This window comes from Melanaphis sacchari, unplaced genomic scaffold, assembly GCF_002803265.2.
Source record: "Melanaphis sacchari strain LSU unplaced genomic scaffold, SCAv2.0 Contig167_pilon_pilon, whole genome shotgun sequence".
Lineage (NCBI taxonomy): Eukaryota > Metazoa > Arthropoda > Insecta > Hemiptera > Aphididae > Melanaphis > Melanaphis sacchari.
In genome coordinates, this window is record NW_020270769.1 from 3,701 (window position 1) to 147,879 (window position 144,179).

Consider the following 144,179-nt stretch of genomic DNA (forward strand, 5'->3'; position numbering starts at 1 on the left):
TATCTATGCACAATCTACAAATACGCACTATTAGGTTAGGTTACTAACAAGTTAACTAACAGATTAGCTTACAAACATACAAAATAGCAAATTTTCGTTCAGCAGAATTCATTTTATGTTGTTAGCTTTAACATTAGAGTAAACTTATTTGTTATAAAACTTAAAGGTAAGAATTTTATCTAGGCAATTACATAGGCTTTTATTGATATTTTAATTTTAAACTGAGTTATAGCTATATAAAATGCCCATAACTCACTTTAAAATTATAATATTAATAAAAGCCTTTATCATTGGCTAGATAAAATTCATAAATTTAAGTTTGATAATAGATAAATTTACTTTAATGTTAAAACTAACAACATGAAATAAATTTAGCTGAACGAAAATTTGCTATTTTGTATGAATGTAAGACAGAGACAACACATGCGAATGCGGCGTCCTCTTAACAAAGACAATATATTATGCACTTTATAACTATTTTCTATATATGTATATAAGTTGAAGCAAAACAATGATCATCATTCATCACTCATTGCTAATGAGTCCTTAGTCATAAATACATAATACATTAAAACTTATGGTATTGACAATAATATTATATTGTATACATCGTTAAAATGTCAAGGAAAAAGTGAACATACACCTTTTTCAGAAAATATCAACCAGGAAACTCACATAGCATAATCACAAAGAAAACTATTCAAGTTGCTTTAATTTTCTTAATAAAATAATATATTCAACTATTATTATTTTACGTTTTTATGTTCAATTACGTTTTCAATGAAGAAGTTTTTACTACAATATTGTTAATAATAATTTGATCTCTGCAGTTGACTTATTTTTTCATTTTGTTATTTGACCTTTAACCTTTGTTTGGTGATTGAGATAAATAAATCTCGGTCCACGACACTATATGCATTGTTTAAGATTAAAACCATTGTTCAATGTATCTAATTATCATCATCCATCGTTTAAATATTTAATAATCATATATCTTGTTCGTATAACTGTATAACTATTAACAATAGTTCGAAAAATAATTAATATCCTTTGAAGATAGGTACGTTTAAAATACATTTTGTAATCATAATTTATTAACAATGTGAAGAATTATTTAAAATAATATCTTATAAATTATAATTATAATAGTAAGTTACTTGATTATATGTATTAATTTATAATGGTAATTACAGTCTTACCTATTTGTATGAACAGGAATTTTTTACTAAAGTATAAACTTAGTTTTGTGAATAAGGCTGATAAACTTTTCTCTTGTCAGATTACCAAAGACGTTTGATAATATTTTTCACCAGTCTGAATTTAACATCACGCGTTCTAGAAATTTTCAATTATAAAATACAATTTTAATAAATCTCAAACAAATTTCGGAGTAACAAAACACAATGGCAATAATATAATAATAATATGTATCTGCATAGTGCATAACATCAAAACTATTTATTATAGTTTTGATTTTAAACTTTGTGAAAAGTTAAAATATTTATTGCCTAAAAATGCACTTTTTAAGTACTTAATTTAAAAATATCTAAAATGGCCTGTATACATAATTAATTATTATTTATTCATGCAATACATTACTCGGTTTGTTCAGAATTAAACATTTATATTACTTATATGGGAAACTAAATTCTATCTTTTTTATATTTGAATGAAATATAAATCGAACAATTCTGAACAGGAAATATAAATCGAACAATGCTGAACAGGAAATCTAAATGTAGTTTACTGACTGTATTTATGTATAATACATACTTACTCATTGTTATCTACTGGAGACACTGTTCTTGTATAATAATAGCAAGTACCTATACTAAATTTCTACAATAGTCGTTAATAATACGTGTCATAGAATATTTAACTTAAAAAAATCGAATAACCGCAAAGTAAATACAGTGACATGAATTACAGCTTTATTAAATTATATATTAAATAAATAACAAATACTTTAGTTTTCCGTAGGTAATTATTTTCAAAAATAAAAAACAGGTGGTTCAAGGATACTAGGTTACTAACAATGTTATAATAATAAAAACGGTATAAACTTGAATATGTTTTGCCCTGTGTATCAGAATGTATTATAATATTCTAATTTTCCATGCATGGACTTAATTTTGTTTAACATAATTGGAATAAAAGACACTATGTTATATATACATAATTATTGATTATCATGGGATTTTTATTCTTGTCAGTTGCCACGCCAAATATTCTAAAAATTCACCAATATTGAATAAATTGTACCTATATATTGGTGGAAAGGATAGTTTATCAAATCACTTACCGAAACAAAAAATAATTATAATACGTAATATTTCACGAAAATATTCACTCGTTAGTCGTCACTATCGTGAGAAATTTTTCATCGAAACGTTTTTAGTGATTTTTATAGTTTTTAGTGTTAACCTCAAAACACATAATTTGTACTCGTTACCGGTCAATTACAATTCGCTATGACTTCTCCGTCAATAACGACTTTTCATCACAAAACATAATATATACCTAATGGCTAATACTATAAAATTATGGTAGGCACGGTAAACAAACGGTACCCTGTCCCCCTTAATAGCATGTTAGTATAACCCCAATCACGAATAACACAAGTATCCAAACTCGGCTGTGTGACCGCCATCCGGACTCAAATTATTGCATGCAACTACCACGGATATCAAAGTAATTATTAAACTATTATGAGCTCAACTGAAAATCGTCACGTGAACAACACGCTGTACAAGGAAAACGTCCTAGGCAGTAGATCCTTATTAGCGCGCGATACAAACATTTCTAAACAATATAATATGATAACATGATATCATAGGTGAATATTACTAAAATAGTCATGGACAGGTATATAATATTTTGTAAATTATTATTATAGCTTTTCGTCGAATATAAATCAGCGATGACCGCGAGACAACTGATGCTGTTTTATAAGATTTTTTTTCAGATGATCCACTGACATGTTTATCCAACTGCACGCTTAACGTGCTATAAAGAAAAGACAAAAAAATAACAACAACAACAATAATAATAATACTAATACTATCACTAATAATAATAATAGCTATAGACATAGGTACGAAAAATAAAAGAATAAAAGTGGTTTCACACATTTCCGGAGTTTCGAACCGAATCATCGTCTCTGAACGATTCGATATACATTTTTTTTTTTTTTTTGCTTTATACATGATAAATTTATAACACTTTTATTCCGCTGCAGCTGATCATCAGTATAGAAAAATTAATTTCAAATAATATAGTTTTATTATTCACAGTATAATATTATATTATACAGGTAACTATTAACACATATAAGAGCATAAAATATGTCCTTTTTTTCCGATACAAAATATCAATTGATATTTGAGATGTATTTCAAATAAACACAATATTGATTTCTTAATATTTTGTCCATATAGTTTACATTATTCTTATTTTTTTTTTTATCATAAAAAAGAATTATAAATGGTACCTAAATCATTTTAGGATGTCTGCTGTAAGTATATCATTTTACATACAACTACGTAATATCGATTAACTACTATCTGCATTATGCAGACTGCATAATAATTAATAGATAAATAAATCATGAATATATTATATTATATCAGTATATCATATTATTGTTATAAGTATATATAATCATAAATTATGGTTATAACTTATAATATAATATTATGTCAGTGAAACTCGTTTACGCATTTCTAGAAAGAAACAACATATGGATTGTGTCCAAATATTTTAAATGATATTTGCAGTTATTTTATCAAAATTAGGTAGTCAAATTTGTTTAGCCCGACCAGTTTTTAAAAAAATTGTTTTAATTTTGTAGATTTATTTTATATTTTGTCGACTGAAAATGTACAACCCAAGTGTTTTAGATAAACTTATATCATAAATGACGTATGTAATGCGTACTATATTAAAATAATATTTTAAAAATACGACATGCTTTTTGAAATGTGTAGTTTAGGGTTAAGCACGTTTTTAATGATATCAGTTAATATTTTTTTCCACAAATAAACAACACAGCTACGACTAGCTAAAAATTTGATAATATGATAAGATCATAGAGAGTAAAGTTATCACCTGTTGGAGTTAATGATGAATGCATAGAACTTAGGAATTTAATTTTAATATCTTATAATTTTTATATATTATTTGAGAACGAATTATAGTCTATTATGGTATTATATTATATACCAAAGGCCAAAGCTACCTGTCAATTTTCATAATATTATTGACAGATTTTCTAAATAAAAAAAAAAAAAAATTTGTAAATAACAGTGCAAAATTTAAAATATTAAATTATTTTAGTTTTAAATATAGATAATTATTTTATTATTTATAACATACTCCATACAGGAGACGTGTTGTATGTTTGATTTTGAAAGAAACAGAAACACTGCACTGCAGCTCAGTACTGTAAATATCGAAAGCATTTATGTTTCATTACAAGAGTTGCATAGTCTATTTCCAGCGATTTCGTTGAAATTATTTTTGATCCAGATTCGTATAATAATATGTGCTTACGATATAAAAACGCACGATTTAGGAAACAACAAAACTATTCACGTGCTGATCGACGTGCCTGCATGCAATTGCTCCACAGACCGATGAATATCCATAAAACGAAAACAATGTGATGACCGGGTAACGAAGACACGGGGAAACGAAAAAATCTAGATCAAACGACCGTGACAGAAAGGTCAGTATTTCAGTAGGTATTCATGAATATATACTGCACACGCACCGTGCGCGGACAGACAGACAGACATACATAAACGCACGTTAAGTATAATCATTATAATGCATGATGGTTGGGGCCGTCGACTATTAAGCATTATTATTATACACATATTATATCGTATCGGTCGAGATAGTATTTTATAAAAATTAATACACTGCACACACGGAAAACGATAGAATTTTCAGACCGTGTAACAGAAGAACTACAAAAAGTTAAACATCAAACGTATTATTATATCCGATCCAGAGTACCTAGTATAATACTACGATAATCGTATGTTATTTTTGGACAAACGTAAAGATATTTCGTTACTTACCATTTTTTTCTCCTATTTCTTGTATTATCACTATTATAATATATATGATACGCTAATGGTAATTATAATATTGTAACATATTGTATTAATTTTGACTGCTTTCCGTTCCGATTAAACACACGCCCCACAATGTTGACGTTCATCGTGTGTATCTATATGCTATGTCTGCCCTTGTATATACGAGTGCGTTACATATTTATAATAATATGCTTATACACCAAATGTCATTTCTAATTTTTGTTACCTTTGGACAGCTGCGCGAGTGTTCCACATAGTACATATTTATCCATATATATATATCGTGTTAAAACTTAATGCGATGAAAACGGAAACCGACCGACATGTCACAGCCGCGCTCGTTCGAGTGTAAAATCAAGACATTTAAATTTTAAACCAAGACGATTATTATTGTACAAGTCACTTCTGGTGGTATACGTACCACGAAAATATGCATTAGCGTCAAATCGGTTGTGCAGTCGGTTTAAAGTCAAAATCGAAATCTTACTGATAAATATCCTGATGTAACACGAAAATCGTGTACAATGTAATATCTATTGTTAACGCGCTCTGTTCCCGCAGTACGCGATTCGTGTGTCTACTTAATACTTATTCATATTTTATTGTCCATTACAAAAAATACGGTACAGTATAAGTCATGCGTTTTTAGCTTTTAGTGTTTTTCTGTGTACGTTATACATTATTTATTGCTCACACTTTAAGAGAACGAAGAACGTGTGTTTTGTAAAATACAAATCTATTAGGTACCTATATAGTATAAAAAAGAAAAAAAACAATGTGATGTTAGTAATTATTTAAATTTTCACACAGTATGTATATGGTGTTTTGCAATGGGAAATATCAATCTTGTAATAGTATAGTGTACACAACTACGTATGTATTTCACTATATATTACCGTGTTAGGTATAATATCCTTAATCCCAACAGATTTTTAGGCAAACTGGTTAGTGTTTAATGCTTATACAATATCAAATTATAATAATTATTAATCATATTGCAGAATACGTTTGTTGGCTGCACGCGCGTGAATTGCTTACCAGAAATACAGGAAAATTTCATAACAATGCGTACGTATAATATATTATGTACGGTGTAATGTGACTTGCGCGGACGTTGTTTAATTTAGTTTTAAAAAATGTATCGTATAAGTTGTTCGCTGCTATGTAGTAGGTGTCTGACGTTTTATTATATTAGTTTTCTCAGTGAGGCCCGAAATTCATAAATCATTTGTATCTATATGAAAAAAAAATAAAAAAAATAAATAAATCTAATCGCTGAGTAAGTCACAGTATGAACTATGAATGTTTTTATTTGAATTAAAATGTTCAATATTATAATAAATCGTTGATTACGAAACGACTGAAATGATTATCAGCGGAGACAATTTGTCAGTCTTAATTTCTAATTTCTATTTCAAAATTTAGTAATTTATTTAAATAACTGTTAGTTATTTATATTCTTCTCAGTAATACAGTATGTTAAAATAATAATTCAAAACATCGCATATTTATTTAAGAATAGATATTACGAGTATTTTATATTATCGCTATTAAGTTATAAGTCGATATCAACATAGGTACCATGTATAATGATGTATTAACATGAATATCATGTTCATACATCATAGGATTAATAATTTAAAATTAGTCAAAATATTTTGAAAATTTAATTTCTTATAGAAGATTAGAAATTAAGAAATAGCAGTGGATTTTTTCTGTTTTACGCTTAGGATTTTTAAAATTGCAAAAAAAAAAATCGTTATTTTTTTTGTTGAAAACTCAATATCATTAAAATTTAAACATAAAATATTTTTGTGAAAAATAAAATGTTTGCATATTGTGTATTTAGGACTTTTTTAATTGTAAAAAAAACTCAGGACAAGATGTTATGTATTCAATTTTCTAACTGTAAATATTATACTAAAATTAAAGCTTTCATATGTTTTTAACTATATAATAATTTGCACATTTTTTCGTGATTTAAAAAGATTGTGTACAAAAATACAAAAAAAAAAAAAAAAAATTGTTGCAATATACAAGATACCAGTAACAGCGAGAAAAATGTGGAGGCCTTTGAAATTCGTCATAACCGATTTATTATATTGTATTTTCAATATTTTATAACTGATTTAAGAACTATACTATTAACGAGGAACTTTTTATTAAAATTTCAAGATTTTTTACTACTAAGAAACAAAAAATGTCGTCAACATAAATCATAGACAACCTAAAATCATTAGAATATTTCAAATATTTATAAATATCCTAATAGAGAGGAGTCAAACCAATTTAAATTGTTTAGGCCGAGAAAAATTTAAATCAGAACAATAATTATCACGGCGTCTAATATCCATCACAGATATTATTAATTTACATAAATTATTTCCCGAAAAGAGTATATATTTTATATTATAATATTGTGTACAGTGTACACTAACCAATAATAATTATAACGGAGTTAGAAATAAATTATAATTATTATAATACACACAACTATAAAATGTGTACCTACTACCTATATACTGCAGTATACGTCGCCTGAAAACCTAACGTCATATATCGTAGGCGTCATAAACACGGTGAATGAAGTAATGGACCAGGAAGGACGAACAGGTAGGGCGCTCCTCCGTTCACGAGACCGCGGACCGGTTTGTGCCGAACGGCCGCAGTAACGAGCTTCGCGCTAATATAGCCGGTCGACCTGTTCAACACAGTCTCTCCGGTCGCGTGTACCGATAATAATAATTACCTAACGTTGTTGCTATTATTATTTATTTATTTTTAATTTTTTAATTCAATTTTTATGTTCTCGTACAAAAACCATCATTACACGAAATATATCGACGACGACGCGAGTTCGAAAATGATGATACTACATCACAAGCGCGGTGTTCGATTCGCGTCCGCGGTGCCGCTCGTATCATAGTTTATCTGCAATCATTGAAAAATTGTAGTTTTGATAAAATAAAAACGAAATGACGTAAGTTTGAAACGAAATTATATATCCATAACAATAATAACGCATTGTAGTACACCGGTCGTTTTGATCGTACAAGTATAACAAAAAAATATAGTACATAGACGAGACAATTATTTACGAATCGTAAAAAAAAAAAAAATTAGCTACATACTTATTTGAATATACGTTTTGAAAAGAAGGCCGAATTAAGGTTAAATATCGTACATAATATTATTATTATTATTATTATTATCTATACAAATACCTATGGCATATTTTACAGACAGTTGCATACCGATTATGGTAGTCCAAGGACACCTCGCGTGTGTATATTTTGTGATATAGAACGGCCGAGAGAATTAAAACCGCCAGGTTTTCGAACCAACAGCTATATTATAGCCTGCTGGTGTACGCCGCGCTGCAATAAATAAACAGAATATCTGTATCACACATAATAATATATTAGTACGCGTATATATATTATATGTATAGGAACATCGTTAACGCGCGCGTACTATTTCAGTCGCTTTGATTCGCGTATTACATAGTCGTGTTATTTATTTTTTTTAATTCGTTTTCAATGGTGAAATTTTCGCCGTACGCGCCGGTCACTACGAAAATAATATAATAATACGTCTACGCGCCGGTAGTATTATTTTAGCATAATGCCGCGTAGATTTGTTACTATTATTATTTTTAATACCGCCGTGCATATAATGCGTCTTCCACGCTGCGCTCGCGAATAACGTAAGTCATTTCTCGATCGACCGTTTACATAATAACGATTTATTTTTCTCCAACATTCTATATTATAGTGTATTCACGTACACAGCCCGAGGGGCCGCATGCTTTCACGTGACTTAACTTCTACATTATACACCTTCCGAAAGACTGGTCATCGTTATAAATGTCGCAACATCGTGAATATATATATATATATATATACATGTGTTTAATGTGTGTGTATAATACATATGTATAATATATATATATATATATATAGTGTACATGCACCCAGCTGTGCAGCTTGCACCGCGGGAATGACAACGATTCGCTACGATGCGTCCTCCGAAACGTGTAACGAAATATGTTGTATATATTATGTATACGACATGTTGCAAATAGTCAATAGATACATTAGCATAGGTTTACCTGCGATCCGTTCGACATGTTATTTTTTCTCATTGCGATTATTAACGACTGTTAAAAATTGTAGTCTGACGCGTTTATTGGTATAACAATATTATGTGTGAGAAATAAGGTTTTCTAAAAAAAAAATTGTTATTCGTTTTGTTTTATTTATAAAATGATAAATTTCGCTAGATTATGTACATTGTCAAAAAAAGAGTGGTTTTTAGTATTATTACTTTAGATTGTACAGCATACTTACCTAACGACATGTTTTAGTAATTCATACATAGGATACGAATTATATAATTATGTATATTTACTACATGTGGTATGCTATATGTAAATTTGTTGTTATTGTTATTTCATCTATAAAAATTATGTTGCACATCAAACAGATTATTTTGTAACAAAATATTTCATTTCTCTTATAGACTATAGTACTTTAGAGTTAAATTGCGGTTTCTTAATTACACAATTTTTATAGAATCAAAATACCGCATGACAGATTTTAGAATATTTTCAATTTTATCGTATGTAATTTAAATTTATAATATAACAAAAAGAAACTTAAACGCGTATTAACGTAATTGGATGAAAGTATGTAACGATTTTATAAAATTTTAATATATATGAAAATAGTTTAAATCTTCCATAGAGATAATTAAAAATGTACTTAAATTTATAAACATAACAAAAAACCTATTAAATCTCCACATATATATGCACGTACCTATATAATAAAATAATAATATTCATACCTTCGAAACCCTGGTTTCTATGATATTTCTCACCGAACCATGATTTTTTTCTTTGTCTTCATAGTCTAATAATTCATCTACACATCATCTCGTTTCCTTTGTATACAAAACATACACTACATTATATTTTATGCCTGTGTATAATTACTATAGATGAAATAATGTGTATTGACCGTTCTCCGGAACTTGGAAATTCTTCGCTTCAATCATCTGTAGTGGTATGGCACCTCCCACGACGAGCGGAAAAATGTCACTCCTTGTTTCTATAATAACATACTTTGTAAGTAATAAATATCTAAAGAGATACCGCTGCCACCAATGTCCTTTACAGACGCCACCGTAAACATAATGGCATTACATCTATAAAGACTACAAAATATGTATTATATATATAAACATATACCGTTGCTGCAGCCAACGAGACGAGAAAAATGTCCCATCGTGGTACAAAAATGCAGCGATGTATAGTTTTGTATATATAGTTCGTCTGATCGCACACGGACGTGACCGTTTTGGCCGATCACAAAAGTCATGTACCTACAAAAGAAGAAGCTATAATACCAATACCACCCAATAGTTGCGCATAGCCACACGCGAAGAGCGATTCGACTCGGTGTGGAAAAACTTCGTCGTATTCATAATGGTTCATATATATTATATATAGGTGTGTATATAATATATTTGTATTATATATATATACAATGAGAGAGAAAGAAAGAGAGAGAACAGAGATAGGTAGTACCTATACCTACGTGATGACACTCTCACGATCGACAAACTCGAAACGGTCATGAGAAAAATATTATATTGCTTTGGCCACTGCAACAGGTAATTTACCGCGTCTCCGACTAAAAATAATCGACGGATGGCAACTTAATGGATCCGAAAATCGTTTTATTCCTTTATTTTTCGCCTAGTCACAAGCCTCGGAGGACGCAGGACACACACGCAGCCGCGGCCAATGATTCGATCCCGCGCGACGAAACGTGTAATAATGGTAATAATAAAAATAATGATAATATAATATTTTTACATTAGATATCCGCGCCGGATAACATAATGTGCACTCTAAACCCTAATGCGTAGCCGTAGTCACGAATTTCATTTATAAACGTTTACGACGATAAATTTTCGTTAATCGCACGATATAGGTATTAGGTGTGTACGCGTACACCAAATACTTACATGTAATATATATTATACACGCTATATACTACACGCACGGTATATACCGATATAATAAGAGTACCTACCCCATATATTATAAATACCTGCACACATTCCAATTATTCAATCTATCACGAATTCATGAACGAAATTTAATAAGCCCCGTTTACTGGTTCGTACACAATACGTTTGGTTGTAAATATATCTTTTTATAACCGAAATTCCGCAACTGTACTGGAAGTCACATTCTAAGTACATAACCGATTGCCGGAATGTGTTCGGATAAAATTAAATCACAGCATGTATTTGGAAAATATATCGTTATACGCGTATAACTCATGACATGTATACCTATTGTATACTCGCGCGTATAAAATATTCTCTGTTTATAATTTAAATATAACCTTAATCTATAATATCATATTTTTAAATTTTAAAAATACATCACAATGTGAATAGAAATGTGCGATTAGTAATTACCAATTACCTACTTAAACTAAATATGTATTATAATAATTATGAGATATATACATTAATAATGTTTTGTCATCTGCAGAAATTTAATGCAACTCAATTATCAAATTAAGGTGTAATTTATACTGCTGTAGATTTGCTCGGTCATCAAAATCAGGTACCTTGCTCAGCTCTTCAGTTGGTAATTGGTTTATTGGTGTATAGTGTACGTCTAACAGTATATCATAATGTAATTTTGTGAATAATGACCGTTTGAATAGTCCAGTGACCAGTGAATAGTTCCACCTAATCATAATAATATAAAATAAATATAAATTAATGACTATATATTATATTATATCACTACCGAGCATTGGGTTTTATTATGACAATATATAAGTAAATTTAATATATTTATAGGTAGCATAATATATACAACCAGTAGTTTTTTGTTTCGGTGAATACCCTCACCCCGCATTAACAAATTAACGTTAAAAAATGTTTTCATATCATTAAAATTTAACCTAATAGAAAATTTAAATATACCGTATGAATAACATAAAAATATAAATTTACAATTTTAAAATAAAAATATCAATAAAAGTCACGTCAGGCCCTCAATAATATTTTTACTAATAAATTTGATGGTAGGTTAATTGGCTCTAATATTAATGACAAAATAAGATAAATTGTTTTAAACATAAAATTGACTGTTATATGTAAATAAGACGAAGATAACACATGATTGTAATACTACCAATACTCATCTAGGTCCCAACATCAGACATCGGTGTTGTAATAGATAATTTATATTCAACAATTATTAGTTGAGTAAATAAGTACTTCATAATCTAATACTGCATGGGTTCTAACTTCTAAATATCAGCATTTATGATATTAATATTTTAATTTTCTAATACATAAAACATGCTCATAATTTATGAATCATCTGTTAGTTATGAAGTAAACTATAAATGTAAATAGAGACCAAAATAAATAAAAAATGTTATTAGGTATTGAGTATTGGACCCCCTTCTCGATAAATTCCTTGGTAGGTACGCCAAAGCGATAATGCATACATAAACGATGGAAACAATAGTAATTGCGTACACACCTGCACGTGCATGGAAGGCTATTAAACTTATTAATTATTAATTATAAGGAATGAATTACTATGCATCATTTTTATTATCATCGTATAAATATTAACCAAAATGGGAAACATTTTGTAATAGCAATTAGAAAATCTCTTATAGGTAATATTGGTATATTGTACGATTTGTACCAGCTACAAGTAGTTAAAACTTAAATGTACAACTTAGTAGTTAGTACCTACTTCAGACTACTAATAGCATATTAAATGTCGAAGGGACGATGAGTGAATAACCCTTTCCCTTAAATTTTGTTTTATTTATTTTTCTTAGGCAGTTGGGCTTATTGATAAATGTTTTGTTATCGGTGTTTTAAAAAGTACCATCTCTAGTAACTAATTTAACTTTTTATTAATTGATACACAGAGATATATTGCAGTGGAAATGTACGCAATTATAAATTGATTTTCAAATTGAAAAAAGAATATCTACTTCTATTATTTTACTTTAAAAAAAAACGTAATTTCTTGTCTTTTTTACTTTTTGATTGAAAAAAATGACTGTTGACTTTTTATGAGTGGTCGTGGAAATGTATTAGAGCTCCTTGCAATATCTATTGAGGTGATTTGAATTTTTTAAATCTCCCTTCCTATGCATTGATTAAACTTCAGCTGACACGTCTTTGCTACCTACACGCCACTTTCGTGTCTGAATAATTATAAACTGTCACACATGAGTACTATCACCGTTCAGCTGAGATCACTTCGTCAAGGTTGTGGTTATATATTCGTTTTCCAATTCAGCGTTTGAATGTAATAAATAATTATATTTATAAAACATTTACAACGGTTTAGACGACTAAACCATTTTAAGCCATTATTTATTCCATTGCACATTCAATTATGCAATTCACATTCACGTATACAAATTATACAATATAATGATATTGAGTTATATGATTAAAAAAAAAAAATCATGTGGACCGCAACTGTGTTCAATAATTAACGTATAGAAATATATTGGTTGTTGTTTGGCTTGTTATTTAGTTGTTTCTAAAAAATAAGTTTAATTTGATTTCAAAAACAAATATTCATGCACTGAAATATTTTAATTGAAACCACCATAAACGTATCGTAATATCCCCGGTAAAAATATTTAACTCGATTAAATTGATCAAAAAAAATACTTATTGAAATGTCCTAGAAACTCAACAGTATTTTTATATTGGTACCTACAAGAATCCAATAATGATTAATAATGATTATACACTATAAAATTGTATGATTGTGTTACACAATAATATCAATTTTTAAACTTACAACATATTATTCATAAATGCTCAAAATCAAATACCTATTTATTATATCGATAATAATATCATAGGTTAATGATTTTTAAACAAGAAAACTTGAGGTTTGAAAATCCTAGTCAGATCGGAAGACTTCTTCCGTGAAAAATCGTTAGTACACATAGCTATCTGCTACTTATGTAATATATAGTACACAAAAGAATCGTCGCAGTGTTTATTACAGGTTTTATTTTGTCATACGACAAACCACACGCGATCAATGACAAAGACAAAGTTAAACCACCACGCGATTTGCATCAATTGTCAAGAGAAATAAATCCTAACCAGAGCACTATTGAAAAATAATATATATTTCGTAATTTATGACTTTTCACCAGCTCTAGACACAGTTGCTCCGCCCATATCGCGAAAAACATTATGAAGCACGCGTGAACGATCTCGTTTGTATAAACGACGTACTATAATAATAATAATAATAATTAGCAGCAGCAGCAACCGACGAAAACCTATCAAGCAGAAACGTGTGTTGATCATTATCGACGCGTATAGGTACGTTGTAACGTGACGGCGATGGCTTAGTTTTTTACCTTACGATGACGCAAAACAAAAGAACTCAAAGTAGGATAACGAAAATAAACTTACACTGGATTGAAAAAAAAAACATCAAATTAATCGTTTTGGCACTGCGCGTTTGAGAATAACGTTTAAAGTGAACGTTTCTAATCTTATTGTGTACACATACTCGAAATAACCTTCGGTCTATTGTAAACTTTAGCTAACCTAACCTAAACCACAGTATATAAATAGGAGATATTTTCGATTTGTGAAACTCATATGTGAATATACTGCACACTCACGAAGTTCGTCACACTAACGTAAACTACAATAATTATGCGCCTACTTGATCGAAGGAACCCAATAAATATTAAATAAAAGCCAAATAAATGCGATTACTTTGCGGTGTTTTCTTTCACGGTTATTCGTTTATACATATTTTAGATTTCGAGCAAAGCGAGTGAGTGATTTAGTTGATACTTAGGAAAGTTAAAACAAAAATTCTCATTACCTTTCAAAATAATCGGGAAAAAATAAAATTTTATTTTTTATTTCGTGCGAGCGCCTTTCATTTTTATATATAATATGATATTGATTGACCGACTGACTGTAACGGGAATTCTATAATATCGTGACGTCTTTATAGTCAGCTGTGCATTAAAGATAATTTGCAGATAATCTAAAACGTATTAATACTCTTTTACCAAACCTCTCGTATATAACTTGTTTTAAGTATTAAAATTGATTGTCACCCATCAAATGGATGCACTAAAAGCTCGAACCATACCGAACCGCCACCGTCAGTGGCTTCGATATTCCAAGAACATACAAACAGGTTGCTTAATTGTCGTTTTTGATGAACGATGACGCACAAAGAGTTAGTGAAAAAACAGCGAATACTGACGTTATATTATTATTACCATTGCTGACGACGTGAATGCGGTATCTTAATGTAATGCGACACACCCGCGCAAATACACACGCGAAAGAGTGGAAAATTATATTAATGGCGTGGTCGCCGCCGCCGCCGCCGTAATGTCCGTCCGTTTGTCGACCGTTCGCGGGGAAACATCAAAGGACTTTGGCGGACCGAGGGCGCTAAACTCGTTTTTCCCAGCGCTCACAGATCGCCGCTGTCACCACCGAGTTATGTAGTACTATGTATTATTACTATTATAATCATCGTATAGCAACGCTTACCCGGACCCGCGATGACTACATTCTATATAATAAACATTATTAATGTATATAAGACGGAGACACACTCCGTCGAGACAAAAATATAATGATATATTGAAGTCATCGCAGCGTTTTCTCTCGCCGAGCCGTATGTCATACAGACTGCAGTGTATGACGATCATAAATTACAACCTACAGTGAATTTAACCCGGTTAAACATGAATATCAGTAAATAATGAATAATGACGTTTGTACGACGACGACGATCGTCTCTTTATTTTAAGAGGACGTTGTTGATTTGAATCCGTAGGTATGTGTTGTCTCGGACTTATTAACGCGTAACATACACCTAACGTGGATACAACAATAATTATATTCCTATTTTGTGAGGTAGGCTTTAATATATTAAAACCAATCGATCAACTATCGAAATTAAAGGTAAGATCGTCATCTCTGTTCTCTCTCTACTTATTTTTTTTTATATATTTTTATTATTAAAAGAGTTATGAATTTTTTAAACATTTTACTTACTTATTCGCTGACTTAACAATTCAATTATCGTAAAAATCCAAAAGAAGAACACAGCTGGACATTGTTCTTAACTTCAATTTTGATTATTTTAGTAATGTTCACTTTGATATTTAAGCTCGCAAAATCCCAACTGTTTAAATGTAAATGTTGGTACGTTATACGTTACCTAGTATAAGACGCGAGACAACGCGTTCATTTGATAATACTGCTGCTCGACCGGAGCAATGCACATCCGACATCCCGACATCATTGTCATTGTAGAATATTCTATGAGATATTGAGATGAATCTTTGTGATAACTTGGTCGATTGAAATGATTAACTTCTTTAAAATTAAGTGCAAGGCGATTACACCCTTAAACTATTACTGTAATTGTATTTTAACGTAAATTGTACATAAAACATAAAAATTATATTATTACATTTATTTTTTAAATATTTTACTTCTTTAATAAAAATGTTGTTAGAAATATTGTAGATATCATTAGTTTATTTAAAATCTGTAATTCTTATACGTAATATCTGTATTCAAATCCAAATATTTTCAAAATTCCGGGGGTTTTAGCCTTAACTATATTAACAATATTGTATTATACAACTAGAAGAACTCTTTTCTATTATGCACAGTATTATCACGAATTACGATGTACGATGAGTTATAATAAAAATGTTGTAATACGTTTATACCAACAACATATTAAATGTTATACATAGGCTAAGCTACAAAAACTAACGAGATGAATATTGTTAATTGTTTTTTTTTTTGATAAAAACGCATTTCGATGCCTACATTATATTTTACAACACCTATAAACGCTTTCTGAAGTGCTTAAATTATTGTTTTTTAACATATTTTTTAATTCAACCCGATATTCCGTAATAGGTGGTGATAATAGATTATTGAATGCTATGGACTCGGTTTTCTCTGATAACGGTTTTTGGTCATCACTTAAAAAACGCATTTCGCATTTCACGCGACTTCCTTTTCTCGCAGTCTTTTTAACCCGTAGTTTTTAGTGCGATCCCTTGCCGTGATGGATGCACGAATAATAACACGTTGCAAACCGTGCACGCAAACACGTCTACAGTCGTGGGCCGTAATGATATATATTATATTATTATTATGTCTTATCGACACGCGTATTACGTGTTTCGCGGCCTACGCGCTCGAATTCGAACGGAGATATAACATATTATAGGAACCCCGGTGTCGTTAAGTGAACATGATATTGTATCCCATATCAATGTATAATTCATTCACACGCGTATTTATGCATCGCATACGCGCACCACGGCCTATAGGTAAGAGTATAGTACCTACGCGCGTTACACAGCGAACGTTTAAAATTCTCGGCGCCTCGATCGATTTGCGGTTGTTGAACTACATAATATTATAACATGGCGTATTCCGTCGTCGTACCAATGCGTAAATATACGTACAAAATATAATACTATTATTATTATGCGTACAGTATCATTTTTTTTTTTCATCTTGATCCTTAATTGGACTCTGCGTACACCGTCTACAGCAGTCAGTGCATCCAGCCGTCGTGTTGTATTTTATACTTAATATCATATTATCCTCTGTGCGCACCGCTAAATCGCATTATATTCGCTGTAGCGCGTAGCAAGCACACGCATACACGTGCGCACTCCCTACAAACGTTTTGCGCGTAGAACGAGAATAATAATTACGATTATACGTACGATTTAGACGTATCGCACTGCAGGTATACAGATTACCCGTGCGCGATTGCAGGCGGCTAGTAGTAACGGCCACGGGATATTGTCTTATTAATTTTTTCTCGCTAATGAATACATGTTCTCGTTTTAAACCAGCCGTCGGTACTATCTCTAGTTAAATGGGTGTGTGTGTGTGTTTATTTGGCGTGTTATTACCATTGTATAAATAGGAGTTCACTGACCGTTTTGGAGTCCTAGACAATAACGTCCTCAAATGCTAAACACTCTGTCACCGCAGATGCATAATGTATATACATACAGAGATTGCAGCAGCATAGGCCCGTGGTAAATGTATAGTGTATATATATAGACGTACAGGACAAATCGGTGTTTAATAATAACAATATTATAATGACGGCGTTTCTATTGTAAACGCTGTCGTGATTTATGGCTGTTTAAAATTGCTGAGCATGCCACAAAAAAAAAAAAAAAAAATAATAACCACCGCTACACGTGTATTACCTCTACGATCTTCTTCTGTTTGCTCACGCAATATACGCGATTCCAAATGAGTTGACGTTCATCGCTTCAGACACGACCGACTATAGTATTATCGCGGTAACCGCCTACAAACGCGACGAATATAATGATAATAGTGCATATTATTATTTCTAATATAGTAATATGCGCGTACACGTAGTGTAATGTGTGTTGTTTACAGAACCCGGAACTCGATTCGTTACCGTTAAGTCGCTGCCGCCGATGTCGGTTCGTTGGGCGGGTGTTGGTTTCCTGGCGTGTGTGTCGTGAATAATGTGACACACTACATTGCCGCGCGTTCGACTTAAACGAATGCACTTGCGGAAGGCAACAAATCACTTTATCAACTCTCTATGATTATTATTATTATTATTATTATTATTGTATTATTACCCGTGTGGTGTAAATGTAATAAACGCTGTATTGTAGGTATGTATAGCTTTCGTGTGCGCCAAGATAATATTGACTCATAAATAATAAAAACATATTATTATACTCTACGCGAAACGACATTCCAGCTTTCATCATTAATGTTCATTACGCTTCCGTAATCACTGTCGTGTATAAATGACATTTATAGATCGCGTATACCTAAGTAATAATTGTACATGGTTGTGTCGCAGTCGAAATTCCCACAACGAGATAAACACGTTTTCTTTAATTCTTTTTCGTATACCTGTACCTGTACCGTGAAAATTCGCTTTCGCCGCACCGGAATTCGACTATACAGTCAATCACATAATACAATTATTAATATATATTATACCTGTACAACTAATACACGACAATACATGTATATACATACACACGGAGTCGTCGACTTTAATCCATCTATGTGCGGCGCGTACACGTGTGTACCTGGGCTTCAGTCGACAATCGTTATTACGCGTTGATCGAGTGCTGTCGTGTGCACTTTATACGTAAACAGAAACACAATCACTGCGCCGACTACAACGAGCCTATAGTGTCGTATACGACTTGTCGTGTGATGAGCACCAACTGCAGTGCACGATACATTATCGTGCAGTCTGACGGTAATATTTAATTGTAATAGCGTTGCGCCCAAGTCGAAAAAACCAACCCAGGTCCCTCAAAGATCTAATTTAAAATTTTTTAACAGAACGTCTGTACCTATTTGTACGCTTACGTGAACGCAATCGTTGCAGGTCAGGAAAATTTGGTTTTCAAATTAATTATCGTTCAGTATTTTTTACGGTATCTGCCGCCCCGGCGGGCACAGCGAGTCGGTCGAATGATGTCGCATAGAGCCAATTGAGCGTATGATTTTGATTTTCGCGTTTTCGATCTCACGACTTTGCACCGGCTGTCGCATAGAGCACTCGAGGAAAACTTTCGCGTGAATTGTAACGTTCGCACATTATATTCCTAGGTGAAGTTGAAAAAACCATTTAATATGTTTTTAAATTTTTTAATATTTATTTATTTATTGTAATATTTTCGATAATCGTACTATACTTACTAACGTATATCGTATTTGTGTACACGGCGCGGCGGCGACGAAGGACCTTCGGGTCCGGATGCGACGACGATGACGACCTTGCCGTTTCCTTTGTATGTGTGAGTGTGCGCGACTTGTACACTGCACATTACTTACACACACACACATTACACCCGCGTACATGTCAAACCGGCATGTGCAATGACATCATCCGCGTGGTCTACCCACAGCTGTACGACCGGTTGTAGGCGGTTATATGGCCCACGGAGCACACCTACTTTCACTCGTTATTGTCGTCAGTCGACAGCTAGCGCACACAATAATATTATAATTTATAATATACACACGTATTATTTGTATATTTTATATATTATTATTATTATTATCGTGAACGCGGTCCGCGATAAAAAGATTTTGCAATTTCCCGTTACGTGCATTCATCCCGCGCGTACGATACGTCTCATCGCGGTTCTTACCTATATATAATAATATAATAATATAATTCACACTGACACTGTAATACGTACATGGGTATTAATGCGTGTATACGTTGTACTGACACACACACACTGTGCAATGTGCATATTATAGTCGTGCCTACTCGTGTGTGCGCCGCACACGTATTTCTGCCGCGTACGAGCGCTTTTTGGGAAAAGTCTCCGGCAAATGACATAATAATATCATATTATTATTATTATTATTATTGTGATTATTGTGTATGTGTGTGTATTACACAAATACGCCGACGTCTCGCGCGTTGTAACCCGTGCAGGTTTTACTCTCGTCTGGAATTGTCAGATCGAGCTCCCGTTAAAGACGTGAGCGTGCTACTTGTTTTTTTCATCTCGTCGATTTTTTCGTTTCCTTAATTTTTTCCAATATAATATCGTTACACGCGACTGCAGTCTTCGATCGTTTTTGGGTGCGGTTCGTCTGCTGCTCTAGATCTCTAATAGGTTTTTGCACGTCGTCGTCGTCGAAATCGCATATTGCACCCGCCGCTCAAAATATTCGCCGCGCGTCCTATCGTGCACAGCTGTTGTTCGCGAAGAGTCCTGGGACCACCACGAAACGCCTCGCATGTAACACGCGCACGCAATAGAAGTATATTCGTCTTCTGCCGATGTGAGTTTTTGTTTTTTTTTTTATTTTCTGTTCGTAAAAAACGTGCAGCGATCGTGTGCGACGAACGGTACGACTGGCGGCGACATTAATAATAATTGGCCGTGTCGCGTGTCGTGGAAACAATGTTCTGTTGGCTGCTGTAGCTACTATATACCTATAGATACTGATAACGAACGGCAACCGATCGAGAAAAGTATAATATTATTTATGATTATGCGACGCATCTATTGTTGCCGTTGCGAGATGAACTACGCGCCGTAACAATAATTATAATTACTGCAGCAACCGACTAAAATGTAAAACAAAAGTGCAACCACAATTTCCTTCCGGAAGCATACACAACTGCCTATAATTTATGAAAACCATTGCTTACGAATAATATAATAACAGTAATTTTTTGTTCTCGCTCCTCCTCCTCCTCCGTTTCAACCCGCAGCCACTACATCCGTCATCGCTGTACGCAAGTAACGCTTTCTTGTTCGAATCTATTGTCTACCCCGTGGACTAGCTGTATAAGTACTCTTTATAGTCGGTGACGACGGTAGTGAAAGTGTAATGTGGTAGTTTAAACAGTATAATAAATAATAATTACAATAAACAACACAAATGTATGATTTGTTATCCTTGATAACGCGCATCGTTTTATTCTTATTATTATTTTACGATGTTCGGTACACTCGGTACAGTAGTTTTCTCCAGACGAATAATCATTTTTAGAAGTTCGTTTGAAAACCCACTGCTACAGTCTATCCGTCTGCTTCTCTCTCTATCTCCCTCTGTCTCTATGGTTAGCCATCCGTGTTTGTGCGTTTAAACACGACCGTCAAGCACCGCTGATGGGTTTTTAACCCTATAAACTAATCTTAGGCCGGTCGTATAGTCAAGGATTATTCAGATCATTTATTGATGTAATGATCATCATCTTCGTCTTACTAAAATATAGGTACTACACCTACCTAACATTTTCATTAACACTTTCAACTATAACTAACGTGACCATATTTTTTTCTCAGGAACGCCTGTAAATTTTAACAGGAAAAAACAAATATTTTATAGTTTTTCGTGTAAAATTACAATACATATAATAATTTTAGTAAAACATCGAATAGAATAAAACAAATTATTTTTAACAAGTTAAACAATGTTTATTAATAATTAAAAATGGTAAAATGTATACGATCATATATTTATACCTGCAGTGTTGTTTTCTGTTACGTGATAGTCAAATACACGTTCTTTTTCGATGCAATGCAATGGAAATCACAATTTTTTTTTAAAGCAGGGCATTTTTTCGTTCTTTGGGAATAATAGCACTCGATCTTAGCTCGAAAGCGAGACTGTCCTGCACTTCCGCTTAATATATGGTCTCGTCGACTGTGGCTTGACATGTTAGCTATTTATTGCTCACTGCTCAGTTGACAGTTTGTCTGTAGTGTACCTATACATAGGATAATAACGGATTTCTTTATTTTTCATCGACCACCGTAAATATTCGGCAATAACGGATATCGAAAAAAGCGTCGATAGGTAGGTTCTATAGAAATCTGTGTACCTGTAGAAATAACCACTTCGATTATGATGGCGATGGTCTAACTAAGGTCCGGTTATGTTAGTCGAACAGATGAGTTTATACGATGATTGTTATTAACTATAGTATTCAGATGTAATGGGAGGCGTTGACGTGTACGTGTTTGGGTTTCTAGTATAATATTGTTGTTTGGCACGTGTTTGTTTCCAATGTAACATATTTTACCGGTTCTTATAACCTAACCACACTGATACTTAGTTGGGATACAACAATTTATGAACCAATATAGTGCGAGCAGGTATTTCAATAAATTAAATAACTCAGTTTCCGCGGTCATAGGTCACGCTCACACACACACAAACGTATTATACAAACGCGTGTTCAATCGTCTCAACTTAAGACTTCAGAAATTTTTTATAACTATATAGGATATCCATAGTCTATAGGTACCCCTACATCAAAATCCACGAATATTCATCTTTTTAATTATTAGGAAATACCATTAATCTAAACTTAAAAGTCAGGTGATAATGAAATTATAATTATAAAAGAAAGGTTAATGATAAATATTTTTAATAAAATTTGATTTTCATGATAGGAATTATAATATTTAATTATTGTCTCTTTAATATTACATTTTAAATGTTTAGTATGTACCTTATTACTCTTATAAATTTAATCTTATATTTAGATATTTTGTTCGTGGGTATCGTATTGTAGGATTTTTTTTAGTAATTTTAAAATAATACATTATGCCTTTTTGTAAATTTATTTAATTTTATTCTGTGGCCTTATTAATATTATATGTATATTTATATTCTAAATTACATAGTTTAGAGTTGTATTAGTTAAAATTACATTGACGAACAGTCGTCTTCATAAAATATAAATAAAATGAAATAAGCAGTTCATTTTTTTTTTAATTATCATTTTAATAATGATAATATTTAAAATCTAATAAATAAAAAAACTTATTTATCGTAATACTATATGGGACGTCTTAATATTCTATTTAAAAATTAATCCATAAATTCAATAAGTTGATAATTGTAGAGCGTTGACACATGCTCCTTTCCCCACCACCACCGGTTAGTGAGCTTGAGATACGCTTATGTAAACACCTAACTGTCAATATAATATGCAGATAACATACCTAATCATTTTTTTTTTGTATAACGTATTTTAATTTTTATGTTTTTTTATTGTATTCTAAGTTTTTATAAATTATAATTTTTTATTCTTATTCAAAAATGTATGACATGTCGATATATATAGTTTAAAACTTATAAATTTAGTGAATATTATGTTGAAATATATGTGTAAATAAGGTCATACAAGCCCAACTTCAGAGCTTCATTATTATTATTCTATTCGTACATATCAATCGATATTAGAAGTGAAAGCTATAATTATTATAAAATTGGCAGTGTATTATGATATGTTTTTAGTATTTATACTCTCCCTGGCCTTACTGAAAACAATGCATTTTTAAGTACTTTGATTGTGTAATAACTAATAACGTTTTGTTTTATCAACATCAATATTACGAGAAAAGTTATTATTAGTTTAAAATAGGTTATTTTTATGTTCATCAAATTAGAATAAACTTTTTTAACTAACGTTGTATAAAAAAAATAAAAATAATATTGCATAGTAAAAGAGCTCTTATATCTTTTGTTGTGAAAATTTGGTTTTTTACTATTACTACCTAACCGCTTTTTGAATTTTTCAGCTCGAAACTGGTTTTCTATAAATAGTAATTACTAATCGACTATCAATGATATACTGATGGAGGACCATTTAAAATTACTTGAACTAGTATCAAATATAATATATTATAAAATTTAGATTTTATTTCAAATTTTCCATGTTAAACCCTTCAAAAATCGAATGTGTGGCGTTCTTTTTACATAGAATTTTGAAATTAATCGTTAATCTTATTACTGTACATAGATGATAGATACCTTCTTAATAATTCGAGAAAAGTTCTTATAGTATGAGTACTTGTTCTCATGTATTAACTTAATAATAATAACACGTAACATTAATAAAATGTACTATTTGTAAGTAGTAAAACTTGATGGAAAATATATAAGTAATGATACCTTCCGTGACTAGCAAAGATTTTAGCGTAATATTATGCAACAAATTGATTCGATCTTTTGATCAAACAATTTTTGATACTGTTGCTTACATTTTCAAGCGTTGTGGATACATTGATAATATCATGACCAGTGATCACAATGTTCTTGGTGCAACAGTGTACCAACAATTATAATAATAAAGTCGTTCCTGTATTATGATATTATTAAACTATTTTGATTCCTGCTTCGCTGATCATTCTTCCCTGATGCAGCGTAGACACCAATTTATGCATTGTTCGTAAACTACTTATAATTTACTACGTACCAATATACTAACTGCGTGACATTTACATAACGGAATCGCTACGTCAACAGGTGTGAATAACCGGTCCGTAGAGAATACAAGAAATTTGAGTTGTCGTTATGGTGTAAAATATTATTTATAATTTTATACAAGGTGATTTACCAATCACGCTCACTCCAATTTTTCATTTAATAATAAATTTATTCCAATAATTCTGATTTTGAAATACTTTTGAAATATTTTGCACTATTGTATACACTTCTGTTTTTTAAACGAGAATCCCATTTTTACTATAAATAATTAAGTAGACAATTTTTTGAAAATTTGTTATTTTTCAGATATTTAAATAATTGTGTTGTATAAATTATTATAATTTAAAAAAATAGTTATCATGTTTTCCAAAATCCAAACATTGATCTATTATCCTTACAAGTTACAGCATAAAGTTAAATAATTTAAAAATTACTTGTTTGAATTTTTATTTTTATAAGTAAAGATTTCACTTAATATGAAAATCTCAAAAATTTGAAAATATAATTTTCAAGTATATATTTTACAGAGTACTAAAAATTAGGTTTGGAATAACTGCATTAATGAAGGAGAAAATGGAGTGAACATACTTGGTGAATAAATCTGTGAAATGTGTATATATATGCATATATTTCTTTCTATATAGTCATACAGGTAGTATTATGTATATTGTATACCCATTACCCATACCTATCGGTTGTCATTAGCGCGCCTCTCGATGCACCTACTACAGAACGATTCACTATAAATAGTAACAATAATATTATTAATATTTACGACAACCTGCAAAATCCGGGACGAGAAGTTATTAAATAATGTTATTTAAGAAATAAAAATATGTACATATGGTTTTATTTTCAGAGGGGGGAATATATTTTATACACGTACCAACGATGAATAGGTCCATAAAGTATTATAATGCGTATTATTCTGCAGAACGACTGTAATAGTCTGTGCGCGGGGTTTAAGGTTTTAATAGTGATAATAATAACAGAAATAAAAAAAAAAATAATAGTACTTACTGCTATGCATTTATATCGACAAAATTAAAAAAAATTAACTAAATTTATGTTATTTAATTTTTTTCTTACTTGGTATAGCTATACGACTTTTATGAGTGAGGTCTGATGGGATACAGCGAAATCCGTTATTTTCATATCTTTGGTTATAACACCAAAACTATATTCTTGGCTTTAAATTGTAGCCACCCAAAATACTGAGATATCATTTTTAGACTAAATTTTACCATACGATTTATACAATAACACTATTGCGCATCCTAAGTTCTGACGATGACATATATTTACATGGTTATTTAATTGCTTTTGATCTTGTGTGATTTAATAATTTTGAACGACTACGTTTCAACTGTAACAGAAAATAATTTTTGTTAATTAAATTACGTGGTAATTAATTGTATATTTTTCATTTAGGATGTGTAGTATTTTTGTGTTTTTGAATAAAACTAAATACTCCTCAGCTAATTCTTCCTGATGATATTTACCGTTTTTAATTATTACGAATTACGATCATATAATTATTCAGTTCACGTCACTCATATAATATACGTGACACTCGCTATATGTCTATAACTATACAATTAGCTATTGTTTTAAAGTTATATAAATTCTTTCATGACGCGAAGAATGTTTGGGAATTTTTTTAATTATGAGTTATAACTGTTATTTTACAACTTGTTTTAGTATTGAAAATCATTTATTCACTTGTGTTGAAGTAGATTTTTTATCTGTCGCTCTTACAATTATATAGTTAAATTTTTTTTCTATAGTACTGTTTACTATTTTTTTATTTTTTTTTTTGTTTTGCGATGTTTTGTGTTTATAAAATATATAGGTCACGCGAACAAACGGATCGTAAGGGTTTTGACATAAAACATTTTGATCAAAAATAATGTATATCCAATGGCGCATTTTACAAAATCCCTAAACGCATAGATTACATTGTAATAATATATTTACTTTTTACGCCACTATAATAACAATGTTTATAATATCCCGCGTACACTGTACACACACAACTTTGGTTGATATAGAGTGAAGAGGCTTGATTCTTCAAAAGTCTTTCAATCTGTACTCTTAAAATTGACATGGCCGTTTTCGACCAAAGACGTACTTTTCTTTTTTCAACCGATTCACTTTTCGACCAAAACAAAATTGTATGTAATATATGTAAAATAATAAAATAATTGGTATATAATTTTCGTAAAATTAGGACAATTTTATAATTATATAACTTTGAAATTGATTAAAAGTATAAAATGCATAAAATGTTGTTAAATAAATGTAGAAAATTATTTAAAATATAAAAATATCTATATATTAACATTATTTTTATATTAATATGTCGCAGTATGTAATAAGTATAATATTATATAAAATAATAAAACTTAAATCATATGAGTAGGTTTGTAACATATTATCATAAACATATTGTTAATATATATAAATATTCTTATATTTTAAATAATTTTCCACATTTTATACTTTTAATTATTTTCAAAGTTATATAATTATATAATTGCCCAAATTTTTCGATCATCAGCCGAAAAAGGAACGGTACGTTTCTGCTTAAAAACGGTATCGCCCCTTAAAATAAACCAAAAAATAGTTGATGTATTTTACCTACTTAAGAGGACGTCATACCAGCATGTGTTGTCTTCATTTTACACACGTACGACATAGACAAAATGCTTTTCGCAGTCTGAGTAGAACTAGCTCAATTTTGGTTCTGGAGTAAATATTTCTAATAAAATTGAATTGTGATAATATTTCTGAGGGCAAAATGTTGTGTTTTTAAAAAAAAATTAAAATTTTGAAAATTTAAAGGTCATTTTTAAATGTTGACATTTTTGCTATTTCTGAACAATATATAATGAACGTTAATTAGGAATAATAGAAAAAAACGCAGCGTCTTACAGACATCCTCTTAAAGAATATTATAGTCCAAAATGTCTTATTGAAAAATACTTATTATTATAGAATAGTTTCTTAGTAAAAGTGGCTATAATATTATTTTTAATTTTGACTAACATTTAATGGAACTTCTTACGTAAAAACTAACCACCTACCATAATTTCGAAAAAAAAATAGGAAAGTACTTTTTGGTCATAATTATGTATTTTATGTTGTTAACACTACCCCTACCCATCATAATTTTACCAGATTTCTAACCATACACGATGATACACAACATCATTGGACTTTATACATTTACTTTTATTTTTTAATATTAATGATTCTTTTTGTTTTTTCAAAGGTCTAACGCGTCATTTTGAACAGCCCATTATTTTTAACTTAACAAAATGGTGAAACGTATCAGTAAACACCACTACGTGGCTACACCCGGTAGCAGCAAATACCACCACAGATCGTCGGAGACGCTACCGTACGTGCACAGAGGATATTCCACCGATGGTAAGTAGAAATATTATCAGGGGAGGACTGACCAAAGAGGCAACGTGGCAATCATCTTTTGGGCCCTTGATAGTGTCAATAAAAATTAATAAAAATTATACATATTTAAGTATAAAATGTAATATTAAAATATAATAGTACAACACCATTTATTTGAAAATGAATGAAAATGAATTAAACACTATTAACTAAAAATATTTATTAATTAAAATATGATAATAATAGGTTCATTTGATTAATTTTCTGGACCTCTCAATACTCAGTTCACCCCTGACTATTATTATAAAATGTTAATAATCATCTTAAAAATATACCTATACAAAGTATTATTAAGATTATTTTATTAAACTACGCTGAACATTTATTTTTATTATGTTAAAATAAACAAGACCGGAAGTATTATTGAATCCCAACACTAGTTAAAACTTTCTCAAACATCAGTCCTATGTGCTCAGAATATATTATTATTTGTGCACTAAAATACGGGCTTACGAATGTGAAAATAGAAAATAGTAATTTTTTTTTTAGATTATAATATTTTATCTCATCAACCATAATAATTATTATGTAGTTTAACGGGAGTGATAAATTAAGAGTTAACACAGTTTATAAGAATACATTTTATTTACTCATTTTAGGAGTTATAAAATATTTCGTAAATTGTAAGAAAAAAATATTAATTTGAACTAATTTTCAATTATTTTTATTAAATTTGAGCAAACTAATTATCCTTATATCAAGAGCAAAATTTTTTGAGTAGGCATACGTAATTTGAAATTCACTTACAAGTATTCATTAATTATCTATGGGTGATTAAAATAAATATTTTTTGAACAATAGTCGTTTATTCGTATTTAAAATAACTCCAATCAATTAAACGTATTTTAATTTATACTCGATTTTTAAATTTTACTCCATAACTGTTAGGAAGTATTAAAAGAACAACAACAACAACAACAATAATAATAATAATAATAATAATAATAAATTGTACAACTTGATTATCGGATTTGAATTTAAATCTCATCTAAAAAAAAAAAAAATTTACGAATAAAAGATAAAAATATTTTTTCTCCTATTACTCCCAATGAAAACAGTTGCAAGCATCGATATTTTCTCGTGATATCAAAAAAATTTAAAAAAGGGTAGAAAAGTTACTCTTTGTGTCTCTATATCACTATGCCATTGAGGCACCCTCCAATTCCTGTATTACTACATTCTTAAATACGCTTTTAAATAAACCCAACGATTTTAATGAGAACATACTTGCGAACAGGTGAAGACAGCCAAAGAACTCTGTCCGAGTACACGATCGCCACGGACAGGCCGTCGTCCCGTGGTCACCGGACGCCACCCAGGTCGAAACGGTCCAGGAGTCTGGAGAGGCCGTCCAGCAGCTCCCGAGCCAGGTCGGCGGCTAGCCACCACGATTCGGACGTTTACGTGACCAGCGCCGCGTACAGACCGCCGTCCGAAATGAGGTGAGTAGAAACAGATCGTAAATCAGTTATCACTACAGTTTTTGAGCGGACTTGGGTCTCGGTATATCTGGTTTTTAGACATCATTATAAATTCGTAACTAATGTATTCGCCTCATGTGTATATAGGTATAGGTCGTGGTGAATAGTACACAAGCATACCAGTCACTAGTGTACCAACAATAACACCCAACACTGTAACGCCTTATACCCCTAAGTCCTATATGTGCATATAACCTTTCTATTGATTGCAACTTGCAAGGGGTGTATATTATTTATTTTGTCGTGTGTGGATGCGCTAATAAATAATTCCGCTTTGAATACTGTAATAATTGCATATACAGGTACCTACTGTTTTTTTTTTTTTTTATCAATGTTATTAGAGGATTTTCACATAGATATTTATCCGCAACATGACGACTCGACGACTGTACCACTTTACCCACAAAAATCTGAAGTAGGTAGGTATAAACAAATAGGGATGAAAAACCATGCGCGAGTCGCCATGCCGTAATTAAAATAATGTATTATGTATAGGTACCACTCTTCTGTCGAATATATAGGTATATATTGTGTGCTTCTAATCTATAGTGTAAGAGAGTGTGTAAGTGACTTTGGACGGGATTTTACATTTATTTAATAAAATTAAATTCATTTTTTTGATTTTCTTTTGTTGCTTTTAAAATATGTAATTATTATACTATTTATTGTATACTTAAACTAAATCATACTATTTTTAATAATTTATTATAAACTCCAATCAAAGGTACGACTTGAAGTTAGGTTGATTTATTGTTTCTTACTTTGTAAATGGTAGTTTTCTTTTGCTTTTGGAGAAACTTCGAATCATTTTTTCAACATCAACATCAATGACTCTGAATGATGTGTTTGATAATGCAGTCAAACGTGTTCCACACGTTTTTGATCTTTTTTGCTTACCATTTTTAAAAACATTCGTTTCCTTACTACACAATGAATGCTTCCTACATTCCGTAGAAAAATCATATAGGTATATTATATATTATTGTAACAATAGAAGTAAATGTCAATGTACTTAAGTAGTACGTGCGATCACGACGATAACGTGGATAGTCTACGCCGTCGTTAGCTCGGGCTATTAGAAATTACAAAACTATAAATAGAATTGACTGAAACCAATATAATTTTTACAAAATATACTCAATATAGAAATAATTTAATGTTTTTTATCACGCAAGTATAAATATCATCCTATTGAAAATAAAGTTAAAGATAGTATTATTACTATATACACATAGACATATATAGTACCTACATACTTATAATAATTTTCACCAGCCCCTTTTTTTTGAGATTGAGTGGGGACATTTCTCTTATACCCCTCTCGTATCCACATCGAATTAAATGTAGGTATTAGGGTAGACAGTTATATTTTGATCGCAATTATATATTGTTATAAAAATGGCGCATTCTTTTTTTTTTCTAGTCGAGGATCTCATTACACCAGCAGGAGCAACCGGAGCAGAGGGCCGGCTCCCAGCCACTACTCGTATCGGAGCAACGGTCTCGCTCCCTCGGAAGTATCGACGGTCAAGTCCAAGATCACACGCAAACCGGGCGTCACCATTGAGACCATGTCGGCGCCAAATCCGTTTTGCCCAAACACTAAGGGCATGTGCTGTCTGATGCTGCTGCTTAACCTGGGACTCATATTGGTTACGTTGGGTTTCGTCATCGTCATACAATTTTTTGAGCCCCTGTTCGTGTGGTGAGTAATATATATATATATGTGTGTTACATCCTGCCCATCTGTTTACCATTCGCCTCAACTTCGTATACTCGTAGACATAAAACAGTCGACACAATGGTTGGAAGTCATTACATAGTAATAATAATTATTATTATTATGACATTATGACAATAGATATACTATTCTGTGTAAAATATCAATATACGTACTTATTAAACTTGATATCAATTAGAATGAATGGACGCCAAATCTCCTGCAAGCAAAACGCTTGTGGCGGGGATAAAAAGTTTGAGCTACTCATCAGTCAGAGTTTTCATGGAATAAATCTAAATTAATTTGGAAATAATTGTACTAATACTCGTATACTTTTAACCAAAAATAGTTTACCAAAAATCTACTAGACTTTTTTTCGTCAGAAAAATTCCAAGTACAACTGTTAAACTGCCAGGTCTGAGGTCACAACAATCAACGCTTTTTGAAACACGTCGAGCAGTGTGTATTATATGCAACAGTATTATTTAAATATTTTATTGCGTCACTTACAAATAATTTTTGAAGTTAGATTTGAATGAAACTTACTTATTTTACTCCAACTATATGATAATAGAAATGTGTATTTCATGTTTGAGAACGTAAACATTTTGTTTTCTCAAAATTATTGCTCTTAAAATACATTTCTTTCGCGTTTCTCATGTGGTATATTATGTTCACGTATTGCCACAACTTTATCGCATTATCTAGTTTACAAAATTAATAAAATATTAATATTATTTTTCATACAAGTTATTTAGTACCTAGGTATTTTTTTTTAATTAGTTCTTACGTAATTGATATTGTTTAACCTCATATGGGTGGAAGTACCTATGATGTCTTTCTAAGCCGTAAAATGAGTTTTAAGACTTGTGTAAAAACAAATAATTAAAAGTTACGGTTTCGACTTTGGCGAAAAAATATTTTTGGCACCCTCCTCCCCTTAGTTTTATTTTTCTTACCGAGTATATGTATTATATTTGTGTGTTTTAATGTTTGTACGACGTCTGATTTTGTTTTTTTTCCATAGGGTATTAGGCATAATATTCCTAATTTTCGGTTTCTTGACACTCATGGGCAGTCTGATCTACTGCGTAACGGTGTGCAGGGACGCCAAGACGCCCAAGGAAGTGGCTATGCAAAATCACTACTGGACGCATCATTGGCAAAAGAGTTTCGGTGCCACACCCGAAATACATTATAAGACGGAGAAGTATCCGCCACAAGCCGTGAACCATTCGGACCACGATGAGTACAGCGATCGATTTTCAATCGGCAAACAATCTGACAGGCACATGCACGGACACAGATACTAATTGCTTAGTTAAACATAAATGTACATACATTTTGTAATGTTTTTTTTTTTTTAACTGTAAATATTTTAAAACGGTTATTTTTGGTCGACCAATTTAACATAATAGTGGTCATGCTAATATGACACCCATGTCTTTAATATCAAAATAATGTATAATATACAAATAGGTAATATTTGAATAGTTATTACTAATCATACAAATATAACAGTAATTTATTTCAACTATTGAAATAAAGAAGCCGTTTATTACCTTGATTTAATTAAAACACTACTACTTCTGTCCACAAGTTGTACAATTAATAAATGTCTAAAAAAAATTATGCTTGAAATTATTTATAAATGTCATTTCTTATCAAACTAAAATTCAGTAATATTAATAAAAAAAATAACACCAAACATTCCTAACATGTAATATGCATTGTAATTTGATTTGTTATAAATTATAGAAAAACTGATATTTAGAAAATTCAGAATTTCTAACACATAATAACAAATTATTAAATATTTATATACCATTCATACAAATATGTATATACTTCATTTAAGTATAAATAAACGTATAAAAAAATTTATTGTTCATTATTATTCTATAATAATACAATGTTATGTTAATCATAAATATACATCAATCACACCTAAAAAAGAATTTAATACTACAGAGTACAAGTAATGTCTGTTGAAGATATAAAAATGAATTAAAATAAAATAAAGCTCATTTAAATCGGTATTTTCTACACTATTCATGAGTGAGAGGATAAGATTTTACAGAAATACACATAAAAATTAAAATAAAAAAAAATACAATAAAAAAAAAAATTGTACATTTTTTTGAAAATTTTCAAGTGCTCCTAAAATTCCTTAACAATAGTTAAAACTAAACATAAATTAGGTACTTAAATTTATTTTCTATCAAGAAACATAAATTTAGTGAGTTCTTCAAGTAAACAACAGAAAAAGAATAAAATTATGTTATAACGAGAATTCATAATTAAACATGCATATTCTAAGTATATTAATGGTCTTATTCTGAATTTGAATCAAAAGGGGATTTTGCTTTAACCTTCTTTGCGGGAGGTTTTCTACTCGAAGATTTCTTTTTAGTTCCTATTAAAAATAAATGTTTATTAATTAGACAAATTACATTAAAATAAATTTATAATCACAGTAAATAAAAATGCTTGGTAACAGTAATATTTAATAAACAAAAACATTTTACACTTTGGACAAAACGTATTTATTGTTATATTTTTTAAAAATGACTGATCAAGGGAATTATTTATCTCACAAACGTGAAGATTTTAAAAAATATTTAAATGAATTTGGCGTTATTGATGCTTTAACCAATGTATTAGCAGATCTTTATGGATTGGAAATAAGACCAACAAATCCGTTGGATTATATTCGCACTCATATGACAAAAATTGTTAAGGAAAGAGAAGAACTGAAAATACTTAAGGCCAACTATGAAAGTTTAGTTAGTCAAATTCGAGAAATAGAAGAAGAGAATATGAAACTAGCAAAGACAATTAAAGAGTTAGAAAACTATGAGAATGAGTTGAGCAAATCTAAGATAGAAGAAACTGATGAAAATAACATTGGAACAGAATAATGAAATAACTATCGTGAATATTTTTTTGGATTAACTGTAATAATAAAAAATGTAATTGTTGAGCTATCATAGTTAATACTAGTAGCTAAATAAATAAATAAAAACTTATAAAATGCAAAATAAAATATAAAACTAGAAAAATTCTACAATATTTATAAAACAAATAACTAATTTAATTTTTTACCACGGATGACTGTCTAATAATGCAATTATTTTAAAATTACAATTTTCCATTTAGTAATATATATATAAGAAAAATACAAATTACTAGGTTATATAAAATCTAATGTTTCATTTATTAAAAAAAAAAAAAATAGTAGTAGTAGCATACTATTATATTATATTCAAGTTAAAGGACATAGTTGGTGGCTAATTAATGAATAGAGGTATGGCTAAAACTACTAATATAAATGGTTGACTTGATAAATATAATGATTGTAGCCTGATTCTCAAACATCTTTCTTTTTGAATAGAGTATAGATATATTTCCTCAGCAAGAAAAATTAAGGAATCATAGATATGTTTTCGAACACAAACCTAACCAATATAAGTCATTTTAAATCAGTATTTAGATTACTACTAAAAATAATGGATATTCAGTCAATATAGTAAAATATTTCACTCAATAAAGGTACATGAAATAAGTTATGACCAGAAAAAAAAAGATGTATCCATTCCAGAAACATATTATGTTAAAAGAAAAAATATAATTTTAATCATTAAAATGAATACCTGATAATGGAATAAAATCTTCATCTGATGATTCAGAAATTTTATAACTATCATCGTCATCTGACAGGGCATGCTTCTTTGTACTTTCTTTAAATAAGTCATCAAAAGATTTTTGAGGTTTACCTAAAATAAATAGAATGAATATTAGACATTTCAATAGCTTGAAAAAAATAGTGTATAAACAACAACTTACTACTAGTAGATGGAGATTTGAATACGTCATCTGAATCTGAAGAGCTGTTATATTTACGTTTCGGTTTAGAAGCTGCAGCTCTTGGTTTTCTAACAGGTTTTGCTACAGGTGAATCACCAGCGTCATCACTAATACTAATCACAGGATTTTTTTTAACTGGTGCTTTTTTAGCTGGTGCTCTTTTTGCAGGAGGTTTTTTGGCTAAAGATCCATCATCTGTTGTCCCTTTGGTGCTAGCTGTGCCATTATTTTTTTTAGCAGGCGCTTTTTTGGCAGCTTTTTTAGGAGATTCTTTCTTTTTTTTCGGTACAAACTCATCATCTGATGAAGCCCTAAAAATAAAATAACATAATAAAAATTATTGATTGAAATAAAAGTATTATTCTTTTAATATTATGCTAAATTAACCTTTAACTAAGTGTGCTACTTTTCTTTTCAATAATTACACACCTTAGGTATTTTTTTACTATGTTTTAGTTGATATAAGTATTACACGTATTTCGTTCAGCAACACAAAAATAATTTAAAATGGAACTTGTTCATTCTGTTATAAACACCATATGATAACTAAAATAGATTTCTAACACGATAAGTGTGATAAGGTAAAGTTAAACTAAGAGAATAATTTAAAATAATTATAAACCTATATAGAAGAAAATTGAGAATTTAGAATATAAAGTATACTAGAATGTATAGTTGAGAATTAAAAATAAGATTAAAATTAGGAAACCCATCTACTGACAGTAATTATAGAATGTATCTTATCATTAAGTAAATTACTGTAATGTATATGTTAAATAATCATAGCACATGAAAATTAATTCTGAATGAAGATGGTCTGTGAACCTATATTATTAAGTATATGACTATGTATATTTCTATTAAATTTAATATACTATTTGTTTAGGTATGTTGATAACATTTAAAAATTATATTTATTAACATTTAATTTTTTTAATAATATACATTTATTTTTATATAATTTATTATTGTTAACCTTATTAAATAGGATCATGTTGTAAACAAGCAATAGTTTAAAATTATTATCTTAAACATTTTTCAGTTTTAGAATAATAACTACTTGTAAGTGACCTTATATTAAATTTATTATCAACACTTATAGAAAAAAAAACATATAAAAAATTTTTTTAAATCTATTAAAGGTAAGTAAGTTTGCCACAAAAAAATAAATTAAAATAATACTATATTATTTGTTATAGATTAATAAATAAAAGGAGTAATAATTGGTAGGCATAATTATACACCGGCCGTCTAATGGATGAAAATAAACATTTTTAAATATAAAATGGGATACAAAATTATAATCATAGAGACAATTTATTAGTCCACATAAAAATCTGATTTGAAATTTACCATTTAAAGCTAATATAGTTATTTAAAATGATAACTTACCCATCAGAAAATGCATCACGTATTGGTGAAGTTTTAAAACTTTGGTCAGATTTATTTCCTGGGTCATCTTCATCATCATCACCACTATCAAGTTTAAATGATATGTTGGCAGCTAGATAAATGAAAAAAAAACCATAACATTTAATTAAATAATAAATTATAAATATAAATAAGATATATATTTAAATACCAGATTGTCGTTTTAAAACAGTTCTAGGTGGTGGAGGAGAATCAGACAAGTTACCAACATCATCATCATCATCATCAATTTTACTACTAAATTTCAATTTGGTTTGTTTCAAACCATCCGCTTTCTTTTTAGGAACTTTCTTTTCTTTTACTTCATCTTCACCTCCTTCTTCACCTTCACCTTTTTTCTAATTACATAAATAAAATTTTTAATTTATTATCTTAAAAAAAAAAAAATAAGTATAATAATTAATAATATCTTTTTTTCAGCACGTTTTCCTTTATTTTCTTTAGCAGCTATTAATTTTTCTTCTTTTTTTAACATTTCAGCATCAATTTTAGGAATAACACGTCTTGCAGCAGGCGATGGTAATGAATCAGCAGCCATAAGTGTCTTTTTTTTACCAAGTACTAATTTACCACTTTTAGCAACTTTCGATTTTCCAGATTCATCACTTAATTCATCAAGTCTTTCTTTTTCTTCAACTTCATCCAACTAAATTATAAAAATATAGTTTATTATTATTTATAATAAATATAATAAAGCTTCGGAAATTTCGAACTTAATGAATTTATATATTTTTATTTAATAAAAAAATACTTAACAAGATAAATTATGTTTTAAGTTGAACAAATTATATATTAATTATATTAATGCTGATGAATTTAATTAAAATTGATAATTATCAAATAAAGATAAGATACTTGATAAAGCTCTTTTAAGTTTTATTTTTTAATGGTATGTTATTAGTAGACAAGTTATTACCATTTAGCCAATCTCATATTTTGAAGGATTTGATTAACATATTCTTTTTTATTAATTAATGTTAAATGTTTAATTTAAACGTTGAAAAATTAAAATAATTCCAATTTGGTAACATTCATAATAGAATAACAATCTCTAAATAACAAAGCATTTATTTTTAATTATATTCAATTAAAATATCATAAAAAACTACATAAAAAAATATATTTGATTAAATTGTTTTAAACCTATTTATTCTATTGAAAAATGTAATTATTTATAAAGAAACAATTTAGTGAGTGTACCAACTATGTCTGAATAGTTATTAAGGTTAGGTTACAACAGTTAATAACTTTGTGCACATAATTTTTACATACTTTTGCCAATAATGCATCTAAATCTTCAGTCCATAAATCAGAAGGCGACTTTTTCTTTAAGATATCTAATTCAGTACATTTCTCCTCTTTCTTTCTTAACAGTTCATTCTTTTTTTCCAATGTTAAATGCCAGAAGGACATGCCAAGCAAATAATCATAGTCTAAATTTTCATCATCTTTAGATGCGGCACTAGTTGATGGAGGTGTTTCATCTTCTTCTGTTTCTTCAGCAATTCTTTGAGCTTCATCTAACTGTAAACAAGTAAAAATAAATATAAATATACATGAAATATGATTTTTTTTTTTTTTTTTTACAAATAAAATTAAATAATTACCAAGACTGATTCTCGATCTTGAATTAACTTCCAAGACTTGACAGGGTCACTGTTATAGCCTCGTCTTACCAACTCTTTGACCATTTCTGATTTCTTACGATTTTCAATTCGTAAATCTCCATCACATTTTTCAACAATAAATCTTGAAAGCAAAAATTATAAAATGTAAAATGCATATAAGCACATAAATTAAATAAAAATTATACAATTAAGAAAAGATATTGAAAAGCTTAGAGTAATAATCTCATTTAAGGTAAAATAGTTGCATTATTCTAATTTAAAGCCAAAAATAAAATCAAAACCATGATGAACTGAATTTATAATGAAATTATTAAACCCATTAAAATATAATTTCAAACTTAAAATTTTAATGATTTTTTAGAATAATAAATAGAAAAATCTAGGAAACTTTTTCTGCTGTATAGTAAGTGTTGCATTATTATTGAGAAGATTACTATAATCAATATGTTAAAAATTTGATAACTTATAAAAAAAAAATTCTGAATAGAAACAGTATGAATTTTAACAGTTTTACATTGAATAATTAATTTTTTTTAAATAAATATGCATATCAAGCTAAATTTGCAAAAACATAATATACATATTGTATTTGTGAATTTATGAAAACTTAATATTAAAAAAATTAACCTTTCTGATTTATAAATAAATTTTATAATACATAAATCAAAAATTTCAAATTACTATAAAAAGAAACATTTTTTTTTTTTAAATTATATCATACCAAGAAAATATTTATACAAATTATACCGTGAAAATGTTAAGTCATTCATATTAGAATTATAACAAAATTAAATGATGAGATAAGTAATAATAAAAACTAAATATTTCTGATTTACCATATTTTTATCCAGAATATTTTGAAAAATAATGGGAATTTATTGCTTGTTTTTGACACCCCAAGTATTAATTAGATCAAATTTGCTGCCAAAAATTATTCCCCAAAATAAAACATTTTTATAACTGTTAAGGAGATATTACACAAAAATAAAAAACTAACCCATATAATTGTAAAACCCATTCATTGTACCACTAAAATCCCTATACATTAGTTTTTTTTTGCAATAACTATAAATTACTAAAACTGGTTTAAAACAACTTCTATTAAGAATTTATTATGTCATCGCTCTTATTATATTAAAACACAAGAAAATGTTTTAAGGTCAAAGTTGTAAAGTTAAGATTTGGTAAAGCTAACATATTTGTCATAACAATTAGGTACATTTTTAATAAATATTTTGTGCTGTTTACTTACCTAGCTTGATTCGTTAATTTAGCAGCTTCAGCGCCTAACATACCTACTAAATAGTCTTTACGTTTACCATAGTAATCTAATCGAACAGCATAAAATTCACGCAATATTTGCTGAGTAGCATCATATCTTTTCAAAACACAATCTTTATCAAATGCACACTGAAATTAAAATATTGAATATTAACAAAAAAATATCATAAGTGTTTTAAAATTTTACCATAGAAGTTAAACCAATAGATGCATGTAACTTGAAAAATTTGTGGATACCCTCATTTTCTGCTTTTTGAAGTTTTTCTGGGTTCATGGTAACAACGAATTTGATTGTAGTATCAGTATTGTATTCTTTGTAATCACTTTTTGAAAAAAATAAGAAATCAATTATGAAATCAAAAAAAATTTAGATCAAACAATATTTCCACTCACGTTATAACAGCTGGAGATTTTTCAGTATCAGTTAGCATAGGTTCCAACACACTTTCTTTATAATTTTGAGTCCAAACTCCAACAGGAAGTTCTGTAATTTCTACTTTATTGTGTCCAATTATACCCACTTCACCACTACTGATAAATTTTTGCTCAGAAAGTTTTTCAATATGTCCAGTAAAGTTTTTATACCAAGGTTTCTGTAGTAAATAAAAATTTAAATTAATGTGTTTAAAATAAAATAATATATTTAGTTTTAAATTACCATTGGTAATGGATCTTCACCTCTTAACATTCGTTTAAGGTTATCAATAACTTCTCTTGGATTATGATTGGGTATTTTTGTCATCCATCCTGTTCCAATACCTTCTGCACCATTCACCAAAACCATAGGAATAATAGGTATGTACCACACAGGTTCAATTTTTTGGTTATCATCTCGAAGATAATGTAACAATGGATCATCATGAGGATGAAAGATCAGTCGAGTCAGGGGACTAAAGTTTTATATTTATTTTTATTACCTTATTTTTTTTACATTAATTAGAATTTAAAAAATTACCTGAGCATTGTGAAAATATAACGAGGACTAGCTGCATCTTTGCCACCTTGAAGTCTAGTACCGAACTGACCTATGGGTTGTAATAGATTTATGTTGTTACTTCCAACATAGTTTTGTGCTAAATTAACAATTGTTGACATCAAAGACACTTCGCCATGATGATATGCAGAATGCTCAGCTACAGAACCAGCTAATTGAGCAACTTTTATTTCACGTTTATCATTTCTTTTAATACAAGTAAATAAGACCTATAAAAATTCAAAAATAAAATCTAATACTATCAAGGAATTTTACATTATTAATTTAAAAACTATTACTTTTCTAGATCCAGGTTTTAATCCATCAACAACTGATGCTATAGATCGTTCATTATCCATGTTGCTGAATAAAACTAATTCTTTGTTTATAAAATCTTTGTAAGTAACAGCCCGGGTGTTCTTTTCGTATAAATATTCTTCGGCTAACCCTGCTTCTTTACGTCTTTTACTTTCAACCATCCAATTGGTTAACCATTCTTTGCGTGAATCAACCAATTTTTTACTAAAAGCCTAAAAATAATTTTATACGGTAAAACAAATATGGACAATATTTAAATTTATTATTAATTACCATTTCAATATGTTCACCATCAGTAGGATCCTCATATTTAAACAATATTCTATGCCGCTTCATATTTTGAAAATATTCTTTAGCCTCTTTTGATGTTGAGGTACCCAAACCTTTGTAGTACTTTATTTTGTATTTATTCCAGTTTCTTGTAGCATCTTTCCATTCTTCAAATTCAGGTAATGAATAAAATGATATTTCTTCTTTGCCTTTAGTAGCTTTTACAATAGGTGTAATAAACTCTTCTAAAAATGGTAATTTTAATAATGATGGCCAATTGTGATGAATAAAATTAATTATCAATCCTTTAATATGGGACCCATCCTAAAAAATCAAAATTGTTATTAAATTAAGACATTCAAATTTAATACTAATAAAATTATTGATTAAAACAATTAGTTGTATTTCTATTAATGTATTATTAAAAATTAAATAATTTTTACCTGATCTTGATCAGTCATTATCATTAACCTTCCATATCTCAACGATTTTAAGTCTTCCATTGTTTCATATTTTTTTTTGTATTGTAATCCAACGATTTTAACTATATTGTTTATTTCTGCATTGTCCATAATCTAAATATTTTTAAATATTTACTAAACGGCCATGAAACATTAATTTAAAGGTTATTACTTACTTGTTTATGAGACGCTTCTCGAACATTTAACAATTTACCTCTAAGTGGGAAAACTCCATATTTATCACGACCAACTACACCTAACCCAGAAACTGCTAATGATTTAGCTGAATCTCCTTCAGTTAATATTAATGTACAGTCTATTGAGTTTTTAGTGCCAGCATCATTAGCATCTTCAAGTTTAGGTACTCCTTTAAGTTTACTTTGTTTTTTACCACTTTGTTTCTGTAATTGAGTTTGAGCTTTAAATTTAGCCCAACTCAGTACTGCTTCAACAATACCACATTTGGATACCTGAAATGTAAAATAAGTAATTTTAATTCTGATACCAGGCCTTAAAAAATAAGTATTCTTCATTTTAAATATAATAAATAAAAATACATATAATTTAGTATTATACAAAAAAACTTACACCAGTAATAAACTTTTCACTTAATGTGCATTTCGACCCAAAATTCTTCACTTGCAATGTCATATGCTCTTTGGTTTGAGAATCAAATGTAGGATTAACAATAAGAGAATTGACAAATACCCATAGATGATTTTTAACTTGATGATTCTTCAAATCCATACCACCTTTATTACGCTTTTTAACTATGTCCACTAGTTGTTTAACAATCATATCAGTGACATAATCTACATGTCTACCACCCTATAAAATAATCATGTAATAAATAATATGAATTATATTTTAACATTTTAGAATTTACTTTGGTTGTAGCAATACTATTGACAAATGACACTTGTTTAAAACCAGTATCTGACAAAGTAACAGCAACTTCCCAACGTTGTCCAGCATTTTCATACACTAGTTTTAAAGGATTTCCTAATTCATCTTCTTTTCCTTTGATATATAAATTTACATAATCTTGAAAGCTTTTAACCTGAAAACAATTGAGGAATTTAGAAATAGACAATAAATTTAATATTAAAAAATAAAATGAAAAATACTCACAGGAAGAAGTTTACCATTTAAGTATACTTTTACACCGCGAGTTGATGCAGCAACATCATAAGCACGTCGTGACATTAGGTCAACAATATCTTTATCAAGAGATGTCATACGGAATTTTGCTAAATCTGGACTAAAAGACACTTTTGTATAATCATTGGTTTTCACTTCTTTTATGGATGGATCTGAAGATTTAGCCATATTATCTGCCCAAGTCTTAATATTGTAAAATACAATTAATAAAAACTTACTTAAAATGTAAAAATAAAAATATTACTTGTTTAAATGCTTTTCGATATTCACGGCTAGCAGTTTCAACAGTAAATTTGTTACTGAATATATTACAAAGCTTAGCACCAAATCCATTTCTACCTCCAGTAACTTTTGCTTCCTCGTCATTATAATTAGAACTAGTTAAAAGATGTCCAAAAATCATTGTAGGAACATACATTTTTTCATCCTTGTGTTCAACAACAGGAATACCTTTACCATTGTTCCAAACTGATATTATATTTTCATCTCTGAAAACATTTAATTTGATGTTAACATTAAATTTAATTAATTTAATAAAAATAATTTATATTTATACTAATTACTAAAAAACACTAATCAATACTTTCAAATATCTTTTAAATAATAAAAAATATATTCATTGATATAATACTGACTTATTGTTGCCATTCAAAATATAATATAATAAATATACTTTAAAAATGAAATGTAAGCAATCTTCACATTAAAAATAAAAATTTTAGATAAATTATCATAAAATGTTGATGATATTTTAATGTTGTGTTTACCATCATAAAAAAAATGTCTATTTTATTAACATAAAAAATGAGCTTGAGGTGGTATGTTAAGTACGGGCTGTAGAACTAAATATAATCTAATTATTTATTTATAAGTACTCTTTATAATATAATATACACAAAAAATGTATTTAAATATGTATAACATTTCAACATAGTTAAAAGTAAGACTTCACTTACTTGTTAATATCGACTTTAATCGTATCCATAGAAGGATCTCTCTGTTTATTATCAGCAGCATTCACCAATATTTCGTCAAAAATTTTATAAAGTCCAGGTACATATGTAATTTCCCTTTGAACCATAGAATCTTCTTCAGTATCATAGACCCACATAGACTCAGTGACAGGTTCGACAGAACCTTAAAAACAAAAAGACATTTGATTTATATAAAATTAAGTAACACAGTATAAACAAAAATTAAAATTTCTTACCAATATATGTATCAGGTCTAAGTAATATGTGTTCAAGTTGTGATTTCTTTTGATAGATTTCTTCAACAGCAGTTTTCTTTGATTTGGAAACCATAGGAGGCGTTCCATTTTCTACAGACGCCATACTGGCGACAGTGAAGTTGTTGAAAAACAAATTTGAATGTTCTGAAGAAATAAGATATATTAAATAAGGTATATTTTTTTAACAAATCATAAACCATTAAGTAAATGGGTATAAGGGCTTAGATTTTTTCTATATTTTCAGAGAATGTAAGCCTGTTAAGATGGAAAAATCATCAGTGAATGACTGTCAGTAATACCTTATATTATTAAACACCTACAAAAAGTCTCGATTGTAAAAATATGAGAAAAACATAAGTGAAGAATAATGAATGAGAAAAATTGGAAAAATCTTTGGAAATGCGCATATATGCCCGACACAAATGCACAGATTATTGAAAACGCGAACAGTAATCAATCAAAAAACGGATATGATAATGATGAAAATGTGTGTTGCAAATCCAGATCGGCGGAGCGCAAAACTAAGACGTTATAACGGCTGTCGAGATGCCACCGATGCGAAATTAGCTGGTAACAAACACGCAAGTGTAATGTTTATCGTAATTATTATTATTATTATTATTGTTGATGTAATTAAAATTGTTTACACACATTTACCTATCGGCGTATTGTTCCAGTGGTCGCAGTAATGAGTCTGATTATACTAAACCACCGGCTACGGCTGATTAAGTCTGTAGAGTGTAGACGAGATACTCATTAACAGCATAAAAAGATAGAGAACGGATCAGATTAAAAAAAAAAATTGAGACTTATATGCATAAAAAGCGATCCGCGAATCGCGATAATCAGCAGAGAAGTGAGTACGCGTTACCCGGCAGATGAGATGTTGGTTTTATTCTTTTAAGTTTTTACCTCTCCTCCCTCCAAAACGGTTGACCGATGCAAATTGACAGACCGCAAATACTTTTCTAAGCTGAGACCGACGACCACTACAGATAATAGACCGTGCCACAACCACTGCGATCGCAGCAAGTATCGTCGACGAGCGGAAGGATCAACGGAAAAGAAGCGGGTAAATGCACAGTAACGGCGGACCGCGCTTCGTTACAAAACTGGCATTGTAATGGAATAAAAAATTAAAAAAACAAACCGAAAAAAAGGGGAAAAAACGGTTATCGAAAGATGGCCGACGAAAACCGATCGCCGGGATTTCGCGTAGCCTATTACACGACTTGCCGGACACGCATGCGCACCACTGACAGCATCTACACAGATGCGCGTGCGTGCGTTTTCAGCGTTCACTTGTTGTGCCCAACGCTTTTGGCGGGAATCTCGTACACCGGACCAGTCAGAAAGTCAGACCACTGGATTTTTATTTTTATTAAAAAATAAAATATACTAATAAAATATCAGTATAACATTAAGTATATTGACAAATTAATCCTACGTCATCGAAATCCTATTAATCTTTCTGATAAGAATTTATACCAGATCTGAAACGTTTAGATTTACCGACGTTCATGGGTCCCAATCAATCTGAGACATATTGTCATTATGCTGTGGCATTTATAAATTCATGAAATTTTTAACTCAACTAAACATCTTAGGAAAAAAATAAATATATTACATGCTGTAAGGAGATAAAAATAAAGTTAATTTTTTCTAACGTTTTATTTATACCTAGCGTAATTTTTTATATGTTCGATGTTGTCGTATAAACCATCTATGAATACACGATTCACTTTTTTGTAATATCTTACGACTTAAAAAAATAGTCATAGATAAAAAAAAATAACTAAAAAATAATAATAAATACTTTAATATGAACAATATAATTAGGTATTACTCATATTAATCATAATTCATATTATATAACTGTAGATATTTCCTACATTATTAATTTATCATTAGACGAAAAAATAATTTACATAGGTATTTACGTAATTTCGATGAATTTTGTTAAAGTTAGAATTTATATACATGATTACGTTAATAAAAACAAGGTGACTAAACATTTTTAATATTTTTTAATTTGTTATAATAACATATTGTAGTCTTTTTACTATGGGATTTTAATATTATATCGTATTAAATTTTATCAAAAATTTTAAATTAATCAAAATATTGCCTACCTACTTATATTTTATAATTTAGATTTTTTTATCTATTTATTTGTCTGCTTCTCTAATCATTCAATATTATTCAAATACTTATTTCTGTACGTTTTTTCAAATAGTGGAAAAGGGAATTCAATAATTTATGATTTGCAAAAAAGGAAAAGGTATATTTTTGATCAAAATAGGCAAATTTCAAAAAAGAGACTTATATATAGTTTCATTATTGGGAGAGAGCGAAAAAGAGTTCATTTTGCTCTAATCCACGAATTTCGAGGTCTCATAATACATTTTTAATATATACCTACATAAATGATAAAAATATAAGTACTATAATATATAATATAAATATATTAAGTACTTATCTACTGTTGTCGTGATTTTGTATTAAGAAATTAATTTTTCCATTACATAGATATAAATTCAAGTAGTTATATTTTTTATGTGTAATCATTAAGTTAGACACAGGTAAACATTTTAAGTTCATCAAAATATAAAAATTAAAATAAATCAGGAAAAACTTTATTTTAGTTCAAATGACCTCATAAACAGTGGATATTATAAAATAGGAACTAAATAGATTGATTTAAATATCTAATACTTTATACTACTGTAGTACTGTCTACCACCTACAATCAGGTGCTAGTGATTTGCAAAAAGTGTAGGTACTTACACAAAGCTTTGCACTTTTAAATCGGTTTTGGAGCCTCGTGACTTTATGGAGTGCCTATCAAAATTTAAAAATACTATAAAACGTTGATAAAATATCTATATTTTTTGTAATTATTTATATAATCGTCTGTAATGAATATTACGTTTGTGAAATTGTAGTCTATAATTAATGATAAAATAATAGTTGCATACGATTCTAGTAGGTATTTTACATTATTATAAAATAATAGTAATACAATCACGGTCAATGTGAAATTGGTTCCCGGGTCAAATAAAGAGTACGAAGTGGTTCCCAAATAAAATTACTTATACCTAATTTATTAATATATATAACTGATATAGGTAATAATATTATGTACAAATTAATAACCTTATAATATTTTATTAGGTTTTACGATGTCTGGGAAAGCTTATAAATATAATGTTTTATCTAGTAAATTGATAAGTAATTTTTATTTATCATCAGCGTCAGTCTTGTAACAACTAACCTAGTCACACGTCAAAACTGTTAAATTTCGAACTTACAATTCGTTAAAATGTATGATGTAAATTCATGCCACATTAATTTTTTAATTTAATTTAATTATTATTATTATTGATGTAAGAAAAAAATATATCTATAATAATTCTATACAGTCCTAAGTCTGTATAAAATGGGAAGGAAATTTTTGCTGATTGAAAGTATAATAATTAAAAAAATAATTTAACAAGATTGCATTATCATGAAATCTTGCAGGAACTAATTTGTAAGTTACCTGTAGACTGAAAGAATAAATAAGAGTTCTTTTTTATTTCGTCCAATGGATTTAAGTGATGAAGATTTCTTATTACAGCTATAAATGTTTTTTCTTGTAGGAAAAATATAATAGTAGGTATAACATATAACACTGAATGGTATGTATTATGTAGGTATCACATATAACTTTAGACAATCATATATTACGGTAGGATTGGATTATAAGAAAATATTTTTTATTATTTTTTCCATGAAAAACTTAGACTTTTAATCATTATAATTTAAAATTAAGGCCTGAATGGTATTTTATAGTGACTGATTTTCAAAAATATTTGAACCATAATCTTTAAAACCAGTAAATATGTCATTCTGTTAGTTACTTACATGATGTTTATTTTTTGCAATGATATTTCATCTATAATTAGGAGGTATCTATAATACAGATCATTTAATTAACATAAAATATTCATTATGTATAAAAAGTTATTGAACATTAATTTTAACGCAATGAAATAGGTAAACCTGCTACTATTAAAGGTTCCAGATAAATAATACCACTAACGACACTAACTTTTCATTTATTACAACTATTTAAATTTTAAATATTCAAAATACTTTAATTTGTTTAAATATATACCATATTATATTACATGATAAATTTAGACCCTGCAATTATCTTTTTTGTCATTAAATAACAGGTACAACAAGAAATGATCTCATATAATATACCTATAGCAGTGTAAAATAAGTTAATAGTCAATATGTGAGTGCTAATTATAATATAGACCTAGTGTATAAATAAAGATTGTACATTTTTCCAACAATAAAAACATACCTATTGTGATTCTATAATATTTTGTAGCTATTGTATATTATAATTCCTGAAAAGAGGATTGCAGGCTGCAGTACTTAATTAATAGCTTACTACCATTTAGAAATATGATGCACTAAGATGCGGATTACACTGAGCTGATTTAACGTTTAATATCAAAATTATTGCTTGATACGAACCTTGAGTTTATAATATCATAGTTTAGTTCAATACGATTAATAATAAAAATACAGTATTCGATAATATACTTAATATTATGATATGAATTAAAAAAATTTAAAATCTAAGATGAAACACAACGTTTAAACCGGTAGAGTGCGTACTCAGTGTTTGTTGCATAGAATCGGTGTAACGGTTTATACAGAACAACTATCGATAGCGTTCTCACATGTGATGTTCCTCGATAAACAACACGTATATATAATCGTGATGTACGTAGTGACGTCGGGGACTGGGAACGGCGCCGAACGTCAACTCGGCCGTATGGCTCCCTCGGTGCTTGTGCGGTCACTAACGGATGACCACCACGGTGTGAGGTGTGTAGGAATGGTGGGGGGTGGACTTGATGTCATCTTCTGGAAGTGTACACAAGAGGTGTGTGTGAAATTCCCTTGTGAAACACTCTCCACGACAACACTTCCTTCTCCTACTACCACACATCCAAAACCTCTACCATGGAAATACCGCCGATTAGTACCACATCCGCAAGCACCGAGCAACTCGTGCACACACACACACACACACAACCCAAAAATTATAAAAAAAGGGCAACATGACATGATTATAATAAATAATGGCATGTTGCGTGGCAAAAATTGGTCCCATTAACTTGCAGCCCCTTAAACTACAATCTCACGTGATTACATGATGTGCTTGTGGTGGCAGGTCTGCAGGGGGATTCAGTTTCGAACGTTCGCCGCCGTATAAACTCAATGCCGTCTCCACCAAAAATTTTGGTTTTTTTTTTTCGAATTTTAAGTGAATTTAAACTATTAAAAAAGATAAATTTCACATTTCACTGATAATTAAAAAAAAAAATAAAAAAATAAAACTCAAGTTTTATATTTATTAAATACTCGTATTATAATTATTAATTTATAATTTACCTGTTTTTGTGTCCGTCTATTATAATTTATTGGTAGTTACTAGTACGTAGTTAAACTATATGATAGTTAGGTAAAATTTTGTCGAATAGAAATATATTAAATTACAACAATTTTTATAAATTATAATATTTCAATAAATAAATAATGTTATAATGGTTTTATTCAAATTAAATCCATACTATAATAGTCGCTAAAAAAAAAAAAAAAGAATAAAAATAATAGCTATAATTGAAAATATCAAAATATGAGTAATTTATTAATTTATGAATATATTTATTAAATATTTATACTAGCTTAAAAAGCAGGTAACAAAATGTAATGAGTTAAAAATAAGTTTATGAAACGGGTTAAGACGAATGGTCATTTACTTTAAGAATAAAACGTTGATATAGTTATAAAATAAAGTTAATGTTATGTTTCGTGTAATTGTCTTTAGCTCATTACTTGAATATAACTACTTAATACCATATTGTAATGCGAGGATGAGTACGAGAGCTTTTTCGTTTATATGTGTATATTTATAAGGAAAATTATTAAGGTATGTGTTGAATAAATGTGTTACTTTACATTTTGTGGAACTTATATACCGGATTTGTCTTCTAAGATAATTAGGTTTAAATAAAATATCAGTAAATAATAAATTGAAATAATATTTTTGACGATCAAAGAATGATAAAAATACCTAGAAGTTAATATAGATTTTAGAGAATGAACGATTATTAATGAATGGATACTGTGTGGGTGACTGAGCGCGTTTTAGTGTGTCATTTAGATTTTTATAGTTGATGTTCTGAGATGCCGCCTTTGCTCGTAATTAAAGTATAGATTGTGGTATCTCTCGTACGTCTGAGTGTCAAAAGAGAATAATCAGAGTATTTAAATGTCTTAATAACTTTGAGGTATTCTTAAATCTAAATGCACTTTAATTAAATGTAATAAAGTTATATTATTATGTATATTATATAATCTAATTTCTTAAATATAATGTAAATATAGTATAATGTATGTAATTTATTTGGTAAATTAAAAATTTATCTAATAAATATATATTATAAAATTTAAGCTGTAATGATGTATCATAATATATATCATTACAAAAATATAAAGGTTACAAAATTATTTTAAAATCGCATAGTTTATACTTGATAGTTTAAAATGTTTAAGTATTAAGAACGCTCGCAGAGTGAGACTTCCTAATTTGTTTTTAATTCTTTTCTACCATTATAAAAAAAAAAAAAATGTATTATTGGTTCAAAAATATAAATATCTATTGTTGCCATGTTCCAACGAGCACATCGAAAGGTTTACTCAATTTCCGTAAAGTATATTTATCGTAAAAATCTACATAAATAAACCATGCAGAATATTGTAACTGATGTCAAGATCACGGCGGCTTTAATAGACAACATTTCAAATGAATCACACAACGGCCAATCAATAAAAATTTTGGGAAAGCGAGAACTCCCAAGCTTAATAAATAAAACATTTTGTAAATCTATGCCAAATATACACATCACCACAACTCGCTATAATGATGATTCAGTTAAGCTTGACATGGCGAAAAGTGTTAAGTTCCAAACACTTCATCCTTCGTTGACGTTGAAATCGGTTTCGAATGAAACAAACAAAGGTCTGTCTGTGGATGTAGTGAATTCCGATGTCTTCGGTTCACCAGCAAGAAAATGTATTTCACTGCCGAACATTTCGATAAGCACGATGCCTGTAGTTATCGAAATAGAGGATAATTTGGTAGAAATTTCGGCAGACGTTTCTAATAGCACAGAATGTGTGGGGATCATACCCGAGGTTTCCAATGTTCAAAATAGTCGTCGTTCTTTTTGGAGGCGAACAAAAAGCTTTTTCCGCCGTAAACATGATATTATATTATGTTGCGCAAATACTTTGTTAAATATTATTTATTTCGTTACATATTGTTTAATTGTATTATAATAGTTGTTAAAAATTGTTTGACGTAAATTTTTTTGTTATGTTATTTAATCGACTATTTTATTTTGATGTATTATCACTATTAATAAACGCAAAAGCACAATTGTAAAATTAATCTTTGTGACTTGTAAAAATTGTGACTATATTGTAAAGATACTTTTGGTGTTATTGTTTTTTTTTTTTTAAATAACTCATTAGAAACCTTGAGTGCAATATTCAAAATTTTCGACAAAGAAACAAGAATATGTAATGGAAAAAAAAAGAAGAAATATACTGCGATATCTTACAAAATGTGATGTATATGATAAAGCTTACTGCCTATTTGTATTCATACATTGTAATCGTTCAGTTTTAAAATGCAAAATTTTTTAAAGTTTAAAATATAATAAAATTATAGCTTTAATGAGAGCTTCCAATTTGTATGTAACAGCCTAGTTTTTGACTTTTTTTTTTTGATAACGAGTTTAAAACTTTTCAATTTGCCCAAGTCTTAAACAAATAACTGCAATGTAAAACTTAATTTTAATATTTTTTTAATAACTGTTATTCTTTGTTGTTAATTTTATATCTTTTTTTATTCTCTTTGTCAGAATGGGTGTTAATTAATTAAATAAATAAGTAATTAAAAACCTGTTGTTGCTATTGTCAACCATAGTGTTGAGATATTAAATATTCGTGTAATAACTGTCCAACTGTTTGTTTTTAGCTTTGTTTCAAAGAGCACATTGAACAGTTCATTCTATTCTCATAACGTATAACTATCGTGAATATATCATAAATAAATCATGCAGAATATTACAACCGATGTCAAGAACACTGTTGCTTCGATTGAAACCATTTTGAAAGAACCATTCAACGGACAATCTACAAAAGTTTTGGGAAGTCGAAAACTCTCAAGTTTAGTGGATAGAACATATTTTAGTTCTAAACATTAAGTTTATGACGACTGGCTGTGATGGTGATAGAGTTGAGCCTGTTGCAGTCTCGGTGTAACAGATTACAAAAACACTTCCCGTAAAATGCCCCAGTGATGGCCACAGCCGCAGAAGTTATAAGATCCAGCCTCCTCATACTCGTCATCGTTGGAACAGGTTTCGGATGAAACTAGCAAAAGCCCGTCGGAACCGAATTTGACGAAGTCTGATGTTTCCGATTCACCTGAAAGAAGATGTATTTCAATGTCTAACATTTCGATAAGCGTGACGCCCGAAACTATCGAAATAGAAGGCACTTTGATAGAAATTTCAGTAGCCATTTATAATAGTACAGCAAGTACAGGGATCATGCCTATGGTTTCCAATATTAAAAATGGTCACCGTTCCTTTTGGAAACGAACAAAATGCTTTTTCCACCGTTTATTATGCTGAGCATAATGTACCTAGCTCATTACTTTATTTACTCCGTTACAATATATTGTTTACTTAAATTATGAAAGCTACTTAAAATTGTGTTTGACGTAAATAAACGTTTTTGTTATATTATTTAATTGGTTAATATTTAATGCATTATCACTATTAATGAACACCAAAATCTAGTTGTAATTTATGCGGTTTGTCCCTTGTGAAAATTGTGACTGTATTGTGCAAATACTCTCGGTGTTTTGGTAACAAACAATGGCATGGGATAATAAAAAATAAAACTACTGCGACATTTGGCGAAGTACCATGTGTATCAAACACATAATTAATTTTTTATATGTAACTAATAAAATAATTAGATTAACTAATTTATAAACTTAATAACATAAGATATGTGCAGTTTTAAATTACACACTGTGTTTCAAGTATAAATAATTAAAATTAAATATATTGTCCTGAAATACTTGAAAAAAATAATCAAGCATGTTTCTGTTTTATTATTTTGTTCTACGACTATTTTTCATATACTTTTTTAGTCTTGATCGAGTAGCTTTAATGAGCTTCTACAATTTATAATCTAAATCGTATGCTAAGGTAATTTATTGATTTTAACTTTATTTTTCATACGAATTTAAATTTTGCTGTTTAGGTTTTGACTAAATAATTGAAATGTAAATGTTGATTTTATAAGTATTTTATAACAATTATTATATTATTTTCATTTTGTATCATTTTATAAACTATTTTGGCCCAAATAGACAATAAATAATAAATTAAAAACCTATTGGTTGCTATTGTCAACCATATAATGTTGAGATATTAAATATTCGTTAGATAGCTGTCCATTGGTTTAAATTTAGTGTTGTTTCAAAGAGCACATCTTACAATTCATTATATTTTCATATCGTTAACCTATCGTAATAATATTTATAAATAAACCATGCAGAATATAACAAATTATGTCAAGATGACTGCAGTGGCTTCAATAATAGACAATATTTCGAATGAATCACACAACGGTCAATCAATAAAAATTTTGGGAAAGCGAGAACTCCCAAGCTTAATAAATAGAACATTTTGTAAATCTATGCTAAATATACACATCACCATGACTGGCTATAATGATGATTCAGTTAAGCTTGACATGGCGAAAAGTGTTAAGTTCCAAACACTTCATCCTTCGTTGACGTTGCAATCGGTTTCGAATGAAACAAACAAAGGTCTGTCTGTGGATGTAGTGAATTCCGATGTCTTCGGTCCACCAGCAAGAAAATGTATTTCATTGCCGAACATTTCGATAAGCACGATGCCTGTAGTTATCAATATAGAGGTACTTCGGAAGAAATTTCGGCAGACGTTTCTAATAGCACAGAATGTATGGGGATCGTACCCGAGGTTTCCAATGTTCAAAATAGTCGTCGTTCCTTTTGGAGGCGAACAAAAAGCTTTTTCCGCCGTAAACATGATGTTATATTATGTTGCGTAAATACTTTGTTAAGTATTATTTGTTTCGTTACATATTGTTTAATTGTATTATAATAGTTGCTAAAAATTGTTTGACGTAAATAAATGTTTTTGTTATGTTATTTAATCGACTATTTTATTTGATGTATTATCACTATTAATAAACGCAAAAGCACAATTATAAAATTAATCTTTATGGCTTGTAAAAATTGTGGCTATATTGTAAAGATACTTTTGGTGCTAGGTTTAGGTTTGGTGCTTTGTCTATAAAATTTACTTAATTCTCTACACATTTATCTTGAGTTATTAGGTCAAATACCTTTAAACGTCTCTTGTGTTAATACGCAATTTTATCACAAATATTCTATACAACTACGATTTATTAAGCATCAAAATTGTTATATCCCCTTCATTGTAATAAATAGAGTGTTAACTATAGACATTTCAAAAGAACATTTTAATTTGAAATTAACAATGTACGTTGTCAATGTTATCATTTTAAAAATGAAATAACTTGATAATATCTCGATTAATATTCAATATTGTAAAAATTTGTTTTTTAAGACTTTTTATTGTCAGTAGAAAATTTTTTTTTAAGAATTTTGTATTAAATTTTCAAATCATAGGTATAAAAATCATAAATAGTTTTATTAATTCTCTACTATGAAATAGTTTTTTTTTTTTTTTTTTAATAAAGGTTGAACAATTATAAAGTACCTTGTATTAAATTTCCAAACTTTTTGTCTAAGTGGAGAATTTTTTATTGACATTTATAGACAAAAAACTAAAAAAAAAAAAGTAACGAAAATTTCAATTGTTCAAAAGGTGTCAAAATATAGAGAATAATAGCGACATATCATTTTGGCGGACATTTCAAGGTATTACGTCAGCAGAGTTATCATAAAATCAAGAAGTACATTTTGTTGAAAACTGATTTAGCATTAAGATTCCCATAAAACAACACATATTGTTGTAAAACTAATGCATTGATTGCTTCGTTAAAAATCTAAAACATATCAGTACATCACGAATTGTTTTTAACGGTTATGTAGACAAACAGATCATATTTGAATATTTCTATTGACTTTTGAACTTTACACGGTAACATGCACGATTTTAATTTCACTATACATGCTATGTACATTAATAAGTATATCTATCGTTACTGCAGGGGCGTAGCGGCTCAACAATTCTTACCGGGTAAACAGATATTTTCAGGCCACATAAATGTATTTCAGATAATTTTTTTCAATTTGAATTTCTTACCATTTCTTGTTTAATTGGTAGATGTGTACTATCCATTTTTTTGATTGGGAGAATTAATATAAAACAATTTATTTGGCCCACATGTCGGTAGAAGCTATATTTTATCAATTTATTATCATATACATTTTACATTCTTTCTATCTTCTTTTATAAAATTGAAAACAGCGTGTCAACCATAAAAATAATGTTTGACCATTATATCAAGCAGTAGGTATATGAACCATAAGACTCCATTTAATTATTCTAATTAATCTCATAATTGTACTCAGGTATTATTTTATATATACGAGTAAACTAATATTTTTATATCACGATAAAAATTTATATATATTGAAAAACACTTTAGCTTCTTGTTTTAGAAAGTTTACTTAATAATGTTTTGCAATAATAATTTTTTTGGATCAACAAAATATTGATTAAGTACTTTCATCACACCAGGACCAGGCCGTTTCTTACAAAGCAAGCCAGGCCACCGGGCGTTGTTCCGGTTGCCCCGTGGGCCACTCCGCCTCACGATAGTATCGCGCATTATATGTATTATTATGCCTACGTAATTGTTACCGTGATTTAGGTACCTGCTATGTACCTATATCATAATATCAAGTTTGACGGAAAATCGTACAAAATATTATAAATAAATGTATGTCATTACGTATTTATTTGTTTTTAGCAGTTACTTTAAACACAGTAAGTATAAAGTATAATAATATATTATTATATTATGTATTGTGTATTAAATAGTAGTAATATAATTATTATGATGTGATGACGTTCAGCGGCGGTCGTCGTAAGACGGCGGCGGCGGCGGTGGTAGCGCTGCGCCGCCGAACGGACTGCGGTCGATGCTCCCGCCGCCGCCGGACCGGCCGAACCGGACTTCCAGCCCGTCCACGTCTACGTCGTAGTGGCGTCTGGGTATTTTGTTGTCGCCGGGCGTGTACACTTCGCCCCGGCCGAACCGGATGAAGTTGGAGTCCCGGCGGCCGAACCTGATGAAGTTGGAGTCGACGCGCCGGCCGACCGCCGACGACGGGTCGAGGCGCTTGTCCACCGCCGCCGCCGATGCCTGCAACGGTGCCGTCCAACTGCAGTCGAAGGCCCGCCCGAACCGCATAAAGTTCTTGTCCATGGCGCTGCGCCTGGTCAACGGGTCCACGGGCCGCAGGGCGAACCGCTTGTCCACGGCGGCCGCGTCGGCCACCCCGTCGGTGACCAACGCGGCCAACGTCAACGTCACCGGCAACAGAAACAAAAGCATTATTGCACCTGCGACACACAAACGAAACAGCAGACGTGAGCCGAAGCCGTTAATTAAAGGTTAAAAGGTAAAAATTAAAGGTTTGTTTATGCGCGTGGTTTCGACGTATGAACGTTTCGCGACGGTCGGTCAAATCGGCTGCACGCGGTAACCATACATATATACGTATATGGTTAATGGTTATATTGTTTATACCATGTGCACGACAAAATATGTCGAGCCGAATTTTTCCGTCGATACCGTAGTAAACGGTAATGCACGGTTAATCGCGTTTAACCACTTTGGTACAGGTATATCAAAAGCTCGCCACGCATAGGCAGAGATTGGGAGGTGCTTGGAGGGACCGTAACGTCCCCTCTTCACCGAGTAGTGGCGGACCTTTCGTTCGCCATACCGATGGAGTTATGTTTTTATTAACGAGGTCTCGGCGACTCGACCTCGGTGTGTAATACATATTAATATACTAGAGATCGTTACAGGACTTAGCCCCCAAAAAAATCGAAAGCCCCCCAAAATCATTGAACATTTTTCAAATTATTAAATAGGTACCTATTTTGCAAGAATGCAAAAAAAGATTTAAGCCCTCCCCCCCCCTAAAATTCAATCAAATATCCGCTTATGTCGCCACGGATATCATCCGATTACAGCAAAAGATTCTTAAGCGCGTATACGAGAACGTGAATAGTGTAAGCCGCCCTGCTTAACATTGAATTATGTCCCTGTACACGATAACTGAAACAAAATATTGAACACGTTAAAATAATTTTTTTAATTCAATTATGATTTATAAAAAATAAGAATGCAACCAAAGTTTCAGTAGATTACTTCTATCGTTTGACATGATATTTTTTGTTCATTATTTAAGTGTTTATAAATTTTAATTTATTAAACACTTAAATGTATATGTATAAAACTCACCAAAAACCCTAGATTTGGCCAACCTTCTTCTCCGATGTTTTGTTTAAAATGTTTTTTATAAATCAATAACTGCAAACTTATAACTGTATTTTTTTTTTTTAATTATTATAATAAACATTTTTTGGTTGCCGTAAAAATTATATAACACTGAATAATGTTTTTTTTATTTACAATAAAGAGATTAAATAAAAAAAAGTGTTTTACATTTTTAGTTATAAATAAATAATAACGAATTAAACGAATTATTTATTTAAATAACAGGAAATAAATATGTTTAGTTAAAACAGCCTTTTTCTGCTTTTTTTTTCTGAATAACTGCAGTTATGGTTATTTATTTTTACAAGTATTTTTATTTAGTGTAATAATTTCAGCTAGTGTGGGCAGATTGTTACAAATTTTTATACTACTATGAAAACATAAAATAAATAGAACATATTTTTCCTTTAAATGAAATAATATGTTGAGCATGTAACGTGCTAACCATTAAATTATTGTTTTTATTCGAAGTTTATTCTTAAAACTCGTAAAAAACAGACCCGATTCTTGTTAGTAAATACTGTGCCAATACTCCCTTATATACCTACGTTTAAAAAGTATATTGCACATTTTTAATATACAGCTATTGAGCTATCGACATACTACAGTAAGTCGTCATAATTGGCATTTACAAATAACCCACTGGCATAGTAGCATACTTAGAACGCATTATTCTTAAACATATTATTTATGCACTTATGCTTTTATCATCTAGAAAATACAGACAATATACAGTGAAACTGTCTAATGCGGAATAGCATGGGACCAATCGAAAATTCCGTTTTAAGCAGTTTTCCGCTTTATTGAATAAAATGGAAAAATTCTGGATTATAAATTCGTGTTAGTTTTTTACATTAAAAAATTAGTTTACAATATATTTTATAATTTTTATTTTTTGAGTTAGAGACTAATTATAAACTTAATTTACATAACTTATTTTAGATTAATTATAGACTTATTTTCTTTTGAAATTATTAATAATTTATACATATTACATAAGTATGAAGGTTGGGAATTAAATTTAAACATTTAGCTTTTCCAAAAATTATGTAGGATTTTTGTTTTATCACTGTTGTTGCTATTTTCCCAATATTATATGTATTTGAATGGACATCACTTAGTAGTATGTACAAGCAAACTGTCCAGTGTAAGATTGTTGGTGCATGACTGTTTCACAGCTATACATTAAACATACGTAATAAGTTTGTATCGCAGATACGATAACCAAAAAATAAAAATTACTCAACCAATATAATATAGTGCAGTTTTGTTTTAATTATCGTTTTACGATGTACTTACATATTCATATTAACGTAACACGACGCTTGTCATATTTCCGGCTTTGCAAGGTTTTTGCTTGCATTGGACCTACAAAACCGTTCCGTTTCCGTGTTAGGAAAGTTCTGTTTTATTGAGGTTCAACGTCTATATAAAACAATAAGAACATGCCGGGACCATAGAAAAATTCCAAATTGGATAGTTTTCAGTTTTATTCAGAGTCTGTATACACAGTTTTTACTGTATCACAATATCACCTAATCTTATTGGGTACACAATTTTCTTATCTAAATAATCTCTAAAGTCTATATATCGTATACCAGCTCTCTTGTTGAATACAATAATTACTAATTACTTTTAAGATGTAAATATGACTGATATTACATATTTTTTTGCCCGTATTAAGTATTTATTTATCTAAGACAGTGCATTTTTAGGTAGTATACATTTTACTTGGTATGAATTATTATTATCAAAACTAAATGTCATAAATAATAATTCACTACGTATATATATAATAGAATTTATATAGTAAAATTTACCTTTTATTGCAAATTTATTAAGGTCGATAAATTGTTGTCAGATTAAAAATAAGTATTTTTTATTTTGATTAATTTAGGAATTTTTAATTCTTGAAGAATTACCGAATGATTAATATTCTTAAAAAATAAGTGATTTAGATTCATTTTCATTATGAGTTTTTTTTTTTTTTAATCAGTTCCCAACAAGAATGATTAGACTTAGATTGTAAATAATGGTCGTATTTTTTCTCTATTATATAAATCATGATTTATTACTGTATACATTTTTCTGCATTTATTATTATATATACAAAGAATGATTTTTTGAAATAATACAGATTAACTGCTATATTATTTTTTATAGTTCGATTTCACGTTCAGTAGCCTTTTCAGCAAGTATATTTATTGACAATTTTGTTTTCTAGTTACAATGTATATTATACTCTGGGATAAAATTATTATAATGCCTAGTTATTGTTTTATTCGTCTATTGAATCAAGTGCCGTATAACACACCGTAAAATAGTAATAATAATGATAATCTTTCTACGTATTACTATAAAAACGCGAGACGTGATACATGTATTGTGTATACCTACGTCATACGTGAAAGTATATTGTCATACACCACGAAATATCGTAAGCCCCCGAAGGGTGTATTATATAATATTACGTCGAATAGTTTTAACGGAATAAAATGTTGAGCCAAATCTCCCTCCTTAAACTTTTATGACTGTATCAAGGGGCAGTAAACTTATTAAACGAACCACCTGTATCTAAACGTACGATAATTAACAATAAAATAATAAGATATTGATATTAGGTATTTAATATACCCACGAGGTCATTATCCATGGATGATACGCTATGCGTATTATTATTATATTAAACAACAGTAATAGTAATAATATTCAGTGATGTGGTCGTAATTTTTTTAACAAGTATACCTACCTACCTTTAAATGGGTTTAATAGTTAGTGTAGGAAGAGCCGAGGGATGTACTTATCCCTTTGTATTATGTAATTTTTATTTTCATATTTATAATTACACAGGTAGACTAGACTATAAACTATTCTGTTTCAATATTGCAGAGACTCTACAATTATAGTCCCAAAAATAAATTATTGTAAAACATTTAAATATTTTATGATTTTATCGTAACACTTAGAAATAAATAACAGTGAGTAATTAAGTAATATAATTTAAATTTTAACAAAATATTCATACAGGTTATTTTAAATTTAAATTATACAAATTATTAATTAATAAAAACAAGAAATAAGATAATAGAAAAATATTAAAAAACAAAAAAAATAAAATATATTTCATTTTTTTTTAGATCACTGTTGAGGTACCTACTAATTTATCAAATTGATTTATAAACAGGATGTATTCGTATTTCGTATACCTCCGCATATCATATATTATTTTATATTTCTATCAGTATACGAACCAATAGAAAAAAACAGGGATAGATATCACAGATTTCTATATTTTTTTTTTAAACATACTTGTTTGCTTTATAGCAGTCACGCCATCCAATATCAAAATTATATATTGTTATAGCAGTAGTGCCAGTAGTGTCCAACGTCCGTCAATATGTTAAATGGCAATTATCACATTATGAATAATACATATAATATAATCTTGAGAACATTTTACGATAAAAACTAAATACCTACTCATACCTAGTAACATATAACCGTTTGGAAGAGATTCCGGTTAAATCAAAATATGATAAACAACATTTAAATTTAATTTTTAGCTTTTATGTTAAATTTTTATAAAATTTAAAATTATGAAAAAAAAAAAATACTTAATTCGTAAATAATAAACTATAAGTAAATAAAATATAATACATTTAAACCATATTTAGCTTAAACCAATTAAATATACGTGATAATAATATACAAAGCATCTCTTTATTTATGACAACAAACCCCAATCCACTATTTGCAGGTAACTAATTAATTGTAAAGTTATTATACAATAATCGAATATAACACATCAAAATATTCGTTAATTCACTATAATCATTAGCGGAGTCAACAATAATAGCGTTACACGTAAATAAATAAAATGGCAAATATTAAATGCGTTTAGATGCGGTAAAAAGATCAATCCGAGTCATAAGACTTACTATTATTTCGTCTCAGAATTTGCTGTGCAACTGTATTACACGATCAGCAGCTCGCCCAGATGGAAAACGATTATTTATATTAATAATTTTTATCATGACGTATGGCGGTGGAGAACGATTCCTCAAAATTTGCGGAATAGTATTGATTTTAATAGCCACTGATATACATACACGACTTCGCAAATTTTATATGTATATATACGATTCCGCGTGATTTTAAATGCAACGTTGCCATTCCGAAAACAAAATATACGTATATGATTGTAAGGGCCGAGCCATACTTAAGTGATTTTGACGTGCGGTAAGCATACGTCGGTGGCACCCGGTAACGCGCGTTAAAATGACGCATGATACTCAAGCGATACACGCGCGTTTTCACAGCGCGTCAAAATCGCTCTAGTGCAGTGCCGGATCTAACATTTTTTTAAACCGGGGCAAAATATGAAATTGGCGCTCTTTTATATCAATAACCTTTTTTTTTTTTTTTACTTATTAAATAATTAGAAATTTGCGCCCTTTTATGACTAGTATCCGGGGCACATGCCCCGGATTGCCTCCCCCCCCTAGATCCGGTGCTGCTCTAGTGCACTCGTATAATGTAATAACGACGTAACGAAAATCACGATAGAACGTATAAAACTGTCGTTATTTCCGTTGTTAAAATAAGTTTTTTTGGCCAAAGTTTCCGCAACATAACGAATTAAACGTAGGTATATGAGTTTGTTTCAGCTATATATTATTATGCGATAAGAGATAATGTTCATGTCATCGTCGTTTATAAGATTAGATTATAATAAATTAGATAATAGAAATAATAGAAATAAGAAATTTGGACTACATTATTGACAGCGTAAGCGCTATAATCGACTATAAAAAAATATGTATAATATCTAAAAAAAAATATCTAAAAATATCTATAATAATATGTATTATTATGTACATAATAAAAAAGAATAAATTTTAATTAATTAATAAATAATAACTTTAAACTGTGCTTTTTGAAAATAAAACTTTCAGAAAACATGATTTTAGTTTAAATTTAATTTACAACTTGATTTTTTCGTGTGACATCAATCAAGGTAAATCATTATATAATTCATATTACATATTATATTTTTAAAATTATTATACTCATTATTATTTTTAACTTATATATTACAATTTTTATTTACATACATCATATATTTTATATACTATTATAACTTTTTTTGACTTTATTGATAGCTTTAATTTATCTACTAATTCTACTATATTATACAACCCATGTAATTTACAATTATAATGTTTTTATATGTTTTATAATAACAAATGTTTTAAATTGTATAATTAATAGCTGATCATTTTTATAACTTTTTTTGACTATATTGATAACTAAAAAAAAAAATTGGAATTTATAATAACAAGAGTAATTAATTGTATATTTATATGGCAACGTTGCATTTAAAATTATGCGGAGTCGTGTATGTATATCAGTGGCTATCAAAATCAACAAGATTCCGCAAAATTTGCGGAATCGTGTTAAAGCCACGTATGGTACCACACAGCGATTAGCTAACCCAGACTCGCGTGTCTTCTGGTTTTCAGACTTTCAGAGCCATTAAATTATAACAATCAATGCTATCGTCACAACCGCGCGTAGTATATAATATAGTTCCGGTTTTCTCTACATTAATATTTACACTCGGCGATGACACATTTATTATTGTCGTTTAATGGTTATGACTTTATGAGATTTCAATCACCACGGGACACACCTACGGTCGGAATACGTGGTCTGTCAAAACTTATTAGTTCCACGAGGCGTCTGTTTGGCCAATTACCGTTGCAATATTGCTGAATGAGTAATGGGGCAGAACGCGATTGCATATACGTTTGTCCTTTTTGGCAACACGATTGCGTATGTTTGTGGATGGGTTGTCAAATGTTGTCAAATTTATTAATTTTGCCATATTATACTTGATAAATGTCTAGTAAAATAATATGTAGGTACACTTCTACAACAATCAATGTAAAATAACAAAGTATACCTAATGAGAATAGTTAAAAAATAGTAATATAATTAATAAATAAATAAATTCGTCGATAAATTATTAGCAAAGCCTAATATTTTGTACACAATAGCATAAAAAAATATCAGGTAATACGCAATCGAGTTTTACCCGAATAATGACCGTCGTAATGCGACGAATTAATAACGGCCACACAAACTATAGCGAGTTTACGTTATTGTGTACCTTACACAGTGAATTTATATACTGCTGCTATTTGTAGCCCGCGCCTATATTACACCAGCTATTGCTGACTACCCACCCCCTTTACCTGTCGCGGACGAGCGATTTCGCCGCCGCGGAAACGTGAAAAATGACCTATCCCGGCGGAGGTGTTTTGTTTTTTTATAATTAAGAAGACAGAGACAAAGAAAAATGACGCGTTGGCAGTAGGTATGCGTGTATTTATATAAAGTTCATCATTTTTCTTTTAAGAGGACGTCATACCCGCACGTGTTATCTCCGTCTTACTCACGTACGACATGGTCAAAACGCGTTTACGCAGCCTGAGTAAAACTCGCTCAATTTTGGTTCTAAAGTAAATATAACCATAGCATCCTCCGGTTTCAGGGACAGCAAGCGATTAATTCGGCCCATTTTTAAAATTCACTATTAAAACCGGCCCATAGTTTTACTTTTTTTTTTTTAATATTGGATATCAGAATAAAATCGTATTGGTTAATTTAAAAAAGTTTTACAGTAAAGTACTAAGTCACTAAAGGGTGTACTTTTTTGCAAGCGTCATGGCGTATTGGTGTACGGATGCACTAGACGATAACCGTTAAAAACTCAGTTTTTTTTAGATTTCTTGACATTAATGATTATAAATAATAATATTTAAAATTTAAAATCATGGCTATTTTTTTTTTATAGTAGACAGGTCTATTAGTTTTATACTGGTAAATTATATAATCATAAAATATTTATCTATACTTTACTAAATGAAATAAATTTTTTTATAATTTTCTTATCTACAATGATCATCACTTGTGAAAATATAATTTTTCCGAGGCCCATTATTCAAAATTTACGGTTGCATTAGTCCCAAAGATAGTTCAGGGGCAGCATATGCTGCCTCTGCTGCCCTCGTGCGCACACCTATGAATATAGGTAACTATTATACAATTTGAATTGTGATAATATTTTTGAGAGCAATACGCTGCTTTGTTTCCATTATTTCCAATATAACGTTCATTATAATGTTTAGAAATACCTAGCAAAAATGACAAAAACATTTTAAATGACCTTTAACTTTTCAAAATTTAAATTAAAAAAAAAAAAAAAAAAAAATGCAGCGTCTTGCCCTCAGAAATATAGTCACAATACAATTTTATAATAGTTACTCTAGAATCAAAATTGAACGAGTTCTACTTAGATTGCGTTAACGCGTTTTTTGTCCATGCTGTACGTGTGTAAGACGAAGACAACACATGGGGGTATGTCGTCTTCTAAACAATAAATATTTTGTTTTTTTCCACTTTCGGTAAACGCAATTATATATCTATCGAAACCTTATAACGCCGCGCGCGAACGCAACGTGGCGTGTATATTATCATATAAATAAGTTTTTAAAAAAAAATCCGAAACAAAAGTTAATTCTCTATCGCATCCTCGTAAATATAGATAGGTAGGTACATTCCATGAAAACGAAAACCCCGTACAATACCGCGGTGATTGAAGTTCGAGTAACAAACTTACAATATTGTCTAATAACCACCGTAAAGCTATTGGTAGGTATTTATTAAAACTGCATAAATGTGCATTGTGCGTGCAATCTGCGAAGCAATTTTATTTTTCTAAGAACATTCATGAAATTTAAAGACTATGCATAATTTATGCGTATACGATAAATATTTAAATAATCGCAAACCACAGGTAATAATGTAATTTTTCTCAAACAATAAGAAATAACAACATGATGTAGTCGTGTGTGTTATCCGTGTAATCATTTTTTCGTGATGGAATAACAGTAAATTATTATGGTTTATAAATATTATTGCTTATTAATATAAATATGGCAATATTTAATATATTTATATATTTATATATATATTTATTAATATGGCAATATGCATATTGATATCAGTCAAGGGGAATTAGAATATAATGAACGATCAATAAGAATATCATTCTGCATAAAAAAAAAAATCTAAGCTATGAAAAAAAATTATATATTGTTGTCACAATTAATAAAGGTATTACAAAATAGTTTTGTTATTTAATAAAAATTTATTTATTTTATTTTTTATCTAGCTCGTTAATTTTGGTATCTATCAATAACTTTTTACTTGTTTCACCGATTATGACCAGTGTTGAGATTATCTAGGTAATAAATTCTGGTATTTTATCTTATCTAGATAAATATTGTATAAGTTATCTATTGCTAATCTGAAATAAAGTAAATACGCGTCTAGATAAATTTATCTTTCGATAAATATTTGATCAGAAACGCAAGAATTTAAATACACGTGAACGATATTTTAAATTGTCCTTAAATAATTGAAATTAATAAAACTACTCTGTAAGAACGTTTCATAAATATAATTCGAAAAAATAACACATAAATAAATAAGAATTTTTCTATGAAAATCTAAACATAGATTTTATTGACAACGCACTTGTATCAATATTATTACACGTGTTTGTACTTACCTATATATATATATGTATATAATATATATATATTAGAAGTAATGTGTAGTATTATTATTTGACAACATAAGATTCAGTTCTACATACCTACAGTTTTGGCTGTGTAAATAATATAAGTTAATAGTTGGAAATGGCAAGCGACGATTCATAGACCGGTGTAAGTATTTACAGCCAGACGAAACCGACTCAATGATAATTGATAAAACTTTTGAAATATTATTATGTATCCAGTCGATCCAACAATTGTTATTAATATATTATTTTATAATATAATTACATACGTTTTCGTTAACAATTATCATAATATCATAAAGTTTATCACATTAATTGTTTATAATGTTAAAATATTTGTATAAAGTTTTAAATGCTAAGTATCATTAACTTTAGGTATGAAAAAGAAAATTTGATTCAATAGGTAGAATCTTGGAAACTTAAATTTTAACTAGAATATTTTATTTACACGCAGATTATCACGTTTACCTATAAGTTTTAATAATATATATTTTTAGTTATTTATATGAAAAATAAATAATTCACCTATTTTTTTAAGTATATAAATAATAACGTTTTAAATTTATCTTTATCTATATCTTATTTAAATATTTTTTTTGTTATTTAGACTCAACACTAAGTAAGACTATCCGGGATAGTGTACCACTGCAGCGCGAAACAGCCATATGTTCCTGTAAATATATATGAAAATTTATTAATAATACTGACATACTGTGCTAATCTTCGATCCTAGTATACAAATCCCTGTTATTTCGTATTAAAAATATTATTACAAATAAATTGTTAAATATTTTTTTTTTTTTAAATTTATTAATTTTAAAATGTAGGTACAGTTCAAATTATTTTAAACATAGTAGAAGAAAATATAATATGTAGTTAATAGTCGAGAGCAGAATTAAGTTAATAACAAATAATTTTAGAATATTTTAACGAAATTATTTGAAGTAGATGAAATGAATATTCAAGTTTTCAACAGAAATTTAAGTATTGAAATGAAAAGTAAATTAACAACATATACAGGATGTCCCACGGAGTTCTGACAAATGAAATAACTTGAAATCTCATCAATATTTTTTCATTTTTTTTTTTTTATATAATTAATAAACGCTTGTACTACACGTATGATATAATTTTTTTTTTTATTTTATAGTAGAAAAATAATAAATTTTAAATTTGATTCAAATTTTTTTGAAAAAATTGAAAATAGCCTATTCAGAAACATATTGAAAAAAATATGATAAACGTTTACAGTATTTTATTTGAGTTTATCCGTTTGCGACTTATTAACATTTAAATATTCGTTCAATTTACTGTTACTGGGCAATTTATAAAACCCAACATTAAAAACCAGAAGTTAAAATGAATCTAAGATAAGTAGGTAACTAAGATAATACACAGATTGTCAGATTATATAGGTCCAATGTCCAATTCCTATGACCATTTACCATTGTACTTTTTGCATATTAGTTATTATCGATAATCACCGTTATCGGTATTCTTAAATTGATAAATAATTTCATTTTGACTTCTGGTTTTTATTGTTGGATTTTATAAATTGCTCAGCAGCAGTAAATTGAACGAATATTTAAATGTTAATAAGTCGCAAACGGATAACTTAAATAAAATACTGTAAACGTTAAACATATTTTTTTCAGTATGTTTCTAAATAGGCTATTTTCAATTTTTTCAAAAAAATTTGAATCAAATTTAAAATTTATTATTTTTCCTACTATAAAATAAAAATAAAACATTTTATATCATACGTGTAGTACAAGCGTCTATTAATTATATAAAAAAAAAAAAAAATAAAAAAATATTGATTAGATTTTAAGTTATTTCATTTGTCAGAACTCCGTGGGGCAGCCTGTATAGGTATTAAATGTATATTATTTATGTATAATATTAATATCTTATTTAAATTATTATCTTTTGGTTTTTGTTTGTGGAATTGCAGGTACGTAAAAAAAATTACTGACAGAAATTATTTATTTTATTCATAACAATAATTTTTTTATAACATATTTATAAAAAATGTTTTTTTTTTTAAGATTTTAACTGGACCAAAGTATTGTTTGAGTATATTGGGTTACTTTCATACATTTTTAATGCGAAATAAACAAAATGAGATGATATTTGAACTTTTTTTTATTTTTAATATTTTGTTCTAATTGAAGTGCATAATGTAAATTTAATTTTTCAAGTCATTTTATGAAAGCATAAAGTATAATTTTTTTAATAATAAAACGCAACATTATTTATCCTATACGTATAAAAATATAATATTTAGGTATATTTTATAATAAATATTGTTCTTTGAAAGCTTTAATATATATATTACATAACAAATAATATTAAAATAAAAATAAATGTACATTAATGTATTGATCAACATTCAGGACCTCAGGCAAAAAGTTTTTTTCATATGAAATCTTTATATAATTATCTTTCAACTTTGTACAGATACAAAGATGGTATACAATTAACAATAATTTGCCTGCAAGTATAATATTTGAAAAAATACTATATATGTTAACAATATTGTTTTGTATAAACGAATTTTAAGGTTCAATTTCTATACAAGGTTAATATTTTTCGTATATTACATGAAAAATTATTATACATATTACACACGCATTAAAATTTGTTTGCAATGATTAAATTTTATAGTGGTTATAACATAATAATACACACTAAAGTACCAAATCTATTCATACCTAAATTTTATTTATACTTAAATTCATTATTTATATTGACGTAAATTAAGTGATTTACTATAGATAGGTATAAAAATTGATTAGACATAAATTAAATAGTCTATCAATTATAAATTTATAAGTAATATTTTCATAAGATATGTTTTGAAATTACCTATTAATATATTAGTAGGTCTATAAAATGTCTTGAACTTCCTGTTACGTAGCTGATTATTATATTATACACCATAGAATAAATAATAAATTTATTGAATGTAAAATTTAAAATATATTTTATACTTTGTAAACTATATATCATAACATATTGTAATTTGTAATAATTAAATGTTTTATAATGATTTGTTTACTATAATTTGGTATTTGTATTGTTTGAAATGTATTACATTTTATTTTTATTTATAAAATAATGGTTTTAAAATGGTATTACAACTGAAGCGGGAATCAAAACTGAGGTATAGATTGCGAAACTGCTTGACTTTTATAATTTAATTTTTATACTATTTCTTATACTTGGCGTCACTTTTAATAAAGTAAAACAAAAAATTATACTTGAAAGTTGGTGTAAATTGATGTAACATATACTGGCATATTCTAATAAAAAAAACTTTAAACAATTATTTACTATTTTTATTAACAAAACTTCGATAATTCTTCAAAAATGTCAATTTATATTGACACAATGCTTTAGTTGTTAAACGTGAAAAAAATGAAAAGTATGAATATTGAGAATTGTGTTTTTTGAGATAAGAAAGGCTTTCGATAAAGAGATTGTGGAAATAAACTATTGGCAAAGTTTTTTATTTCACCCTTCGGTAATATTCGCAAGAGGTAATAAACTCGAAATTAAGATAAATTGCTTTATAAGTTATGTATCTTAAATTTATAAAGTACACAGGCCATACACGTGGTTTGTTTTAGTATTCAGCATAAAGTATATCTAACCTGTCAATTGGCTATTGCTCAGAATAAAAGTTTAAATTAGGAGTGCAATATGTAACTAATAATTATATAACAATTTTGTCTATACTCGTATAATAATAAAAAAAAAAAATTGTTATCAGAATTATCAACAGAATCTGGATTGCGTTACACATAACTTATACAGTTAAATAATCAGATTTATTTTAAATAAACGTACAATGTCTGTTGAACGTGTTTATCGGAAAAGGACTTAGGACACTACTCTATATTTTACTGTTAGTTAGTCAATACAAAAGTTAAAAGGACGATTTGATTTATTGGTATAAAAAATATCCAGTTGTACACCGGATTAATTATTTATTATTTTTTGTACACTATAAATATATGAATATATTATTCTGTATTTATTATTTAAAAGAGATGGCATTATTACATTATTATATGTCTAATCGTTAAGGTGTTTTTGTTTACTTAAAAAAAAAAAAATTAATCAATTTAATTTATACTTTTAATAATTAAATTATTAAAATCTCTGCAGATTTTTTAATAATATTCATATTACAATTAACGAGATGGCCAAAAACAAACAATTTTATTTTCTAAAAATTTGATATCAGATATTATTTGTTTAAAATCACATTTAAAGGGAATTTATGGAATTACGAAAGTGAATTTCGTAATATTTTTTTGCAGAATAAACAAAAACAATACCGTAAATATAAATCCGTCGTCCATTCAATAAAATATCGTTGTCCAATTATTTGTTTTCGTCTTAACATATATGAATTTTAAACAATTATTTCGGAATATAAAATACTTTGAGATATTATTATCAAAATTGATTTTTTTTTTTTTGATAAATAAACATGATGTATATTTATGCCAGTTTGTAGTTGCTTAACAACAGTTTCATTTTTATTTGCATAATATCTAAATTTAAGTAATAACTTTTATTTTTTACATTACATTCTTTTAGGTATTTTATTTTTCAGTTAAATAAGAAAACAACTCAAGAAATTTTCTGGTTTAAATCAACCGGGTTAGACAACAGTTTGTATATGTTTTAAATCATAAATAATCAATTAAATAATAGTTAAAAAAAACATAAAAAAAAAAAATACTCAAGATTAATAAATATAATACATTTTTAATGTAAATACAATAAAAGCATAAATTTATAGAAGTTTCAAAACAATTTAAAACTTTTTTAGTTATTAAAAAAGTATATTTTCTAATCAAATCCAACTCGCGTTGGGTTTCGAGAATGTATTATAATTTATGAAACAAGAATTTGTAGTCGTCTTGCAAATATGTTGAAACATCATGAGACTTATTTATAAATAATAATATAGAAATCCTGAAATGAATACTATACATAACTTCTCAGTTGAGCAATTTGAGATAATATTTTATATTGCAATTAAATTAAATATATTTAACAAATAAGCTTAAATTTTACATGGATTGAGTTTTAACATAAGTTTTTAAATTCTTTAAATCATTTTATTTGTCATAAATGATTTTAGCAATTAAAATATTTTGTTTAGAAGCATATATATATATATATATATAATAATAAAAAATTTTTGTTATAAAAAACTTTAAATTATTAAAAATATAACTTTTTTTTAAAAATTTTGTGTTGTAGTACCTACTTATTGCAAATAATTTATAAATATTTGTCTAAATATATATATATATTTATCAAGAAAATGAGTATTTAATGATAAAATAATATTAACCTACAGTAAATAAATTATATAATACTTGTACCTATACATGACATAATTACATTTAAATATAATTGATAACCAAAAATATTATTGATATTATGAACTATTCAAAAAGGAGCTAAAAATTGCAAATACTTGAACAAAACCACCATTAGTCTAAAATTTTATTTTATTTAAAATTATAATCAACGAAACCAAAATTCGTGCTAAAATTGATTTAGAAGATTAAAAAAAAAAAAAATTAGGTGAGTATCGTTTTACTGTATATTAGGTGTTGAGTGGATCATCATTATAAGTCTCTTAAATTTGAATTCAAATGATGTATCATAATACAAGAAAAATGATTCTAAACGGAAACGGTCTATTAGCTCTTATCACCAAATAATAATTTTTATTTTTTTAATATTGCTATTAAAGTAATTTATTTTACTTTTAATATTATATTATATTAGTCGGTATAATTATACTTATGTATTTCAATAATTTTATGAAGAAATAAGAATACATTTTTTGGTATCTTGTTTTAAATTTTTAATTATTTTTATGCACATCAAATAATTTTTAATCAACATTTATAAAAAAAAAAATAAACTAAAAAAATTGAAAATTTTCAATGCCTATAAATAACTTAATAAAAATTGAAATTTTTTTTAAAATTTTCTCATAAAATTAAAATAATAAAACGAATATATTAAAAATTTTGTGAAAATTTCAAATACCTGTTGTTATTTTTTTTTTCGAATACAATAAAATATCAAAAATTGTTCGAGGGAAAATAATTTTTTTACGGATGGTTATCGAATTGTGTATATTTGAACTTGAAATGCTCGTGAAGAATTAATTTAGTTTTGCGATAGATATTTTTTTCACTCATAGGTCGAATAACAGAACTAGTAAAAAGCCTTGTATTTAATTTGAGGTAAAAAAAACAAAATTTTTTATGAATTTCTAATTTCGAAATACATAATTTATTAATTTTTGCAGTTTTTATGAAATTTGTCAAAATTCTAAATTTAAATGCCGATAAAATAATACGGTGACTATAGATTTTCGATTTTTTTTTTAAATTGAGAAATTAACAACTTATAAAGAATCAGGTACATTTTTAAAAATTTTTACATAGCAAATAATTTTTAATTGTCATTTGTAAATAAAAAAACTAAATAGATTGAATATTTCTTATTTTTTTAAATAGCTCAAAAATAGTAGAAATATTTTGAAAATTTTATTATAAATACATAAAAGTAATATGAACATTATCTGAAAAATTCAATTATTTTAGTTTTTTATATATTCAAGCTATATCGAACACACAGAAAATACACATCGTGATAAAATCAATGCATTCATCGCTCCACTCAAAATCTTAAATTATTGTTAGTTTTTCAGGAAAATTCAATATTTTTTCGAATATTTCACTATAATTTATTAATTTTGAATTTTTATAAGTTCGGTTCAGTTTTGTCATAATATTTGAGTAGTTGAGTTCGGGTGTCGATTACAAAAAAAAAAGAATAATAAATTACAAGTTCTATTTAGTTCGAAGTCATTAAATTTAAAACCTCGTTTCAACTTCATAAACTAATTATAAAAACTGGGAAGTCTGTTTTTAGTATAGTTAGAAGTAAATCATTGTCATCGAATTTAAATTCAATGATAATGATTCGTGGCACACGGAATACGATATTAAGTGAGGAATGTTTCCTCACTTAATATCTTAGTTTTTAATTTTTATTTCTAAAGATATTTTATGTGTGTTTTTTTTTTTTCTGTGTGTGTCACTATAAGTAATACGGCAGATTAAACTAGTTTTTTTCCAAAAACATCGCATCAAGCTTAATAACGTTATAATTTGGCAACGAAAATTTTAATATTAATAATTTGACAAAATACTATTAAGTACTCATAACCTGAATATTATCTCCGTCCGTACACCCGCCGACAGATGCGATGAAATACGGCTTTATTACAGAAGGTCACGGTTTTTCTTATGCATTAATATTACGTGGTTGTATGTTTGACGACATTTATTCGACGTGCTAGGTACTTCCACTCAAAGCTATTCCAGTTGCGGGCCTGAGTTGCCGTCAGACCTGAGTGTTTCAGACAATTTAACTGATTTTTGCACTGCAAGCCCTCCCACTCTCACCATCATACATATAGGTACTTACGCATTTAATCAGACAACGTCTATACACCTCACGTTGAATTATTATTTATTATATTATTATTATTATTATTATTATTATTATTATTATTATGTGTAATATCTTACCGCGAATGATCTTCACGTACACGTTATACGATTAAATATTATATGATATTATGATATCTAGAATGCGCAGGATAGTATAATATGTTACGATGAAGTATATAACGATCGGGAAACGACGACGACGACGACGACGACAAATATTACTGTACGTATTATGACGTGTCTGAAAAGCAATAATAATAGTGTGATATTGTTATGGTCCACGGTCCGCGCAGGCAGCAACAGGCTGGTACGACGTGGATCGGTCGGAAACGACGCGGACGGTCTGGACGAAAGACTCACTCCAGTGAAGGCTCCGGTCTCGAATGCGCGGGGCGAGGGTCTTGGGAAAAACTCAAAACACGTCCAAATGTCCGTTTCGCGGTGCGTGTCGGGCGCGCAAAAGCCGGAAACGGTCGCGTTTTTATGGTGTGTGGCTGCAACGGGTACGATGTACGACTACGACTCGGTTGTCTCGCGGTCGACGCGTGCGGAACGGCTACGGAGGCGGTCGGCTGGTCGGCGCACGCCTTTTATAGTCGCGGCGCGCGGCATGTGTCGTCAAGTTTTTGTTCGTTATCCGTTTTCCTTTGCGTTTTTGGCGGCACGCACGTCAACCGCGCCGAGGTGGGGGGGGAGGGTCCTGTCCGGCGTCGTAGCGATACGCCGAAAAATTTTCGTATACTCATTGCAATAATTGGTAAATATCACACATCAACCCCTCCCCGTCCCCACCCCATCCCTAACCGGATTCGTAGCGCGGCGGAATCGTAACAATATATTATTATTATTATTATTATTATCGTTATAATTACGCACACATAATAATATATTAATATGTTATTATCAAGTATATAACATAATACATATTATTTATATGAGACTGCATCAGGCCGGCCCCGCCGTGTTATATGTGTTTTGAGCGCACATAATATTTTCGGTTTCCCATTACCGAAAACGGATACGGTTTTATTCGTAGCTGGAACACTTTTAATTGGGACGTATATTATTATGATGTACGCCGCGTCTACAGGCTTTACAGTCTACGGTTATAATTAACGACTACGGGGTTATTTTATAATCACGAGTTGTGTTATTACCATGTTCGTTTTCGTAACGTTTAATTCGATATGATGACATCATCTACGCGTGGTTTTCGGGCGACAAAATTACGAATTCGTATAATAATAATAGTGATATAGATCAGCGGTTCCCTACCTTTTTTTTTTCGTTCCGTACCCCTAAGTTCAATATTTTGCTAGATTGTACCCTTCACTATAATTTTTAAACTTTTTCACATAACTATGTTTAAGATATTTAAATAAAAATAACAAAACGTTCATGTTACATTCTTTATTACTGCATATCTATTAGATGAGGAGTTAACGGTTTAGTTTTATTCGTGACACAAATTTTTATTTTTAATAACATGTAACGAATATTTTCGAAACGAATTGTTTTAAATAAACAAATTCGACATTTTCCGTCATTAGTCAATATTTTCCACGTATTCCTTGAGATCATCTCGCGTACCTCAGGTCGGAAACTGCTGATATAGATTCTCCGTGTCTTGAATATGTGTGTATTTAGTGGCGTATCAAAGGATTATGCCCTCCCCTTATTAGCCGCATTCGCTTTTTTTTTTAAAGATTTTTATTGTGTACTCGCATACATCAGGGGGTGGCAACTGGCAGCTCGCGAGCCTTTTTTTCTAATGACTTTTAATTTAGACATAGTGTGCTCCTCCCCCCCCTCCAAAAAAAAACAATTGTACTCGATTCATTGCACTTGATTGTAACGACAATCTATTGGCGGCCGCTGTGACAAATTTTACGTGATCTATCAAAAATGACTCTTAATTATTTGTTTTAATCATTGACCAGTCCATGTAGACTCGTAGTTAATGGTGGTGATTTTACATTCGATTCCGATATTAGGTTTTGAATCTTCACTAGATATCATACGAAAAAAACCTACAAAGATAACTCGCATGATAGTATTATATTATATAATAACAATGTTTAGTAGTAATTGGTGTTAGTGATTGTGTATTTAATTCATTTTTTGCTCGAACAAACGTGTTTTTTTCGTTTCGTGAAATCTCTGTGAGATTGTTAGATTATAGATTATATTATTATAGAAGTACAGGAGTACAGGACACATAGTTTCATATTACTCGTAATAAACGTCTGTTGAAGCGACAAACTCGAGCTATACAACGTTTACGGCCGACGAAGGCTAACAGTTTAAGTCCGTTTGCTCTTGTTTATATTAATAGTAAAACTTAGTTTACAAATTGCACAAATCAATTATTACTTATAAGATAAACAAACATTTCGATCAATAATAATTAAATTAGTATAATAATAATAATAAGTTAGCAAACGGCGTTTGAAATAGGCAAATGCGGTACAGAAGTGTGTAGAAACAATAAAACAATATTAAAACATTATAATAAAATTTATAGACTATCAATCGTAGTTCATAATCATAGTAATTTTAAAGTATTATTAATGCTATTATTGTTATCTATTTCGATGTTATTTTTTTCACTGAGAATTTTATTTTGTAAATAAATATTGTCTTTTATTAGGGAAAATCCATGTTTATTTATTAATGTTTGCGCATTCATATCAATCATATCCTGTTCATGTCTCACGTTGTTTTTTTACTCATATTTTTCTATGCATTACGATTATGCGATATGAATATCATACCAAAATAGTATAATCGCAATTACTTGATTTCATGTGCTGGGTCATAGTAAAATAATCCAAACAATTTATGTAAACATGCATATTTGAATGATGTATCGCATACACACTACATATGTTAATTTTAGTTTCTAGTGTTATTAATTAATTATATTGACCATTACTCATTACTCACTGCATTAAATACTTATATATAAACGACTATTGTGAAAAGATAATTACCATTTAAATATATTTACGATAATAAGTATTATTGTGATGGAAAAAAAATTTAAAACATTATAATTTGTGATGTCCTTAATAATTATTAAATTGAACAGTAGGCGTACAGGTATATCTCTTATTGCCTCTTGTGGGTTTATTACTTTTGGCTTATTGCTTTGTCCAGTTGTGGTCTATAAAGCACTTTAAATTTAATTAAGATTGCCAAACTTCAAACAAACTGTGTGCAATTTAATATCTTTATATTTTGTCAAAGAATTTTGTGGTAGAAAACATATCATATTATGATATTGTTCTCTTTTTACACTTTCGTACTTCGAAACTAACCAATTAATACTAAACCCTGGGTTTTATGTTAATAAAAGAGACATTCTTTACTTAACAATTTTCATGTAAATATCAACTAGGTATCATAATATATTGTAAAATTAGTTATTTTAAATTGTTTTTTCATCTTTGTACTTGGATTAATTTTCATGGTTAAGTTTTTATCATAAAAAAAAAAAAAATCGGTATTTAATATAAAATTTTAAATTATAAATATATATATATATATCTTTTAAAAAGTTCAATCACTTATGAATAATTATGATAGCTACAAAATAAATAAATAAATAAATATCGAATAGTTTTAATTGATATTATTTTTTACTAAATATAATTCGAATTTCAATAACAAAATCTTTATTTTAACAAATTTAATAAAAAATATATTTTAATTATATAAAAAATTTAATATTTGTTTAAAAATATTCCATTGAAGTTTTTAAAATATAAAAAAGAGAAAAGTAGGTAATTGCTTTTATGTTAAAAAATAAGGAGTCGAGCGTAACTATTGTCAGTTAGTGACTTAAATCAATGTGTTAGATTTAAATTCAATTATAAATTATTGTACACGATAAAGAATTCTGAACGAAGACGATCTATCAATCTATTTTACTAATAATATATTATATGAACTTATGTTTTTTTCGAAATTGATATTAAAGTAATTTATTTAATTATTATTATTATGACGGTAGGTTGATTAAATTTTTTCCGAAAATATTGGATTTATTAAATAATTAATATTTATTATTATAATAGTATAAGTTTTAACTTTTCGCTAATTTTTGAATTACATTAAAATGATGAAAATTGTTTATTTTCGTTCAAATATCTAATTTCGTCTTGAATCTGCTCGGAATCTAAAATAACTGAGATATATATTCTATAAATTACAAAAATCACTTTTAACTTGGTTTGTATATACATTTTATTTAAATTTAAAAACTTAAAATTATTTCTATTTATGAAAAAATTTTAAATAAATGGCTTACGGAATTACAAAATTATAATTTATAAATTTATGAACCTATATTTCTAGGTATATAAAACTTTTTTCTTTCTTTTTCGTGAATTATATTATTTCTTTGTAAATGTTAATAACTAATTAAGTAGTTTAATATTAATATTTTTTATCTACTTTACTAGATAAATACTATAACCGTTTAATTTATGTATTCTTATATTGTACTTGAGCCTTTACAGACATTTAAACAAACAAATTAACATATAATGGATATCAATAAATATTTTATCTATAACCTATATCCCTATTTTGTGTAGAAATTTCGATCGATTTAACTGTGTAAAAACAATTTATTTTCACATAACATTTTAAATTAAATTAAAATCAATTTAATTTAAGCGTTTTAAAACTTTAACCTATAGACAACACTGACGTCATATGTTTATATTCTAATAAATCATATTTTAAGAATATGTGTTAATATATTTAAATATACATTTTTTGTTTGTTAAACCGTGGGTTGATAAAGTAGGTATAGACAAATATAAAAGGGTTTTTTTCAATTATTTTTATATAACACGAGAAGATAATTTTACAAACTTATAGTTATATATATTTAAATATTATTTTTATGACTGACAAAACTGAAAAATAACGCAATTCTTTATTTTAATTTAGAATTTATCTATTTCGTATTTTTATCTTTTATATATACACACATATACTTACTAAGTCTTTAGCGATTTGCTATTAATCATTTTAATGATAAAAATTATTTAATACTAACTAGTTAAGCTGTAATAAGCATGTGTCAAAGTACATTGTTAATCATGAAAATCACGCACCTGTAGGGATTTGGTTATGCTTAATCTACTCAACTAACTAATTACATACTAAACATAATAATATGTAATAGTATTTATTCTTTTACGATTTATTATTGTTAATAATATTAATTTTATCATCCACTCACGTATAATCATGCTTTACACTAAGTACTTAAGTATATTATATATTATTTTGCAGTTTCTTCCGTAGACAATAGACTTAAATACAATCATAAATATGAATCATAATATTGTTAAATTTATATAAAATTGAATAAATATAAATTAATAAATAAATGTAGTTTAATAAATATAAATTAATATAGATTTAACATATCTTATAATTTTTCAACTAAAAATTACTAATTGCATAAAGTCGAATATTGGTAATACATTTTATTCACAGCAAATATATTGATTTATATTTAATAAATAAAGTATTGTTTTTTAGTTTTTTTTTTCACGGGTTCATGATTGTTTTAAACGATTATTTTTTTTTTTTCATTTGTATAATAAATCAGTTATTATATAATCATTTCAAAGATAATTTTAAAACTATTGATTTTACATAGTATTTATATTTTTTAAACATAACGATATACATACATATATATATTAATAAGTATTTTAATTAAAATAGAATTATTCTATTAGTTTTATAATATTTTATTATTTAACGTTATCATTTGATTTATCAACTTGAATATTTTCTAATCAATTAAAAAAGTATTAATTAATTTGGTATTTTTATAGCTTTTAAATTTTTAAATTGTTTTGATCATATTTTAAATATTTTTTAGTTCATAACTTAATGTTTTTTCGGTCATCAATTTTCGAACTTTAATAATAAAAATATAATACAGTAAAATATCATTACATCTTTACGAACATAAAACTGTGTCATTCAAGGGTGAATTTCATAACATCCAATTCTGTATATATATATATATAAGGTATTATTTATACTCAAATAAAGTATTGAATATTGAGTATTGCAAATATTGTATTACTTTAATTTTTTATCTTTTAATATTTTTTTTTAATTTTTTTTTTTTTTGAAAGCTTATTATTTTTATTGAATAAATGATTATTATTATTATTATTATTATTATTATTTAACTGTATATATCTAATTTAAATTTTGCAGATTACTATATTAATATATATTACATAGTAAATTTATACAATGACCAACATGTATGACTATATTGAGTGTCGATTTAAAATATTTACATTTAATGTTAAGCATTGTATAATAAAAATTCTAATACTATATACCATGCAGTTTTAACTTTTAGATACTACTACCTAATGACATAAGCATAATAGTAGTATAATATAAACTCGTTTTGATGACATTATTTTCTATAGGAAAATATCTGTAGGAATGTGACCTGTGAAATTTATTACGGTTTTATTCTTTAATAATTTTCAAAATTAACTATATTATCTATTTTTCCCAATTTCAATTCCGTCAAGAAAATTTAAATAAATTTAATTCCTATTAAAAATATAATTTAATGAGATCGTAATAAATGCTGCGTCTTTACTTTAATCAAACTATCTAATCTATAAGTCACTTAGGTTTTATTTATTTATTTTTTTGTATTAAAATTTATATTTAACTGAAAAGTGAAAAGCTAAACCAAATATAGTTTATTATAATTAATATTCACGCAATAACACATTATAAAATAGCTGATTATTATACTATAAAATACAATAAGCTACAATATAGCGAATTAGAAATGACTCGAAATCCTTAATCCTTTAGATGAAAAATGACTGCAAAAAATAACTACGCGCTTGCTTAAGGTGTTAAATGGTGTTAGGTAAATATTAAAGTCTTAACATTTTAAAATAGTATTGAAATAAACGGTTTGTACACTATTACTTTGAATTAATTAAATTTAATATAATACACAGATTTTTGATAAATAAAAAAATATATAAGTAGATTTTTTTTACGCTACCATTCTACATAGAATTTTCTAAACCCTGCAAATTAGAATACGATATATAAATAAAGAATAATGAAAATAATATGAACGAGATTCTTTTAAACATGTACTAGCCACTAGTGTTATACACCCTATAATTATTTTAAATCTCCTACAGTATATTTATGATTTTACAATGCTGGTGTACGCGTACGTGGTTTTATAAAATTAAATCTCATCATCTATGAAAATGAACGGAGAATAATAACATGTTAAGTGCATGAATTTCGTGAACTTTAGAACCATCACTCGTGCAATTTTCTTTATCCGGTGCAGCCCGAGTTTTACTTTGTCTACCTGATCACGTGGTTCTATATCTCTTTTGATAAGCTTGCACTGAGGGTAATTCGTACGCACACTAGTTCATTTTACATGCCTGGACAATTACACGGATGTTGAACCCCACGCCCCTTAAGTTAAACGAAACTTCGACTGTTAATGGACTTTGAATTTTATACTCCCTAATTGGATATAATGGCAGGTTACTACCGTTGTACATAATTTTAAGGTTAAACCCATCTCGCTTAAAATTTGTAAGTAGAAAATATAGTTTCTTTTCCCGGTCCTTTCTTCAAACGCTGGTCCCGTATATGCACTCCATTATTATTATTGTTACTTTAATATACTCTCGTCTATTCTATGTCCGCCCGCTCGCTAAATCCGGTGTTATTAACGCGACGTGACGACAAGTCAGTACTCAGTAGGTATATTCTAGACTCGTTTCTGTACGTGAACTGACTTTTTTACGTCTCTTCATTGTACAGACAGGCATTGTTAATCACGGTGTAAATATTATATATGGATTACTATTATTATTATTAATTTTTTTTTTTTTACAGTCTTTTTAATGACGCACGGTGGAAATCCTTTTCAGTGAAAGAAACGGTAATATTCTTTTAATCCTTTTGGGGTAATTTATTATTTTCACGTCGTGCTCGGGATATTTTTTTTTCACGTACATATCGTTAAATTTTGATACGGATTTTGTGTTGAATTCAAGCTGTTTGTGACGACCGACCGTTCATATTAGTACGTTACGGTCGTACACTCGTGCGATGTATACAATAACGAACGAATTAGCTCAAATGTCAATAACACTAATCCAAACGCGGGTCAACAAACAGCCTGTGTAGCTGCAAAAGTGCATAGATAATATAACTAGCTGTAAGGTTTCCACCGGAGTCCAGAGCTTTGTGCTTTTTTAGTGGGACAGTTCGTTTTAGGTAATCGTTTGTGCGGTTCTCCTTAGGGAATACTATAGCCTGTCCCCGTTTGCGTGAGTAAAAAGACACAAAAAAAATAAAAATATTAGACCAGCTGATAGCGTTGTCTAAGGTCGCTTGTTACATTGCGCAATGTTAATGTGGTATAATTCCAGGTTCTCATAATGCCGAAATCTCAGTCAAAAGAAGACCTTATTGGCTCCAAAGAGCAGCTGCGTGGAGATCGTAAATCATTCGTCTTACCGCCCGATTATGTGTTATCGCCCACAGAAAAAAAGTTTCTGTTGCTCGCAGAACGAGGAGATTGTGCGTCTGTTCAGAGGTATGTAAACTATATCATGAGAGTAAACGGCATCCTAGAAAAATAATTATTATGTAATTTTAATTACATCGAATCGAAAAAAAATTACTTTAATTCAGAGAAATCATCCATAAATGTTTGAATATTTTATTTATTTCTGTTAATATTGGTTAATATTAATAAGTAGTAAAAAAACCACCATGTTATTGATCCTTGAAATAGCAAAGCGAATTTAGTCTGTATAAAATGTATTATTTTTATATAGATATTAATAAGAAATTTATAAACTAAACTTAAACTTTATATTTTAATTTTGTTTTTTTTATCATACTTAAAATTGAACTATATAAACATACAATGACATAACATGAATTAATAATTGTAATTAATATTGAATATTATGTGTTCAAGTTAATCACTGACAGAATTAGTCAATATTTTTTATATCATATTCATTACTATGTTATATATTGTATAACCCCGGAGAGTGCTGAAATTAATAATAGGTATAAGAAAATAATAATATTTTATGTAGGTTATTGGAAGAACACAAAGGTCAGCCGGATGTACTCAATATTGACTGCACGGACCCATTGAACAGATCGGCATTGATAACAGCAATCGAAAATGAAAACATGGATTTGATACAATTGTTGCTCAAATCAGGGATCAAGGTCAAAGATGCATTGCTGCACGCTATCAAGGAAGAGTACGTGGAAGCGGTGGAACTTTTACTGGAATGGGAGGAAAAGATACACGTCGTTGGAGATCCTTACGTAAGTTTGTGTCAACCTGACCTAAGACACGAAAATATTCTTATACGTGCACATGCATGCACTTACACGTACGTTATCCATATGACCTATATGATCTATGTATAATAAATTATTACAGTCTTGGGAAGCAGTTGAATCGTCGGCTTCGACGTTTACGCCTGACATCACGCCATTAACACTTGCAGCTCACATGAACAACTATGAAATATTAAAGATCCTTTTGGACAGAGGTGCTACATTGCCCATGCCTCATGACGTCAGGTTCGCCAAAAACAAATTACAATATAATATATAATTTTTGCAAACGTTTAATATTCATTAGTTAAAATTAAATTACATGACGTTAGTCGTAAATGCCAAAAAACGTTCGTAGAATAGAATTAATTAATGGGTAGTATTATGCAAATGGTTGATGTATACAACATGGAAATGACTATACTACTACAGGGCGGCCACTTACGCTTCTATAAAATAACTGGCGATAGGGTTTTTTGTATGTTATGTAGTTTGTACATAAAATGTTATAATATTTTATATTTATTAATACACTGTGGTATAGTTAAATTAAGTGTTAAATAATGTTGAACCAAAGACAGTAATTTTTGGTTGTGTATTGTGTAATGTATAGTATGTATTTTGCAATTAGATATTTATGAATATAAACTAAATACATTAAAAACGTAAATCATTTTAATTTATAACCATAGCTGGTAAGTTTAAAAACTAATTCAATACTAGATTAAATGTAACGTGCACTCATACGGGTTCGTACATTTCGGCTATCCCTTAATAATTTTATATTTAAAAACCAAGTTTAATCAAGAAGAAAAAAATTTGGTTAAAGTAATAAAATAATTTGTTGGTATTCAGTCGATAAAATTATTAGATAAGAGATATATAATAAACGTGTTGAGTAAAATGTTGTTTGAGCGCAAAATGCAATAATAATAAAAATAATAATAATTCACTACATACGTTCCCTTTTAGCTGTTCCGAATTTTATAAGGTTATACTAAAATTATACTAAACAAATATTTGTATGAATTCATAAATAGGATTACTTATTGATGGGTTGATGTTTTTTAAACATTTTCATTTTTCCATTACTATTTTAATGTTTTAATACATTTTTTTTAACAAAATATGTAAAATGATCTTAGGTAAATGCAATTTAAATAGTTATAAAATAATACATGTTTTTAAGCCGATTATAATTAAATATACTTATTAATTACTGTTTAGTGATTGGCAAAAAGTTCATCAAACTATTACGTAACTAGTGGGAGGAAAGAAAGGGAGAGGGTGAAATCACAGTTCTATTATTTTGTTATAATTGTATATCATGGTTAATCGATTGTATCAAAAAATAAATTAATATTAATGTTAAATATTATTACTTCAAACTCGAAAAAAATATTTTTATTGTATACGCTCGTATTATACTGCAAATACATCTGACGGTCATTTTCATTAATTATTTCAGGTGTGGTTGTGATGAGTGTATCACGTCAAACACACAAGATTCGCTTCGACACTCGCATTCGAGAATAAACGCGTACAAAGCGCTTTCGTCTCCATCTCTAATAGCACTATCCTCAAGAGATCCGCTGCTGACCGCTTTCGAATTGAGTTGGGAGCTTCGCCGACTTAGTACCATGGAATCTGAGTTTAGAAATGAATATAATGTGAGTAATATTGGGTAGGGTATTTCGCGTTAATTTTTGTACGCATATCGTTACTTATTATATTATTGAACTATTTTTAATCACGCATGTACAGGAGATGAGAAACACTGTTCAAACATTTGCTACGTCACTGTTGGATCACGTGAGGACGTCGTACGAACTGGAAATTATGTTGAATCACAATCCTAAAGGTGATCCATGGGAACCGGGCGAAAGGCTGACCCTGGAACGTTTAAAATTGGCTATCAAATACAAACAAAAAGCGGTAATATTATTGACGGAAATTAATATTTCAACAATTATTATAATAGAATAATATCTAATAAAAATAATAAATTATTTTTAGAAATATTTTTATACAACTCTATAAATTAAAATCTGTTTTCATGTTTGATTTTTAGAACTCACCAAGATAAAAAAAAAAAAAACAAAAAAAAAATCACTAAATAATATAATTTCCTAGAAAAATTTGTAATCACTTCAGTCCAAGCATTAAAAATGTTATTTAAAGATTAGGTTGAATGTAAAAATAATAAACATGCTTAATAATAATTATTAATTATCATCCACTGGACAATGTATGTTATACAATATAGTGTCGTACATTTCTGCAGAATTTATTACAAAGATTTTTACACCATTACCTAATATCATTATCATTATTATTATTATGAGGTTAAGACTATAGGTAGTTTTTCTTCTGCTATTTTAATTAAAAAAACTGATGTCATTACAATGAAAACCCAAAATGATATCGATTGAAATAGTTCCTCTAATAATAGATTATATTGCATGCAATAATACATTTATAGTGCACTTAAGAATTATCAAAATTATAAAAAATTGCTATTCATTCTTACTACTAAATATAATTTATTGTATTCTTGACCATAATATAACTCTATTAAAATCTAACATTTTAAATAAAATGTCTTTGATTAATATCTAAATTTACAAATAAAATAATAGCTTATTGTTGAATTAAAGCATAAATCATTAGTTAATAAAAAAAATCAACTACATTACGCATATTTCCTTAAAAATGAATAAAAACATAAAATTATTAATAAAATTGTATGTATAAATAAGACACTATTTTCTATATCGTAGTTTTTTTATTTTTTTTATTATTATTATCAATAATTTTGTCATTGTTTTAAGGTATACTATGTTTATATTTTTCAATTTACATTTTTTTATACATTTATTTATATAATCAATAAATAAACTATTAAAACGCTATAACAAAATAAATATTTAAATATTATCTCTGTAACATATTTGAATAAAAAAAAATTAGTTTTTCAAAATTATGACTCTTTTGTTGTTTATTTTTTATGAAGCAATTTTTTAAAATTTTTATAGTAGTGTCATGTTATCATGATTAAAAGTATTTTTAATATACAGAATAAATCACCAAGCATAATTTTTACTCTTTTTTTCTTACTTAATAATACATTTGTCCAAATTATTCTAATTGTTAAAGTTTTTTATTATACTTATTTGAAGACCATATAGTTTAAAATTTAGGATATTTTTTGTACTAGTTAAGACTTAAGGAGTGTTTTGTGGAGATTCAAGCTTCTGTTTTTCAAATGAAAACTTTCTTTTCTACTGTAAAATACTTAGTAGACAATTTTTTGGAAAATTTAAATTTAAAGGTTAATAACCAATAGGTCCGCCATAATAATTTAGGAAGGTATTGCTTATGAGAGCCTATGGCACGTCTTAATAACTAGTAATAATCTATTAATTATTTGTAAAAATGATCTACTTTAATAAATACCAGACCTAATGTTGTATGTTTTTTATACTTTTTTAAATTCTGTTTTATTACTTTTATCGTTATTCCTTAGTATACAAACAATTTAATTCTTTTTCTTCTTCGACTTTTTACAGGTCTTTCAGGCCCACTGCTACAACATCATATTGCCTTCACTCTCTTCTATATGTTGCCGTTTCTTCCGCATTCCTTACTCCCAACATCATGAGGTCTTCTTTAATTCTATTTGTCCATATTTGTCAGGGTCGTCCCTTGGATCTTTTTGCGTTTGGTTTCCATGTAGTTATTTGTCCAATTAGTCCTTTTGATCTCCATACATGTCCAACTCAACCTATTCGCACACTATATATACATTTTAATAATAAAAATATTATTCTTTGAATTTTTAATTAGGTAAATCTATATTTATTTTTCAAAATATTTATTTACTAAATAATTTATGATAAAATAACAAGGGTTTCTTTTGAAAAACAGAAATTTATATCCCTATAGAAGACTCCTAAGTAGTACAAAAATATCAATCATTAAAAAATATGGTCTTAAAGTTAATTTAAAAATTCTAAGAATTAGAATAAATTCATTATTAAATAAAATTAAAAATTGTTGTGTGTATAATTGGCGAATCAACATGTATTTAAAATATAAAAAGTTGGTCGAATTTTTTATTATATTATAAAATATAATACATCTTGAGTATTGTAAATAACTCAAATGTTAAAATATTTATGAAATAATTTGTATTTACTGTAATCGTACTTAAAACTTAAATAATTCTAATCCTTGTAATTATAAATAACTAATCGATAGTATTTAGTTGAAATATAATAAGCATAATGTTTATGAATATATTATGTTAATGTGCACACATTTAATACTATATAATAAACAAAGTATAATGAAAAATATACTATCTATAATATGTTTATTTATAACTTTTAGCAGTTTTAACTTATAACTTATAAGTATATAATACATTAATACCATAAAAGTATTTTTGTTTGCGAATATTTTACAAAATAAATCATAAAATTACATTGTATTATTACCATTCACTGAATAAGATTTCTAAAAATTATAGCTGAAAAAAAATATAAATCAATAATATTATAAATATGTAACGATTGTAATATAAATCGAACGCAAATTGCAATGCATATCAATGTACTAAATATTATGATTAAGTCAGTTTTTTTTTAATTTACAGTTTGTAGCTCATCCAAACGTTCAACAATTGTTGGCTGCCATCTGGTACGACGGTTTACCTGGTTTTCGTCGGAAAAGTATGGTCGGACAAATGATTGAAGTTGGAAAACTTGGTGCGATGTTCGCAATGTACGGTTCGATGTACATGCTAAATCCAGATTCAAAAATGGGCCAACTTATGAAGAAACCGTTTATAAAATTCGTCTGTCATTCATCTTCGTACGCATTTTTTTTGAGTACGTGAAAATAATTATGTACAGTAACATCAAAGTTAGAGATATCACTACCTATATTATTGTTTCCGGGGAATAAGTGTAATATTAAAATAATTATTTAAATCTATATCTTTTCACAAAACAATGGAATATCGCAACTTTCAATACATATTTCAAAAAGAATTAATATTTTTTCATTTTTGGTGTGTGTATGTGCTAAAAGGCAATTAGTTAAGTTTAAGTACTAGTTAAATAATTATCACAATATGTTAACTTATTCAAAAATAAACATGCAAAATATTTTAAAGTTCCCTAAAAATAAAATTTATTAAATTATTTTGTTTAAAATGGAATAAAAAATTATAGGTTTGCTTTATATGCTTTATATTTATTAAGTTGTACAAATTTATATTTTTTTAAAAATATATTATACTTACCCATTATTATTAAAATAAAAAGGTCATTTCATGAAACTATTTAATATTACCTTTAACTTTGGACGCATTATTTAACTTTAAATACATAAAGCATAAGCAGACTTTCTCCATACAACTACTTCCGTTTCGCATTAATTTTAACATGTTTATATTGTTCTAAAATACAGCGTTACTAGCCTTAGCATCTCAAAGAGCCGAGTTTTTAGCCTTGGAATGGATTGATACTGACTGGACAAAATCAATACTAGAGGAAATGACTAGAAAAGAAAGAGGATCTATACCCGGACCAATAGAATGTGGTATCATACTGTACATCATAAGTGAGTTTATTTTATATATATTATATTTAGCTGATAAATATATGATAATAGTACAGTTTTAATTATACGTGTAATACACATACCTATTATTAAAAGCTTACTAAAAAAAATAAAGGCAGTGAGATAATAATATTTATCCAATGACGTGTACTAGGAATTAAAGATTTAAAGTATTAGATACTCGTAATAAAGACAAATTATTCTAACGTTAAAACTTTTGAATGAATAGAAAAATTTGAAATTACACATGCGCAAAAAATATCATTAACGTGTGCCTATAGACTATACAATATGTGCTACAGGTTTAATATGGCGAGAAGCGCATTCTCTGTACTCGGATGGTCTGATTGAATATGCAGCTGATTTATGGAACATAGTAGACTTCATAACCAACGTATTCTATATGGTATGGATAAGTTTGCGGTTTTCGTCTTGGTACATTGTTCAGGTAAGTTTTTCAGTTAATTTACTTCAAGCGAGCTTAAAAATAAATTAGGCGGGTATATAAGGGTATAGATTTTTAAATTTAAAACAAAGATAATACTTAAACCTGAAATATTATTGTGGTAATACGCCTATTTATAACGATTTTTCCATTTTGTTGCAAAAAATAAAAAATAAAACGTCAGGTATGCAAGTAAAGAATTAAAGTTTATTTGTTTATTCTTATTTCATTATATGTATATTTGTCCTGAAGCTAAACAGATGTATATGTATATATTATATGCCACAAAAGTCATACGAACCACATTAAAGTTTTAAAACATCAAGGAATAAAATAATATTTTTGAAATATATAATATATACTATAAATGACTATATAAGTTATAAGTATTAAGTTTATAATATAATATAATAAGAAAATCGTAAAAATTCACTGTGGGAATACGCGTTAGAACAATATATGAACATGTTTAAAACAGAAAACAAAAAGCTTTCTTTCCTCGCGTCTATACAGTCATTATGAAACACACCGTAAATTCGTTGAGTAGATAAAAATAAAATAAAATACTTGACTTTTTAAAAATGTTTTTTTAGTACACAATTTTTGTTACTTAAATAAATTATAGTTTTTATTTTTTATTTTTATTTCATCATTCGGGATAATTCTACAATATTTACCCATTTTATTTTGTTGACAAAAATTAAAATATTTGCAGACCACAAGCCGAAAGTAATGCAGTTACAAAATGTCAAAAAAAAAAAGATTATTAAATATATGCAATATACACATTACCTAGATATTTTATTTGTAAATTACTTTAATTCAATACACCCGCAGTGGTGAATAACAATTATAACATAATTATTACTTACTTGAAAAATGTCTTAATAATGTTTTTTTTTTTATATCAACTAATAATAGTAACAGAAAAATCATATTAATCGTATTATTAAGGGAGATATTTGTTAAAAAATGGATATTTATTACATAGTATACAATTAAAAATATCGTAAAAGCATATAAAAATAATATCTAAGTATACCAACATACGTAAAATATGGGCTGTTTATACTTGTCCTAATAAACGGTTACCTATTAAATACACAAAAATATGTTGTATAATAACGAATTTTACTTAAATACGTATTCATTTTTAGTTTTAAATAACGTAACCGCTAAAGTTACGGTTTCCAAGCTGAAACTAAAGTTGTTGCGATTTACGACTGACGGTGCTGACCAAAGCAACCGGCCGGAACATAATATATACTACCTAGTAGGTACTTACTTACCGCTTATGGACCAATATAGTCGTCGACCACAAATCACAGCTTGGAAACCGTACTTCAGCTATGAATGTATACGATGGTACTAAGAACAAGGTATAATCGTAATTATTAACTTTTTGATGGTCAAATCCTTTGGTGTCCTAACTCATAATGCTATCAGTCAGAATAATGTTAATGACATTATGAATTATGATAAATAATAAAATCCGACGTTACAAAAGGATAAATGAAACTGAAATGGGCAATCCATCTGTGGCGGATTGTTATGAGTAAGGCTATTGACTTACAGGAGTTTGCATGTTTTTCAATAATTATTCAAAACATAGCTAAGTAATATAGAAATTTCTTTCTCAGTGCTAGAAGTTTAAAGCATTCATTCTTATTTTGCATATTCAATTCTTTTTTTTCTTTTAAGTGCATATTTTGTTATACTTGTACTATAAATACATACTTCACATATTTTATTAAAAAAAAAAAAAATTCAAAACAATATGTGACATAGAGAGTAATATTTTGAGTCACTGTAAATTGCGTCCCATTTTTAATTTGTTGTGTAAATTGCTGCTCGAGTATATTTTATACATACGTGAAGTGCGACCAGGATATATTTTGTATATATGTAAATTACGGCCGACGTATAATTTGTATAAAATTAATTTATTTATTGACATCAATATTTTGCTTTCCATTTTTCAGACTTGGAACAAGCAATATAATTGTTTTAGTATTGGTACGGTTAAAAATATTCCTTGTTGCTGTTTTTTGTTTATAATTAAAAAATGTATTATTAACAATTATTAATAAAATATTAGGTAAAAATGTGTATCATTAAAAAATATATTTAAAAAAAAAGTTGTAATTAAGAAACTGGTAAAAATTTGTAAGATAATTTCCGAATATAGTCTAATTAAGTAATTTCTTTTTGCTTGCAATTCATACATTTTTTTAAGTATAAATGTTTGTTTTTCAGTCTTTTTTTTTTTGCTTTTTGTTTCCTTACTTCTCAAGCTGATAATATATACATCGTAGATTATTAGTTATTAGTTATTACTAATCTTTAAATTGTACAGCCGACCAGAAATTGGAATATCCCGGGCTGCAATTTACGTATGTCATAAAAATATACGGGTCGCAATTTACATAGTATATGACTATAACCTTTTTTCGGGGACGCAATTTACAGACTCAGAATGTTTTATACGTAGGTAATAGGTATTATACAATATTTAATATTAATTTTTTAGAAATTAAAAAAATATAGATTAAAATGATTAAATATAAATAATTGAATATTATACCGTGTGTTTTCCCGATTATTTGTGTATTGTAAAAAACATAGTCGGTCGATAAGGAATACGCCGAATACGGTCAGTTGATGTAAATTTGTCTATTTTGTCTCGTACTATCGTATGTGTTTTCGTCTGGCGTTGACATAGTTAGTTTAATATGAAAGACAAGTAAAGTTTTTTTGTTGTGAACATTAAATTAAAAACGCCTTATTTAATTTATAAATAAATTCATAATTTTTTATTTTTTAATGAATAAAATAAAATATTTTTTAGAGCATAAAATCCCTAGCCCTAGTAATTTATTTTTGATGTGAACCAATTGCAAGCAGAATGCAGAAATTAATGAATATGAGATTACCATTTTAATATTATTAACAGCGGTTAAGTCGCCCTATAGGTAGAGCAATTGTCGTCTGGTTAAATCTATTAAATTATTGATTGAATATTTTTTGATTTTATAAACCTCGGCTGTACACTTTGCCTTTTTTAGTTTTATCATTGTTTAAAGAACAGACAGATAGTGGTAATAAAATAGAATATAATTCATTATCAATGATTATGTAAAGTATTATAATAATTATTGTTGTCGCGGTGCCGTTTATTCTAATAATCTTACAACCCGTTCGGAATCCCAAATAATATATATTGTGTAATACAATATACATATAAAAATATAGTATTCGTGTTGACCGACTGTCAGTGGCGCCGAGTTATATAAATTTAAGTGAAGCAAAATCAAAATATTTACACACCCACCTACCCACCACTAAGGATTTTAACTTATATTATTTTAACATATATAATATGTAGCGATCGCTTCATTTCATGTATAGGTTCGGCGCCACTACCGACTGTCAATATACTTAACTATTGTTTACGTTTTGTTTCAGTTGTTTTTTGTTAAAAATCAGTCGAATATTTTGTTAGTATAATATAAGCTTCGACCACATACACTTTGCTTTTAGAATAAAATAGTTATTAATTTATTTTATATTTATATAGAATAGCTCTATTAGGTTAAACGACAAAGTATTTTAATTTATAGATACAATAGCGAAAACGAAATGCATTCATTCATAAAATTATAATAACGATTTTGTTATCGGTAACCAATGGCAACCGTAACCGGTGAACAAAAACATATTCAATTTTCGTATGCCGAAATAAAATTCATATGGTTGCCACTTTGTAGCGACTATTAATATGGGTCGAAAAACAAAGAGATACTCACTCTTACCGAGTCCAAAGGAATTTATTCGTTTATTTTGTATTAGTTTTACTATTAACGGTCCAGTAGAATTTTTGAGACTGTAGTGGACAGAGAAAAAAGATTTATTTTCATGTATACACTATACAGATTATATTATATTATTATTATTATTGTTATTATTCAACACGTACTGACGGACTTGCGTGGACTTGAACCTAATCCGGATTATTATTTTTCAAGATCACAATACGTTGCTTAAAATATTATGAATTCAACGGTACACAATAGTTAGTCGGCAGACCACGACTTCGTTAGACGCTGACCGTGGCTGCCACGACGTTAAGTAGTTATTATTTATAAAACTTAATACCTTATAATATCACGATCTAAGGACGAAAGTGGTGAATACTGATTTAAGACCAAAGACTAAAGAGTAGGTAGTGATTAATGATAATAATTAATAATTATTGTTATTAACAATATTAACGTAAGTGACCGGGGATATTGCGGAATTATCTAAGACCGTAGATCAGATAATAAAACAAAATCTTATCATTATTTTGAGGTTATGTTTACGTTGGTTATCACAAAGCGGCTAACAAATAATAATATTATATAATTTTAATATACCTTTATATATTATGGTTCGTTGAGTTATAATTCATAATTTATCAATTTGTTTATTATTTCAAATTCAAACACTCGTTTTTAAATTTTTTTCGTTAGCCGTATAAATATTACAATAGTCAATAATTTAAATCATAATAGACATGTGTTATTAAGTCGTATTTTATCTTTACATGCGTCGAGAGCGCAAACGTCTTTACTGATGTAAGTAATTCACTAGTCACTTAAATCGCGGAATTTCGTCACATTGACCATAATGTTTTCGCTGTGTAAACAAACCCGCGTACCAACTTGTGTGGAGCATGCTGTTTATTGTTATTTCTTCAACCGTGTGGAAAAATGTCTGGTGGTGGCCGGAGTTAACATTCTACGAGTCTACAGGCTGGTACCGACCGATACAACATGTCAGCCGCCTAAAACCAAATTTGAATGTCTAGCCCAATACACATTGTTTGGCAATATCATGTGTCTGCAGTCGGTGACGTTGTGTCCGAGTTCGCCAGATGCATTACTACTTAGCTTTTCCGAGGCCAAGTTCAGTTTAGTTGAATACGATCGTGACACACACAGTCTACGAACACTGTCGTTACATTATTTCGAAGATGATAAATTTAAAAACGGCCATACTCAACATTGGAATCCACCATTGATTAGAGTTGATCCAGATGGCCGGTGTGTAGTTGGTTTAGTTTATGGAAATTATTTTGTTGTCCTACCGTTTGGCCGTACAATCGAAGATAACGCTAAGGGTGCTCAAGTTATGCCTAGCTATACAATACCGATATCTACGATAGACCCCAAGATGAATAACATTATGGATTTTGATTTCTTACATGGATATTATGAACCAACTTTACTTATCCTCTATGAGCCAGTTAAGACTTTTGCTGGACGTATAGCAGTAAGGAAAGATACATGTGCAATGGTGAGTTTTTTATAATATTATGTATAATTATAATATTTGTAACATTATAAAAAATGTTTACAGGTGGCTATTTCACTAAATATTCAACAGCATGTTCATCCAGTAATTTGGTCGTTGGATTCACTCCCATATGATTGTCAAAAAGTAATTGCTGTATCTCGTCCGATAGGCGGTGTTTTGATTATGGCAGTTAATTCACTAATCTACCTCAACCAAAGTGTACCTCCATTTGGTGTTGCTCTTAATTCCATAGCCAAAACTTTAACAAACTTTCCTTTAGGACAACAAGAAGATATTAATCTTGTTTTGGATCGTGCTACTTCCACATTCATATCAAGTGATAAGCTTGTGACATCATTATGTAATGGTGATCTTTACGTGATCACACTGTATGCTGATAGCATGCGTGCAGTTAGAAGTTTTCATTTTGAAAAATGTGCTTCTAGTGTCCTAACTACATGTATAACCGTATGTTTAGATTCATATCTGTTTCTTGGATCCAGACTAGGAAATTCATTACTTTTGAGATATTATGCTCGATCTCAGAGCAATGATGATGAACCCAGCATAAAGCGTAAAAAAACTGATGAAACTGATGAAGATCTCATTGAATTAGAAGTATACGGAAGCGAAGTACAGACATCAATTTGTTTAGAAAGTTATAGTTTTGAAGTATGTGACAGTATTATAAATATCGGACCATGCAGTCAAGCATCTTTAGGAGAGCCAGCTTATATTTCTGATGAATTTAATAATGATGAGCATGATGTAGAGTTATTATGTACATCTGGTCATGGCAAAAATGGAGCACTAAGTGTACTTCATCGTTCCATTAAACCTCAATTAGTCACTACTTTTCATCTAGATGGTTACAAAGATATGTGGACTGTTCACGGTGAAAGTGATTTCCATTCATTTATGATATTAACAAACTTAGATTCAACTTTAATTCTTCAAACTGGACAAGAAATCAATGAATTAGATTCTTCAGGCTATGCTACGCGTGAGCATACAGTTTTTGTATGTAACATGAATAAATTTGTTTTACAAGTCTTAAGGTATTCTGTAAGGTTGCTTAATGGTTCTGATCAACTGCAAAGTGTGTCCTTGGATTTTGGTTCTCCAATAATACATGGATCTAGTTGTAATCCGTACGCTGTATTGTTGACCGAAGATGGACAAATAATAGTGCTAACTATAAAATCAACAGGAAGGATTTTACTCATGCGTCCCACAAATTTTGAACAAATACCACACACAAAGACTTTGGCTGTGTACCGTGATGTAAGTGGCTTATTTTCAAGCACTATGCCACAAGCTGAGATCCCTTTGATAGATCCAAAATTAAAGCACGAAAATTTTGCCAGTGATTATGTAGAAGACGAAGAAGAAATGTTATATGGCGATACAAGAGATCCTTCCTCAAAAGAAACATCTCATAATTCAGTTTCTAACAAAAACACTATGTGGTGGTTAAAGTTCTTAGAACAACCAACACCAACATTTTGGGTTGTTTTAACTCGAGACAATGGATACATGGAAATTTATACCCTACCTGATTTTATAATAAAATATCGAGCAGCCAACATAGATGAATCTCCTATGATTCTTAAAGACAGTTTAGAAGAAGGTTGTTATTTCCCTAAAAAAACTGAAATAATAAAAGAAATTTTGATAGCACCATTAGGATATCAAGACAAAAGACCTATTATGTTTGTTAGATTAGATAATGAGGTAACTAGATTTTTAAATATTGTAAATGTTTTTATGTTTGTAAATTAATTTAAAACTTTTATAGGTGGTTATTTATGGAATACATAGACATCCAGAAGGTACATTAAAGATGCGCTTTCATAAAATGACTTCATTGCTAACGTTTCAGTCAAGATCGGGTAATCCTTTGGAAGGAACTTCATTGCTTCGTTATTTCAATAAAGTTGCTGGTCACAATGGTGTTTTTATCTGTGGACAAAATCCTCATTTAGTTTTACTCACTATACGAGGCGAACTACGGTGTCATCCATTACATATAGATGGACCAATAATTTGTTTTGCTCCTTTTCATAATATTAATTGTTCTCAAGGTTTTTTGTACTTCAATTCTGATCACAAGTTAAGAATTTCTATTTTGCCTACACATTTATCATATGACGAACCTTGGCCATTAAGAAAGGTATAGTTTATCTTTAAATTTGAAAAAAAAGTTTCTTATGTGAATACCAGTAAATATATAAATGGTTAAAAAATTGTATTTAACATCAAACTCTTAGTTACAAACAACATTATTCATTTATATTAAATGAAATCTATTTTGATATTTTACATTGACCACCTTTATTCTACATTGACAATTTAATTAATTTTAATTTCTTTGAGAGAATAATATTCTTTAAAAGATTATATTAAATATGTGATGTAAGATAATTCTTTAAAGCTTAAGCGAGAGGTAATATTGCAGATATTAGTTGCTTTACTGATGCACACTTAACTATTACTTGATTGAATTTAAAATTTACAATGTAAATAATTTCCTTATAGTAAAAACATATATTTTGTTGTCTAAATAATTAAATAATGTTCATTATTTACTTCGATAGCTTAAAATAAGAAAAAAAGTATAGACAGTTTCTAAAGTAGAAACCATATATTTTTTGCCATACATTATAATATTTTGTTTGAATTTAATTTTCTTTCTATTAAATTATTTTATTGTTAGTAAATTTTAACACTAAATTATAATGTCTAGTTTTATAAGAATGTATAGTTTTTAGAATCAATTTTAATTTTTTTAAATTTAAAACAAACTCTGTATTGAATATAAGTCGCTTAGTTGTAATTTTATAATGTTATACATAGAAAGAAAATTACTATAAAAGATATAAAAGGTAAATATAATATTTTTTCTATGTGCTTCAGTGTGACAAAAACATTTGTTAACAATACACCAATAATTAAATTAATATTTTTGAATTATTACAAAATATGGGTTAAGAAATTATGTTAAAAAGAATATAGAATTTTAAATAAATTGAAATAATGTTTGGATGTTTGTGATAAAAAAAAAAAAATCTCTGACCATTTATACATTCACAGTTAATCCATAAGCTGATTCATATTTAAAAAAAAAATAAAATTTATTCTGTACATTATATATTTAAATTTATTGTGATTATTACTAAATAACTTTTATTGTTTAGGTTCCACTTCGTAAAACACCACATTTTATAGCTTACCACTTGGAAACTAAAACGTATTGTGTGGTGACTTCAACATCTGAATTATCTGCTGCATATTATCGATTTAATGGCGAAGACAAAGAACTGACTACTGAAGAACGTGATCCTCTGTTTCCATTACCCAGTCATGAAGTGTTTACGTTGGAACTGTTTTCTCCTGCATCTTGGGAACCAATACCAGATACAAGCATTGAGACTGAAGATTGGGAGCATATTACTTGTTTGAAAAATGTTGCTTTGGCATATGAAGGAGCTCGTAGTGGTCTCAAGGGTTATATAGCAATGGGTACTAATTACAGTTATTCAGAAGATATTACAAGTAGAGGACGTATATTTTTATTTGATATTATCGATGTCGTCCCAGAGCCTGGTAAGCCATTGACAAAAAATAAAATAAAAATGATTTATGCTAAAGAACAAAAAGGTCCTGTAACAGCTATTACCCATGTAGTTGGGTTTCTAGTGACTGCTGTGGGCCAGAAAATATATATTTGGCAGCTCAAAGATAATGATTTAATTGGCATAGCATTTATAGATACTGAAGTCTATGTCCATCAGATGTTGAGCATTAAAAGTTTAATATTAGTTGCTGATCTCTTTAAGTCCATTACACTCCTGCGATTTCAAGAAGAATATCGTACATTGTCTTTAGTATGTCGTGATTCAAAACCATTGGAAGTATTTGATATTAATTTTCTTATTGACAATGCCGAACTTGGTTTCTTGGCATCTGATAGAGATCAAAATTTACTTCTCTACCTTTACCAACCAATGGCTCGAGAAAGTTATGGTGGCCAACATTTAATACGACGTGGTGATTTTAATATAGGATCTAACGTAAATTCATTCTTCAGACTTCGTTGTAAACAATCCACACTTCCACCGGAACGGAGAGAGGCTATAGGCTCTAATAGACGACATGTGACTATGTACACCACCTTGGATGGTTCAATTGGGTATATTGTACCAATACATGAAAAAAACTACAGAAGGCTATTAACATTGCAAAACATGTTAGTGCGAAATATATCACATCTGGCAGGATTAAACCCAAAAGCTTATCGTAGTTTTAAAGCAACTGCACCCGAGAGAATGAATCAAGCCAGGAGAATAATTGATGGCGAACTTGTATGGATGTATGTGACGTGTATGAATGCTAGACAACGTAATGAAATTGCCAACAAAGTCGGCGTAAAGACCATAGAGTTGTTACAAGACATTTATGAACTAGATCGTACCACTTGGCATTTTTAATGTCTGGATTTACATATTGAAATACGTTCCTAATGTCTTAACTGCAGCATAACAATATTTTGTTGTGGGCAATCAACTTTGTGTTCTAGATCAGGGTGTTAGTTTAAAAAAATATCTTTCATTGGATTTTTATTCTTATGATAGGTATACTATATCTAGAATAGTATTTTACCACTGATATGAAACAAATCACTGATAAATTATGTGTGAAAAATTGTTATGTATTAATTCTAGTTTTGTATAAAAAAAAAAAATCTTAAAAATATTTATTTTTTTCATGTGTGTACCTTTGTATATATATTTTTTCTATTTAAAAATTGTATTCCTATTGTGTATTTTTTTCAGAGGCAGATTTTTTTAATGATTGTTTTGTGTTTGGAGATAATTCTTGTAACTAGTTGAATTATTATTAATTTAATTTTTATTATTGTGTGTCTAAGATTGTAGTTTATAGTGTATTTAATGTATACACATAGACCAACTATACCTAGTATTGTAAGATTTAAAAAAGGCTCATCTATTTGAAAGTATACCATTGTTAGGGGTTTAGTATATAGTTTATTTAATGTAATGATGCATACATATAACTTACTGTAAATAATGTTGTAATATTCAGGAAGTACTTGCCCGTTTCAGGCTATACAATTTTTAAGGATATCAAGAGACTATTGAATACTTATTTAGAAAATTTATTGACCTATAAGACTTATTTTTGCAGTGATAAAAAAATCATAAATAGTAAAATTTTGTTTTATTACTAATCTACACTTAATGCCCATATTTTATTACTCGATATAAACTTTTATTATTATTATTTATTTATTTTTTATGTAGTTAATTATTAATCAACTAAACGATAATTACTTATTTTACAGCTTATACACAAAACATTTCTTAGATAGATCTTCTAGATAATTGGATGGGAAATGTAATGACAAGTACTAAACAACAAGTACCTATCTACTTAACAATATAGTACCTACATGTCCTACATAGATAATTTAAATACACGTTAAATTAAAGTACAATTTGTTACAATAGTTCCTGGCACTTACTGGGGGAGTTCAATAATAAGGTACCTATTTATTAAATTATATTATAATCCACGATTTAGTAATATGAAGTACCTATGTATTTTTATTGGGTAGGTAAATAATTTAGAATTAGGTTTCGAAAAAATTTCATTAAGAAATGTTTGATGTTTAATTATTTCTTACTCATAATTACTGATCAAATATCTTTGTTCGTATTTTTTAAAATAATAAAAAAATTATAAACGTGTTAAAAAAAAAGTAAATAATCAACACTATAACGTGAACCTTTAAAAATAATATGAAAATACGTTGGTACGTAAACAAAGAGTGATTAAAATTTATTTCGTATTATTTCCTATTAGTAATTTATTTTCTATTAGTAGTTGGTATGGTATGTTCAAATAATTTTGACCGAAAATATTGCATATAATTATTATACTATTATAATATCATGTATTATTACCTATTTATAGATAGCCGTAAGGTACCTTCTAAATGGTGTATAAACCTAAAAATTAGATACCTCTACATCAGGACAATTTAGAAAAAAATTAACTGTGATGATACCTAAGCATCTAATTTGCCATCCTCTGCATAGGTATGTTTTCTTTTTTATTTGACACGGAAGTAATGATAATTAAAAGGGACAGTCTTTAAAATAGCACCCCATTCAAAGTTGGCGGAAACAATATTATTATAGACACGCTTCTCGAATAAAAATAATTTAAAACTTATGTCACCTTAGTAGCTTGCATCGCCTATAATATATTTGTAACATTATTGTTAGTAACTTTCTAAATTCGGTAGGTTGAGACTAACTTTTAACAAAAAAATAAAGTACCTACCTACCTATGATATTATGTGTTAGTAGCGAGTGTCAAACGTGGAATGTCATGATATGTGAACATTACCTATATGATGTATCTATAGTATTTTCTTGGTGATAGTTGGAAAAAAATAAGACTGTTATGCGAGGACGTGTAAAATTTAATTATTTTATAAATTACACAATAATAATGTAAAAAAAAAAAATTAGAAGTAAAATTAATTGCATTCGTCAATCTGCACGTTGAATTTTATAAAATTCTAAGCTTTTTCACGCATTCGTTAATCAAAATTTTAATAAACAAAAAAAAAAAAAAAAACTTTCTTATACCTTGAAAATGTAATACAAATATTACTAAGTATATTTATAATTAATGTACCTACCTATCTCTCATTGGTGTGTTACGATGCCTATAATAGGGTCATCTTAAATAAAATAATTATAATAAATTATGAAATACGATTAACACTTTAAAAGTTGTAATATGCTAAAACTTATGTACAAACTATACGAATAGGTAAAATGAAAACAATAAACCTTAAATATGATGATGATTATAAAATTCATTACATCGCTTTCAATTGTTACGAGCGATTGATTTTAGAAAATCAAATACACTATAATTTCATTGTTTTGGGTTCTCGGACACAGTTCTTTCAACCTTTTTACTATTAAATAGTCTGAGTCAGCTTTGGTTTTATTTATGTTAGACGACTCGCCTACATTATTTAATGCTAACTTTGTCAGTTACCTACCTGCAACTTACATTTATCTATTTACAATAGGTAACTATCGGTTGTCGGGTTGCGGTATCTTTTGTGGAAACTCAAACAAATAACATCTATTTGGTCAGTTGCGGAGACGTCGGAGTTATACTTAGATACCTACTCGGTTACATCTCGATCGCGTAAATAATTTATAAAATAATTCTCATAAATAATTTATATTTAATTAAATTTAACATGCCCGTCGCATAATTGCCTTGTTTTTCACTCTGGAGATTTCGTTCCCGAAATTCATTATTGGACCACGGTAAAATAAACTTTATTCGATATTTAAATGTATATAAAGTGCTTAAAATCAAACTAAATACATATTGTAGGTATATGAAAAAATGATTTATTATTGGATAGAATAAACGTTAATATATGACGTATATGGTAGGTACCTACCTATATACAACGCTGTGTCGACATTTAAATCTTTACCAGCTTAAAATAAAAATAAAAAAAAAATTGAGACTTGTCCGTAAACTTTAATATCGGAGATATACGATTGCGTTCGAAAATGAGTGTAACATTGACAACATAATATACTACTCGGTATAGGTATTCAGTAACGAATAACAATAATATAGTAATATTTTCAAATAAACATAATAGTAAATTAATTGTTTAAATGTTTAGTGAAAAGTGTGTGTTTCTATTGATTGTACCTATTATTCAATTAGGCGTATGATATAAAAAAATAATAATAATAAAGAAATTTTGTATAATTCTAATTATTAACACTATTAAAATAAAGCCAATAGTACCTATATAGCTAATTAAAAAAATAATAAATATTGCAATAATATGCAATAATAACTGTATACTTGATACAATAAAAGTACAAATTATAAATTAAAACCTTTGTGTCGACAGCCATCGTTTCTAAACTACAGCAACGTTGCATTAAGTTTGGGTTTAGTCAGACGCGGATATATGAGGGGGGCAATGGGAGCGATGACCCCTTCAATTAATCAAACATTTTTAATTATTCATTATTATTATTACATTTACTTCTGACAATAACACAAATTATGTAATCGAGTAGGTATTTATTTTTGTTTTTGTGTGTATAATACATAATATATAATATGTACGAATGTACGATGATTCGTGAATCTTAAATCTTTCTAATTATAAGTCGGTAATTTCTAATTGTACTTACACTGACTACACTGATATATGAAATCGTGCAAAGTGGCGTATCCGGAGGGGAGGCACCAGAGGCCATACCCCCTCTCATTGGCCATACTTGCTATGTTTTTTTTTTAAAGATTTATGTTCTTTATTCGTATGCATCAGGAGTGGTAAACTGTCGGCTCACGAGCCTTTTTTATCTGATGACCTTATTTCTTTTACCGCTTAATTTTTTTCTTTTTTTTATGTATATTTAGTGTATGCGCCCTCCTCTCCTAAAGACAATTCTGGATACGCCACTGGTCGCGCATCATCATTCTTGTCGTAATCAACCGCATTATTTATACATTTATAATATTTTAAATTTAGTAACTTAAATAAAAATTGTTTAACTTATTTTATATTGTTGATTGAAACATTATTTATTTTTAACATAAATTATTATGTTACGAACTACGTAGTTCAACAGTCCTATTATATAAGGATTATATAACACAATGTCTATAGTATAAAAGACTTTCTTTCTAATCAATACCCTGGATCCGCGCTTGAGATAGGTAGAATGTTCATAATCGTAAAATTATTAGTCCATGGACTAAATCTACATTAAATAATTGTATCTTTATGTTTTATTTGATCGTTTAGAGAGAATACAATGAAGGGTTAGACCCTTGGAAGCCACGAGAAGACTGGGATAAATTCGACCCTCATCTAGTGTCCGAGGGAGCATTTGCCGCTGCCATGATATTCAGGTAAAAAATGTAAAATATTTAATAATTCACGTTTACCTCTCGTGCAGCATGGTATATATACATAACATTATCGTCTTATACCCTTCTATGTACATTTTGGGGAAAGAATGTTATGTTTTTGTGTGAACTGATGAATTTCATAACCAGCTAGGCTTGCAAATATTTATGTGCAAAACAGCATGTTAAAATACATAATTTTTTTTGAAAATGTTAATTTTTACTTTAGAAAAAACTGGTGAAACCTATTGCTGTCTCTTTCCATGAACCTGTTTTAATTATATAGTTATTTTAGGCGGCATCCATTTAGGAGTAGTGTTGCCCGAGTCTTGTGTTTAGGTCAGGCGACGACCTGACCAAATTTTTAAAAGGTGACGACGATCAGAGGGGGGCTGGACGTTTTTGCAATATTTTAATCAACATAATATACTTGGTTACTTGATGAAAATAAAAAATTTATATTAATACTTATTTATTTAGGTACCTAGTTGGTAGTTCAGAGACTTCTCTGTCTTAGTTGATTTCTAATAGCTATAATAATGAAATATAAAAATAATGAATCAAATTAGCTATTAGGTACGTAGGCGTAGGCTTGTGGCCGCTGAGGTGGCTTAGGGTCGTTGTATTTTCATTTTTTTCATTTGGCCTAAGTACATGTTTAGAAGTTAGGCGCCACTGTTTGGGAGAATGACTCAAATTAACATGTCGTTTGAGTGAATTTAAACATATCATTTGGGAAATATTTACATGCTCACTGTCTAATAAATTATATAGGTTAGCTCATATGTGTATATTTTTATCATTAAAGTAAAATTTATATTGATTTATACGTTCTTCGGTTATTTTTTCCTTTTTTAAAGACTGAGGAATTTCAGTTAACTTTAAATTATATGGTCAAAAATATTTAGTGTGAGTACTGAGTATATATTATAAAAGTTGTCGTACAGTATATTATTTCCTCCATAACGAATACATCGGTTACAGGTTACATATAGTTATTTATTCATAAGTCCACAATCCACACTAATTGAAAATCGAAGAGCTTTTTTGCTACTTTTCATGTACGTACCTATACAGACACAAAACAAAATAAAAACATAAAAATACACTTACAACATTGTGAAATCAACAAATTCATCACTCAGCTCAGTACCTATCTAATATATTATATTTGAGTTCATTATTACGTATAATGATAATTGTAAAATTTTAACTGACGAATACTTTAAAATTTAAATTTATCATTTTAGTAGCATCGAATCCAACTATGAATTTTTTCAATAAATTCAATAGCTGGGCAGTAATAAAATGTTTCAACATTATTTTTAAAAATATATCAAAAATTTACCAATAATATAAGTCATAGTTTCAAGTTTTTCAACCGACGATATTCAAAAGCGATCGCGTGATGCGTGAATTCTCCCATAAAATTGTACACACATATGTATATAATAATAATAATAATGAATAAGCCAATAATATATACCATGTACTTCACAAAGATTGGTTATTAGCTATATAATCCGTATGGCTTCTAAGATTACATTAATATTTCGTTGACGTTTTATAGTTTCTTAAAGCTCGTGCATATATTCAGCGTAAACCCTCACCTGGGACCACTTCAGATATCGTTAGGTCGTATGATCATCGACATCATAAAATTCTTCTTCATCTACACACTAGTGCTTTGCGCTTTCGGATGCGGTAATATATTTTAAATATTTACTTTATCACTGTGATTTATTGATTAACGCCACGTTCGTTACCTATATATTATACTCTAATAATATTACAATATGATACGTTATGTTTTAATATAGACATCTGATACTTTGGTTTTTATTTTTACTTCGTTCGTATATAGGTTTAAATCAGTTGCTTTGGTATTACGCGGACTTAGAGTCGAAAAAATGTTATCACGACAATAGTGACGTGGCTGACTTTGAACAAGAAGAAAAGGCCTGTTCGACGTGGAGACGATTTGCCAAGTTTGTATTCATTGTACCTATTATTAGCATCAACCATTTAAAATCTGCAATATTTTTTATATTATTTGAAAACATTGTTTATACTAAAATTGGTAAAATCTTACGGTTTTTGGGCAATCTGCGTTATATTTAACTGAATAGGCATTTGATTAAGCAATTTAAATTTTTTAGTTAATGGAATGATATTAAACATGTTTTGCATATTATGATCATATTCTGTATGAGATATTCTTTTAACTCCGCATTTGTAGTTTAAATATCTGAAAAAAATTATTTTGAACAAAACTTAAACTGTAACATAATTGTGAAATAGCCTAACTTAAAAGGCTTGTTTAAGTTTGGATCGTACTATAGAATAATAAAAATTTTTTAAGGCTAATTCGTTATTAAAATTCGTACATATTTTTTTTATTTAACCTAATTTTATAAAAAAAAAATTGTCATACAGTCAATGTGATAAATCATTCAATATTATTAGTATATCAGAAAAACTTAGACTAAAATTTTTCGTACGCCTATGGTTTATACTCTGTTATTTACCTAGGACTTTTTTTAAATTGAGTGAATTTAAGATTCAATAAATATGTATTTATAATAATTATAAATATTATAAATAATATAATATTAATATTTTATTTTTTTATAATATTATTATTATTTTATTTATTTATAATTTTTTAATATGTATTTTAATACATTTGTATAATATATTATTATATCAGGTCGATCCAATTTGAAATTGTTAAAAACAACTGTACCATATTACCTATGTTATATATTTGTATATTACAAATAATATATATAAATATGTTAGTACAGGCACAATTTTAATTTTTTTTTCTTTAAGGGGTAAAATTCTGGTTAAATGTTTACCAAAAGACTTGTTGGGAGTTTTTACTTTCCACATTCTTCTTCAGTATACCTTTTGGAATCTTTTATATTTTTTTATGATATTTTATTGATACATTATAAATATTAAAAAAACCTCTCCTGATGAAGGTGTAAGGGGTTATCACTCTACACACCCCGACCCGCCTTTAAAAATATAAATGATATTATTAATTTTTTAGAGAATTAAAATTTAAAGATAAAAAATTAACATGATATACCATATACCTATACTTATATATTTTTATCAAAGTCTAACAGGGGCATTTAAAAAGTTTCCTACTGTTATTATTAGATACCTATTAATTATTATATAAATGCATTAATAAAATTTAAAAGCTTGTTTACAACTTTTAAATAGTAAATAGTTATTATTTTTTGCAAGAAAGTACTTTTTGTGTGGTGAAAATATCTTTATAACATTACATATTATTGAAACACTGTCGCTTTTTATAGTATATTTGAAACATCGCAGTCTTTATTTTGGGCTGGTTTTGGACTCGTTGATCTGACAGCATTTGACCTAACCGGAATTAAGAGCTTCACTAGATTTTGGGGTCTATTGTTATTCGGATCATACTCAGTGATCAACATAATCGTTTTGCTAAACATGCTTATCGCTATGATGTCCAACTCGTATCAGATAATTTCGGTAAGATTCGGAGCTCGATTGATGAGCTCACATATTTAATAATTTATTTTTATCTTAAAGGAACGGTCTGACATGGAATGGAAGTTTGCTCGGAGTTCGTTATGGATTTCGTACTTTGAGGACGGAGATACTGTGCCGGCCCCTTTCAATTTGTTTCCGTCACTGAAAAATATCAAACGCATGATAGGCATCGAAAAACCTAAGCAAACATCCGGGTCAATGATTGTAATAATATTCAAACAAACCATTGTATAACTAGTAGTGATTTAATTGTATTTGGTTATAGTTTAAGTCAAGGGAAAAAGCGACAACTCGACATGATATTGTTATGCGGTTATTGGTGAGGCGCTATGTGACAGCGGAACAACGCAAGAGTGAAGAATTTGGCATCACGGAAGATGACGTAATGGAAATACGACAAGATATATCGTCGATGAGATTCGAGATGATAGATATATTCAAGCAAAACGGGTACAAAACACCTAAAAAGGAACACGATTCTAATGTTGGTAAGAATTAACAGTTTATTTACTATAAAAATAAATTATATAACTAAAGACCGGATTTATATGCATTTTAAAATGTAAAATATGCATGCGAACATACACTAAAAAAAGTCAAAATATGCAAGAAAAAATTTGAATTTTTATTAAATTTTATATTTGACTTAAATTTTTCAATGATAATTATTTATTATTTTTATTTAAATTTTCATAAACAAAAAGTATGAGAAGTATAATATAAAAAATATACCTACAATACAAAAATGTAATTTAATTTTTAATCATTAGGTAATACATTGTAAAAAATAGTTTATTAAAATTTAACAGTAGATATATTGGTGATATAAATAGGAAAAAGTATGGTTTAATGTAGTATGTTAATTGGATAAACAATAAATTACCAAAGGTTATTTTTTGAGACGTAAAATATTTGATATTATATAAACGTACCTATAGTTTGTTTTTTTTTTTTTTTTTGCTCAACACTGTTTGGATCGTTAGATGTACGGTTTTTTGTTGAAATATGCAAAAATATGCTGTATAAAACGTTGATACTAAATCAATCAATTAATGATTTGTGGACATTCATTGACTGTTTTTATATTATAATGTTGAAAATAGCAACATGCAATTTATGCAAAATCCGGTTTTTAGATATATCCATATGGGAGGGTGATATATTGATATAAAATTTAACTTTCTATAAATTAATTTTTATTTCGTATAATATTAATTATTTTATTGTTCATTTGTAGAATTCATTTTTAAAATATTGAAATTATAATTTGAAAGTTAAATTTGAATATTTTAGTTCAAAAATATGCTAATAATTATTTTAAAATTCATTATTTAGGGTATGAACAAAAAATACAAGTATATTATTATATTTATTATATATTACAGTAATAATTAAAATTATAATTTTTTTTTTTTTAAGGTTTTTGTATTAATAATGTATAGATATAAGTACTGTTTACTCTAGGAAAATTAAAAAATATACTATGAGAAATTGAATTAAAATGTGTCTGTATAGAATATACAGACACATTTTGTGAAAAAATTCTATATAAAAAAAAAAAATTAAGTTTAAAAAATTCAAATACACAATTTAGGGTATTCTTCTTACTTACTACGTATAGGATTTTTAGCTGATGTAAATGAATTATATAAAATCACACTATAGAAAAAAAAGCTAATTCCTATACAACATATAAATTCAAATCATTGATATATAATACAATTATTCTTATAAGCTATTATTTTAATGTTATCATATAATATTTTTGTACATACAGTAACTTGAAACTTTATACATGAGAACAGTTCGTTTCACCTAACTTGTTTTTTGAAAGCCAAGCTATGTTAAACAAAAATTCAATGACATATTTTTAGCTTGGCGTGTTTGAAACTTTGTGCACGTTTTTAGTATAGGTATTAGTGTAATTTTTAATATTAAGTATACTTGTACTCGAAATTATTTACGCAATAATGTAACATGCATGAATTTAATGCAAGTGTGATTTGTTTGTTGTACAGCTCAAGGAAAGAAAGGTCGGGTAATGGAACGTCGATTACTCAAAGACTTCCAGATCGGTTTGGTAGAGGGGCTGATACAAGATGCTATTTCGTCTAGCGAAAAGGGGCCAAAGGACGTGTTCAGCAAAATCGCTAAAGCCATTGGCCGGCGGACCAGTCAGGGCAGCAAGAAGAAGGATTGGAATGCTATGGTAAGACAGAAGAGCGTGGTCAGGGATCCGATTGGTAGCACGGCCGAGGGTGCGGAACGACGACATCGGCAGAGCGTACGTCGATATATCCTGGATCACCAGAAGGATAGCTTAATGTCAATGGACACCGATAGGCTAGTCGAGTACAATCCACTGCTGGCCGAAATAGCACCTGCGGCTCGCGTGGCGTACGCCAAGTTCAAGATACCGAAGATCAAGCAGGAGTACGAGGAAAACACGATAGGACAGGACGAGGTGTTCGAGAACGCGCCCTCCGTGGACATAGTAGACGAAACGAAAAAGAGTTCGATCGCCCGGCCACGACCGAAGAGTACAAAGCAAGCACCAATTGCCGGTGCATTGCCATACCCAATGACCGTCGCTGACAAAGTGCCCGCCGAGTCCAAGTCTATCAAACCAGCAGACGAGAGTCAACAGCTAGCAAAAACGACCCAGAAAACAAATACCACAGAACTCAAAGACAGTGCACCGGCGCCTGTCGCGAGCGACGCCGTCGAGGCTCTTCCCGAAACGCTAAAAAAAGAACAGGAACAAAATAAATTTGAACCGGGTACATCAAAAGAACCGGCAAAGAGTATAGATGGCAAATCTCAAACGTCTGGTTCGAGTGGGAAAAGCCCAAAAGATGCAAAAGAGAAGCACGGAGAAGAAGGATCTAAGAAAAAAGACACAGATTGTGCAAAAGATGCAGATAAAGCTGCGGACACGAGTACATCAAAAGATACAGATAAATCAAAGGGCGCAGATCAAACAGACAAATCAAAAGATACTGAAAAATCAAAAAGCACGGACGAGGCAGAAGTAAAAGATAAAGGTAGCAAACACTTGAAACCAGAATCTCCCAAACGGTCTGCGAGTCCAAAGAAAGCCGGTGGTAAATCAAAAGTCACAGGAGAAATTTTGACTGGTTGGTTGTAAGAACTACGATCATGTATTTTCTAGTGTAGATGAAATATATTTATAACTAAAAAAATATTAAACTGGTTTACGACCTAGTGCTATTTTAAATATAATTTTCTATTCAAATATTTATAAAAATTAAAATATATGGTCATTAAACCAGAATATATAAGCCTGTAAACATATTTTACTGTTAACTAAAATAAAATATGTCTCAAACTTAAAAAATATTCTATTGAAATAAAATTTGAACGTTATCAATATTTAAAAATGTTATAACTTCCTAGTCACTTTTTGATTTATAAGTGATAATTTGAATAAAATTTTAAATTTTATAAATAATTATCGAAAACTAAACTAATGATTTGAAGTAATGAATATTGATCTGTAAAAATGTCACACTATATCTTTTTTTTATTGAGTTGTGAATTTGATTTTATATTTTCTTATTTTTAAATGATAAGAAAAGTGATATTTTCATTTTTATTTTTACATAATATACCTCCATATTAGTACTTCTGTAGGAAAATCGAAGACTATGTCTTCATTGTTCAAACTACATGTTTCTCTCAAAATATATTAATTTTGTTTTTAACTCAGCAATTGCTTAAATGAAAATTCTGCTATTGATGTATTTTTATTATTCACCTTTATGTTATAATTTTTATATAGGTAATTAAGTTTATATAATGTACTGTTATCAAAGATACGTGAGTATTTTTTGTTTAGCAGACTTAAACTTTTAGAGCAATAAAAATACTGCAATCTTTAAATTTAAAAATAGTTTCGAGTTGAAAATTTGATCTAGTTGGTATTTTGGTAATTAAAAGTAAAAATTTCATAGTACTTTTCAAAATAATTTGGTCGAAAAAAACAAAAAGTTATCGAAAATGTAGATTTTTACTCAAAACCGTGTAATTTTTAAAATATTTTTTTGTACTTACTAATCATTTAAATTTTCGATTTTTTCTTTAAATTTTGATTTAAAAGCTAGAGATTTTAAAATAAGATTTTTATTTAATTGTACTTATATTAATTAAAAATTATCGAAAATACATTATAAGCACAATTTTATTATTTTTATATGTGTCAAAGTTCAAATTTTTACAAAATAAGTATGTTTTCAGTTTTTTTTTTTCATAGTTTATGAAAATTTAAAAAGTTACAGTATTTTTTAATAAAGAATAATAAAAACTAAATTTAAAGTTTTATAAGCAGTTGACAAGCTAAAAACAAAATTGATATAATATTATTTAGATATTTTGTTTATTTAAATAATTATAAATCATATTATAGTAGTATAAATTTAGGTATATTTTTAATTATGTAATGATAAAAATAAATTAAAACTTTATAATAATTGTATACAATATACAAAAATGTGATGTTTTTAAGTTATAACTTTTAACTTATAAGCTTAAAAACATTTATAGAAGAACCAAGAAAGTAAACAATAATTTTGTTTGAAATAAGTAACAGTATTTACTATTATGGCTAGCATTATGTATCTTCAAACAGAGTACAATGTAAAAAATGATAACTCGTAAAGATTAACTAGTTATTACTGATCGAGTAAGTTGTAATTATATATAAATCATTGCATAATTTTAAATTATTTAGTATTCATGACTTATATTTTGACACGTCAAAATAATATTTAAATCATACTCCTGTCACCTACAGCCTATAGGTATATTATTATAAAATTGTATGTTTAAAATTAAAATATGTATACTAATATGTGATGTTGGTGAGTTAAAAAAATATATGTATTTATGAAAAATTTGAAGTATTGTTGTTTATAATTCTGTACTACCACCCAGTCATGGTAAAATATAATTAAAATTTCGCAATTCGCATAATGCTTTACTTTGAATATATTTGTATAATTATTTTTAAAATTTTATAACCGTAAAAAATATATTTGGATGAATTGATAGGTATAAGAAAACGATTCTTGTTACAATAACCGAATAATTAGATAAAACCGTGTTCAACAAAATATATTTGTACTTAAAGATGTGATAATATTAAATTATAATCAATTATTAGCAATTGGTATGGTTAAATGGTTTTATTGCAATCATTTCGATAATTACATTCATATGTGTATTTTGACACATGTTTTTCCTTCAAATCACTAATACTCTTGTTTACATTATGCATATAGTGAATTCAACTTATATTATCTTTGTACGTACTATGTGTGCTTATACATGTATGTGTGTGTGTGTGTGTGTGTACCACGTCTGTATATGTACAACTATATATTATAATAACAATGTATACATTATGTTAAACATTAAATAAATAGTATTTATTTAAAGTTATTAATTATGTATTCATCATATTTGTACAACGGTGATATTGAAATTGAATTGAGAGTATTTTAATGCTTTTGAATGCTCATATAAGTCGTAACTCACAATCGCCATTTAAATGATATGGGTGTTAATATAGGAAATAGGAAGTTAAAGGTAATGTTTGTAATTTTTGGCGATTTCTATCATTAATTTATTAGTTATCATTATTGCCGTACTTACACACACGCGTAAACAAGTAAACGTAAACTGGATGGAACGCGTTTAAAAAAAAATGTATATTTCAAAACCATTGCTTATAATGCATTTATTAATCAGTAAATAAATTGTATTATATTAGTTACATACATTTATATTAATATTATATACATTTATTTAATTATTTACGGTGTGTTGATATGTTTTTATACAAGCAACGTTCGACCCTATTTTTTCTTATAGGTATAATATTATTATATGATCTATCTTTAACTCATAAAATATGCAATCTATATCGCAAGCAATATAAATCATCAATCATAAAAAGAGTTACTGACGTAGACCTATTGAGGCTAAGTTAAATACTCAATTAAATGTTCAAGACTTCGAATTAAATATCATACGAGTATAGCAGACGGTTTAGAGTAAAATATAAAAACAATTTTTTTTTTTTGTTTACCAAGAATAAATATTGTATGAAAACAATTTACGCAAATGGCACAAATGTAAAAAAAAAAGTAGTAGGTATATTAATTATTATTAGAGTCACCATATATCATATTATTATGAGTTCTTGCATCAATGTTTCATTAAATGGCAATCATGTAATTTTTTTTTTTAAACTACAATCTAAAAAGAGAATTATATTTTGACGCCATTCACATGGAAAAAAAAAATTCTTTTTGCAAACATTAGTATGTACGTATAATTGAATACAAATGCATTGAATTTAATAACATTATTACAATATTATATCGATTAAACGCAATGGAAATAATTAATTGAAATAATATTATTATCTATTACGCCCGTCGAATACTACTACGTTACAACATAGTAATTTAAGTGCATAGAAAATTATTAAAAACCATCGTTAAAATATTAACTGCAGCGTTTGACTTAAATCCTAGCGTACTCGTACACTTACAGCCGTACGTCGTTATGGGGTAAATAGAATAAATTAACTTTTTTACGATAATTTATTGATCGAGTGCAATCGACGACCACGCGACTATTAGGAAATCCACACTATTTAGGTTCCTCCTAGCTCTTTCGAATTCGTGCCAATCGATGCAAAACAAAAAAAAAAAAAAAAAAAATCCACGGTAAATATTATAATTTATAATAATATCATTTAACACGATGGTTTTTAGACCACCGCAAGTAATCGTAATTGCGGTCGTGGCAGATGTACTCGTATGGTTTGATACGATTATTATTTTATACTTAAACACAAAGATATTTTTCATTAAAATATTCATATATTTACCATCTGGGGAAGTCTTCGGAGTGCAATAATATTGTTGCAGTCGACGACGACGCCGTTTTGTGGTGCGGTGACGGGGAGAGATAAGTCGAAAGGGGAGAGAGCAACGGCGTCATTACATTTTAATAATATCACACAATATTATATTATTATCATCATAATCGTCATTATTATTGCTACGTCGCACTGCAGCGAGCCGTAGGCATCGTAGGTATTTGTCGTCACATATCCTGTTCGGAGAGTAAATCGGCCGCGTCGCCTTTTCGGACCGTTTGCGATGCGCCTACCACCGGTGCGGTGCAGCGGACGGACCGTTTCCAAACGTTACGGCTCACCGGTCCCTTTGATCCAGTGCCGCTACCGCCGACGACGACGACATCGTTTGGCGCCTGGCGCCAAGTCTCTCGGTTCGTCCGCCCGTTTGTTATAATACGCTTGTATAAATAATAATAATAATATAATATATTTTTACCGCGCCGCACTCGATACAGTGTCTACACAGTGTACCTATATGTATAGCGTGAATAACATTATTATAGTACATAACCATGAAATAGGTAGGCACACGATAAAATATTGTACGATTCAAGTGATAATAATGGCGGTCGAACCCATTTCACGTATAGGACACTTGCTTTCTCGGTCAATGTTTGCAGTGTTGCGATAATGATTTTATATATTTATACTTTTAGCGGTAATCGTCGAACTATATTAATAGTACTTAGATATTGCGAGATATTAGAAAAAAAAATCGTTCTGCTGTACGTCAATATTCAAATTTCAAGCGTTACTATCAGCCTTACCATTGAGGAGTAGGTTGGTGTAGTAATGGATGCGTTTTAAGTTTAACATTTTTCTCGACGATAAAAATTCTCTTAATGTTTGTACAATTTTTACTGTCAATCTAATAGTGCAATTTTAATGGTTATGACACACATATTTAATACGATTATAATTTATAACACAGAAAACAGTTCACTCCGCACGGTTTACGAGTAAATAATATGCGTTTATTCGTCATTCGATGATATTCGTATTATATCATAGCATATCATGTTATGTATTTTAAAATCACATAGACGCCAACGCTTTTCAATCTCTCTGCGTCTCTGCCGGGTGACGTAAGGTTTCACACGTCCGACCTCCTAGGAAGTTGACAAGTCCGTCGGATGTTTATCACCACCGCCGCCGTCTCGACGTGTCTTTACCCAAAGATGGATTTGATGGTGCGTTGTCTTAAGGTCGGACACCCGCGGTCCGTGAATAATCGTCTCGACGACCGAAATCCCAGCGGGTAGTCCGACAATGCGTATAATAATCGTAATCGATCGACCTTGTCAGACGATTATTATACACACTTATATATGTATATGTGTAGTGATTAGTGAGGCGCGTATCATTTTCGAACCCAGCGCCAGCGTGTTTGTTTTTCGAATTTAATTTCGGTAAAACCGTTTTCACGAGTCTACGCGTCGCGCGTATCGAGCTCCGAACACAATACCATTATAGATATAGAAAATATGTAGTACCATTAACAGACATATGTGAATGTTATAATAAGTGTTTTCTTTTTTTCTTTCTTTCTTTCTTTTTTTTTTTTTTGTTCATAATATTAGGTATAAAATACTTAGCACCGTGTCCCGATGTCCTGGCACTTACGATAAATGTCAAACAAAAAGATTCTCTGCGTACCTATATCATGAAAACTCAACTAACCTGACAGGTTAATAAGCAGTTAGTGTAAGTAAATAATTATATTGCGTACCTGATAAGTCTAGGTGTTACAATGATTTTCGAAATGGGGCTTAAAGTATTCTTAAAGATAAAGAACCCATTTAACGAGTCCAAATCGATGAGCAGGTACTTAACATTTTTGAACTCTTTGATTTTATTTTTGTTTTCATGAGTACCATACTACATACTCTATAAAAAATCAATGTATTTTATATTTATTTTTATGAATTCTTTCATTATCGACATGGCACAAAAACGGATGGGTTCTTGTAATTTTCGCTACATCTAAAAATTAATTTTGGTAATATAATAATCAACGTACGGTATACATATACTTGGCAACAATATGATGCCGTGAACACATTTTTCAATCGAAAATATTCAGTGGTAGTATAATAAACTTAATAAGCTAATATACTATAATTGACATTCTTCGTGAACTCATGCATTTATTGCATTCTTCGTGTACCTCTATTCATGTATTATATTATATTGATCGATTCGACATAATCGGCCCGATAGTATTCCAACACGCGACATTATTGTACAACCACGGTTATAAGCTTATAAATGTTAATGGATTAAATAATATTTAATATACTGAGCCCACCTGAAGTAGCCTGCAAGTTTTACTATGATATTATAAAATACTTATTCTGTTATGTAAAACCGTATATTATTATAATGTAATTCAGTTATGCAGTCAAGACAGGTAAAGTTTTTAAGAGTTCCATAAGCATTTATGAAATAGTTTTAAATTTAATAACAATTATGATATATATATATATATATATATATATTATAGAATATACCTACATATTTACACCTACAATATATTTTGTTTTTTATTTTTTGTATATTAATGAATTTCTTCTTTTATTAAAAATTATTAATATAATACTACTATTTGAATTCTGAACAAAGCAATGTATTGATTTTTCAATTTTTTTTCAATTTATTTGATTTGAGTGTCTATTATTGCCTTTAAAAATAGTAAAAATGTTTTTGTTTTCCAACTTTGACTGGTAGAAAATTGGATCCAGTTGATACTTTAGGAGAAGGGAAAGTAAAGAGTAAAAATTTCTAAGTAATTTTAAAAATAAGTGGTAAAAACAAAAACAAAATTAAGATAAAACGGAATTTTTAATAAATACGATTTTGTTTTTGTACGTAGTATGTATATATGATAATTCGATTTTTTGGGTACACGAAGTATATTATACGCATCAATGCATCATTGCATGCGCGCATTCTGCCAACGAGGCATAATATGCACTTGTAATATTAGAATCTGCGCATGCTGATATCTATTTTCGATGAGTAGCTGTGATCACAAATTTGTGACTTAATTCTTAGGTTTATTCCCTTTGGCTACGGTAACGAGATTGTATATTATTAAAAAATGTGTTGGATGTTTTATAACATGTTAACTCGCTGGGGTGGAATAACGCGTAACTTACATAAAAATTGAAATTTTATAAAAAAAAAAATAAAAATACCGAGTGTCTGCAGATGGAAAAGATTACTCGAGCACAAACATGACGATCACTACCCACCCGTTCATTGCACGACGTTTTCAGCCCGGCGGCACATTGCGTACGGTAATTGCACGCCACAACAACCGCCACCGCCACTGACGCTGCTGTCAGCGACAATATATAAGGTGATTCACCAAGCACACTCAATCTTTTCTCCCCTCTTTTTTCTTTTTTTACAATAATGTAGTTATTTAAATCTTATTTTTAGAATTTTAAATTACCCTTAAAGACTTTGTTTTCAAAATTCTTGAAATTTCTTGTTCTTACTCAAGTAGTGACTTGTGGAAATAAAAACTTCTATTTTTCAAATTACAACCCCTCTTTTTTATTGTAATTTCATATAACTGCTATAGTAGTAATATTTAACAACTGTCTATCAACGTGTTCACAGATAATTTTTTGAAAAATGTTACCAGAAAAAGTTGTTTTTGATCTGTTGAACTTTGTTATTTTGTGTATTACGAATAATAGGTTTATAACAATGAGTTCGGAAGAATTCGGAAAAATGATGATTTTAAAATTTTAGTAATTAATAATAATCAATATTTATAATGTATACAATATTAGTTAAAGTATAATAAATACTAAATCCAATAAAACATTTATTTTAACTTTTTTTAAATTCATTTTAAGAACTGTTATTATTCTATTAATATTAGCATTTTGATTACTGAGTAACTGATCGTCCGATTTTTAAATTAAGTATATTAATATTTTCAAAAAAATCACTGTATAAAAAATTTACAGTCAAAAAGAGGGTTCTCATTTGGAAAATAAAAGTTTATATCATCACAGGATACTCTTTAAGTAGTATAAAAAAATCTTAATAATTTAAAAATATGGTACTTAAGTATATTTATTTTATTCTTAATTATTTTCGATAAATTAAAATTTGAATAAATGCATTATTAAATGAAAAAATGGGAGTGAATATACTTGGTAACTTATCCTTTATATCTCGTATAAATGCTAGGTGGAGCGCACTGATTGTCAACCAAAGTGTTTTTAGACTAGGATTGCGTCATCGGCAACGATGACAACGTTCCTCAGTGCTTACTCGTAATTAATCTGGATTTATCACGAAAACTATACATAACGAAATACCCACAGCTTTCGGTGCGTACGCATAAACCTGCAAAATAATATTAGAATTTCTATGAACTATATGGGATATTTCCGGGATTTTTGTACACATTTTGGGGTTGATCTTGTGTTGATGATTGTCTACCGAAAACTAATTTTGCGTGTAGAGTGCGTTTAGGATTTTCAAAGGCACTGTTTGAAAAATCTATTTTTTATCAAAATAATAGTTTTAATTACTTACCGTTAAAGCAAGTAAAGTTACCATAAAGGCGTAAAAGTAGACATCCTTATAGAAATTTTAATGGTATAATGTTAGACATTTAGTTCAACATCCAGCACGTGTCATATATACGTTAATGACGATTCCCAGATCGTGAGAACTATAACTTGAGTACATTATGACATCATAACAACGATTTTCTATGTGGGAGATACATAAATATATGAATAGGGCCTGACGCCTAAGAATAGAAATAATTTAGACGTGTATAGTCAGAGCTCTCACATAACCTATAGTGATTTTTACAGTAGAAACACTTATTAATATGTTCTTCAATAGTAATAAATATGTTTGATTAGTATTTTTGCATAATTTATTTATTTCAAATAAAATCACATTCGTTTAAACAATTTTCGATATCGGAACAAATTTATAATTTTACACAACTACGCTATACATCATACAGACCATACAGTATTGTACATACATTAAGTATATGTAATCACCATATTAATCACACTATAGCACAACACTCTTCATGCGTGTATAGAATATTATAATTTATAACCCAGTAAAATATTACAATATTATTATTGCACATCATATATTTTTATATCCGAGATTTTTTGATATCTAATATATAATAATATAATTGATAACTCCTGTATTGCAAATTCAAAATATATTCTATTACAATATGATAATAATTGGCTTTTGAATGAAAACTGTGGATCGTATCTCTCACATCACTACAAAAAATATTACGCAGTAACAATTTTTCAACCATTTAGGATTATAGTTGACCCAAATCGTATAATAATAAATAACAAAAACCCGTTCTGTAATAATATAATCGAAATAAAAAAATTAATACTACACTATATACACTTCAACAAGGTGAGTGCCTAAAGCCACAACACCCTATTGTAGAGCGCCGGCAGTGTCTTGTTCAGATTTATATTTTTTATGACTGAAATTTTTTTAGAATACACATTATTATACGCCAATTAAAATCATAAACAACAATAGAAATGCAGCATTGTACACTGCGATAGATATCGGCGTTTAATTACGTTGTAAACCTAACGAGTACCTTTATAACATACATTGTATACTCAGCACACGTATATCATATTATAAGTAGCTAATACAATAATGTAAACGAAAAAAATCATAAACAACAAACAAATAAAAAAAATAGTTGAGGACAGAAAATACAATATAATTATTATGCATGTGGATGTTACTCTTTGATACCGACAATTTACAAAATATGTATATAATCAAATTATCTTGCGGAGGCAGAAACTTTCTGCGGGTTAAATATTAATATTTAAATAGCTACATTTTGTAATACTGTCAGTGTTGTACATTTGGTTTATACGGAGTATAATATTGTGTCGAATAAGCAGATACGTATTTAATCTTTAAACGCTGTAGATGAAGTTTTAATAATACTACTATAATTACCTAAATAAATATTTGTATAAACTAATTGCATATTTGTATATATGCAAATTAAAAAAAAAAAACGTATCTTCCAATGGCCATGATGCCTAGAGTTATTTTTCTGAATAATCATTTTGAAAAAGGTGAGCGAGTGGTAACTATTATACTATACAGTAGGGTTAAAGTGGAAGTCACTGCGAAATGGACGTATTAAATTTTAAATTCAATGTTAATATCTCATTGTAAACGAAAACAACAGTTCTGAACGGATATGTGCTATCAGTTCAAGATGTTTTGTTTAATATGGTAATTTTTTTATTAACAATTAAAAAAAAAAAAAACAAAAAAAATAGAAAGTCGAAAATTTAAATTGACTACAAATAGTTCAAAAACAAATAAAATATACCACGTATAGAAAATCATAATACGAAAATTCGGTGAAAATTGTAAATACCAACGGTTATTAGTTTTTGAATTACACTAGAAAATAAAAATTAATTTAATAAACAATTGGATTTGCGTTAAAGTTTCTGTTTTTTTAATTTAATTGCTACCAAAACAAGATCTATGATTTAAAATCAAAGTATTCGTATTGCCCCAAATGGCGATGATAGTTACAAAAAAGAAACTATATCTTTATAAAATCATTGCAATATCATCTATTTGCTCAGAATCTAAATAGTTAATGTTTACGTAAAATTATAATATAATAAAAATATATTTGTATCTCTTGAACGACGAATGACGATGGATGATGGTTGTAGGTAGTAGAAAGTAATTCTGTTGCACTTAAAAACTTTGCTACCCGTGTCGATGGTGCGCCTCGTTCTCTCTACAAATTTGTTATTGCGAAAGAGATAGAAATAATATGTTTATTATAGTGTTTTAATTATATCATTGTAAAGAGAACATTTTTCGTAAGCTGATATGTTTTTAACACTATGAATTTGCATACATCAATATGAATAATATTATTCGTCAACAAAATACGTGACCCGATTATAGTTTTATAAAAACGACCCAACAGCATAAATAAAAACTATTTGTTTACCCCTTTCGAAAGTGCAGATATTGTGTTTTTTGTATATAAACATTAAACATACTATACATATGAAAAATTATTTCTGATGTTTATGTTTGGGTTTCGTATAACAGGTCAGTATTGAATTTATGATCCGTTCAAATTCGATTTACGACAAAACATATTATACTTTAAAATCAAAATCCGTTTAAAAATGGATTTAGATTGTGTATTGCTGCGTTATGGAATCAATCAATCGGTTTCGAATAATGGCATCGAACTTCTCTAACCATATACGGTAGTCTATGTATAAATATTATATAATATACATAAAAAAACATGTCATAAATTCTTTAAGTTTTATATACTATCGACAGTAAATTGTATTGTTGATATATTAATTTCAACGATGTTTTTTTTTTTAATTAAATGTATTTATTATATTAAACACGCAATTTTTTTTTCTTCAAAATTTTAAGAATTCCTAACGATTTACTAGTTTCCTGCAAATTTATATAATAAAATATAAATAATAGAATTTTTATCACACTAAATTGGTTATTCAGAACTTATTAACTAGGTAATATAACTTTTAATTTTGAAGGAATATTTTAATATTATAAAATTTCTTATGATTTATTGCTTTAGAAACTAAACAGTACACGCGTATACGTCAACTTTAGATTTTAGTTTAATTATGATATATTTTTAATATTACTAATCAAATTATATAAATATCAATAATTTATTTAAAAATACGTATATTTTTAAATTCTGTATTTTCGTATAAATGCATTAATATAAATACATTTTACTTCTAATATATTATACGTTTTTAAAATAGCTTGTATTTAGCTAAATTATTTTAAATTACGAACCACGGATATGTGATCGTTATTATTACAGTTTAAGTATAATTTGTAACTGGTTTAAATTTTTTTAGTAACTTGACCAGTCCTACAAAGTACAACTGTAATACGTACGTACTCCGTACACTGCGTGTCTGCGTATAAGATTATATATATACTTACCAGCGATTATCAAAATTGCGAAGTCCGGCGTTTTGCGGCATGTATTCCGGGAATTGGGAAAAGAAGTATTTTTTTACGGAGGCGGAATTCATAGCTATGTCGGGCAAATGAAAAATGCGTAGGTACGTCAAAACACGGATCTAAAAAGTAAAAACATTCCAATCAATTTCGAAGAATATTCAGGTAGTGTGCGTGCCTATATATTATTATATACGGCGTATAGTTTCATGATTTGCGGTCGTTTCGTCTATGAGTATGCGGTCTAGATATTATTACATAGCATATTGTAAATATATGTAGTAGCGCCGACGACGTTGCCGGAAAAAAATGTCAGTCCTAATAAAATCGTATTTGTGTGTGTGTATGTGACACCAAACACGAAACGGAAAAAATGTCCCGTGACTTACAATTTAATGGTTTCGTTCTGAGAAGAAAAAAAAAGAGCTTAAGAATAAAATAATAAATCACGTTTATTAATCGGTTTTCTCTCCATACATATAATATATATATATATTATATCTAACGTCGCTTGGTTTAAATCCATCTTGGACTTTGCAATGTGTGTGTGAGAGACTACGGTGCAATAAAATGTTTATTATATTTTATACGCGACGAAGAGAAGAATATAATTTAATAATAATAATATATAAGAGTAATAAAGGTTAAAGTTCCACTAGTTCTCAAGTGTGCATAACGACCAATTACGTAGGTACACGTCACTCGTCGGAACACTGTTACATTGTGATTATTATTATTATTATATACTTTTTTTTATTGTTATTTCTTTCCGCTTTTATTTTATCCACTACTTTCCTTCTACCAGCACCCGTCTCAACGTCTTAAGCTTACGCTGATGGCAGTTTTTTTTTATGTTATTTTATTATTTAATATTGCCCTCCTCAGTGGCGGCGTCCTGCGACTACGTCATAAGCGATTTGCGTGTTTTTTTCGCAAGTAGGTAGTATAGACCATAAAGCGAGTACATCGTTATAATTTAATATGACTATTGACTTGCTATTGTGAGCATACGCCACACACAATAGAAAATTTAGGTTACTCTAAGGTAGACATTATAAATTTTACAAAACAGTCAATATTTCCCACTCAAACAGTTAATAAAATAATAACGTTCGATATATAAATGTTTAGTGCACTGTATTATACTGCACTCCAGTCATTGTGTCCAGGCCTCCATATTATATATATATTGTATATTTACCGTTATTTTAGTTGAATCATGTTGAAATATTTCATACCGTAATACCTTAACGTGATTCTTATGTTTATGCTTGAGGTTGAAATATACCATATTATTACCATCTATATTACTAGAGTTGTGATGATATTTTTGGGGATGTATTCCTATACTAAGTGACGAAATGAAGTGAGAGCATTTCTCAGTGTTTGATTAATAAATTGGTCACACAAATCTTGGCGTTAGAATCGAGTTTAAGACAGCTATGTAATTTGTACATACATTTTTGGACTTGCAGTTTATTTATATTCTGGTGTTATATATATATGATATTGTTGAATACAGATATAATATACTAATACAATTTTAATATTATGCCAATGATTTACTGTGCTCTTGGCTCTTGCACAGTCAGCATACTCATATTGGCCTAGGGATGCGCATATGACTAGCATTTAGAAATAATTAAAACTACCGTAAATGCTCTATTATGAATTGCTTAAAAAAAATAAACTATTTCGAATAAATTTTAAAGACTTTTTTTTAACTTATTGAATTAAAAATAAACTGTGTGTAAAATAGATCTCATTAAATGTATATTATAATAATTTAAATGTTAACTTCAATCACAATTCACAATTAAGCCGGTTTCGCATGATGCGAACCATTCTTAATGTTTGCAATGTAAATAAAGCACCTTAAATTGAATGCAAACATTCGTATAAATTTAAACATAATGAATTTCGATAGAAATTTACATACGAGTATTTACTATTTTTACATTATACGAAAGATACCAATAGAAATATATATATAACTAGCACCGGTGAAACTCGCTGTAAGTGAATACCCTAGGTCGGTGAAACTCGCTGTATATGAATACCCTAGGTCGGTAAAACTCGATGTATGTGAATACCCTAGGTCGGTAAAACTCGCTGTATGTGAGTACCCTAGGTAGCTGAATATCGTTAGAAGTGAATTTCCTAGGTCGGAGACAGGACTTAAGAATACAGCAGTTAGAATAGTCTAATAGGCAAAACCAGTGATAACGACGATTGAGATGTTGGTACCTCTGATTTGGTGGCTCTACACTTTGGCGGTATCGTTTTAAACGCGTAAATAATAAAAGTCTAATTCGAGCGTCTAGTGGTCGATCATTTCATTAAATTCACAGGTGTAATACACCTTGTCCCGTAGCTTGCCCTGTGCTTTTGTGCATGGAAAATAAATAAATACATTCCGAAAAGGTAATTAAGTGTCTAGTTATCAGTCATCGTCCAGTGAATATCGATTCCTGACAGGGCAATCCGCCTGCGGCGGATTGTCATACCTCCTGACGTCGAAGGCGTAGTGCTGTTTAGTACGCAAAAAAGTTTAAGTCGAATCGAGCGCTCGATTTGTCAAGCGTCACCACTGAAAATCCAATTAAACGCGTTTGAACCTCCCAGGTAGGCGATCCGACTGCGTCGAATCGCGGACGATGTGAGCACAAAGTAGAAATTTTAAACGTATTAATGAAAATACATGTCAAACGTTAGCGAGTCGTGGTAAATAGTGAGTCGAAAATCAAAAAACTATATATATTTAATCATTTTTTTGATAACAGAAATTACAATTAATTAACACAAAATTTAAAAATTAAAAAAAAAAAAAATGCAAAAAATCCGAATATTTAGTCAGTTATCGTACAGCCCGGATTTCGCCGGAACGTGTTTCGAACCTGCCTACCTAACGTCGGAGATTTCGTCCCGTAGCTCGTTACGAAAACGGCAATCGAATGTCTGGGTATCAGTCATCGTCCAGTGAATATCGATTCCTGACAGGGCAATCCGCCTGCGGCGGATTGTCATACCTCCTGACGTCGAAGGCGTTGTGCTGTTTAGTACGCAAAAAAGTTTAAGTCGAATCGAGCGCTCGATTTGTCAAGCGATCACTACTGAAAATCCAGTTAAACGTGTTTGAACCTCCCAGGTAGGAGGACGATGTGAGCGCAAAGTGGAAATTTTAAACGTATTAATGAAAATACATGTCAAATGTTAGCGAGTCGTGGTAAATAGTGAGTCGAAGATCAAAAAACTATATATATTTAATCATTTTTTTGATAACAGAAATTACAATTAATTAACACAAAATTTAAAAATTAAAATTAAAAAAAAAAAAAAAAATCAGAATATTTAGTCAGTTATCGTACAGCCCGGATTTCGCCGGAACGTGTTTCGAACCTGCCTACCTAACGTCGGAGATTTCGTCCCGTAGCTCGTTACGAAAACGGCAATTGAGTGTCTAGGTATCAGTCATCACCCGTTCGGTGAAAGTCGATACCTGAAAGGGCAATCCGATTTCGGCGGATTGGATGAATTTCCCGTGGCTCGCCCGATGCTTTTGAGTATGGAAAATAAATAAATACACTCCGAAAGGGTTATTAAGTGTCTAGTTATCAGTCATCGCCCATCGAATATCGATACCTGACAGGGCAATCCGGCTGTGGCGGATTGTCATACCTCCTGACGTCGAAAGCGTTGTGCTGTTTAGTACGCAAAAAGTTTAAGTCGAATCGAGCGCTCGATTTTTCAAGCGATCACCACTGAAAATCCAATTAAACGCGTTTGAACCTCCCAGGTAGGCGATCCGACTGCGTCGGATCGCGGACGACGTGGGCGTAAAGGAGAGATGTTAAACGCATTATGGAAAACGCATGTCAAACGTTAGCTAGTTGAAAATCAAAAAAACTATACATAATTAATATTTTTTTTTTCATATTTTATAGATGGTTAGATATCGAAAAGAAATATTATGCGCTTTCTGTGATGACAAAATATTTAAAAATCAAAAGATAAAAAATTTGCTACTGTTTTTCCTCTGTATCTTTCAAATGTAAGCAACTGAAAGGCTAAACATATAAAATAGTGAATTCACCGTCAAAACCGAGTGAAACAACTGTATCGTCATCAATAGAAAATTCTCGGGCTATAATATAAATTGCATATCACATATGTACATTTGAATCGTGCAGACTGTTGGCAATAACTATAATTGGTTTAATTGAATACAATAATCTATCTTTAATCTATTTAAAAAAATGAATAATTGAATACTATTGTGTAATTTAACGTTCGTGTAAAGTATATTATAATATAATATATTTTGTCACCATCAATCAAGCAGTATAAAATGTAATGTGTGAGATCAAAAATCGTTTTTAAAATTTGAAAAATATTATATGAGAAGTAATGTCATATCAAAACGAAAATAGCAATTAATAATGATGGAATTAAATGAAAAAAAAATGCAAAAAATCCCGTACGTGTGGTTTCTTATGGGGCCGCCCGGAATACGCCGGAACGGGATTCGAACCTGCCTACCTAGCGTTGGGGGACCTATCCTAACACCTATCGACTACCGTTTGAGTTGACAACCGTAACCGAATCTCGAGCACTTAAACCGTTTTAGAGATGCGACGAATACTACATTATACGTCGTTTAACCCGTACAATTTTTACGATTCGCGTGTCACGAAACCGTAAATCGCATATTTATTGTCGTTTAGAACGTTTCCGACGTATTCGTTTACATTTTTTAATCGTATACGTCTCAAAGACGTACCGAGTTTATTATCACATACACATATCACGATATCCCCCCCCAAAGGTATGCGATTAAAGGCATTACAACGACTGAAGAGCAACGATTTCGCGATTTTTTTGTATATAATAAACAGAATCTGACGTACGTCAACAACGGTACGCACGTTTCTTTTTTATATGATATTATTATTATATATATATATACACATATATAATCGTATTTCGTACGCTATCGAGACGATAAGGTCGCGGAGGCGTCCGAAAACAAAAAAACGCGTAATCGATACGGATAAACGATTTATCGTATCGTAAAAAAAAAAAACGGTATTGACGATACGACGACCGACCGGAGAACGCGCCGCGAGTACGCTTTTCCGGACGCGAACGAAATCCGGAGACGCGCGGACCGGACGAAAAAGACCCGCTCCGGGCTACAGCGTCGAGAACGCGACGGAAAGAGGTCTCGAAAGGCCGGAAAACCGGGCGAAAAGCGGAAAAAACGGTATATAAAAACAATAATAATGAGTAATGAGCAAATGAGCAATAACCGAACCGATAACGACGGCTGTTGGAGAAACGATAACGACGGCCGTTGGAGAAACGATAACGACGGGGAGATATGGGACACGACGACTGGAAGAAAAAAAACGGAATTTTTCGATTGGCCGGGACACTAAAGTGCCCGCGTTCTGGCGGATTTTTGGGGAAGCTCGTTTTGGTTTTATATTATAAGATTAATAAGTGCTTGTTTTGTGGAAAAATTAAACAGGTATATATTTTTATGATTTCTTGTAAATAATAATAATTGATCGTTCAAATAGAAAGATTGCTATATAATAATGTTATTTTTAGGTACATTAAGCAAACTTTCAAACAGATGGTGATTTATGGTATTTACTTGTATAATATATAATATTATACTACAGTATGTCAGTATGGACTCTTATATTTAAGAATTGTCTTCATTATTTTCAGTTTTCGCCGATAGATCATTTACATAATAATGATTTTATTTTTAATCATCAACTCATATATCACATTTATCACACTTCTTTTTGGGTGGTATCATTGGATGTTTCACCATATTTTTATACCTTTCGATTGCTATTGATTAACAATATAATATGTATAGATAATCTTATGAACACGTGTTCATTACATGATAATTTATTTTCTTGGTTTCAGATATTTATATCTACACCATATACAGTGAAACACTTATTGTGAGTGGCTATTGTAATGGGATTGTTTGATTGATGCCAGTTAAGATAGTTTGATTAATATTAGTTATCACATCATTGTTTTACTTTATTAAATGCTTGAACGCGTGCAATTATTTTTTCATAAAGATTGTTTCATACGAAGCGGTAGACTGGAAGAGTATTAATAATGACCTACCTGAAATAAAACCCGTGACTAACGAGGGTACCTCTATAACGCCAAATTAAATGTGTGTAGAACCTGAAAAAAAAACAAAAAACAAATAAAATACAGACAGACAGACAGACACATACAAATAATTATGGCTTAGGACTCGACTGATTCCTATTGCATATAAATGTAAGGGTGTAACTGTTAAAGTGCGTAACTTTAATTTATGCTAATTAAAATATGAAATATGTTCGTCAAATGGTATTTTTATGAATTTCTTTTGTTTTCTTCAAATAGTCATCACTCATCACTCATAAGTCATAAGTACGACTTTTTTTAAAATACCTATTATTTCAGATAGCGTATACTATATACATAAGTGGATTTAGTTATGGTGACCCCAGGGTTCAAATAAAATAGGAACCCTCGTAAACGAAAAATGGGACTATAGTGAGTTTGAGATTAAAAAAAAATAATATTAATTTCATAGTGGCTCCGTATAAACTAATTTTTTTGGAAGATCTATAAGCCCCCTAAATTTTGGATTATACACAAAAATTTATGGAAGATAATGTTATACATTTATTGCTACCTCCAAACATATTCCTAGGGATTTGACTTTTTAACTACAATTATATTGTATTTAACTTTCAATATATAAGTACTGATATAAAATAGTTTTTAAAGAATGTGGATTGTTTTTAGTGTATAAAAAGTATACAACTTTGAACGTTCATTGGTTTTTATATTAATATAATTTTAAAATTTTGAAAATTTTGAGAGGTTAATGATATTATTATAACTTAAAATTGGTTATAAATACTAACTACACTATAATTCAGTCTGCAATATATTTAAATTACTTAGGATTAAAAAATTCGTTAAAATACTTATCGACGGGTTTTCGTGATCTGTAATGCACCAGGTGGTCGAGGAAATATCTGCATGCAGATGGTTTCACGATGAAATAACTGCGGTGGTCTCGGCGTCAAAAAGATCACTTCCCACGGCAGACGTTACTACGTTGGCATATATATGACCGACTCTATATGTTATAATACCGATTGGCGGCGATTAAGCATGCGTGTTCTTAAATATATATATATAAATATTATGAACGATGAATACTTATGTTTTTACGTACTTACGACGCTTACGTATAATTTGTACTTAGGATGTATAATGTTGCCTATATTATAATTTATATAAGTTGGAGTGTATGACGTATTATATAGTACGCGATATTTAGGTTCATTCATGAGACGATGACGAGCTGAGTGCGCCGGACGGGGACATAGATTTATGTTGTCGAACCACGATAATGACCATCACGGACCGATACAGACGCGGAATGCGCCACGCCGACCGTGAAGAGGCGGCGCACGGGGTGGCGTTCGTGATCCGCGCTCCGGGCCATCCGAGGAATCCGGCGTATACTCTATATAGTATATTATGTGTATGTATAATATACATTGTATATATATATATATATATATATATATATATATATATATATATATTATACATAACCTCTCGTACGCACATATTATAACATAATGTATATAGGTATAATTCACGAGGAAGACGAGACGGATTCTTCGCCCGCACTGGCGCCGAACGATTTCTGTACTCGACGCATAATACGGACGAGGTGTTCCGTCAGACGCCAGGTACAACGTCGTCCCAGTGAAACGGATGTAGGTACCTATAATGTTGTAGTAATAATAATATTATTAGATATATGTGTAGCGTATTGTACATCCGTGCGGCTATTATAATACCCGTGTACGACATTCGTGCTACGCTCGTACTCATCACCGTCCACCGGTGCCAATAGGTAGTGTTGTCTATGTCTAAAAATAAATGTGAAAATGGAAATCTTTGTCACGCGCGTTCTCTAAAACTTTATTTGTTCGATTATTTTGATTTTTTTTTTTTAATAATGAGATCGTATGCCGCGAGTCAGGTTTTTTTATCTGTTTTTATTAGAAATTAGTGTTTTAGTGAATAGTTGATGTAGTATAACAATCCAAGATTTTAACGTTGCTTTCAGTTCACACTATTGAAACTTTACAAGTTGTTGGGTTTTGTTCAGAATGAAGAAAAAGAAATAAAATATGGGTCGTTTAATAAATAAAAATAATTTTAAAAATTGCAACGCTGGGTGGAACAGCTATGTAAAGTTGATATTTCAGAAATATTATCTATACATCAAACCAAAAAATCAAAAATATTACTTATCCAGACGCGTTACGCTGAATAATTACTGATTATTAATTAGTATAGGAATTGAGAATGGCTAGTAAAGGTACAGAAGCAGTTTGACAGTTTGATACTTTTGAATACTTGGAATATATAGATTATTATTGCATTGTATTGGCTTCTGAAAATAGCATTTACTAGTTTTGTTTTGTTCTGTTTAATCACTAAAAGTCTTATTTCCAATAAATTGGTCTATAATTATAACATAATATAATGATTATTTAAGATACACTATGTTAATAAATAATGACTAAACTGATCAAAAAATTTTTTTTTATTGACCCAATTTTTAGATACACAGTAATATGTACAGTATAATATAAATTCGAGGGTACATAAAAATAAGGGTTTCGAACTTCGTGAAAGTAGAATGTTTACTTTTGATTATATACATAGGTGCTGCATATTATGCCGAAAGCGTTATGCTCCTAGAAATTCGTGTATAACACGTATTACACAATACGTTTCATTAATGAATATTCTGTAACTTGGTTGGCCATGATTCATGAATGAATTTAAAAATATTTAGATTATGTACTGGTATATCGCTATTGGTAGCTACGGTTTTAAAGGAAATTTAGTACAATTAATCAATTAACACGCACAAATCGCATTATTTCGTAACGACCAATGATAAAATTTAAGATTAAAAAAAACAGTTATTTAGAGTAGAAATGCGATAAGACATCGTAAACAATAATTAAGACCTAACATTTTCTATTTAAATGTGCCGTATTATTCCTGGACTTTACTTGACACTACCTTATCTGTTGATTCATCTCATAAGTTATAATAACGAAAACCAACGGTTCTTGATTTGTATATTATCATTACTATATTGTTTTTGTAAAATTATATAATTTTAGACATACAGTGTTTCAAAATATATGGAATTAATGTTTTTTAATAAATAGCTGCAGATAATTTTATATATAACATAGATAAAATATATAAACTACCTATATAATAATAATAATAGTTAATTTAAATTAATAAAACGGGCAATTATCCAAAAGTATTATCAATAAAATAATACGGTATAACATAGAAATATTAAATATTAATTGTAAGAATATAATCCAAATAAATTATAAGATAGATTAAAAATATATAATATAAATTGATATTATAATAAAATACTATATATTGTATAGTTTATGAATTTTTATTGTATAATACTATATATTGCATAGTTTATGAATTTTTATAAATGGAGTAAAGAAGAAATCGATATCAGGAGTAAGTTTATTACACAAAACCGTGACTTTTGAAATTGGAGATTTTTTAAATAATTTGTGTTGTGTAATATGAAATGTCAAGTAAAACATTAGAGTACTGAGTAGATTGGTTATTATATATATGGACTGTTAAATGGGATATTTTTTAATAAGTAAGGAGTATCGATGTAGTTATTGATTAATATATAAAAAAAAAAATGTCTGATAATTCACGTTTATAAGATAGGGTGATCTTATTGGCATAAAGTCGTGCTCATTAATATAACTATGTTAAATTTTAAAGCTATAAACTTAAAAAATTGGTTTTGCACTTTATAAAAACTTTCAATCTTTGCATATTTTACAATATTGTACATCGTTTTGATATTGGTAGTTTTAGGTCTTGATAATTCTATCATAAACATAATAACAAATAGGTAAAGATATAAACTTTTTTTCGTTTTTTGACTTTTATAAAATTATCTATATAATAAACTATACCCGTAAAAATATAGATAGCTGTGTGTGTATAATACTAGTTATTGTTTGCTATGTACAAGATGGTATCAATTAAACCAAATTCAAATAAATTAATCTCACACAAGCTACGTGTAATTATTAATATGAACCGTCATTAAAAAATAATTAATTCTACTATTCGTTACACCTTTAAACTTTTGGGAGTTCTAGGTTCAGTGTTCTTATTAATTATCCGAAGGAATGTTTGAGATATCCATGATAATATACCTGTATGTGATGATGACGATAAATAACACAGGTTATACAAATGTGTTTTATATTTTAATGTTTCGTCAAAAAATTCAATGCACACAAGCCGTAGTAAATATATTCGTATTACGTATATGCCTAATACCTACACAATTAATTTTACAATAATAAAAAAAAATACATAAAATAACAAAATAAAATATGCATACATTTTCGTAATAAAGTATACCACCATAACCGCGTAAATACTTTTAAATCCATAAATTTTATATTGTTCAATATAATATAACTTTTACGAGCTTTACATATTTTGTATGATTTTAAACTAGCTGGTAAATCTAGTCCACGCATACTTTAAGATGAGATAAATTTAAACCTATCAATAAAAATACCTAGTAACAGTTTTTGTATTTCTGTACAGACGAAGTTTGTAGAAACATAATAAAATATTGAAACATTAATGATTATGACATTAAATTAAAGTATGAAAGATTTATAACATTATTGAATGTGTACACTACTGTGATGTATTTATTAAATCATTCTAACAAACAATTATAATTTAAACTGAATCACTGAAATGATTTTAAAAGATTGAAAAATTGAATTACTAATGCATATAAATACGAATAATTTTTGTATCCAACATTGCCAGCAGCATGCAGCGAGTTTAAAAAAAAAAAATAACCAATTATTATAGAGAGAAAAGCCAAAGACTTTAGTATAGAAGCTTCAGTCATGGTAAAAGGAACTTGTTAGATTCAAAAACATGCATCATTATATTTACTGTGTGTATACTGTGGTACTGTGTATATATAGAATAGTTTTTGTATTGATAAACCTATTTGAATTAAAAAAAAAAATTATTAAATATTATAATTTACATTCAATTCAAGCACTGTTTATACCAACTTCCCTTTGTGTAGACAAATCGCTTAAACTACTGTCAGCATACAACTTTTAAATTCTACCTATACGTTTTTAATTTCACAATCAATGGAACGATTGCATGAAATAGAACGTTATTCTACCGCAAGCAATAAATATTGAAAGAATCACCCATAGCGTAATGTCATATTATAGAGTACTACATTTGTAATTGCATATGAGGGAATATGAGTTTTGATAAAAAAAAAATCATGCCAAAAATCTCGTAAAAAAAATAAAAACGATATTACACTACGATATACAATTACAATATTGCAGTATGATATGCCATCTATATTATATAAAACATTATAAATGTATAATAACTATGTAGAATACGTATTATTACACACATATATATACCACCGTTGTATGTATAGTATATGATAATATTGAACGACTAAGAGAGATGCGCACGACCTACTCATGTGCGCGTGTACCCCCCGTCGAAAATTCCAGCGTATGCACATTACATTATTGTTTAGACTTGCATATACAATATGATAAAATATATTTTTATTTTAAGTTCTGAACGAATCTACAGATGTATTGGTTTTGTAATGCTTCTAATTCAAGAACACGGGTGAATGTGATTTTATCTATAACTTTGTTGGTAATTTCTGGTAGCAAATTGAATCTTGTCGATATTTTAATAAAACATCTCGATTTAGAAAAAATAAAATTTTACGATACTCTATATAACTATACATAGACTTTGTATAAACAACGATGTGACTGTGTTTTACACTTTGATCGTAACATAATATAACATATTATTATTACATGCACATTACATACACGTCACAAGCGCTGCTTTACTCGTGGGTAATGTGATACTATATAGGTTGTACGACATACCCGCGGTCGAGCGATCCCAGATTTGGGCAATGAAGTCATCCGCGGTCGCACGTCCGATAGCGGTCACCTGGCAATCGGTCTCCATCTCCGGGGGAGTTATAATTTATAAACGATCACTGTTACAACTTATATCTGTGTATGAATGTATGTGTATGTATGTTGTGCGTTTGAGTGCGGGCGTGTGTAATATCCGTGTCGGGTGCGGTGGGAGAAGAGAACCTTTTGGACACGATGTACAACAACGCGCGCGAGTGGTGTGTCGTTTTTCGAATCAGATAAAATTTTCGGGGCCCGTCGAACGCACGAAAACAATACATCACTTTCGACGTCTTCATCGGGCGTATACGATGTCTATATAGACACATGCTGCACGTCTGCACACAGCACATTTTATGGTACACACGCTCCTGATTTGGGGATCACTTTGTTTGTGTACTTTTAGGCATGTATATACGGCACGGTAATAATAATGCGTAGATTCGACTTGCTCGTAAAACCGCTGGAAATATTATCCATTACACACGTTACGCGTCACTCTATCACCGTTAATATTATAAAACTGTGTGTGATATGACGTGTTTCCGGAAAAATGCTCTGTGCGTACGAATTGCGTCCCGTATAAAAAGATATAAAAAGGTATAATACTAATTGCGTCTCGGGTTTTTCTCGAGCACGGCTGAATTGCGTCCCCAGTACCTGTGATATCTAAAATGTATAAAGGCGAAATTATTGATTATTATAAATTATTTTAGTATTTCTAATACTAATAGTTGTGATTTTGTGAAGCTTTTCATTCGAAGCTCAACGCGATGTTTTATAATGCCCACCCTAATATTTTTCAATTTATAAATACTCTGAAGAGGTTACAAACTGATATTTATATAAAACAACGTAGCACTCACTTAAAGAACCGTACAACCTCGATAATTGATAAAGAACAATTTTTAAAACAAGCAATGGCAGATTTTCAATCAAAAAAAAAATAGTAGATTCGAATTTATAAAACGTTACTTATCTTTTAAATTTTTACCAATACCATAATATTTTTCACTACAGTTTATATTTATATATTTTTTAATATTTTTATATATGTACAATTACAAATGAAATAATTAGTATAAAAAGCAAAAACAATATTTTTAACTTACCTGTAATAGTAATTATGTAATTATTATTACAGACAGTCATAAGTCTGTATAAAAATGGGAAGGGAAATATTGTTTAGTTTTTAAAATATACGAGACGCATTTGATATGCACAAAAAATATCGGGACGCGATTAGTATTACCCCCAAAAAACTTGGGACACAATTCGGAAGGAATTGTTGCAGCGGGACGCAATTCGTATGCAGCCATAATGCTTAAATAGCGCCGGACATGCGCGATTATATAGTTTACAGGCTAGAGTTAAAGAACTTGCTCCTAATGCTTTATTTACACACTGTCTAGCTCATAGATTAAATTTGGTATTGCAACATGGTTGTAATATAAATGCTAAATGTCGTATAGTTTTTGCTAATATAACTGGTATCGCTGCTTATTTTCACAATTTCACCTTAAGGTATGTACGTATACATTCATTTATATACTAAATAGTGATGTTCATTGTCAATCGAAAGAACAAAAATAATGAAGTAAAATCACATACAATAAACATCGTGAGTAATTAATAATGGACTCTATAGCATTAAAAATGTATTGTTATATAGTAATATTGTAATACGTATAGCGATATACTATATACAGTTAAAAAATAGCAATGAATAAAAGTATAAGTCAATATTGCTCACGCATATAAAAATAATTTCACTCATCCAACGGTATAAATGTATGTCGCGCGCCCAAATGGATTCATTTGTTGATAAAAATGAGTACACTTGCACAAACTACTATTTTTTTTATATTTTCTGTTTTTCGATCTACTTTGTTTATTTGACTATACAAAACCGTTTTTGAGAAACACAAATATACCTCAGTCCACACTTTTTTCCCTTCGGTTTTTGGTTTTATCGATCTTTGAGATGACGTATTTAACATCGGACCGAAACTCATAATAGTTATCTACTTCCGACAAAAAAAAAAAAAAAAATAAACATTTTGGAAGATGATACCAGCTATATCATTATATAATATGGTTTGTTATAAAAGTTAATATTTTAATAAAATGTAAAAATAATTTAAAAAAATATAAAACTGTTGATAGAAATAAATATTAGTAGAAAAGTTAAATGTATAGATTAGAGTTACAGACACGAAATATCAACTAGACGCCCTTAAAAATCTTTTATTTCATTTTGAATAATAATTATCCAATCCTAAAATTGCACTAGATGCAGTAATAATATTTAATATTCAATATGGGTCAACGTGCTTTATTGTTTTAACGATATTTTTTATAAAATTTAGTCATGCAACCGCTAATAATGGTAATTCGCATGGATGTCAACTCACTATCAGTGAAAATTTAAATTGTTATAAAAAATTGATTATTATTCTTTTTATTAAAAAGTCACCAAAAAATTCTTATAAGAGTACCTTTGCTTTACAGCTTTATGCATTATATATTTTTATTACGTTATATAATAATAATTGAACATTTTGAACAGTATAATGTAGTGGAGTTGAAGTAAACAGTTAAGTTACCTAGCAAAATGTTAATGAACTTTTCCACTCATATAAAATGTAAATGCTAATATTACTAATTAACTAGATACTAACTGTTTCAATATTTTAAATTCTCAGATTTATATTCTGCTAATTTACAAAATAAAATTAAAAATTTAAATTGTCATTTAAAGAAGACATTATTATTATGACCTTAAATTACATAAAAAATAAATGTTTTCAAATACAGATACACTTACCTAAAAAATGACTTTTGAATGATAAAAATTACGAGATCACCTAAGATCGTACACTAAATTAATAATGCAATTGAATAATTATTATAGTTACTGATGTTAATTTTATCAAAACTTCAATTTATAAAACTTTTCGAATTGAACATTAGCTATATGTTAAAAATTACTTTATTATCTTCTACAATATATAGATTTAATTGTCTGTAAAATATTTAAATAATTGTATACGTGTGAAGTTTACTCTCAGTTAATAATTACATAAACGGTAAAATTTGGTATAAAACTCATAATATTTCCATATTATGTAAATTTTGGGTATAAAAATGGCTCATATAATACTGGACAATGGACACACGGTCATAACAGTGTATGTTATATATTTAAATACCATTATTCGCGGTTAGGTATACAATATAATATGTAGATAAAACATTTACATCGCAAAGTCCAATTAATTCATAAACGGGGTGTATATTGTGTAAATAAAACAAAAGGGATATTGTTCATATGCAAACGCGTATAATACATACTATTATAATACTTAATTATATAATGTAACACTATAATAGTTAGTTGACATAACGGTATGCGATGAAATAAAAAAAAAAAATTCAAAATTCAATAGTCAATCTTTTCTAAATTATATCTCTACGTTTCTAGCGATTCTACTAAATGTCTGATAGGGTCATAGGGAAAGGGTAATCATCGATAACAAGGTACTTTAAGAAAGAGTAATTGATATAATTAAAAATCCAAAAAATATACCATATTATTATATTATTATTATTAGATTGGCATAAGTTTTACTTGAATTTTGGCAAATAATATCCTCCTACACGAACTTATTGTCTAAGATTTACAATCATTATTATAGGTAAATATAAATACTATTTTACTTACAGTAATTATTATAATTTATGTGTGATATTAGTATATATTACTATGTAAGCTTTGTACGAAATTAAATAAAATCTTCATACACACCCAATAGTAAATGCATCTATGCATGCAGGTTGAGAAATTAAAACTTGTTGGTAGAATACAATATTATATCTCTATACATAAAAAATATTGTACAAAGTATGAATACGCAATATACTTTTTGATATTATTACAGTTCTTGATCAATATTTGAACACGGTCATATTCATACACTAATATACGTTTTGGGTTATTAGTTACGTTCATAGTAATAATAATTATAGGTATATATCATAAAATTATATAATTAATTTGTACACACTTGTGTGCAGAAATATGGCCCGCAATGTTATTTATTCGGTAATATAAATTGACGAATCAATATTAGGTATGTGTAAATTATATTTATACGATTTTGCACCACAGTTGTTTAAATAGACCTCTATATGACTATATGTATTGACGGGCTATAGAGCAGTGTTTCTCAACCTGGGGGTCGCCAACTTATTAATTGGGGTCGATAATCTAAGATTTAAAATTCATATACAAAAATACAAAAATTTAAAAGCTCAAATAATAAAATAAAGTAATGAAAAAAATAAAACCAATAAATATAAAACACTGCATGTATTATGTATAGTACCTACTATTATAGTAATAATTAATAATAATCTATGCGAGTATATAAAAAAAATGTATGTAAGGGTCGCTAAAAAATCGAAATTCAAAAAGGGGATCGCCACAGTAAAGAGGTTAAGAAACGCTGCTATAGAGTACTGTTAGCGAACGTGTAAAATGAGTGGGTGTGTGTAATAATTTTTTTTTCATAAAAAAACGTGTCCGGTTTAGCTGTCCTATAAAACTACTATATGTAAGTATACATATGTACACGGTATATATCTATTTATATTTATATAAACACGATTGCGTGTGTATGTGTAAACAAGCAAAGTCGTGAATAAAAGCAAACATGATGCGTATGCGTACACGCGTATTTGAATGGGAAAATCTGATAATTATTATGGGTGTATCATGATATAGCGTGATAAATATTTAGACTTCTCGCTAACTATCGATGAGACGGGTTGCCTTTCCTCCACCCGCCGGCGAATCCTACATTGCTACTTCGTGTCCATAAACTTACAATAAGACAATAATTACGCCCACAAATGTTATACCACGGACGCGTTATGTTTCCAGGTATTATTATTACTCAGTTATTGTGGATCGAGATAATTTTCTATCCTCTAAACAACACTATTGTCTATAATACAAAATATATATGGCCATAGGTGAACCTACACTCGGCCGTTTCATTCATTATCCAATTATCGATTTACGATGAGAGATACACAGTGCGCGCGTCTGATTTTCGTCTAAAAACGATATTGAGTAATTACTATATACCTACGTTCAACGCCCGTTCATAAACAAACAACGTGTAGGAATATAATATTATTATTTTTATAACAGTATTAATCAACGGCTACGATATGAAGTTTATTGACAAAATAATAAAGTAGGTACGTGAAGTTAGTTCACCTACTTTGACGTAGCGATTCAAAATCTTCAACAATATCTAGAGAATTAATCGCGAAAATTTGTCGATTGATTTTAGATTTTGAAATTTAATTGTTTATGAGTAACAGAGAAATTAAAATAGGTGGAAGGTTGACCAACCATGTTGCTCTAAATTTTTAAAGAATGTACTAAAATATGCAACGAGGTTTACAAGAATTTGCGAACTGATTTAAAATAAAATTGATAGGTACTTACAGATATTATACGTTATTTTGGCGCATTAGTCTTTGATTTTTCTGATTGTTACTATAAACTGTAAATCATCTTCAAACTTGGTAGATTGGTCAGATATACTGTGTTTTTGCGAAAGTTGAAAACATTTTTGTACACACTGGAACGAAAAAGAAACAGTAGGATAATATGTTAGTAGAATAGTGTAAAAACATAAAATTTTGTCTTTATTATGTGATTTTTATGTGTACATCTTCCTTTAAAATTTTATAATATTTTTAATATTATAAGATACTAACCTGGTATTAAATAGGTATGTGATTAATACCAGATATGTGGTTGTAACCAGGTATATGGTAACTGTATTACTATCACTTAATATTATGAATATTATAAAATTTCAAAATAGGATGCACGAAATTCTAATTCATGAAATAGTTTTAAAAAAATTGACTTTTATAAATTTGTAATTCTTTTGACATATTGTGAAAATGGGTATGGTGAAAAGAAGAGTATCTCGCAAGTGCTCACAAATAATTTGGTATCGTTTGTTAGTTGTTACTAATATTTAAATTATGGGACAACACTGATGTGCCAATTCCACGACATATCTTCCACCAAGGTAAAAATTATTTTAAATAATTAATTTTATTTTTAATTCCGCTGGTTGGTAGTGAAAAACCATAGTGTGTATATTGGTATTAGTGTTATATAATAATGGTGAATGTTAAAATAGCATATAAGATGATTTTTTTTTTTATTTTCAAGAACTTTAAAAAGGGGAGTTGTAATATTCCTTAATTACGACAATGATGTACCTATGTGCACTGATGCGGCAGCTTAAATTCGGTTGGGAAAGGTTAAGTTATATACTCCACTCAGACTCCACTATAAATTTAAATCAATATCTTCATTAATACTAAAATTAATATATGGAATGGACAATCGTGTTTTCTAATTGTTCATCTATATTTGGCGGAATTTGTACTCTGTACATTTTAGTCGATCATAGATAATCTGATAATATTGATCAAGAGTCGGCAATTTTTTTACTGATGCCGGTCATATATTTTTTATCAACTTTTCGTTGAGGACTGCGTATAAAATTAAAATAAATGTTTCTAAAGATAGAATTTAACGTATATACAAATATATTTATGAATAGCGACAACTATATTATGAGTTTCACATTGCAAGGTTGTCCTTACTAATTAATTTTGAATAAAATACGAGAAATATAGAGAAAATATAAAAATTAAAAAAATATATTTATTAATTCTTGAGTGAGTGTAAAGAGTTATAAATATTTTGTTTCTAGTGGGATTTTTTAGGATGAATTTTTTCGCGTTAATTTGTTTATATCCACTTTTATATTGAATTTGATATTCCTAAAACTATACTTATTTTAAGTATTCATCGCTTAATCGTGAATTCGTGAACAATACTTATTTTTTCGATGTTCAAGTATTGAAAATGTCTGCTCACAAAAATAATATTGAAAATTTATGCATCCATTGAATTATCAGAGAATTAAATTTACGAAGGTTTTCTTGATGACACAAAAACAGCTTTTTGTGAATAATTATTAATAATAATAAATATTAATTTAAGTAATTTAACTATGATGTTTTTATAAAACAGCCTTTAAATATACTAAGTACCTAAATAAATTATTTGTTTGTTTCATTTTTTTTTTTTTTAATTTAATAAAATTGTTTTTAATATTTTGTATAAACTATTTGTGTGTATGTAATTTTTGATAGATACTTACTTTAATTGGTCATTTTTGTGGTATCTAGTTAGTGTAAATTCTACTAGAATTGCAATTAATTATGATAGTATTGATAATATACTATTGTACCTAAAGTTATTAAGTATAATATATAAGTAATGCTAGAATGGAAATCAGTAACTTGTAACAATGAAAAAACTGTTGAAAAATAACAATAAAAATCATAATTTTTCAAACTAAAAAACAAAAGTTGCATATTCCCAAGCGTTTTACATTTGCATACAAATAGCGATGATCGAAGAGAGTTTTTTTTATTATTATTTTTTTTTTTTGTGCATCACAACAAAAGTATAATAATTTCTAAGTTCTATCCAGTAATTATTGCTTTCCCGGATGACTTTTCCGCAGTGGTTGGTGTTTTTGCGTTTTATAATCGTTGAAATTATCACTTTAATTATAATAGTACAATTATTGAATTATTTAGTATACTAAATTTTTATATTTCTATGAACTCAAACTACACCACTATTCTTATTTTCTTATTATATTTAATATATTATTATAGCGCTGGTACAGAGCGAGTGTACACCTATAAATACTTATAAATACCTACATGACTATACGACGAACGGGTGCACGCCGAATGTGCTTTTTATTTTTCGGCTTGAATCCCATAACTGTGTGTTACACAAGAATATAATATACTTATGCATCGATATATGTAAGTATATAGCGAATTTATGAGGTACGCTGGTGAGGCAGTAGATACCTACAAAATCATTCCTTTTTACTGTAGAATTTTTAGAAGATATTTTTTTTTGAAAAATTTAACATACCAAAATCAAAATATGAACAAGTAGTTTTTGAGTGATCTAACTTAAGATAATAGATTTGGAAAATATGGATGCCATAGTAATTTGAAAATTTTAGTAATTTACATTAACCTATTAACGTTTAACGAAATCTGGAGACATCGGTTTTCAGGCTGCCAATCACACCTGTTATAAATACGTTTTATCTGAATTTGCCTCAGAATGAGGTTTGTATCGTGGTAGTTTGAGACAAATATAAATTAACATGTTTCAGTCATGATGCGTTTGCATCCTTAAACCTTTAAGTTTATTTAACATCAAAATATGTAAGCAATACACGACCCAGCACTATAAAAATATACTTACCTAATAATTCAGCGGGTGTTCATTGGGAGCTTGATACAGTCGCGTAAAGGAGACGTAGCGATTACGATATGATAGAATTATTAAAATGTTTTTAAAATATGTAATTTAATTTTTATTAATTTTATCTAGGATTATGTATATATTGACTTTTGATATATTTTTATTAGTCATGATCTTACTCAAATGTTGCTATAATTAACATCATGAAAATTTTGACTTAACTCTAGTAAAGATATTGATTATCAATGTGTATATTATATTTTATCTTTATCAAATAAATATTAAATTGAAATTCATTGTTTAGTCTGTTCACACAGAAGTTAAAAATAATAGTCCCAGCATGAAAATTAATCAAATATGCTTAGAATGTAGCAATATTTTTTTTTTTTTACAAAGGGGACATAAAAATAACTTGTCGCCAAATTTAATTGTGCAAAGTTTTTCAGCTCTCAGTGACTCTAATTGCTTTAATAGATCTGTTCAAATCTGATAATAGAAATGTATTGGTTATTTACTTGATTGTTCAATTTTTTATAGTTTAAACACAACTTAATCTTAGTGACCTGTATCACTAGAATAACAGGAGTGGCATAAAGAGTAAATCTGTTTCCACTTCAACAACATGTCAACCCTATTATAATGGTCCAATAATTAAGTTAATTTTAAAATTGTAACAATAATTATTAATCCATTAATATTTATAATTTATAAAAATAGTCGAATCAGAATTATAAGTAGGTATATAATATTTTTGAAAGTTTATTTTTAAGGACTATTATAATTTTTAATAATTGAAAATAAAATCATTTGAATTATGAATTAGGTATATAAACATTTAAAAAAAAAATCAAAATACTAATTGTTACTTGAAAAAGGAATTCTTATTTTAAAAAGTGGCAAGATAAAAAAAGTACGAAAAATCTCAAGAATTTAAATAAATTTACTATAGATTAAAAAATGTAGAAGTAGGTGATGCTAGGTAAATCACACATTCACACTGTATAATAAT

The 144,179-nt window shown here is 28.7% G+C and overlaps 6 protein-coding genes across 8 annotated transcripts; 4 read left to right on the top strand and 2 right to left on the bottom strand.

The window, feature by feature from the left end:
• The first annotated feature begins 7,784 nt into the window (after positions 1–7,784).
• Positions 7,785–33,336, top strand: LOC112592295. Of its 2 annotated transcripts, none has more exons than XM_025336316.1 (5): positions 7,785–8,082; positions 28,264–28,421; positions 29,698–29,902; positions 31,365–31,646; positions 32,689–33,336. In XM_025336316.1, the coding sequence occupies exons 2-5, from the start codon at positions 28,310–28,312 to the stop codon at positions 32,972–32,974; spliced, it is 885 nt and encodes a 294-aa protein (XP_025192101.1). In that variant the 5' UTR covers positions 7,785–8,082; positions 28,264–28,309; the 3' UTR covers positions 32,975–33,336. The 2 variants fall into 2 exon arrangements, with proteins under 2 accessions (XP_025192101.1, XP_025192102.1); XM_025336317.1 differs by lacking the exon at positions 7,785–8,082 and adding an exon at positions 10,814–10,947.
• A 258-nt stretch (positions 33,337–33,594) lies between these two features.
• LOC112592302 (DNA topoisomerase 2) lies at positions 33,595–45,472 on the bottom strand. Its single transcript, XM_025336325.1, has 24 exons — positions 45,195–45,472; positions 44,262–44,426; positions 44,008–44,188; positions 43,296–43,539; positions 43,022–43,234; positions 42,777–42,950; positions 42,479–42,718; positions 42,067–42,360; positions 41,873–42,004; positions 41,433–41,753; positions 41,141–41,371; positions 40,824–41,071; positions 40,527–40,758; positions 40,262–40,461; positions 40,056–40,191; positions 39,840–39,997; positions 38,567–38,708; positions 38,232–38,483; positions 37,371–37,605; positions 37,111–37,299; positions 36,921–37,032; positions 35,508–35,839; positions 35,315–35,437; positions 33,595–34,077 (listed from the first exon to the last, which is right to left on the bottom strand). Exons 2-24 carry the CDS (start codon positions 44,383–44,385, stop codon positions 33,995–33,997), a joined length of 4,596 nt encoding a protein of 1,531 aa, XP_025192110.1. The 5' UTR covers positions 44,386–44,426; positions 45,195–45,472; the 3' UTR covers positions 33,595–33,994.
• Positions 34,157–34,653, top strand: LOC112592301 (c-Myc-binding protein-like). The gene has a single exon (XM_025336324.1). The coding sequence runs from the start codon at positions 34,229–34,231 to the stop codon at positions 34,580–34,582; it is 354 nt and encodes a 117-aa protein (XP_025192109.1). The 5' UTR covers positions 34,157–34,228; the 3' UTR covers positions 34,583–34,653.
• Positions 45,473–56,484: 11,012 nt separating the features above from the next.
• LOC112592293 (FMRF-amide neuropeptides-like) lies at positions 56,485–74,753 on the bottom strand. The gene is made up of 2 exons (XM_025336313.1): positions 74,283–74,753; positions 56,485–57,043 (listed from the first exon to the last, which is right to left on the bottom strand). The coding sequence occupies exon 2, from the start codon at positions 57,033–57,035 to the stop codon at positions 56,550–56,552; it is 486 nt and encodes a 161-aa protein (XP_025192098.1). The 5' UTR covers positions 57,036–57,043; positions 74,283–74,753; the 3' UTR covers positions 56,485–56,549.
• Positions 74,754–82,527: 7,774 nt separating this feature from the next.
• LOC112592298 (transient receptor potential protein) lies at positions 82,528–110,893 on the top strand. 2 transcript variants are annotated; one of them, XM_025336319.1, is made up of 16 exons: positions 82,528–82,591; positions 82,694–82,860; positions 83,375–83,615; positions 83,734–83,876; positions 85,099–85,300; positions 85,395–85,565; positions 88,288–88,522; positions 89,106–89,258; positions 89,561–89,706; positions 103,940–104,046; positions 105,614–105,747; positions 105,908–106,031; positions 107,376–107,571; positions 107,632–107,796; positions 107,858–108,080; positions 109,611–110,740. In XM_025336319.1, the coding sequence occupies exons 2-16, from the start codon at positions 82,703–82,705 to the stop codon at positions 110,738–110,740; spliced, it is 3,528 nt and encodes a 1,175-aa protein (XP_025192104.1). In that variant the 5' UTR covers positions 82,528–82,591; positions 82,694–82,702. The 2 variants fall into 2 exon arrangements, with proteins under 2 accessions (XP_025192104.1, XP_025192105.1); XM_025336320.1 differs by lacking the exon at positions 82,528–82,591 and having other exon boundaries at positions 82,703–82,860; positions 109,611–110,893.
• On the top strand, positions 94,182–99,799 carry LOC112592297 (cleavage and polyadenylation specificity factor subunit 1). Its single transcript, XM_025336318.1, has 4 exons — positions 94,182–95,040; positions 95,104–96,774; positions 96,839–97,213; positions 98,238–99,799. Exons 1-4 carry the CDS (start codon positions 94,372–94,374, stop codon positions 99,528–99,530), a joined length of 4,008 nt encoding a protein of 1,335 aa, XP_025192103.1. The 5' UTR covers positions 94,182–94,371; the 3' UTR covers positions 99,531–99,799.
• Positions 110,894–144,179: the final 33,286 nt, after the last annotated feature.

What these genes read in the sequence shown, in the direction of transcription:
- LOC112592295 (XM_025336316.1), top strand. Translation starts at nt 28,310, where the DNA reads ATGGTGAAACGTATCAGTAAACACCACTACGTGGCTACACCCGGTAGC. An exon ending in CAGAGGATATTCCACCGATG is followed by an intron (nt 28,422 to 29,697) that starts GTAAGTAGAAAT and finishes ACTTGCGAACAG; the next exon opens with GTGAAGACAGCCAAAGAACT. An exon ending in AGACCGCCGTCCGAAATGAG is followed by an intron (nt 29,903 to 31,364) that starts GTGAGTAGAAAC and finishes TTTTTTTTCTAG; the next exon opens with TCGAGGATCTCATTACACCA.
- LOC112592301 (XM_025336324.1), top strand. Translation starts at nt 34,229, where the DNA reads ATGACTGATCAAGGGAATTATTTATCTCACAAACGTGAAGATTTTAAA.
- LOC112592302 (XM_025336325.1), bottom strand. Translation starts at nt 44,385, where the DNA reads ATGGCGTCTGTAGAAAATGGAACGCCTCCTATGGTTTCCAAATCAAAG. An exon ending in TGTTTTAAAACGACAATCTG is followed by an intron (nt 37,033 to 37,110) that starts GTATTTAAATAT and finishes TCATTTATCTAG; the next exon opens with CTGCCAACATATCATTTAAA. An exon ending in CAAATCTCCATCTACTAGTA is followed by an intron (nt 35,438 to 35,507) that starts GTAAGTTGTTGT and finishes TATTTATTTTAG; the next exon opens with GTAAACCTCAAAAATCTTTT.
- LOC112592293 (XM_025336313.1), bottom strand. Translation starts at nt 57,035, where the DNA reads ATGCTTTTGTTTCTGTTGCCGGTGACGTTGACGTTGGCCGCGTTGGTC.
- LOC112592298 (XM_025336319.1), top strand. Translation starts at nt 82,703, where the DNA reads ATGCCGAAATCTCAGTCAAAAGAAGACCTTATTGGCTCCAAAGAGCAG. An exon ending in GATTGTGCGTCTGTTCAGAG is followed by an intron (nt 82,861 to 83,374) that starts GTATGTAAACTA and finishes TATTTTATGTAG; the next exon opens with GTTATTGGAAGAACACAAAG. An exon ending in TCAAATACAAACAAAAAGCG is followed by an intron (nt 85,566 to 88,287) that starts GTAATATTATTG and finishes TTTAATTTACAG; the next exon opens with TTTGTAGCTCATCCAAACGT.
- LOC112592297 (XM_025336318.1), top strand. Translation starts at nt 94,372, where the DNA reads ATGTTTTCGCTGTGTAAACAAACCCGCGTACCAACTTGTGTGGAGCAT. An exon ending in TTGTTAGATTAGATAATGAG is followed by an intron (nt 96,775 to 96,838) that starts GTAACTAGATTT and finishes AAACTTTTATAG; the next exon opens with GTGGTTATTTATGGAATACA. An exon ending in AACCTTGGCCATTAAGAAAG is followed by an intron (nt 97,214 to 98,237) that starts GTATAGTTTATC and finishes TTTATTGTTTAG; the next exon opens with GTTCCACTTCGTAAAACACC.